We start from the raw sequence: 142,535 nt of genomic DNA, 5'->3' as shown, positions 1-142,535 counted from the left end.
CCACTGGACATAGACGTCAGTTCAACGTCAAGATTTGATTTACATTTGAGTTGTTGACTTCGTTATTTTACAACTTGAACCATGTCATTGGATTTAGGTAAAAAGTTGGGTGAAAAAACAAGAAACGTTCCTGGAATCCCTTTTATGTTGATGACTTGGCAAATACAATCAGTTTTTATGGTTGAAATGACATGGAAACAACTGCCTGTACCTAATGTAATTTGATTACTTTGTATATCTGGTCAGAGCAGGGTCTGAAAGCAGTCGGAGTGTGTCTCCTGACTTTTCAGATTCCATCCTTTTTGTTTGGGTGTTTCACAGCCTCAGGAGGATGGGCTGTAGGGTGACGTTGCCCCTAGATGCTGATCTTGGGTCAGTCTTGCATTTTCCTCAATTATGCTTAAGGTTAGGATTTGGGGAGAGGAACTTCACCCTGGAGCGGAGGATGTATTCTATGATTTCCTGCTTTGCTAGCAACCACCCAGGACACCAATCTTAGCCGGTTGCAAAGCCTTCATGGCGGCTGGTTGGTGGCCTCGCATTTGCGGCTTGCAGTCTTGTCATGGCAAGCCACCTATTGAAAATGGTTATGTGTTGATCCTTTGATGGCATGTTGCTGATTTATTTGCCTACCCCTGCTGTAGGGGTGTCATTATTTTAGAGGGGACACAAAGTTAGGGTCAGTGATGGAAAAAGTACTCAATTGTTATACTTGAGTAAAAGTATAGATGCATTAATAGAAAATGATAAAGTAAAAATCACCTAGTAAAATACGAGTAAAAATGTGGTTTTAAATATATTTAAGTATAAATCATTTCACATTCCTTATATTAAGCAAACCAGACGGAACAATTTTTTTTTTTTTTTTAATTGATGGATAGCCAGGGGAACACTTAGGCAATACTTTACAAATGAAGCATTTGTGTTTAGTGAGTCTGCCAGATCAGATGCAGTAGGGATGTTCTCTGTTTAGTGAGTCCCCCAGATCAGATTCAGTAGGGATGACCAGGGATGTTCTCTGTTTAGTGAGTCCTCCAGATCAGATGCAGTAGGGATGACCAGGGATGTTCTCTGTTTAGCGAGTCTGCCAGATCAGATGCAGTAGGGATGACCAGGGATGTTCTCTTGATCAGTGATAGAATTAGACCATTTTCCTTTTGAAATGTGATGAGTACTTTTGGTTGTCAGGGAAAATGTAGGGAGCAAAAAGTACACTTATTTAGGAATGTAGTGGAGTATAAGTAAATGTTGTCAAAAATATAAATAGTAATGTAATGATATCCCAAAAAACTACTTAAGTAGTACTTTAAAGTATTTTTACTATGCAAACACACGCACCCATTATTTTAGAGGGTGGTCCGAAGCGGTGTTGTGGAATTTAGCATTTTTCAAACTTTTATTTATATTTCACCAGGTAGGTTGACTGAGAACACGTTCTCATTTGCAGCAATGACCTGGGGAATAGTTACAGGGGAGAGGGATTAATGAGCCAATGGTAAACTGGGGATTATTAGGTGACCGTGATGGTTTGAGGGCCAGATTGGGAATTTAGCTAGGACACCGGGGTTAACAGCCCTACGATAAGTGCCATGGGATCTTTAATGACCTCAGAGTCAGGACACCCGTTTAACGTCCCATCCAAAAGACGGCACCCTACACAGGGCAGTGTCCCCAATCACTGCCCTGGGGCATTGGGATATTTTTTTAGACCAGAGGAAAGAGTGCCTCCTACTGGCTCTCCAACACCACTTCCAGCAGCATCTGGTCTCCCATCCAGGAACTGACCAGGACCAACCCTGCTTAGCTTCAGAAGCAAGCCAGCAGTGGTATGCTGCTGGTAAACACCTGAAGCTTTTTCCTGGAATCTAGATACATAATCGGTATTCCTAATTCTATGTCAAAATGTATATTTTTCTGCATTGGTTATCTAAGCATACCTCTTTACCTGTTCAATTGCCATTTTAATGAGGGTGTCATTCTGTTGTAAATCACACATCTCAATATACTGCACTAACATGCCTAGGATATTACATCCAAATTTCATCACAGTACTTGGGATCATAACACACATCACCAATACAGGCACATATCATGGCATCATAATTAATACACAAATATGCCATATTACATGTAAACCAAGTATATTTCTGCATATCTAAACATACCTCTTGAACTGTCTGTATCCTCCTGACTGGTGTCAGGAGTGTGGTGACTCGTGATCGCTTGTTTTTCTAAAGTCTAGCAACCTTGCCATCAGTCATGCCAGCTAAAATAGACAAGCTACTCTAACTTGATTGATACCCTGAAATGGCTTGGTAGATGGTTAGGTTCTCAATCTCCCAACTTCCTATCTACAGTAGCTGGCTAGCTAAAGCCAACTTCATAAAATTGCTAGGTGGCTAGTAGTACAGAGAAACAAAACATGTGTTTTATTTATTCATCAGGAAGGGATCAATGGACTACATAGCTTTATCAAATTAATTTACAAACATACCTTCGGCGAGTCCTGCCCATCACCGGCAGCTAAAATCACATCAAACACTTTGCTGCTCTACATTCTCTTTCTCCTTCACTGACGATACTGTTTGCATGCACTAGACTAGAGTGTTTTCTTCTTTACGATTTGGGTGGCGAATCTTATCCAACTTTTAGAGATGCATACACTGCCACCTACTGTACTGGTGTGTGTGAGACCATTCACGGCCTACCAACATTAAATTCAGTGACACAAAATCTCAATTGAATCCATTATAAATGTAGGTTGTAATACAACAAAATGTGGGAAAGGTCAATGGCTGTGAGTACTTTCTGAAGGCACTGTAACTTTATTCTCATTATATATACAGTTGAAGTCAGAAATTTACATACACCTTAGCCAAATACATTTAAACTCAGTTTTCACAATTCCTGACAAAGAATCCCATTAAAATAATTCTGTCTTAACTCAGTTAGGATCACCACTTTATTGTAAGAATGTGAAATGTCAGAATAATACTAGAGAGAATTATTTATTTCAGCTTTTATTTCTTTCATCACATTCCCGGTGGGTCAGAAGTTTACATACACTCAATTAGTATTTGGTAGCATTGCCTTTAAATGGTTTAACTTGGGTCAAACATTTCGGGTAGCCTTCCACAAGCTTCCCACAATAAATTGGGTGAATTTTGGCCCATTCCTACTGACAGAGCTGGTGTAACTGAGTCAGGTTTGTAGGCCTCCTTGCTCGCACACGCTTTTTCAGTTCTGCTCACAAATTTTCTATAGGACTGAGGTCAGAGCTTTGTGATGGCCACTCCAATACTTTGACTTTGTTGTCCTTAAGCCATTTTGCCACAACTTTGGAAGTATGCTTGGGGTCATTGTTCATTTGGAAAACCCATTTGCGACCAAGCTTTAACCTCCTGACTGATGTCTTGAGATGTTGCTTCAATATGTCCACATAATTTTCCTGCCTCATGAAGCCATCTATTTTGTGAAGTGCACCAGTCCCTCCTGCAGCAAAGCACCCCCACAACATGATTCTGCCACCCCTGTGCTTCACGGTTGGGATGGTGTTCTTCGACTTACAAGCCTTTCCCTTTTTCCTCCAAACATAACGATGGTCATTATGGCCAAACAGTTCTATTTTTGTTTCTTCAGATCAGAGGACATTTCTCCAAAAAGTATGATCTTTGTCCCCATGTGCAGTTGCAAACCGCTGTCTGCCTTTTTTATGGCGGTTTTGGAGCAGTGGCTTCTTCCTTGCTGAGCGGCCTTTCAGGTTATGTCGATATAGGACTTGTTTTACTGTGGATAGAGATCATTTTGTACCGGTTTCCTCCAGCATCTACACAAGGTTCTTTGTTGTTGTTCTGGGATTGATTTGCACTTTTCGCACCAAAGTACGTTGATCTCTAGGAGACAGAACGCATCTCCTTCCTGAGTGGTATGACGGTTGTGTGGTCCCATGGTGTTTATACTTGCGTATTATTGTTGGTACAGATGAACGTGGTACCTTCAGGCGTTTAGAAATTGCTCCCAAGGATGAACCAGACTTGTGGAGGTCTACAATTTATTTTCTGAGGTCGTGGCCGATTTCTTTTGATTTTCCCATGATGTCAAACAAAGAGGCACTGAGTTTGATGGTAGGCCTTGAAATACATTCACAGGTACACCTCCAATTGGCTAAAATGATGTCAATTAGCCTAGCAGAAGCTTCTAAAGCCATGACATCATTTTCTGGAATTTTCCAAGCTGTTTAAATACACAGTCAACTTAGTGTATGTAAACTTCTGACCCGCTGGAATTGTGATACAGTGAATTATAATTGAAATAAATTGTCTGAAAACAATAGTTGGAAAAACTACTTGTGTCATGCACAAAGTAGATGTCCTAGCCGACTTGCCAAAACTATAGTTTGTTAACAAGAAATTTGTGGAGTGGTTGAAAAATGAGTTTTACTGTGTTTAAAATGTATGTAATCTTCCAACTTCAACTGTATACAGGGAATGCTAGAACAGAACACATCACTAGGGCATTACTTTTTTTACTTCCAACACATTTTAAAAGTTCAACAAGTTTCATTTTTCTGTAGTTATCTGTATATATGTATGTATGTATGTATGTATGTATGTATGTATGTATGTATGTATGTATGTATGTATGTATGTATGTATGTATGTATGTATGTATGTATATTTTTACTGTTCTATGGGATACAATTATTGTTTGGATAACCTTATTTACTATCATGTATTGATTTTTGTTCACTCTTTATGTGATGCGCACTGCAGAGAGAAGAATTCTCACTGAATTATCACAGTGAATTATTATAATGTTTGTTTGTGTGTCAATTAATCCCAAAAGGGATGGGTTGCCAACTGGCAATTGGACACAAAACATGTTTTAAATATATTAATTCAGTTCAAATTCTTAATGAAATCCTGAGAGCATTTCAAAATAATAGGTGCACTATCAAGTTACCTAATCACACACTAAATATCGTGTCGTGGAAGGATCAGAATTTGTTGGTAACATTTGTAAGATGTTTAATATTCATCAAATGTGTGTAAGTTACTTCTCATCAGAATGGTATTTTTGTGTAATTCTGTGGTGAGGTTGCAGTTATCTGTTCTATGTCAAAACTAAGTTGCATGGGCCGCTGAGAGGGGAGAGGTCAAAGTGTCATCATGTGTAAACATATCTTTTACTCCCTACTTTTTCTAGTGGGGAAAGGAGGGTTTGCAGTGTCTGGAATCATTCTATGCTCCCTCTAATGTTGCTTTTATCTTAACCTATAGCCTCATTCTCCTCTCCATGAGTTTGTCCAGGAGTTTGTATTTAGAGTGGGTTGTATATAAATGACAATTTGATATATGCCTGTTGATATGGAGGATTTGGTTTATGGTTTCACGGGTTTGGGAAAGGAGACAAAGCTGAACGATGAATTATGTCTATGCTGTCTGACTATGTGTGTCTTTGCTATTAAAAGGAACTCAGTTGCATTGTAAGGGGGCTCTCAGAGAATCCACTGGGAGACACTGAATTTATCTGAGAGTCACAGGATTGTGATAAGAGCTCATATAATTAAAGATGGACTTTTATAACTAACTCTGACGTGTGTGTGTGGTTTGCTCCCATGATTTGGTAAATAGAGGAAATTTCCACGACAATCGTGAGAATATTCAGAGAGGATGTCATTAAGAGGACATTGAGAGGACTACCAAAGGACACAGCAAAATGCATAAATCACTTTTTGACAGCAACCGTCTACTAGATTCTCTCTAACAGTGTAGGTTAGCATTTTGGGGGGTGTGACATATATTTTTTTTTTACTAGGCAAGTCAGTTAAGAACAAATTCTTATTTTCAATGATGGCCTAGAAACAGTGGGTTAACTGCCTGTTCAGGAGCAGAACGACAGATTTTGTACCTTGTCAGCTCGGGGATTTGAACTTGCAACCTTTCAGTTACTAGTCCAATGCTCTAACCACTAGGCTACCCTGCCTTTAGAAGGTATGCACACCCTTTGACCTTTTCCACATGTTGTGTTTACATATTGGGATAATGGATTTAATTGTCATTTTTTTGTCAACGATCTAAACAAAATACTTGTATCAAAGGATGAAGAAAAATTCTAACAATTGTAAAACATTTCTGAAAGATGTAACACCAATACAAAACATTAAGAACACCTCTTCCTTCCATGACCAGGTGAATCCAGGTGAAAGCTAGGAAGGAAATGACGCCAACAGAGAGGGCTGCCGTGCCTCTATCGCTTATGAAACTTTGCTGTATTTTTTTATTCTTTATGTATTATTTCTTACAATATTAGACCAGCGGGGAAGAACTACTGGATATCAGAGCGGTGGTAACTTACCAGGCCTACCAGCATTATGAACAGGAATGCGACTTTCCCGAAATGAAACCTTTGTTTGCACCCCCAGAGCAATTGAATTGATTCCAGAGGCCGACCAAAAACACTGCTGGTGGAGAAGAGGTACTCAGAGTGGTCTTCTAGTCCGACTTAGGAGGTGCGCATACCACCCACCGCTTCTGAGTATATTACTCGCTAATGTTCTGTCTCTGGATAATAAAGTTGACGAGCTCAGGACGAGGATTTCTTTCCAGAGAGACATCAGGGATTGTAACATACTCTGTTTCACGGAAACATGGCTCTCTCGGGATAAACTATCTGAGTCCGTCCAGTCAGTAGGGTTCTCAGTTCATCGCGCAGATAGGAATAAATATCTCTCCGCGAAGAAGAAGGGCGGGGGTGTATGTTTCATGATTAGCGATGGTGTGATTGGGATAACATACAGGAACTCAAGTCCTTTTGTTCACCCAACCTAGAATACCTCACAATCAAATGCTGACCGTATAATCTCCCAAGAGAATTCTCTTAGTAGTCAAAGTCGTGTATACCCCCCTCAAGCCGATATCACTATGGCCCTCAACGAACTTCACTGGACTTTATGCAAACTGGAAACCATATATCCTGAGTCCGCATTTATTGTAGCTGTGGATTTTAACAACTTGTAGAAAAAGGCTGCCGAAGTTCTATCAACACATTGACTGTAGTACTCGAGATGTTAAAACATTTGACCACTGCTACTCCAACTTCCGGGATGCCTACAAGACCCCATCCCCCGTCATCCTTTCAGCAAATCTGACCACGACTCAATTTTGCTCCTCCCTTCCTATAGGCAGAAACTCAAACAGTGCTAAGGACTATTCAACGCTGGTCTGACCAATCAGAATCCACGCTTCAAGATTGTTTTGATCACGCGGACTGGCATATGTTAGCCTCCGATAATAACATTGACGAATATACTGATACGGTGACTGAGTTTATCAGGAAGTGTAGGAGATGTTAGGAGATGTTGTACCCACTGTGACTATTAAGGTATCTTTACTTTTACTCAAGTATGACATTTGGGGACTTTTTCCACCGCTGCTGCTAAGTAACAGGAGTGTAATGCTCGATAACAGAAGTGTTGTGCTAGGGGACAGGAGTGTAGTGCTAGGTGACAGGAGTGTAAGGCTAGGTGACAGGAGTGTAATGCTAGGTAACAGGAGTGTAGTGCTAGGTGACAGGAGTGTAATGCTAGGTGACAGGAGTGTAATGCTAGGTGACATGAGTGTAATGCTAGGTAACAGGAGTGTAGTGCTAGGTAACAGGAGTGTAGTGCTAGGTGACAGGAGTGTACGGCTAGGTGACAGGAGTGTAGTGCTAGGTGACAGGAGTGTAGTGCTAGGTGACAGGAGTGTAAGGCTAGGTGATAGGTGGGCACGTACGATATGACACAGGTTTCAGTGGAGCAGAAGAAGTCACACCACACACACACACACACACACAACAATTAAACACACACATTTAGCACTAACACACAGGGTCAAACGTCCATATACATGTAGCCAACTATGGTCATGCATGCACACACCATGCGCAAACACACACACACACACACACACACACACACACACACACACACACACACACACACACACACACACACACACACACACACACACACACACACACACACACACTCTGACACGAGGATGAGAGCACAGGTAGTCTGTCCCAGGACATATTCAGGAGCCACTTCTCCAAACTCTCATGGCACACACCTCACAAACTTCAGAGTAGGATTTCCTCTCTGCAAAGGATGTAACAGCAAGGATAGGAAGACATTAGTAACACAACAATGCTGAGGTTGCTTACACTATTTATTTTACTTTTTATTTTATTTAACTAGGCAGGTCAGCTAAGAACAAATTCTTATTTACAATGGTGGCCTACCCCGGCCAAACCCGGACGACGCTGGGCCAATTGTGCTCCGCCCTATGGAACTCCCAATCACGGCCAGATGTGATACAGCCAGTCATCGAACCAGGGACTGTAGTGACGCCTCTTGCACTGAGATGCAGTGCCTTAGACCGCTGCGCCACTCGGGAGCCCAAAATATTAGTTTAAGTCTTCCTTAACACAGACTTTCAATTCAATGATTTTGTTGGTAAGAATGCTACTAAGGCATAACGTGTAAATGCCAATCATGTAACTAGACACATGACATTTTTTTAACTGTAGCTTTTTCAACGTTCATCACTCTTACCTGTCTGGGGCTGACTATAATACTTTTTCCTGAGCCCACTGGTTTAGGATGTTTAGGTGCCTGACAAAAAATATGTATAGCCATGTATTTTTCATCCAGACAGTCCATGCAATGAAACCTCTAGTGCAAACCTTTTAATTGATCACTTTTGTTCATTTACCATGCTTTCCATGCTGTCTATTCTGCACTAGTGTAGCAGCCCCAGCAGGAGGCAGCACATCCATACCCCAGAGCCAGGCAGGCAGAGGTGTATTGAAGAACCTTCTCCTGATTGAGGACATGCTCAACTTTTGCACTAGATAACTACAGGGACACCAAATGTGTCAATAAGTCAGATTTGACAGTTGCATTACACAATTCTGGATGGATGTATCAACGTACTGGTCACATTTCATTGAAATGACATGGAAAGAATGTTGATTCAACCAGTGTGTGTCCAATGGGAAATGTCATATTGCTCTCACAGCACAACAATCAGTCCTAACAGTGGCATCACAGCAGCTCTGATTTTAGCTACAGTGAGGTCCTAAAGTATTGTGACAGTGACACATGTTTTGTTGTTTTGACTCTGTTCTCCACCACTTTAGATTTTAAATAATACAATGACTGACTGTCAGCTTTGAGGTTTGAACCGTTTAGAAATTACATCACTTTTTGTACAAAGTCGCCCCATTTTAGGGGACCAAAAGGACTGGAACAAATTCACTTATATGTGTATTAAAGTAGTCAAAAGTGTAATATTTGGTCCCATATTCCTAGCACTCAATGATTACATCAAGCTTGAACATTATACCCCCAAGACATTCTAACCTCTCACCATTACAATAACACTGTCACGTTCGTTTAAAGATGGATTGGACCTTCTGTGCAGCGTGGTAGGCGTACATTTTTAAAAACTTAAAATGACAATGAAAAAAAAAATACAAAAACAAACTAACGTAAAGCTTCATGCAGTGCAGAAAGCAACTACACACAAACAAGATCCCACAATCTAAGGTGGGAAAAAAGGCTGCCTAAGTATGATCCCCAATCAGAGACAATGACAAACAGCTGCCTCTGATTGGGAACCATACTAGGCCAACATAGAAATATAAACATATATTTGCCCACCCAAGTCACACCCTGACCTACCCCCCCCCCCCCCCGCAGGTGCGGACCCCGGCCGCAAACCTGAACCTATAGGGGAGGGTCCGGGTGGGCATCTCATCTCGGTGGAGGCTCCGGTGTGGGACACAGACCACGCTCCGCTTGAGGCTCCCCCACTTTGGTGGTGCCTCTGGTGCGGGGATCGTCGTCGGGGACTCCGAACTGTAGATCGTCGTCGCGGAGTCCGGACTGTAGATCGTCGTCGCAGACTCCGGACCGGGGACCGTCGCCACAGGCTTCGGGCCATGGATCGTCACTCGAGGCCGAGTGTGTGGAACTGGCACAGGACGCACCTGGCTGGATACCCACTTTAGCTGGGCAAGTGTGGAGAGCTGGCACAGGACGCACTGGTCTGTGAAGGCGCACTGGAGCCATAGTGCGTAGAGCCGGCACAGGATATACTGGGCCGTGGAGACGCACTGGAGACCGGGACCGCTGAGCCGGCACAATCTGTCCTGGACAGATGCTCACCTTAGCACGGCAAGTACGGAAAGCAGGCACAGAACGCACTGGAGGCACAGTGCGCAGAACCGGAACAAAGAAATAGAAACATAGATTTTCCCACCCAAGTCACACCCTGACCTAACCAAATAGAGAATAAACAAGGCTCTCTAAGGTCAGGGTGTGACAAACAGTGGAGGTCCGCATTTTTGGGGGGAGCATGATAGTTATGCCTCTGTCACTTTCTCACTCATCATTATTCACAATTCATTCAGGATTATCCATAGTCATGGTAGCATTCACATTAATGTAGAAATGTTAAGAAACATATTGTATTCTTATTTACAATAAAAGTGACTCCAAAATGACACAATGCATTGTTTACAGTTCATTGCTATTGGGCAGAACATAGCTTTGATAAGCTGATGATCACGGAGGGTTGAATTGTAAATGTTAAGATGTAGGTCACACAACGCTGATGAATAACAATGACCCCCTTTGCCCCATTCTGTGGCTATTTAAAGTCTGAGACTGGCTAGCTTATTTAGCGCTCAGCATGGTTTATTTGATTTGCAATTATAAACTACATCAACCGAATCAACAAAAAAGCACTAGTATATCAATAAAATATGCTTCATCACCAACCTTCCCTCCCCCCCAAATGCAGATGATTAATTCTGATTGTTGCAGTAATTAAAAACCTTTAGGTAACGGTTGTGCATTATTCATCTAATGATGTTAATGTTAATTTGCTGGAGGCTGAATTTATGAGCGTTGAAAGCATCCATGCCGTCGGTTTTCTTGTCAGGTTCTCGTTGTTTTAGGAGGAAGCCTCTGCCTTAGACACCGACAGATATGTCTGCTGTGGGGATGATGGAGAGAAGCACTCAGTCATTCATTCTGTCAGAAAGACCACAACCCAGGAGCAGTGGTTTGATTGTTTGTCGAGACCCTAAAAGCAAAGGGGGCTGCACAAAGTGTATATACATGTAGAGTTGAAGTCGGAAATTTACATACACCTTAGCCAAATACATTTAAACTCACTTTTCACAATTCCTGACATATAATCCTAGTAAAAACTCCCTGTTTTAGCTCAGTTTGGATCACCACTTTATTGTAAGAATGTGAAATGTCAGAATAATACTAGAGAGAATTATTTATTTCAGCTTTTATTTCTTTCATCACATTCCCAGTGGGTCAGAAGTTTACAAACACTCAATTAGTATTTGGCAGCATTGCCTTTAAATTTCTAAACTTGGATCAAACATTTCAGGTAGTCTTTCACAAGCTTCCCACAATAAGTTGGGTGAATTTTGGCATTCCTCCTGACAGAGCTGGTGTAGCTGAGTCAGGTTTGTAGGCCTCCTTGCTCGCACACACCTTTTCAGTTCTGCCCACAAGTGTTCTATAGGATGGAGGTCGGGCTCCACTCCAATACCTTGACTTTCTTGTCCATAAGCCATTTTGCCACAACTTCGGAAGTATGATTGGGGTCATTGTCCATTTGGAAGACCCATTTGCGACCAAGCTTTAACTTCCTGACTGATGTCTTGAGATATTGCGTCAATATATCCACATAATTTTTCTTCCACATGATGCCATCTATTTTGTGAAGTGCACCAGTCCCTCCTGCAGAAAAGCACCTTCACAACATAATGCTGCCACCCCTGTGCATCACGGTCGGGATGGTATTTTTTGGCTTGCAAGCCTCCCCCTTTTTCCTCCAAACATAACGATGGTCATTATGGCTGAACAGTCCTATTTTTGTTTCATCAGACCAGAGGACATTTCTCCAAAAAGTACGATCTTTGTCCCCATGTGCAATTGCAAACCATAGTCTGGCTTTTTTTATGGCGGTTTTGGAGCAGTGGCTTCTTCCTTTCTGAGTGGCCTTTCAGGTTATGTCGATATAGGACTCGTTTTACTGTGGATAGAGATACCCCGTTTTGTAACGATCGTCTGTGGTGGAAGAAGGTGAGGACCAAAGCGCAGCGTGGTAAGTGTTCATGTTATTTAATATAGTAATGAACACTGAATAAAACAATAAACGTGAAGTAATCAAACCGAAACAGTCCCGTGTGGCACAAACACTGACATGGAAAATAAACACCCACAACTCAAAAGTGAAACCAGGCTACCTAAGTATGATTCTCAATCAGGGACAACGATTGACAGCTGACTCTGATTAAGAACCATACCAGGCCGAACACAGAAAATCCCAAATTATAGAAAAAAAAACATAGACAACCCACCCAACTCACACCCTGACCATACTAAAACAAAGACATAACAAAGGAACTAAGGTCAGAACGTGACACGTTTCCTCCAGCGTCTCCACAACGCTGAAATTTGTTCTGGGATTGATTTGCACTTTTCACACCAAAGTACGTTCATCTCTAGGAGACAGAACGCGTCTCCTTCCTGAGCAGTGTGATGGCTGCGTGGTCACATGGTGTTAATACTTGCATACTATTGTTTGTACAGATGAACATGGTACCTTCAGGCATTTGGAAATTGCTTCCCAAGGATGAACCAGACTTGTGGAGGTCTACAATATTTATTTTAGTCTTGGATGATTTCTTTTGATTTTCCTATGATGTCAAGCAAAGAGGCTCTAAATTTGAAGGTAGACCTTGAAATACATACACAAGTACACCTCCAATTGACTCAAATGATCAGAAGCTTCTAAAGCCAAGACATAATTTTCTGGAATTGTCCATATTGTTTAACTTAGTGTATGTTAACTTCTGACCCACTGGGACTGTGATAGAGTGGATTATAAGTGAAATAATCTGTCTGTAAACAATTGTTGGAAAAATTACTTGTATCATGTACAAAGTAGATGTCCTAACCGACTTGCCAAAACTACAGTTTGTTAACAAGACATTTGTGGAGTGGTTGAAAAACGAGTTTTAATGACTCCAACCTAAGTGGTTGTAAACTTCCGACTTCAACTGTATGTATATGTATACGCAAAGCACTGGTGAAAGAATGGCCAGAAGCACAGAAATAATCTATACCGAAGTTAGTGTGGAAACAAAACCAGATCTCTCTGCAGTCTCTCTTTGCTAGCTGAGTGAAATTTTAATAATGAATCATTAAAAATGATGGCCTACCAAAAGGCAAAAGGCCTCCTGCCTTTCATAGGACAAAAAACAACGCTACATATAGAGAGACCTGAGACAACATCATAGCAAGGCAGAAACACATGACAACAGAGCATGGTAGCAACACAACATAACAACAACATGGTAGCAACACAACATAACAACATGGTAGCAACACAACATGGTAGTTGTACAAAACATGGTTCAAACATTATTTGGCACAGACAACAGCACAAAGGGCAATAAGGTAGAGACAAAGCAGCCACAACTGTCAGTACAAGTGTCCAGAGATTGAGATACAACTGTCCAGTTTGAGTGTTTGTTGCAGCTCGTTCCAGTCGCTAGCTGCAGCGAACTGAAAAGAGGAGCGACCCAGGGATGTGTGTGCTTTGGGGACCTTTAACAGAATGTGACTGGCAGAACGGGTGTTGTATGTGGAGGATGAGGGCTGCAGTAGATATCTCAGATAGGGGGGAGTGAGGCCTAAGAGGCTTTTACAAATAAGTATCGACCAGTGGGTTTTGCGACAGGTATACAGAGATGACCAGTTTACAGAGGAGTATAGAGTATGCAGTGATGTGTCCTATAAGGAGTATTGGTGGCAAATCTGATGGCCGAATGGTGAAGAACATCTAGCCGCTCGAGAGCACCCTTACCTGCCAATCTGTAAACTATGTCTCCGTAATCTAGAATGGGATGGATGGTCATCTGAATCAGGGTTAGTTTGGCAGCCGGGGTGAAAGAGGAGTGATTACGATAGAGGAAACCAAGTCTAGATTTAACTTTAGCCTGCAGCTTTGATATGTGCTGAGAGAAGGACAGTGTACTTTCTAGGCATACTCCCAAGTACTTATATGAGGTGACTACCTCAAGCTCTAAACCTTTAGAGGTAGTAATCACACCTGTGGGGAGAGGTCCATTCTTCTTACCAAACCACATTACCTTTGTTTTGGAGGTGTTAAGAACAAGGTTAAGGGCAGAGAAAGCTTGTTGGACACTAAGAAAGCTTTGTTGTAGAGAATTTAACACAAAATCTGTAGTCTGCCCCAACTGATCTGCTGACAGGGAGAAGGCTGCTCCTGCTGTTCCCGTAATAGGACAGGTATTGCACCACGGCTCTCAGTAGTCTGCCTCAGCAGATTGGGTGCTCACTTAATTAGGCAAGGATTATTAAGGGCCAAACTCACTCATTTACATGAATTGTATCATAAATACAAGCTGGCCACTTGCTTTTGGAGGGAGCTTGAAGAGAATGTAATAAGAATCTCCGGGCTGCTTCATGGAAAAGACTTGCTGTAGGCTTCTGGCTTGAGGTTTCACACCAGAAAGCCCTATTCCCCTAGGAGGTGTGTGCTGTTTTTGTGGGCACAGACTTTACCCATGTTTAATCCAAAGAAACCAAGATGAAAGGGCTTGATTTACATTTAATTCAGAATATGCTAATGCTGTATGCTAGTAGTGTCCCAGCCCAAATGTTCAGTACAAGACACAATGCAACTCACAGCACACCCCAATGATAACCTGCATTGTCATTTAAATTAGTTGAATATCATTTTTCCCTTCGATTGTCCTCCCCCATCTAAAATCTATATATTAGTACTAGTACTGAAGTGTATTTTCGTTCCATATTACATAAAGCGATATCCAGTAGCCAGTAATTACTTTCAGTTGGTTACTACTAGGGCATAATGTCAGACTGGATCTCTTCCCCATAATCTTGATCAGAGAGGGATTGGGCATTGCGTCTGGCTTTATTACCCTGGACCTTTATTACCAGCAGTAGAGGCAATCCCCACTGGGCACGTACCCGGGCTGTGCTCATCCCTGCCAATCCATCCCCAGAGTGTACTATCCCTGGCTGGTGAATCTCCAGACATCACATACAGCTACACAGCCCCCACACCATTTGCATAGAGTTATTTTAATAGCCATAGGAATAGCACCTTTTGAGTTTTCGTCCTCAACCTAGCCTGAGGTTAGGTTATCATTAGGTAATAACTTAATAGGAGCATTAAGGTATTTTTCAAATCTGTACTCTACTACCAACGTTGGCAGGAATAGGAAGAGGACAGAGGCTATTATATGCGCTCTGGCCTTGTTTTGTCCAGACCCTACTTAGTAGGAGCCATTATTAGACGTAATTAGGTCTAGGTGCCCATGTTCTTAAGGTCCTCAGTCAGAATCAAATCATTTCAGATTATGGTCAAAAAATGAATGCCAAACATTGTTTTTAGATTTATTTTCAGTGTCACGTTCTGACCTTTATTTCCTTTGTTTTGTCATTATGTAGTATGGTCAGGGCGTGAGTTGGGGGGGGCAGTCTATGTTTGTTTTTCTATGATTTGGGGATTTATATGTTTCGGCCTAGTATGGTTCCCAACCAGAGGCAGGTGTCATTAGTTGTCTCTGATTGAGAATCATACTTAGGTAGCCTGGGTTTCACTGTGTGTTTGTGGGTGTTTGTTTCCGTGTCTGTGGGTTTCATTCATTCCACGTTTATTGTTTTTGTATTCAGTTGTTCATGTGTATTGTTTCTTATTAAAAGAACCATGGACACTTACCACGCCGCATATTGGGCCTTCGACGGAAGAACCCCGTTACAGAATCACCCACCACAACAGGACCAAGCGGCCAAGCGGCGTGGTGACAGGCAGCAGAAGCAGGAGCAGCGCGAGGAGTACTGGACATGGGAGGATGAGTTGGATGGAAAAGGACCCTGGGCACAGCTTGGAGAATATCACCGCCCCAAAGAAGAGCTGGAGGCGATGAAGGCGGAGAGGCGCTGGTATGAGGAGGCAGCACGGCGGCGTGGATGGAAGCCCAAGAGTCAGCCACAAAAATGTATTGGGGGGAGGCACACAGGAAGTGTGGCGAAGCCAGGTAGGAGACCTGTGCCAACTTCCTGTGCTTACCGGGGGGCGAGAGAGACCGGGCAGGCACCGTGTTATGCTGTGGAGCGCACGTTGTCCCCAGTGCGGGTGCATAGCCCGGTGCGGTACATACCAGCTCCGCGTATCGGCCGGGCTAGAGTGGGCATCGAGCCAAGTGCCATGAAGCCGGCTCTACGCATCTGGTCTCCAGTGCGTCTCCTTGGGCCGGCTTACATGGCACCAGCCTTGCGCATGGTGTCCCCGGTTCGCCTGCATAGCCCAGTGCGGGCTATTCCACCTCGCCGCACTGGCAGGGCGACCGGGAGCATTCAACCAGGTAAGGTTGGGCAGGCTCGGTGCTCAAGTGCTCCAGTGCGCCTGCACGGTCCGGTCTATCCGGTACCACCTCCACGCACCAGCCCTCCGGTGGCAGCCCCCCGCACCAGGCTGTCTCTCCGTCTCATCCCTACAGGTGTTCCTGCCTGTCCGGCGCTGCCGGAGTCTCCCGCCTGTCCGGCGCTGCCGGAGTCTCCCACCTGTCCGGCGCTGCCGGAGTCTGAGGCGCCAGAGCCCCTCAGCCCAGAGGCGCCAGAGCTTCTGCCCCTCTGTCCCGAGCTGCCCCTCTGTCCAGTGGGGTCATTTAGAAGGGTTGCCATGGTTAGGAAGCCACGGAGGCGGACAATGAGGCGGACTAAGACGATGGTGAAGTGGGGTCCGCGTCCCGCGCCAGAGCCGCCACCGCGGACAGACACCCACCCAGAACCTCCCCTATAGGTTAAGGTTTTGCGGCCAGAGTCCGTACCTTTGGGGGGGGGGGGGGAATATCACGTTCTGACCTTTATTTCCTTTGTTTTGTCATTATTTAGTATGGTCAGGGCGTGAGTTGGGGTGGGCAGTCTATGTTTGTTTTTCTATGATTTGGGGATTTCTATGTTTCGGCCTAGTATGGTTCCCAATCAGAGGCAGGTGTCATTAGTTGTCTCTGTTTGAGAATCATACTTAGGTAGCCTGGGTTTCACTATGTGTTTGTGGGTGTTTGTTTCCTTGTCTGTGTTTTTCACCACAAGGTACTGTTTTGGGTTTCGTTCATTCCACGTTTATTGTTTTTGTATTCAGTTGTTCATGTGTACTATTGCTTATTAAAAGAACCATGGACACTTACCACACCGCATATTGGTCTTCCGATCCTTTTCGCCTCTCCTCTTCGGAAGAAGAGGAGGAAAGAGAGAATAAGCTAGCCGATAATTTAATTTACATTCTGTTCTAACCTCAGATAGAAATGAAGTAATAGATGAATGTGTCACGCCTTGACCTTAGAGATCCTTTTTCCACCTTAGGTTGTGGGATCTTGTTTTTGTACTGTTGCTTTCCAGCCCTACAGAACTGTCCGTTGAGTTTTGTATTTGTTGTTTTTTCGGTGTCATCAATAAAAGAAAGATGTTCGCCTGCCACGCTGCACCTTGGTCCAATCCTTCCATCAACGGATGTAACAGAAGATCCCACCACAAACGGACCAAGCAGCATGGCCAGGAGGAGCAGGGATACTGGGCACGGGAGAGAAAGGAGTGGAGGACTTCCTGGACGTGGGAGGAGATCATGGCAGGAGACAAGAGCCTGCCATGGAAGCAGTCGGAGGCAGCTCAACGACGACTCCGGGGTTCGCAACCACGACGGAAGCCCGAGAGGCAGCCCCCAAAAAATTGTTTGAAGGGGCACACGGGGTGGTTGGCGGAGCCAGGGATTAAACCAGAGCCAGTGCGCCTCCTCGGTCCAGGATATCCTGCACCGGCTCTACGCGTTGTATCCCCAGTGCGCCTTCACAGCCCAGTGCGTCCTGTGCCAGCTTCCCGCACTTGCCGTGCGAAGGTGGTCCTTTGTCCAGGAAGTGTTGTGCCAGCTCTACGCTCCAGACCTACAGTGCGCCTCCACGCCCAGTATATCCTGCGCCGGCTGTACGTACTGTGCCTCCTGTGAGCCTTCACAGTACAGTGCGTCCTGTGCCAGCTCCCGCACTTGCCGTGCGAATGTGGTCCTTTGTCCAGAAAGTGTTGTGCCAGCTCTACGCTCCAGACCTCCAGTGCGCCTCCACGGTCCAGTATATCCTGTGCCAGCTCCATGCACCTGGCCTCCAGTGCGTGTCTCCAGCCTGGTACGTCCTGTGCCTGCTCCATGCACGAAGCCTCCTGTGACGATCCATGGCCCGAAGCCTCCAGTGAAGATCCATGGCCCGGAGCCTCCAGTGACGACCCATGGCCCGAAGCCTTCAGCGACGGTGTGCGGTGCAGAGCCTCTAGCGACGGTCTGGGGTGCAGAGCCTCCAGCGATGGTCTGCGGTGCAGAGCCTCCAGCGATGGTCTGCGGTGCAGAGCCTCCAGCGAAGGTCTGCGGTGCAGAGCCTCCAGCGACGGTCTGAGGTGCAGAGTCCCCGGCGACGATCTATGGTCCGGAGTCCCCGGCGACGATCTATGGTCCGGAGTCCCCGGCGATGATCTACGGTCCGATCCTTCCATGAACGAACGTAACAGAATGTGCATCGGTGGAATTATAATTTGCTTTCCTAACTGCAAGACGGCTGCATTTATACGGCGATAACATTTCATACCTTTGAGTTAATTAACCTTGCTTTAGTTCAAATGCTCAGAGTAGGGAATCTGGAGAAACATGCTGTTGATTGCTGAGCCATGCCGATCATTCAGATACTTCAGGAAACTCATGAGAATCTTAGCATCGTTTTGTTATCACACCGCAACTGACAGAATTGTTGCAGGATGAAGTTTTCAATGGATTTAGTGGGGATAGTGTCATAGCCATGCAGTTTCAGGTTATTATGTGTCAAGCCTCCCCATGGATTTGTCCTCCTGGTTCCTGGCTACAGTTAACCTTTATGGTGTTATTACCCTATCTCTTCCCTACATATCACTGTGATTGTTACACTCATTTCACCATTACCCTATCTCTTATTTTTATTTATTTATTTATTTAATCTTTATTTAACCAGGTAGGCAAGTTGAGAACAAGTTCTCATTTACAATTGCGACCTGGCCAAGATAAAGCAAAGCAGTTTGACAGATACAACGACACAGAGTTACACATGGAGTAAAACAAACATACAGTCAATAATACAGTATAAACAAGTCTATATACAATGTGAGCAAATGAGGTGAGAAGGGAGGTAAAGGCAAAAAAGGCCATGGTGGCAAAGTAAATACAATATAGCAAGTAAAACACTGGAATGGTAGTTTTGCAATGGAAGAATGTGCAAAGTAGAAATAAAAATAATGGGGTGCAAAGGAGCAAAATAAATAAATAAATAAAATACGGTTGGGAAAGAGGTAGTTGTTTGGGCTAAATTATAGGTGGGCTATGTACAGGTGCAGTAATCTGTGAGCTGCTCTGACAGTTGGTGCTTAAAGCTAGTGAGGGAGATAAGTGTTTCCAGTTTCAGAGATTTTTGTAGTTCGTTCCAGTCATTGGCAGCAGAGAACTGGAAGGAGAGGCGGCCAAAGAAAGAATTGGTTTTGGGGGTGACTAGAGAGATATACCTGCTGGAGCGTGTGCTACAGGTGGGAGATGCTATGGTGACCAGCGAGGCTGAGATAAGGGGGGACTTTACCTAGCAGGGTCTTGTAGATGACATGGAGCCAGTGGGTTTGGCGACGAGTATGAAGCGAGGGCCAGCCAACGAGAGCGTGCAGGTCGCAATGGTGGGTAGTATATGGGGCTTTGGTGACAAAACCGATTGCACTGTGATAGACTGCATCCAATTTGTTGAGTAGGGTATTGGAGGCTATTTTGTAAATGACATCGCCAAAGTCGAGGATTGGTAGGATGGTCAGTTTTACAAGGGTATGTTTGGCAGCATGAGTGAAGGATGCTTTGTTGCTAAATAGGAAGCCAATTCTAGATTTAACTTTGGATTGGAGATGTGTGATATGGGTCTGGAAGGAGAGTTTACAGTCTAACCAGACACCTAAGTATTTGTAGTTGTCCACGTATTCTAAGTCAGAGCCGTCCAGAGTAGTGATGTTGGACAGGCGGGTAGGTGCAGGTAGCGATCGGTTGAAGAGCATGCATTTAGTTTTACTTGTATTTAAGAGCAATTGGAGGCCACGGAAGGAGAGTTGTATGGCATTGAAGCTTGCCTGGAGGGTTGTTAACACAGTGTCCAAAGAAGGGCCGGAAGTATACAGAATGGTGTCGTCTGCGTAGAGGTGGATCAGAGACTCACCAGCAGCAAGAGCGACCTCATTGATGTATACAGAGAAGAGAGTCGGTCCAAGAATTGAACCCTGTGGCACCCCCATAGAGACTGCCAGGGGTAGCCAGCAGACCTTCCGACTGCCAGCAGACCCTCCGATTTGACACACTGAACTCTATCAGAGAAGTAGTTGGTGAACCAGGCGAGGCAATCATTTGAGAAACCAAGGCTGTCGAGTCTGCCGATGAGGATGTGGTGATTGACAGAGTCGAAAGCCTTGGCCAGATCAATGAATACGGCTGCACAGTAATGTTGCTTATCGATGGCGGTTAAGATATCGTTTAGGACCTTGAGCGTGGCTGAGGTGCACCCATGACCAGCTCTGAAACCAGATTGCATAGCAGAGAAGGTATGGTGAGATTCGAAATGGTCGGTAATCTGTTTGTTGACTTGGCTTTCGAAGACCTTAGAAAGGCATGGTAGGATAGATATAGGTCTGTAGCAGTTTGGGTCAAGAGTGTCCCCCCCCTTTGAAGAGGGGGATGACCGCAGCTGCTTTCCAATCTTTGGGAATCTCAGACGACACGAAAGAGAGGTTGAACAGGCTAGTAATAGGGGTGGCAACCATTTCGGCAGATCATTTTAGAAAGAAAGGGTCCAGATTGTCTAGCCCGGCTGATTTGTAGGGGTCCAGATTTTGCAGCTCTTTCAGAACATCAGCTGAATGGATTTGGGAGAAGGAGAAATGGGGAAGGCTTGGGCGAGTTGCTGTTGGGGGTGCAGTGCTGTTGTCCGTGGTAGGAGTAGCCAGGTGGAAAGCATGGCCAGCCGTAGAAAAATGCTTATTGAAATCCTCAATTATGGTGGATTTATCAGTGGTGACAGTGTTTCCTATCTTCAGTGCAGTGGGCAGCTGGGAGGAGGTGTTCTTATTCTCCATGGACTTTACAGTGTCCCAGAACTTTTTTGAGTTAGTGTTGCAGGAAGCAAATTTCTGCTTGAAAAAGCTAGCCTTGGCTTTTCTAACTGCCTGTGTATAATGGTTTCTAGCTTCCCTGAACAGCTGCATATCACGGGGGCTGTTCGATGCTAATGCAGAACGCCATAGGATGTTTTTGTGTTGGTTAAGGGCAGTCAGGTCTGGGGAGAACCAAGGGCTATATCTGTTCCTGGTTCTACATTTCTTGAATGGGGCATGTTTATTTAAGATGGTTAGAAAGGCATTTAAAAAAAATATCCAGGCATCCTCTACTGACGGGATGAGATCAATATCCTTCCAGGATACCCCGGCCAGGTCGATTAGAAAGGCCTGCTCGCTGAAGTGTTTCAGGGAGCGCTTTACAGTGATGAGTGGAGGTTGTTTGATCGCTGACCCATTACGGATGCAGGCAATGAGGCAGTGATCGCTGAGATCTTGGTTGAAGACAGCAGAGGTGTATTTAGATGGGAAGTTGGTTAGGATGATATCTATGAGGGTGCCCGTGTTTAAGGCTTTGGGGAGGTACCTGGTAGGTTCATTGATCATTTGTGTGAGATTGAGGGCATCAAGTTTAGATTGTAGGATGGCTGGGGTGTTAAGCATGTTCCAGTTTAGGTCGCCTAGCAGTACGAGCTCTGAAGATAGATGGGGGGCAATCAGTTCACATATGGTGTCCAGAGCACAGCTGGGGGCAGAGGGTGGTCTATAGCAGGCGGCAACGGTGAGAGACTTGTTTTTAGAGAGGTGGATTTTTAAAAGTAGAAGTTCAAATTGTTTGGGTACAGACCTGGATAGTAGGACAGAACTCTGCAGGCTATCTTTGCAGTAGATTGCAACACCGCCCCCTTTGGCAGTTCTATCTTGTCTGAAAATGTTGTAGTTTGGAATTAAAATGTCAGAATTTTTGGTGGTCTTCCTAAGCCAGGATTCAGACACAGCTAGAACATCCGGGTTGGCAGAGTGTGCTAAAGCAGTGAATAGAACAAACTTAGGGAGGAGGCTTCTAATGTTAACATGCATGAAACCAAGGCTATTACGGTTACAGAAGTCGTCAAAAGAGAGCGCCTGGGGAATAGGAGTGGAGCTAGGCACTGCAGGGCCTGGATTCACCTCTACATCGCCAGAGGAACATAGGAGGAGTAGAATAAGGGTGCGGCTAAAAGCAATAAGAATTGGTCGTCTAGAACGTCTGGAACAGAGAGAAAAAGGAGGTTTCTGGGGGCGATAAAATAGCATCAAGGTATAATGTACAGACAAAGGTATGGTAGGATGTGAATACAGTGGAGGTAAACCTAGTTGTTGAGTGATGAAGAGAGAGATATTGTCTCTAGAAACATCATTGAAACCAGGAGATGTCATTGCATGTGTGGGTGGTGGAACTAATAGGTTGGATAAGGTATAGTGAGCAGGACTAGAGGCTCTACAGTGAAATAAGCCAATAAACACTAACCAGAACAGCAATGGACAAGACATATTGACATTAAGGAGAGGCATGCTTAGTCAAGTGATCAAAAGGGTCCAGTGAGTGGAGAGGTTGGTTGGGGGTCACGGCGATTTAGACAGCTAGCCAGGCCATCGGTAGCAAGCTAGCATAGGATGGAGGTCTGTTGTTAGCCACCTCTTGCGTTCCGTCAGTAGATTAGTGGGGTTCCGTGTGGTAGAGGGGATTAATCCAAATCACACAACAACAACAAAAATAAAAACAATAGATATAGTTATAGAGGCCCAAGAAGAAAACATAATAATAATAAAAATAAGTAAATTATTAATGTATACTGGAATAATTCTCATTGTTTGTATAGTATGACGTTGAGCTAGAAGATCTCTGATGTTATTGACACATGCCCTGATTCTTGAAGACTGGGTTTTTATAGATTTTGTCAAACTCATTTGTTGAGCATGCACATTATGTCCTCATTTTATCCAGTCTATGTTGTTTAGTAGGACAGAGCCAGATGTATAGAAGATGCACATTTATTTGCTAAAGGAAATGCTCTCAAGTCTTCATTTGAGATAATATCATACAATAAACAAGGCTTTGATTGTGCGCTAGATTCGAAGCCATAAACCACCAGCAAGGCCTTGACATTGACATGCATTATTGCGATGGCCCTTCTCCTTCCTCCTGGTCTATCCTGCTCCCTGCTCTGGCCATTGTTACAGATTGCTCCTATATCATTGCAGGCACCGTTGCTTTGATTTATAGGCACTGCAGCAGTCTTGATTCCCCTCATTAGCTTGTTCACTACCCTGTCGGTCATTTCATCACCTGCCATATTGTACGTCAAGGGCTCTTATCGAGCCAGTGGTGCTGGAGTGCTTGTGTGTGGCCACTGTGATAGATACCTCGTCTTCACATTTTTGATCCATTGGTTTTAGTTACTTGTGTAATATAGAACTGCGTTGATTTGACGGTTACACACCAACTGATAGATAACGTGATTGCAACTAGACAATGGTGTCTTCATTATTTGGGGTCTGTTGTTGTAGTAGGATACCGCAGGTTTGTCTTGTCTGCTGTTTACAAACTGCATCCCAGTTCAAATCCCCTCAATCCCATCAACCATAACCAGCTCAGGCAAACCCCCTCGATATTCATTTAGCTAATCGTTTACAGTGGGGCCTTGTATGGACTGGGGGGGGGGGGGGGGGGGGGGGGGGTTGTGTGTCTATTGTAAATGTAAAGCAAGAAGCTTTCAATACATCTTCAAATGACCTAATGCCTCTTTAATCTAACCCAGTTCTCCATTCATGGTGCTCACTGATTACCAACACCAACATCCAGTCAGCCATCTCAAGGTTAAATGCAAGGTCCTGCCAGCTTTGTTTTCAGCATTCTAACATACTAGTCTTCATCAAAATATTTATTGTACAGGGGTTTTTCACAGTATTATTTTTGTTTGTTCCTACACTGAGCCCTCTCTGTTGGCCAGCACCATGTTAGTGGTGAAGCTCTGTTACATCATAATTGTGTGTGGTCAGTAGCTCATAAGAATAATGTGATCATTCACTTCTCTTGATGGCCTCGTAGATAGGAGGACATCAGTGTTATCTAAAATAAGACATACAGTAGTCCTCTTGTGTTTGTTTCTCCAGATTGATCTTAGAACTGTCTTTTATTCTAATCAACAAAATACATGAATCTGTTCAATGTTTTTGTCTAGTGTTTCAGAGGCCTCTACCTTATTTAGATGGTCATTCGTCTCACATCAACACAGTTGCACAACCCTGTTGATGTGTGAAATGATGTGGGCTTGACAAATGTGCAGCTTTCAAAATGGAGTCAAGTGTTGTTATGCAGTGTGAGTCATATGAGTGAGTCAGTATGTGAAAAGCATCATCCACCTCTCACTTCTATTTTAGGTGGTAATATGAGTTGAAAGTACCAGAGGATTTGGACAGACTGCTGGGTTATTTGCAAAAACATTTTTTTTAAGTATTCATGAGAATTGGTATTAAAAAAATGTTTTTAATTCTCTTTTTTTTTTATTTGTACACTACTTAAATCTGTTAATTTGAGGTTTCCGTCAATCTGCCAAGTGGGTTTATTAAAAGCAGAATTAGCCTGATTTTGTACATTTATTCAAGATGCACAAAATTTGACGCACATAGAATTGGTTATGTCTGGGTGAGTTGAGCTCTCAGTCCCAGACCCAATTTCTCCAACAATGAAGCTAAGGGTTCTGCTTGGAGGACTTAATGGGATTAGAGAAGGGGCTGCTAACCCAGAATTTAGGTATAAAGTGTTTAAGACCGGCCCTGAGTTAATGAGGGCTCCTCTCATACATGAGGGGAGCGGGACTCGTGTGTTCCCTATGGCGACGCTAGGGACCGTGTGGTCACAGATTTTAGTGAATTGTATTCTGAATGTACATCAATCGCACAGTACTATTGCAACAACATTAGTTCTTAATGATATTGTCAATGCTTTTAGATGCCAACATTAATTGTGCTACCATGTTTGTGGACTTGTCAAAGGCTTTTGACACAGTTGAACAATCAATTTTATTGAGTAAGTTGTCCTCAATAGGTCTGGGCACTGACGCCTGGACGTGGTTTCAGAACTATCTTGGTAATAGAACTCAGGCTATTGTGACAGAGGGAGTCAAATCTGAATATATAAAGGGGTACCCCAGGGTTCAATTCTGGGGCCACTATTGTATATAAATAACATTGGAAATACTGTGAAAAATTGTAATATTCATTTTATGCTGATGATACATTGTACTATCTTGCACCATCTGTAAACCAAGCCTGTTCACATTCACAGACTGATTTCCAAGCCCGACAGAAGTCACTCTTGGATATTTTTGTATTTTACCCCCTTTTTCTCCCCAATTGCGATCTTGTCTCATTGCTGCAACTCCCTGAAGGGCACGGGCGGCGAAGGTCGAGTCATGCGTCCTCCGAAACATGACCCGCCTAACTACCCTCCTTAATACCCGCCCACTTAACCTGGAAGCCAGCCGCACCATTGTGTCGGATAATTTTTTTTTCAACTGATGACAGCCTGCAGGCGCCCGGCCCGCCACAAGGAGTCGCTAGAGCGCGATGAGCCAAGTAAAGCCTCTCCGGCCAAACAATCCCTTAACCCGGATGACGCTGGGCCAATTGTGCGCCACCCTATGGGACTCCCGATCACGGCCGGTTGTGACACAGCAAGGGATTGAACCCGCGTTTGTAGTGATGCTTCTAGCACTGCGATACAGTGCATTAGACTGCTGCACCACTTGGTAGGCCCTTAAGTTAGTACTTAATACAAACCAAACAAAATACATGCTATTTTCTAGGTCCAATAACTTAGACTGAAGTGAACTTGAAACGGAACAGAAATTGAATGAGTTCCCTCTTATAAATATCTTTGTATCTGGCTATATGATAAATTGGCATTTAAAATGCATGTTACTCAGCTGGTAAAGAAATTGAAGATCAAAGTGTGATTATTTTACAGAGATAGAGCATGTCTGTCATTTGATACTAGAAAGGAAGTTGTTATTTATTTATTGAAACTTTATTAAACTAGGCAAGCCAGTTAAGAACAAATTCTTATTTACAATGACGGCCTACCAGAAGGCAAAAGTCCACCTGCGGGGATGTGGGATTAAAAATACACACACATCACAACAAGAGAGACACCACAACACTATGTAAAGAGAGACCTAAGATGACAACATTACGGAGACGTAATCTGTATGTACGCAGCAGCTTCCACACTTAAACCTCTAGATGCTTTTTTCCCATTGTGCCCTTAGATTATTTACTGGTGATCATTTTAGAACTCACCATTGTGTATTGTATCAGAAGGTCTGTTTGGCCTCTGTATGTAAGAGAGCAGCGTTCCCTGTTGTTTCTTTACAGAGCGCTCCTGCAGAAACTTCCAATGTATCTGACCACACTAGTCAAGGTCAAAACAATAGAATACTGTACAAGAGCACAAGATTTGATATTGTTAGTGGTTCCAAGGGTGGCTTCCTATTTAGGGAGAGCTGCTTTGGGTTTTTGCTCTACAGATGTAGAATGTGTTGCAGGGGAGGCTTAGGCCTAAATGTGTTGCAGGGGAGACTGAGGCTTGAGTGTGTTGCAGGGGAGACTCAGGCTTGGATGTGTTGCAGGGATGCTCAGGCCTGAATGTGTTGCATGGGAGGCTTGAATGTGTTGCAGGGCAGGCTCAGGATTGAATGTGTTGCATGGGAGGCTCAGGCTTGAATGTGTTGCATGGGAGGCTCAGGCTTGAATCTGTTGCATGGAGGCTCAGGCCTGAATGTGTTGCTTGGGAGGCTTGAATGTGTTGCAGGGGAGGCTCAGGCTTGAATGTGTTGCAGGGGAGGCTCAGGCTTGAATGTGTTGCATGGGAGGCTCAGGCTTGAATCTGTTGCATGGGAGGTTTATGATTGAATGTGTTGTATGGGAGGCTTAAGATTGAATGTGTTGCAGGGAGGCTCAGACTTGAATGTGTTGCAGGGAGGGCACAGGCATGAATGTGATGCAGGAGAGGCTAAGGTTTGAATGTGTTGCCAGGGAGGCTTAGGCTTGAATGTGTTGCAGGGGAGGCTCAGGCTTGAATGTGTTGCATGGGAGGCTTAGCATAGAATGTGTTGCAGGGGAGGCTCAGGCTTGAATGTGTTGCACGGGAGGCTTAGCATAGAATGTGTTGCAGGGGAGGCTCAGGCTTGAATGTGTTGCATGGGAGGCTTAGCATAGAATGTGTTGCAGGGGAGGCTCAGGCTTGAATGTGTTGAAGGGGTGGCTCAGGCTTGAATGTGTTGCAGGGGAGGCTCAGGCTTGAATGTGTTGCACGGGAGGCTTAGGATCGAATGTGTTGCGTGGGAGGCTTAGAATCGGAATGATTTGCATGGGAGGCTTAGACTTGAATGTTTTGCAGGGGAGGCTCAGGCTTGAATGTGTTGCCAGGAATGTTCAGGGTTGAATGTGTTGCAGGGGAGGCTCAGGCTTGAATGTGTTGCATGGGAGGCTTAGCATAGAATGTGTTGCGTGGGAGGCTTAGAATCGGAATGATTTGCATGGGAGGCTTAGACATGAATGTTTTGCAGGGGTGGCTTAGGTTTGAATGTGTTGCATGGGAAGCTCAGGCTTGAATGTGTTGCAGGGGTGGCTCAGGCTTGAATGTGTTGCAGGGGAGGCTCAGGCTTGAATTTGTTGCATGGGAGGCTTAGCATATAATGTGTTGCAGGGGAGGCTCAGGCTTGAATGTGTTGCACGGGAGGCTTAGGCTTGAATGTGTTGCACGGGAGGCTTAGGTTTGAATGTGTTGCATGGTTGGCTCAGGCTTGAATGTGTTGCACGGGAGGCTTAGCATAGAATGTGTTGCAGGGGAGGCTCAGGCTTGAATGTGTTGCATGGGAGGCTTAGCATAGAATGTGTTGCAGGGGAGGCTCAGGCTTGAATGTGTTGAAGGGGTGACTTAGGTTTGAATGTGTTGCATGGGAGGCTCAGGCTTGAATGTGTTGCAGGGGAGGCTCAGGCTTGAATGTGTTGCAGGGGAGGCTCAGGCTTGAATGTGTTGCAGGGGAGGCTCAGGCTTGAATGTGTTGCATGGGAGGCTTAGCATAGAATGTGTTGCAGGGGAGGCTCAGGCTTGAATGTGTTGCACGGGAGGCTTAGACTTGAATGTGTTGCACGGGAGGCTCAGGCTTGAATGTGTTGCACGGGAGGCTTAGGATCGAATGTGTTGCGTGGGAGGCTTAGAATCGGAATGATTTGCATGGGAGGCTTAGACTTGAATGTTTTGCAGGGGAGGCTCAGGCTTGAATATGTTGCAGGGGAGGCACAGGCATAAATGTGTTGCAGGAGAGGCTCAGGCTTGAATGTGTTGCCAGGAAGGTTCAGGGTTGAATGTGTTGCAGGGGAGGCTCAGGCTTGAATGTGTTGCATGGGAGGCTCAGCATAGAATGTGTTGCGTGGGAGGCTTAGAATCTGAATGATTTTGCATGGGAGGCTTAGACTTGAATGTTTTGCAGGGGTGGCTTAGGTTTGAATGTGTTGCATGGGAGGCTCAGGCTTGAATGTGTTGCAGGGGAGGCTCAGGCTTGAATGTGTTGCAGGGGAGGCTCAGGCTTGAATGTGTTGCAGGGGAGGCTTAGCATATAATGTGTTGCAGGGGAGGCTCAGGCTTGAATGTGTTGCACGGGAGGCTTAGGCTTGAATGTGTTGCACGGGAGGCTTAGGATCGAATGTGTTGCGTGGGAGGCTTAGAATCGGAATGATTTGCATGGGAGGCTTAGACTTGAATGTTTTGCAGGGGAGGCTCAGGCTTGAATATGTTGCAGGGGAGGCACAGGCATAAATGTGTTGCAGGAGAGGCTCAGGCTTGAATGTGTTGCCAGGAAGGTTCAGGGTTGAATGTGTTGCATGGGAGGCTTAATATTGAATGTGTTGCAGGGAGGCTCAGGCTTAAATGTGTTGCATGGGAGGCTTAAGATTGAATGTGTTGCATGGGAGGCTCAGGCTTAAATGTGTTGAAGGGAGGCTCAGGCTTGAATGTGTTGCATGGGAGGCTTAAGATTGAATGTATTGCAGGGGTGGCTTAGGATCGAATGTGCTGCAGGGTAGGCTTTCAATATGACACCCTGTTCAAATAAAGTGTCTCTTGTAAAGTCTGGGGTATGTTTTTCCTGCTCCCAGACTGTGTTATGGGATTCACACTAGAGCCCAGACATTGGATACAATACTATGAGGAAATGTACCACAGAAGTCTGAGACCCTAGCAGTGCTGTATGTCTCCACCAATGGAGAGTGAGGACTGCTGTCTTGATCCATGCTGTTCTACTGTACACGCTCCCTCTTACTTAACACTAATGAATTCAGGAAAAGGCAAATTTTTCTGGCCTTTAAATGTCCCTTTCCTGGTTCTAACATTTTAGCATCATACCGTTTAGTGTTTATGCATACACCTATTTGTTGGACAAAATGCAGATTGCTTTGAATGTTATCTGTAGGCACTATAGGCTAGTTATTTATTGTATAATGTACACATGTCGACATGCAACAACAGAACTGACCTGTTCCCGCTGAGTTGGTTGCAGCGATGTAACATTTACTGTGTTTTTGTCCCTAACGTGAGAATTTGGTCAATTTGCCCTGTGACAATCTGTCCTTTGAGTAGCTCTTTTGTTTTAAGCGACGTCAAAAAAAAGACTTCCAACACCCTATTCAGGTAGCCTCTCCTGGCACCGACTGACTCTGTGAGGTTAGGCTAGAAGACGGATGGATTTCTCATGACAACAACAAGTAACAAGCAAACCAGTCACTCTGCGGTGGTTTCTCTTCTTCTATCAGAAAGTCGTCCGGTGTGTCTACCACTTCAAGATCTGAGGAGGTCAGGATATTACACATTATTTATAATATTTTCTATGTTGCGTAACTGTTGCTTTTGTCTTAAGCTTCTCCTCTCTATGGGTCCTGCAACTCTATTAGTTTGTCATTTTATCAACGCCAAGTGGTATCGCTATCTTTGCTTCACTTGACTTCATTGCTGCACACATTTCAGAATCAGTTTAGAATCCGTGTTGTTCATCACTGTTGCAATAATGTCTAGTTCATTGCAGCTGGTTTTCAATTGTGTGCTTGGATGATGACTAATTGCTAGAGTGTATAGTCGGCATCTGCGGAGCGCCTCCTGGTACCGGCACACAGCGATCCCGATCGTGGCAAGCATCAATATCAATATGGTAAATAAGCATTTGCATTTTACACACTGCAGACTCCTATGTTAATAAGGAATAATTAATTGTATCTAAAAAAACGTAGTTTCACCGACAAGGACGGTAAGGGAGGTTAGTCCTTTTGTATAGGCTCGTAAATGAACCAGTTGTCTTCCCCCAATTCCCGCCTGTGGTCAAGATTGTAATCTAGTGTGGATTGTTCCAATTGACGAGGAGACATGCGGCTGTTCATATTCACGTCTGGTGTCTGCCAACGAATGAATCAGGGAAACAAAGACACAGTAATCACTGTTTTAACATTCCCTCATTACATTAAGTGATGGGTCATTTGTGTTTGCTTCTAGAAGTGATTAGACCTTTTAGAGACATGGAAATATCCCCCTGGTGTCATGTTCATGTTCAAACTTGAATGTAACCATTTAATAGCTAACTGGTGCCTATATCGTTATTCATAGATGTGGGACTTTTGCAGCTGTGACGAGGCAGTAATTGAAAAACCATATTCCTAATGGGCTCCTGAGTGGCGCAGCGGTCTAAGGCACTGCATCTAAGTGCAAGAGGCATCATTACAGTCCCTGGTTTGAATCCAGGCTGTATCACATCTGGCTGTGATTGGGAGTCCCATAGGGCAGCACACAATTGGCCCAGCGTCGTCCGGGTTTGGCCGGGGTAGGCCGTCATTGTAAGTAAGAAGTTGTTCTTAACTGACAAAAAAAATGGGAAAAGTGTGTATAGATTCTAATTATAGAAGATTTCTGATGTTCAGAGGCGCAATATTGTGAGGGCCTGGATATTGCAAGTCATGGGGTACATTGCTTTTGATATTTTCCATGGACTTGCCACTCCTCATAGCCTGGTTCCTCTCTAGGTTTCTTCCTAGGGTTTGGCCTTTCTAGGGAGTTTTTCCTAGCCACCGTGCTTCTACACCTGCATTGCTTGCTGTTTGGTGTTTTAGGCTGGGTTTCTGTACAGCACTTTGATATATCAGCTGATGTAAGAAGGGCTATATAAATACATTTGATTTGATTTGATTTGAATTCTTGTTGTGGGGCACAGATCATGTGAGGTGGTTGAAGGTAAGTGTGGGAGGATAGGGATCTTCTGTGCAAACGAAATGGCCTCTGTGGGTTTGCTCCCACAAGGTGGACTGGGTAGACCAGAAAGCTGTTATGTTTCTGGGAAGGTCTAACATCTTAAAGCCCTTGTAATTAGAAATGAAAATCCACATATCAAAGACTGTATCTTCTGACAGTCCTGTCAGGCCGGGACTGTGGCTCTGTAGTGTACACACTGACATTGTCACACGGTTATTAAAAATATAGCCTGTTGCAAACAAACCAACTGTCACCCTGTTCTGACCAGAAAAGCATTAACAGGGGATTATGTGTGTCCACCCTAGTCTTTCTTACCACACGGACTAGATTTCTGTTTTTCTGCATAGCACAGCAGCAGAGGCTATTGTCTCTCATGGTTTTATATAAAGGAGGGGCTCCAGCCTGACCTCTCGTCATCAACTCTGACCCATGTTGGAATGTTAAGGCAGCTGTGTTGTACTCTCAGTAATGTGGGGGTCTGTGTTGGTGAGGTCAAAATCATAAAGGTACAAAGGCATGCTCTCCTCTGTGGCTCCACGCTGGTTTAACCACAGCACAGTTGCTCCCCAGGACTGAGAGAAATGGTATTCATTAGAAAGCCTTTCTCTTTACCCATAGACTGGAACCATGTTTAAGGAAATTGGAAAAGTGAGAGAGCAGCATTGTTTTTATGGTCAGAGTTTTTTTTTAAGTGAATTTTTCAATCCTTGTGCAGAATGAAACCAACAAAACCAGCAATTGTTATTTATCCCCATTAGGTATGAAGCATGTTGTGATTCTTATATACCTCTGAAGTATTTCAATATAAGTTATGTGTGCTGTTGTTATGCAAAAACGACGAGGCATAAGGGATAACCATTTAGTTGTGCAATACAAGTTATTGTCTAAACTGTTACACATTAATGCACGTTTTGTTAACTTTGAATCATGCAGGATTGCAATGACTACAGGCACTACTCTAAATCATACTGTGAGGCAGATCACAAAACTCCCAGGCCAAGCCAGTGTGTGTGTGAGTGGTTGTGTCACAGGGTTGTGTACCCCTCCAGTGGAGACGAGGACAGTATCATTCTCTCCGACTGTCAGCCAGGGAAGAGCAGGTAAACTGAATTACTGGAGAGATAGTCCTTATTAATCAGTGCAAATGGCTCTGAATACAATTGAGAGACAAGAGGTTGGTCCAGGAAATTCCATACGGCTTATTTGCTGCTATCTATCGGCCACCATGGAGAAAGATGCTGTGAAATATTGCCTTTCCGTGCCGTCTCTTTCCAACTCAACCCTCTATTCCCTTTACCAGATGTTCTTATGCCTCGATGCTCAATGCGTTTTCTTCAACACGTTGGTGTGTTTTCTTCTCCTTCTGGTGTCTTAATGTAGCTGGTTGCTCTTCCGACCTTTGATATGCTAACAACCGGACAACATGGAGACGTCATCATCCTGAGACAAGAGATAACCAGATGTTCACCAGCCAGTCTGGTATTTGTCCAAATCTGAATTTGATATTCATGGCCTGGTGTCTGTTGGTCGGGGCACTGCCTCAAGCCAAACAACACATACAGGTCTCCCATGTACAGCAACGGACAATGCTAGCTGTATGCTTATGGTGGATTGCTTATTTGCTGCATATCAGAGTGATAACGGGGCTAGTATTTAATGTGCTGACGTCTTTGAATAGGTAATGATGCGAGGGACACTTGCACTGTAAAGATTCACTCAAGTGTTTCTCTCGGGTCAGGTTGTAATATCCATTCTGTGTATGGAATACACAGATTGAATTATTCAGACTTTAGCTCCAGAGCGTACATTAACTTTGTCCCCTCGCGGGACTGGCGGGCTTATTTCAGGCAACCAGATAAGGGCTGGTGTGTGGAGGAAGTGATGAAACACCAGTGCTGTTCCCTTGGAATGAGGGGAAGATGAAGGTGAGGGGTTGCTACGGATGTTGTTACAGCCAACCAATGATAAACCACAACATGGCCAGTACAGTACAGGTTTATGTCCTGCAGACAAAGCAGTCAGAGAACATCTCAGCACAGGTTATGGCCATTTCAATAGGCCATTTTATTCTTAATTTCATACATTTTGAAAGGCATCTTTGTTTGAGCAATATCTAGAGAATGTGAACTCATAACCTAATGTATAATTGTAACAGCGATTTATCATGTCCCTTCCTAGCTTTGAGCTGGTGAGCTCTCTGACGTGCTCTATATTCTTTACAATTTAATGCACATCTTCTCTCTGTGTGAAAATGGCAAAGCCACCTACGGAAGCACTATCAACCCTATCGGTTATGAACGTTCATTTTAACTTGAATGCGTTTCCTTGGAGGGAGCCGCTTTAAGGGCTTCTCTCTGGTCATGCGGGGGAGTGTTATACAGGCAGCAGCACAGTTGCATAACCGCAGAAGAGTGCGAGTGACGGACAGAGTGGGCCACAGTGAATGCAGGTTAATAGAAGGCTAGCATGTACTGTATCGTGCTGTAATGTGTGCTCTGTGAGCGTCTCAAACCACGCTCTCAGTAATCCCTGCTATCCTTCATCGGTCATGAAGATTAATCCCAAGGCTGGAGAGGTTATCTGATGACTCTGATTGGATAAGTTCATATTTTTTGCACAATTGAATTGATGTCTTTTGATTGCTTGAGAAGATGAATGTGGCTAGCGGCATGCTGATCGTCATCAGCTGTTCAGAGACAGAGCACCAATGTTCCAAGGTTATGCTATTCCTGGATGAAGTTAGTATTTCATGCAGGACATAGTAGACTTTTGACCAGAGAATGGTCACTCTAAGTACACAGTTGTTGGTTATAAACTCCTCTCAATTATATACATTTAATGAGAGACTGGAATAGTTCCTCTTGTATGTGTTTCGAGTTGATGTGAGGTCATCATTTGTTCAGGAAAGAGATATCCCTCAACCCCACACACCAGTGCAATGTGGGTTAACACTCAGTGCAATACCTATGCATCCCATCAGCCACATGGATGTGTCCTTGTATAACCTTGCTGTGCGGAATCCAATGTGGATGGCAAAGTGTGGTAGCAACATACCATGCATCACTGTCGAGGCAACAGCCACATTCACAGCCAGGTCATCTATTTGTCCTGGAAAAACACGGTGGAAACGTTTTTCTCGTTTTTGCACGGCAAGCAGAAAATGAGGCAATTTTCAGCCACAGTACCACACCTTGGGGGGGAAAGGTTCCCCAAGCCACAGCTGTAATGATATCAATACTGAACTGTAGTGTTCCCCTCTGTGGAAGCATGTGGGGGGGGAGGGGGATGCAGACGCATAATGGTGATGCGTACGCGTAGGTACAGTAGGGATGGTTCCGTTGTATTGATCGGTGGATTGTTCTCTCGCACACGGCTTGCATTCTCATGAGCCTCAGTCCATTAGCCATTAGGCCATAGTTGATTCCAGCCATCACAGTTCCTAATGAAGACATTCATTATTAAAACCATGAATGATCCCCCCCCCCTCCATTGTTTCCATTTGCTTGGTGTTTTCCAACCCCCAGTTTGGAGGGGTGCAGCTCTGTTTGAAACCCCTGTATGGAGAACAGTAGACTCAGACATACGCTCTTTCCTTATGGTTGTTAAGGACCTGCTTTTTATGTTGACCCTCCTCTTCTTTTTTATAATCTTGGATTTTTGACCAGTTCTGGACAGCCCTAGTTATTCTGGGATCAATCTACTGACCTCTCAGAATCCACTATCATTCTGCCAAGGCTGAGGAGAGATGTACGAGTGTCCTCTCAGCTTCAGCCTCATGTCAGCCTTCCATTGTGCGTCCATCCTGCTGCTTCCCGTACCACTCCTCCTCATTTGCATGCCATCATACCTTTTTAAGAGCACACTTACGCACCTTTAGAGTGTGATAGTGGCCCATTTGTGATGATGCTAGGTCAGAGAGGCGCATTAAGAGAACATTACCTTATGTACCAACCTCGCCGTTCGCCACAGACGACTGCTGTTACTTAACCTCTATCCCAACTCACAAATGGTTTTTGCCTGCCCTCCTTCTTTGAAGATACTATTATCAAAGATAAAATTAGAAACATGTCTTTCTGTAAAATCAGTATTAGTGCAACAGAAATTCCAGCTGAATTGTAATGCAACAGAAATAGATGGTTGCATTCGAGTGAAATGTACAATATTTCGAGAGACTCCACACAACATTAATGTTGTCGGATGGTTGTGAAGAAACCTTGTTTAGACCAGGTCGAAAACATCATCAGAGACATGGAAACGGCATACAGCGACAAAATGAACCCGCGCGCCTTAGACTTGTCCAGATGGACGCGTGTCTGGATGGAAAAGCAAAAGGCATGAAGTGAACTGCTTTTGCATTCATCCGTCCTTCAAGAGGCCCAGCTTGGGACATCTTTGAGAAACGAGTCCAATCAATCAGTGTCAATTAGAGGAGCGTTCAAAGTAAAGAAAGCCACATCCTGGGTATCAGATGCTCGCTCCGCACGTAACAACAGGAAACACAATTACTCTGCACAGCTTCCTAAAGCACCCAGGGTCTGTGAGGGGTAGACGGAGGCATATGAAAGGCTTTGGCTACAACGTGTCTGCCTCTCACTGGCAGCTAGCTACCCCTCCTGAAGAGAGAGGGTTCTACAGCGTGGTAGAGGAGCTCTCCACTGGAACGCCTCTGTTTCATGTCTTTCATGTCCAGCTCAAATCCCTTTCAGTTATGGACACAGCAGTTATGGAATGCCATCATACCTGCAGGGGTCTTCAAAGCCAGTGTGTGTTTGAGGAGCGCGTCTCTAGCAGCTCTCCTTTTGCCCCATCTCTCTCTGTTGGGGGGCCACAGTAACCGCCAATAAGCTCTCCCCGTATTGATTGCATTGAGTGTTCATCTACGTGGACTCATACTGGGCTGCTCCACCTCCAGTCTCTGTTCAGATGGCTTTCTAACAGCTGAGCCCAAATCAGCCTCTGGGATGGGGGAGTATAATCACATTTGACTCGCTGTGTGGATTGTAGCAGGTTTCAGATCATTCCCAACACAGCACTTTAACTGTGCTCTATTTGTGATGCAGAATTAGCATACCATCCGTGTTGGCATCTGTAACAGAGAAAATCAGCACAATTTCAGACAGAATCCTACTGAGATGAGAGGCTCAATTAATGTTTATCTCTCTTCCATTTGAACTAGGATAATAATTAGAAAATGTCATGAAAGTCATCTGTGAATTTTGAAATTTTAAATGAATTACGGAATTATCTGTGAATTTAGGTATTCGAGGAATGTACATTTGTTCAGTATAATTCTGCGATTCTGTGCATTATGGTGTTTTTCCATTGCCCATATTGGAAGAAAAAAAAACAGATTGCTCTTCAAGGGAGTTTAGGTAGATCAAATTGTATTTTAAATTTCTGTTGATTTACATATTACTTTAATCTGTTTATGCATTTGAAGCCAGGAAAAAAACCAAAGCTCAAATGTACCCTAAGGCGCTTGTAATTGTGTGGAATGAGCACACCTGGGTTAACTCTCTCTGGGTTGTCTGCATGGTGACTGAAATATAGGCTTACAGGCAGATTATTGCAAAGGACAAACCTGGCCTTGCATCAGTTCTCCCTTTTCATAGCGCATCCGACACAATGATTCATATTTTGTGAATTTCATTTTGAGAAAATAAATGTGGTTCAAAGCCTTTACTTCATGTTGTCCCTGTGGTCCCTGGAACAGTAAACGGTTGGTAACCAGATTTTGAAAATTGCACTTTCTTCAACGGCCCACCAGTGTCATTAGCTGTGGGCAGCAGTAGCCCAGTGATGATGCATGACTCATTCATTACTCATTATCAACCCACACTCACTCCGACTCTTCCTACACAAGCTCTCCTGCTTTGGATCTTAGAGGGGGGTTGTGGGGGCGGGGAAACGGCAATGATAAAGCGTGAGCAGCCTCCTGCCTCGCTCTGATTGGCCAGTGTGATCCATCTAATCCGTTGTGACTGGGTCCTTCCCCCGTCCTCTTCCCCCTCACTCTGGTAGTGCTGGCAGCATCCATCCACAGTACACACACTGTGCTGTCTGTGTTCCAGAGAGAATATATCAGCTCTACACAGGGAGGAGAGGATTAACTCAACATCAGCTCATCTGCATATTCCCAGGGAACACATAAGCACCCAAGGCTTCTTCTCTTCTCTATCCAACTCCAGCCATCACAGGACTTGACACTCTCATCGTTGGAGCACCGTTCATCCCAACTCTCTCTGCTGTGAGAGTAAAGGAGGACACGTCTTTCTGCTTTTTGGATTTGGCCTTTTTTGTGTTTCTTCGTTAGGTTTAGGCTTGTCAAATTGGAGCAATGCAATTCACATGACATAGTTTAGACTAGTTCTAAGCATCCCGTTTTTCTTTTTTTCTTCTCCAGAGGACCTCTGACTTTTTTGACTGCTCTATAGGGCTTGCTGCTTGTTCATCTGATTGGTCAACCTGAGTGTCAGAATGCCATCCAGGGAGTCTTATGAGGTCCGGAAGGGAGAGAAGTCTTTGGTGCACAAGGCAAAGCAGGAGGCCAACCAGCAGGACATACTGGCTGCTGCTCTGGGGATGAGGATCTCAGGACCCCAGAAACCTCCAGCCACTATCTGGCAGCCTCTCAAACTGTTTGCCTATTCACAGCTCACCTCGCTGGTCCGCAAAGCCGCACTGAAGGATAACAGCCTGCCGCCCAAGTACGAGAAAGTCCACAACTTCAAGGTGAGACAACAAATTGCCACAGGAAGAGCAGTTGCATCTCTTCGTCATGCCGTTCCACTGTAAAATATTGCTTCTATTTCAGCATGTTGTGGACAGGTGGCGTTTTTTTTGTATTAGGTTCCTATACTGGCAGTTGGCCACCAGAATGTCTGTTCAGGGGGTTATGGGGTGAGAGAAAGCATGAGCGAATAGGACTGTGTTGGGTCTTTCCACTGAGCCTTTTTTCTAAAGGAAATCTGTTGGGCGGTCTGTGGTCCACTGTTGTTGGTTTGAGTACCAGATGGGGAGATTAGGCGATGAAGGGGGGGAAACAGTGGATGAGTGCTATTCCCATTAGGCTCCAGTCATCAGACTTGCTCTGGTCTGCTCTGCTCTGCCTGTTTGGGTAAGTAAGTTAATGAAGTGGGGAGCGGAGGCAGAAACATTCCCTCAAAGGCTCTAGGACTGATGACACTCACAGGACTCATTCTTCTTGCTTCCCTCCTTCCTTATTTATGTATGTATTACTATGCCAGCCAGTCCATGCTGAATGCTCCATTTTGCCATTTTAAGGTTCTGTCACACATTTAGCTCAAATGTTTCAAGCTCCCTCCTCCGCGGGAAGCAATCTGGGCTGATATGGTTAGTGTGTAATAGTTAATGACAGAGCATGTTAATTCCTAATGATCCTGAACCTTGTACACGCTAACCTGTACAGCCAAGATATCTCTTTGAAGAAATTGATGACAAAGTATGATGAAAAAAATGTAAATGTGAGAAAAAATTCACTGAATAGCCAGAGACAACAACCGGTGCTAAATTGTATGAATGAATTCAAATTTTCATTGTTCCTACGTAAAGAGCGACTGCCTTTAAAAAGCAACGAATCTCTTTGACAATGTGACATCAATATGAGTCAGAAACAGTTATTTTAGTGTCAAAAATTGACTACAAAGTGTAAATAGGATAATTTTGGTCATAAAGTCTTGTTTAAAACAGAGTTTATAGCATAATGTAACAACGGATAAATGACAGTTGGCTTTGATTTGACGATGTCCATTTTCCCACCAACATGGTGTGAACAGCTGCGGTGATTGCTCTCTGTCCAATAGCAAAGACAGTGAGACAGACCTGCCCAGCAGCCTGACTTCATTTACACAAGACAACACATCACACATTTTTTTCACTTGAGAAATACTGGACTCAAACAAATTGCTAAAACACCCTCCGCAACAACAACAAAAAACGCCAAAATAAAATGCCACATGGGTTATTTTCAAAGGGATTTGTTGATTTTTAAAGACAGCAGCTCTTTAAATACTCAAGTGAATAAGGTTTTATTTTCCTGTGAGGCCATGAATCACAAAATATATTCTAACCTTCCTGCCAGTAGTAGAGTCTGATGAACTCACAATTCATCAGTCTCGATACCATTTTACTGTGATGAATTGTTTTACTGCTAATCCTCTCATGCTGTCCCTGATCCCATAATGAGTTAACACACAGTATTGGTGATGGCCCTAGTATTTCACACCTCACATAAAAGGGCCATTATTCCCATTGTAGTGTAGGAAAACACCTCACAGGGATCCCGCTCTGCCTCCTCCCAATAGGTCTGGATCAGGCACCCCTGATTGGCTGAGCTGTTGTTATGTTACCTGGCGGAGAGAGAGCTCCCTTCCTTGCCCTTGCTTGAGCAACCCGTTGCCGTAGCATATTTCCATGACAACATGCCCCCCTCACACTGGCACGGCGTCAACAGTGCCCACCCATCCTCCCCGCTCTCCACCACCACCCCTATTCAGCCTGGCCACTCATTAACAGTTTGAGTAGATTAGGCATCCTGTCAGATTTGACTGGGCTCTAAACGCCCCTCATCTCCAACACACACACAATCTGGCTAGTTTAAGACGCCAGCATTGTAGTGTCTCCAGGGCAACCTGGGGAAGGTGTGGTACCCATGTGGTACATAACTGCAGCATCTGACAACCATCCTCTCTCTTTGTCTCTCTTTCTATCCTCCAGGTCCACACGTTCCGGGGACCTCACTGGTGTGAATACTGTGCCAACTTCATGTGGGGGCTGACGGCTCAGGGTGTCAAATGTGCAGGTACGTACTGTACTGTTCTTTACAGTAGACAAGCCACTGTACAGCTGCTGCTGGTTTTACTTAACACCATGCTGTTCTTTATCTATGTAAAGGACTTTGATGTTTTTCTCACCCCAGTATGTGGGTAACCTGGTTTGTAATGTGAGCGTAAGTGGGGGTCATATTGCGTCCCTTAATCTAAAATCCCACCAATATTTGGGGAACAGATTAGAGGAGTTGGGCAACGGAGTAAAATGAGGACTCAATATTGAGGATTTACTGTAATAAGTACTTCTCACACTACATGAATGCCTTGCTTTAACAGAAAATGATGTGTTACTGTACGAATGAATGAAAGGTCCAGTTGGTGAGTTTTGCTAATGGCGTTACTCTGCCACTGTTCAAACGACAAGCTTTAATGCAATTGTTTTATACTGATGCAGCTCCCATATTCCCACATAATGGACAAAGCAATTGTTCTCCACTCGACGGCAGACGTATATGCACTCTATATGCAATCTATATATTGATCAGCCCATTATCATAATGCACAGTGGCGTCCAGACTCAGACTGGCTTCCTCTCTCTGTGCTCCAGTTGCAGCAGAAGTGGGGGGTTGAGAATGCCTATGTGGATTCATGCTGAAATTCTCCCTTGATGGTCTCGGGAATAGATTCCCATTTTTAAACACGTGTACACCTATGCCTATCTATCCAATCAGGGCAGATGTTACTAGTTGAATGATTTTGCTGCACTGTGAGCAATAACTGATATTGTGTAGCAGCACATTTACATTGAATGTACAGTATGGTCATGAAATTATTTTGTCCCATCTAAGGGCTCATTTTTCAATTGACTTAAGGTTTTGAAAAGATTTTGCAGCATCTTTATCACAGGATATTAGGCAATAAGTGGTTTCATAATGCTACTAGGATAACAACCACAGAAAATGCAGCATAAGTGGGGCACCCATGAATGCAGCATGCAAACGGCTTGCATGAGATCACATTGCTGCAGTGCTTGCACGCTTTGCGATATTATTGATCTCTAGAAATGATGAACTAATTCGCTTGAGAGCAAAACTAGTGCACTGCAATTTCAGGTATTGTTATTTAGGCACATCGAACTGCAGATAGTGTTATCGTGGTTTTCTATAAAGCAGTAGTTTTCCGGTGTTCATCATTCCCGAATAAGGCCGTAACGTAGACTGATGTCTGTATTTAATGTATTATTAATGGGACAAAGTGACCTACACTTATATCTGTGGGAGCCGCGGCATGAATAATTGATGCGTTGCTTTAGAAAGCTGCTGACAATCGGATGAAACGTGTACATGTATTTTTTCATTCCTTTAGACTAACGCCATGGCGACCAGAATCTAGGACAGTCTTATGCGATGTTTGAATTTGCGTTCCAAAAACGCCCTCCCCCTTTCTTTCTGTATGTGTGAAGTGTTTTTGGGTGAGCACCAGGAAGTCAGCCCCTGCCAGTGCTTGTTGTGCCACATTTCCTCATCAGAGGACGCCCCCCCCCCCCCCCCCCCCCCCTCCCTGCCTCATACCATCATGCCCGTGAAGAAAAACAAAGCTGGCATGTCCCTTTAATGAGGAGTGGGGCTCTGAGCGCTGGGAAGGAGCTCCATTTCCACCCGCATTAAAATTCAGCAGCCAGAACCAGAGAGCTAGGTCACACAGCCTAGCTAGCACAGTCTCTATTCATCCCCTTTCTACGCATGGTGGAAAACAACATAGAATAACTAGCAACAGGACCATGTGTTTGTCTATATGCTGCTGCCATTAGAGATGGTTAAATAGAGAAGCATTGGAGATCTCAGGCACAGTAAAGGTTAGACAACATGATGATGTGTTGATTGGCCACCAGTGGGACCAGCCCCTCACCCCACTCCAGTGTCAGACCCGTTTAGCCAAATCAGGGCAGAGCTCATCCTCCGTGGAGTGTATTCTCCTCGCCATGGCGATAGAGCTGACAGTGCAGTAAAGCAGTGTCTGTCTGCAGGCTCCCTCTGGGCTTTCCCACCCCACCTGGAACCCAGGGGCCACCTGTGTGTGTGTGTGTGTGTGTGTGTGTGTGTGTGTGTGTGTGTGTGTGTGTGTGTGTGTGTGTGTGTGTGTCTGGTGGGAGGCTGCCTTCTATTACGCTGCCTGTCTCACACCCTTAATAGAATCATCTCTTAAAGGTAATTACATCCCTGCATCAATGCATATGAGTAAAGCCTGCGGAAATTTCTCTGGGGCCAATTTTAATCAAAATATGTGTAGCTATTTCTCTACATCATAGTCTTTTTGTGCCTTTAAAAAAAAATGTGTGATTTGATATTTGAGGAGCAACAATGATGACATATTTCCTCTGAAACACCATGTAGTCATAGAAAAAAACCTCAGTGAACAAAATGCTTATTTCGAGATGTAGTTGGAATACCATAATGCACAAATTTTTTGTCAAAAGTTCCTCTTCCAAACTGGGAGAAGGCAGAGAACTGCTTAAAGCTTGAAGGAGCTGGCCCATTTAAGTCTAGGAAACTAGGTCTCGTGTAGCCCGCAGCGGCTGAATTGCTGCCTGCACGGCCATTGTGTGCGAGCCCAGATTCTGGAGGAGAATGGAGCGTGCAGGCCTGAGTCTCCCTCCTCCAGGCCACATTGTTTTCAGTGCGCCTCTAATTCCCTCTAAAAGCCTATGTTACAAAGCGAAGAAGGAGTCGCTGTGTCGGCTCTCTGCTGTGCTCCCTGCAAGGTGAAACCTGTTCTGAATCTGATGCAGGCAGCTGCGCCTCAGGCCCCACTCACTAGCACCGAAGACAAAAGCACTGGGGATGATCATTGAAACTACATATTCACTGCTTAGAAGAACACAAATAAGGTTCATGTTGTGCTACAAATCTCTGTGACAAAATACGTCTAGGAGGTTTGGATCATTTAAATTTTTTTTGTGCAGATTAAAAACAAACCAAGCCACATAGTAGAATCCAGAATAAATTTGGTAGATGTAAGATCAACCTTTGTTGAATTTGTTACGAATGACTTTGATGCATGACTGGCACGCCGTCTGGATGAGGGATAGTTTGTGGACCTGTGTTCCATTCCAGTGCTCAAGGTGACTCCAATAACACCCCTGGCAGCTGACCAAAGGGGGAAGTCATCAGCCAGGACAGAATTCTCCAGTGGTCCAATGACATTCTGACTCCAAATATTGATCAAGAGCATTTAGGCCTTAGCGAGCAAAAACGAAACCAAGCCAGTCGACAAAAATGAAATGAACAATCTGGGGGATGCAGACTATTCATGGTATACTTCAATGTTAATTCTGGTCTTATTTTTTCCTCTGGAGGATGTCATTGGAAGATATCATTGGAATGATATTATTGGAACATATCATTAGAAGACATCCCTCTTAGGTTGTCCACTCTGACTCTCCTCTTCCTCTTTTCTTTCAGATTGTGGCCTGAACGTCCACAAGCAGTGCTCCACTATGGTACCCTGCAACTGTGTGCCAGACCTGAAACACATCAAGAAAGTCTACAGCTGTGAGCTAACAACCCTGGTGAAAGCTCACAACACCAAGCGGCCCATGGTGGTGGACATGTGCATACAGGAGATTGAATCGAGAGGTGAGAAGACGATAGATAGCCATGGCCCTATTGAAATAGTTGGAAATCCCACCCTTCTTGGAAATCGCGCTCCCTCTTTCTCTTTCAGGAAATGTTCTATTTTGTGTGTTTCAGTAATGGATGGATGCATTTTTCAATCACCACATGTACACACACCCAATTAAGTGCAGGTAACAGGAAGGACGGATGATTCTAATGTTGGTCCTTTCCATTCATTTGATGTGGAGAGCCGATGGGAGGCCTGGCAATTGTACACAATGGAGGATTGTGTGGTGTTGCTGCTGCTGGTGTTTCAGTTGATTGCGTTCCAGTTGAATCACTCAATGATGTAGAAGCCTCATTTCTACCTCATTGTCTAGCCCGGTAATCTACGTGTGTAACTCATGCTATATTTGATTGATGTCTTTATTTACGTTTTTTCTTCAATAACGCAGAAAGCTATTTGCATCTGCCCATGTTATTCCCTGTGTGCTATTGTAGATGGTTTTAATTTCTCATCCATATGGAAGAGCTTAATGACATTTTCTGTTGCCCAAGGTCACCGCTGACGGTGCATTTGGCTGTTTTTACTCTGCTCTTGAGTTGAATCCGTGTTGGATGCCCACTCCAGTCCTATGTTATGTTGTGTAAATGCAGCGTTTGTCATTAAACCTCTCTATCCCTCTGTCATAGGGCTGAAGTCTGAAGGGCTCTACAGAATATCTGGATTCAGCGATTCAGTCGAAGATGTCAAGTCGACATTTGACAGAGGTATGTCTTCTTTTGACATCCGTTGGTTCTGTCCGGGTGTTAACAACCCCCTCGGGTGCCTCTCGCGGCATGCTTATCGGTTCTTAGCGCCTCCATGTGTGCTCAATGTGAATGGTTTTAGGTCATGTTTGAGTTCAATGTTGTCACTCCGATGTGTTTATAGAGGCAGTATTAATGGGAAGGTGACACATTTGAGGAGGGATTAGTCTCCATCTGGGAGAGCACGGCTTGTCCTGACGCGGTCCTGTCGCAGGATGTATAGCCAGGGGCAAGGGGCCAGGGCCAGGGGCCAGCTCTGGGGATGGCAAATCATGCGACGAGTCCAACAACCGTAGCTGACCAAAATGTAATTTACCGTAGAAATGTCATTTACCTCCAACTTCATTTGCCTATCACAGTTAAAGAGGCAGTTAGAAATCGTCTGCCTCATTCTCTGCCCAGTACAGTGTGAGTTTAGAGATGGACAGGGGGAACCCTGGAGCCATGGGCTAAATCCTAGCTAGACCCGTGTGTGGGAGATCACACATGACAGAGTGTCATTCCAACTCACAACACTGTGATATGTAGACCCTCGGCAGAATTAGGCCATGGCCTGCTCTGAATGTAGAACCGAGGGGAAAGTAGAACAGGCCAGGCCAGTCAAAACAGAGAAGAAGTCTAGATTTCATCCCCCACAGTGACACAAGCCCTTTATTCTTCACTTCGCACTACGCTGCCAGCACGCCATGCTGCTTGAACTCAATGTCCTTGGGTTCAATCAGCAAGACAATCGTAACAGGGCCTGGTGCACATCCAACCAGTCCTTTCCTCGTGTCTAACAGTGTGTTATATCTCTTCACAGATGGTGAGAAGACAGACATCTCTGCCAACGCCTATGAAGATATCAACATCATCACGGGTGCACTTAAACTGTACCTCAGAGATTTACCCATTCCTGTCATCTCCTACGACGCCTACCCCAGGTTCATCGAGACTGCAAGTGAGTCCGACCTAAGCAGCTTTTTCCTCTTCTCTGATAGTTAAAATGATGCATAATTGTTTCAGTCACGCACCAGCACCATGCAAGAAGAAATGCCATTGGTGTGCGTCTTCCTATCTGTGGTTGAGTCATGTAAATCCCTCAACATTCAAGCCCTGACGCATGACGGAAGTGTTCAGGGAACATTTATCCTGCTCTTCCTTCAGCTTCTTGAGTTCTCAAAGACCATTCTGCAAAATAGAGACTTTTTCAAGTGTATATTGCTGTGCTTTACCACATGTCCACTGTTTATGTGTTGCTATTGCATGAAGTCCACATACAATAAGCATCAGATCCTCCTTTACGTTTGAAGTTCTTATGGTTCCATTTTAGAAAATGACTATTGTTTGGTAGTCAGTTATATGGAGTTCAACAGCAGCTCATCTTGACTGTATTCTGATCGTTCATGCTAGTGTATAGTTCCAGTGAGAACCATTGTGCACGGATGTTTAGAGGTTCTGAGAGCCTGTCTTGTGGCCGCTCTGCTTTCACCTCATTCATCTGTTTGCTTCTCAGAGCTGGAAGACCCAGAGAAGCGGCTAAAGGCCTTCCGTGAGGCTCTGGAACTGCTGCCTGCAGCACACAGTGAAACCCTGAGGTACCTCATGGCCCATTTAAAGAGGTGAGTTTCTCAACAAAACGATTCTCTGCCCTGGTGATATGTAACATCCTGTTTGTGTAACTGAGACATGGTTGTAATTGAATTCTCAGATGTTAATTGTCTGTCCTTGATGTGTCTCTACTTCAGGGTAACGTTGAATGAGAAGGACAACCTGATGAATGCGGAGAACCTGGGCATTATTTTTGGGCCCACTCTCCTGCGTGCCCCCAACCTGGACGCCATGACGGCACTCAACGACATCCGCTACCAACCGCAGGTGGTGGAGTTCCTCATCAAAAATGAAGACATCCTCTTCTGAAAAACAGACACATCCATCCTGCTAAGATAAGGAAGACATCCTCTTCTGAAAACAGACACATCCATCCTGCTAAGATAAGGAAGACATCCTCTTCTGAAAACAGACACATCCATCCTGCTAAGATAAGGAAGACATCCTCTTCTGAAAACAGACACATCCATCCTGCTAAGATAAGGAAGACATCCTCTTCTGAAAACAGACACATCCATCCTGCTAAGATAAGGAAGACATCCTCTTCTGAAAACAGACACATCCATCCTGCTAAGATAAGGAAGACATCCTCTTCTGAAAAACAGACACATCCATTCTGCTAAGATAAGGAAGACATCCTCTTCTGAAAAACAGACACATCCATCCTGCTAAGATAAGGAAGACATCCTCTTCTGAAAAACAGACACATCCATCCTGCTTAGATGAGGAAGACATCCTCTTCTGAAAAACAGACACATCCATTCTGCTAAGATAAGGAAGGAAAGAGACAGATTTTTTGTAAAACAGCTTGATGCTGTCTAAACACTTTTTTGTGCAAAGACTTGAAGGAACTTTTCTATTGCATTTGTATTACATATGAATCTTTGTAATTACATTTGTGATACATCCGTTTCCACTCCCAGTTAAGCAGTCCTGAATCTTACTTTCTTTTCCCCTGTAATGGGTGTGGATGGTGATGTACCTTAAACTTTGCATGTCTGTCTCCCCATTTTTGTCGGGGCTTGTGTAGAACACTGATGGACCAGACTTGGCCGTGTCTTTATTTTGTGTAGCTTTGTAGCGGTAACCTCGCATGCGATAAATATTGTGAAACATTAACCAGGTTTCCATCCAACCTTTTAATGCGTGTAATGTACATGTCGGATAGATTATTTAATGACAGGCCTGATGGAAACAGATCATTTGTCGGTAAACTTGCCAAATGTCAACAAAACAAAATACGCTAGACAAAGTGGGACCTTTTCGTGTTGGTAAAATTAATTATGTGAGAAATGTTGGTGGAAACAATTTTATGCGCAAATATTGATATAATAACCATCATATCGAAGTAAACTTGGAGTGGTTGTGTGGTCCTCCCACTAAAGTTGTGTGGTCCTCCCACTGTGACTCATAGGGAAAGCATGCAGGTATCTTTATGTGCAATACATCATCACACACAGACTTTTATCCACAAGTCAATTTGATGGAAAAACATCTCTGGTGGGAAAATGCTCATATTGGTTTTATACATATTTTAGCATATTCACATGAAAATCTGTCACCAGTTGGATGGAAACCTAGCTATAGATACTCTGCTATTATTTGTCATGTAGATTTACAGTATCTCCTGTCCGGTTGCCCAATGGGCAATTGTTTTTGTGAAGCATTGTATACCTGGATGTGAAATAGACTACTGTATCTTCTCTGAACCTTTGTAATTATCTTTAACTGATTCGGTCTTTTTTGCCTTTTCAGCTGTTTTAGAAGTATTTTTTAGGGGAAATGCAAAGCCTCTTTCAATCAGAAAACAATCAGTGTACCTTTAAATGTTCTGTTACATTTGCCTGACAGTCAAAACTGTGTTGCATTCAAACTGTTACCTTTGTGCATTTAATGTTTGTTCTTTTTAAAACATATTTTTGTACTTAATTTGTGCATGTAAATTATAATTTATTAAACCTTGCTTGCTGAAAATGAACCTGTTTGCTCTGAGTCACCTAAATTGTTCCAGTAACAACGAAGCCAATGAATAAGCATTTCGTGCCATGTGTGTTCATTTTAGAATATGGTAAATGTGTCCAGAACACCAGTCATTGAGGTACATGGCATGCTACGTTTGCGTGTACATGCAAAATGACCTTGACAAAAGGGGCTGCTCCTCTCAATCTGCATATTAAGAGTGACAGGCAGTGCTATAGACGGCCCAGGGCCCACGTGACCGTATGCAGCATCCCCTCCAACTAGGCGTCAATCACACTGATTCGCTCTGGGATTAACACAAAACCCACAATACCTTTAGGCACGGCCCTGTCTGCATTCAGGAGATGTTTAATTGCTGGATACATATGCAAACATTGTCCCTTGGGGTTTATGCACTTTATGCTTTTATGTTTAATTAACCCACGAGCAATTTCTTTCCGCACATTTTCCAAAAAACTGTCATGCCTTATCTTCTTCACTTGCGGCTCATTATAAGATCAAACTCTACCCTTGCATTTAAACTGGCAGTGAACAAAAACAGTTGTTATTTTGGTTCTTTTTGGTTCATGTTCTGATTGAGTTTCAGACACTTTCCACTGGAGGTCCTACTGGGCAGTGTTTACTGGCGGAGAACCACAGCCATCCTGAATGACAGCAGCTGGCCTCTCCTAATTGAATGTGAAATCCCATGAAATGCTCTGCCATTGTTCTCAGCAGTAACTGTGGAAACACTACGCTTTTAGGTTGGATTATTAAAAGCCATAAAATCTGACCTGGCTGACCCAATCTTTTCTGTGTTTAACACCTCATGCTTTCCCATTTTGTCCTCAGCCTTTTGTGGCTTCATGCTCTCTAGTATGGTTTATACCTGTTCAGGAATTCTTGACATTTTTATCCCTGGGCTTTATCGTTTACATTAGGTTTAATTAATGTCAATAAAAGTGTAATTTATTCGAATTCATACAGCTTTTTCAGCTATTTATTATAAATCCATCGACATTAGCTGCAGCCGATAGACCAAGAAACTCGTCTAAACGTTCAGACTACTGCTGTGATAATGTCATGACAGACCTCTCTTCATGCACATCAAATAAGATTTGCTACAATGACCATGGGATGGCTGATTCATACTCACATGAATTCATCTACATGTTTTTTTTTGTGTGTGCTTCTGATCCGTGAGATAACTGACCTTTCTTTGTTGATTGGACAAAGCTGTGTGGCATTTCCTCCTGCGGAGGCTGACCTACGTCTCCAATTGCAAAAGACACACTGAGACGTTCAGCTCCGACATGTGAAGTGAACGTGTTGTACGTAGATGCGACTCCTGTCCTGTGGATATTACTGCTTCTCTTCAGACTGTTGACGGCTAAAGTAGTAGCATGTTGATTTCTGAATGTGGGAATGTGCTATATTTCCGCTATACATCATATTGTAGGAATTGAAGGGACAACGTTTAAGCTGCATAGGCCTAGATTGAATTCAATTGCATCACCAAACACCAATATCCCATACTAAACACCCATCCCATCCCTTCCCCCACCCATCATACCCAGAAAACCCATTGTATATGAGACAAACGATCTACTGTAAAAATACCTTCACAACACCAAAGAGCTCTTAGAAGAGCTTTAATTGACATTCATGTTAAGTAATAGAATGCAGTGATTATAAATATATATTTTTTTATCTTCAGAACATAAACAATACACGTAACACTAGGCTGCTATTTTTTGGGGGGAGCGAAATATTATGTACAAATATGCCAGTAACACACATAATGATCTCTGCCGTGGAAAGTGTAATCTACATAATCTGGCAGGGCGTAGAAACATGCAGTGGGAGATGTTCAATGCTCTGCCATCCCCAGCAGATGTTCCACAGACTCCACATTGCTATTATTCAGATTCGGGTTTAGAGAGCATTTTAATCACATGTCGAATAGAGAGTCAACTAGGAGGTGTGATTGGGAGAGATTCCCCGCAGGGCTATGAGAACGGCTGACTCCTGCTGAAAGAAAGAACCGTGTCTCAACCGCAACGGCAGGACCCACTGCCTGACCTTGATTGAGCTTGAATGAGCAGATTCAATGGGTTTCTCCAGGGTCACATGGGTTGGGTCCAGGCAGGAGGCACTTAGGCACTGTAGGATTCAGGTGGTCTGTGATTGGTATGGGGAGAGAAGTGGAGGGGGTTATGAGACAGATCTCTCTTAATTCAGACATTGCCAAAATGGCAATTTCCCCCTAAATAAGATGAATGAGGCGGCTGGTTGAGTGACTGGCTGATTGAACGGGTTGAGTTGAGGCTGTAGGGAAATCGAGTTGCCTGGTCCCATCAATGCCTTGGTGGGGAGGGGCAGGTGTACAGGGATGGGGTGTTTGGGTTTCATGCCTGGCCATCTGGAAACACATTGGAGTGGCTAGATGGGGTAGATGTTGTGGGTATGTTGCAGTCCAACATTATCCTAAGAGGGATACCATCTCCATTAGGGGCAAGATCATCCAAGAGGACAACATTGGTGGCCGTTTGATTAATGTATTCGACATGTAATCAACTACTCATATAGAATTCCCAAATAATGATTATGGAAATTACATCTTAATGTAACAGAAGTTAACCAATGGGAACAGTATAACATTTCCAATGCTCTGTTCATGAGTAGCCTAATTGTACATATATCACAACAAATGCATTCGTTTTGGAAAGCAGGCAGAGGCTATTGCGATCTTTCAATATGGGATGTATATTGCACTGTGAGATATTTTAGTGCTAGATTAGCCAGGCATGTAGCGCTTGTAACATGTGAGGGATGACAAAGAATGTGACCCTCTCAAATGACGGCTATTGGTGGTGGCTCGTAACATATGGTGTCAGGGAACAACAATACTGTTCCCCATTACAGTACTTGAAGCAGCAAGTCAGTGTTGCAATTATTTTGACCTGATTTTAAAGCAGACAGAAATAATATTGTTACCTAACTAGCCGCTTACCCTCTATTCGAAGACTCAGGACATTGGATACCCCAGAGTTTATGGGAACCGAACACAAGAATGAATCGTCTACTTTTTGTTTCTCATCTCCTTATCATTCTAGCAGGTAAGCCATATTCTAAACATGTTGGCTGACTGATAAAATGAGTTTGCCATTTCTGTTCTTCTGTCGGTTATAACTTACCTTTTCCAGGATATTTTAGGTGATAGTCTATCCTAAACAAAGAATTTGCATATTTTACAAATCGAGCCCATTAGTCATGAGATATCAACATAATTTGATAATTTCACATTGATTCTTGGTAATGCTTTATCCATTAGTTAACTATAAGATTTCTAGCTTCATACTCTAGCTAAGCTAGTGCCTGTTGGAAATGTTGTAATTTTTTTGAAAGCATCCAGCATTAGGCTCTCTTGATTGACAGGGGTGTGTGCACTTCGTTTTTTAACCTCCATCTATTTGTGTTTGACTTAATGAGCCAGTTGATTCATATAGCATATAACATTTTCAGACAATTGTACTGTTTTCAATGTCTCAAAACGTCATTCGTGCTTTGCTTCATACTATGTTCTTGCACACACTAGGCTTCGTTTCAAGGTCAAGCAGAAAATGAAATGAGATACCGCTCTGGCATGGGTCAAATATGTAACGGAAATAGCAGATGTCGAGTCTGAAACACTGTCTGTATTGACTGAGCTCTCATCTCTATCACCTCCAGCATCCCATGATGATAGTATACCACTGGTATATAACAGTGTATGAAATAAGTAGTTAGTCAGGAAGGAAGGAAGGAAGGAAGGCAGGGTGGGAGGGAGGGAGGGAGGGAGGGAGGGAGGGAGGGAGGGAGGGAGGGAGGGAGTGAGTGAGTGAGTGAGTGAGTGAGTGAGTGAGTGAGTGAGTGAGGGAGGGAGGGAGGGAGGGAGGGAGGGAGGGAGTGAGTGAGTGAGTGAGTGAGTGAGTGAGTGAGTGAGTGAGTGAGTGAGTGAGTGAGTGAGGGAGGGAGGGAGGGAGGGAGGGAGGGAGGGAGGGAGGGAGGGAGGGAGGGAGGGAGGGAGGGAGGGAGGGAGGGAGGGAGGGAGGGAGGGAGGGAGGGAGGGAGGGAGGGAGGGAGGGAGGGAGGGAGGGAGGCCACTTAGTACATTTAATACTACTGTATTTGCACGTACATTAACCACTACTTTAAACTGTAAACCCACAATCTCTCCATCTCTGCCATGTGAGCCACGCATCAAGCTGTCCCTGTGTTTCTTGTAGGCTCTGCCTGGAGCTCTGAGGATGAAACCCGTCTGGTGAAAACCCTGTTCACTGGCTACAACAAGGTGGTGCGTCCTGTCGCTCACTTCAAGGACCCAGTGGTGGTTACAGTTGGCCTGCAGCTCATTCAACTCATCAGTGTGGTAAGAAAAACGTCACACCATCCCATATCAACCAATATTTATCATGCAATTCACATCACTGCCAACACTATGTTAACTGTAACTTCTGTCAGTCGAAGAGTCGGTTCTGTTTGGCTCACTTATTTCGACTATGGGAGCATTTGAGCCAGCATGGTTTTGTGCTGAGGTTGGAGTTTTAGTTGAAGTTTTCTCAAGCTAACAAGGGATCAGTCACGTCAGGTGGCAAAAATGTTGAAATAGCTGAGGAGTTGAACAAGTTAGATGTTGCAGTTCTGTTATGGGAACAGTGAAGTGAGTTCTTGCCACAAGTTCTAGTGGATAGCAGTCAGGAGGAGGAATATGTGTTGGAAATAGTGAGGCTGGAACAGGAAATGGCAGTTGACTGGAGGGCTGCATACAGGGGAGGACGTTTGTCTTGCCAGTCAGTCAAAAGGCAGTTGTCTCAGGGGGCGAAGTCTTTCAAGGACGGTTTTGAGGTATCCCCAGTTTGTGAAGCTAATCGGGTTCAGAAGGGTGCTGATGGCAAACCAGAGAGGGAGGATGATGATGTGTGTGGGGACGTAGAGGAAACATTATTTGCCAAAATAGACTGTGGCTCCCAGGAAATGGTTCTCCCTAGTGAGGAAGTTGATTATTGTGTCTCTAGCTGAGACCTTCTGGGTAGAGATATGTGATATAGTGTGCCCTCTGCAATTTGAGGATGAAGTTAATTCAGGTGTCAATTTAGGACGATGTTCTATGTTGAGTTGATGGACAATGAACAACTAGGTTCTCCTTGTGGGCTGACTAATGATTAGTGATCTGTTAGATTCAGGGGTTGTCAGCGACTCTTTGTTTCCTTTAGCTGACGCATTCTTTCCCACAGTAGAGGAGGTTGTGTCACATCTGCTCCTGCAACGTCCTCTACTGCTCATCCTGTGTCTCCTTGACCTGCCGCCACTCCCCGGGTACTCTCTCCCTCTCCCTCTCCCTCTCCCTCTGTGTGTGTGTGTGTGTGTGTGTGTGTGTGTGTGTGTGTGTGTGTGTGTGTGTGTGTGTGTGTGTGTGTGTGTGTGTGTGTGTGTGTGTGTGTGTGTGTGTGTGTGTGTGTGTGTGTGTGTGTGTGTGTGTGTGATTGTATGGGTGGACACAGGTGTGAGCCGATCCCCACCAGCTGCAACCAGCTCCATAATCAAGACCTCTATAAATACTCAGCCCTGCCACTTCCATGCTGCAAGATCATAATCTCTGCTCAGTCAGTCTACGTTTCGAGCCGTTTGTTACTAGTCAGATCCTGTTATCCTCTTTTCCTTGCCTGATGCTGTCTAACTCTCCGCTACAGTTCTGCCCGCTCTGACTCTGGTCCCTGTCTTCAGTCCCACGTCTCGTCATCCTGCTACTCTGTCCTGGATTCCCCACACTACGACTCCCTTTGATTCCCCTCCGGACCCGCTTACCCTGGCTCAACCCCTCTCGCTCCAGCCTCAGCCTCCGCACCTGGTTTCCAGAAACCCACCCGAACTTCCCCTGACCTGCACTCCATCTTCCCCAAGTGTGTCAATAAATACCTTGATTACTTCGTCCCAGTCTCCTCGTCTGAGTCTGCTCTTGGGTTCCACTCTGCTTAACAGTACGAGCTGGCCAAAGAGATAAACCCAGCAGACTCTGCCACTCTCCACCAAACCCTCATCGGCCAAGGCGCCCTGCTCGAGCAACATGACCAAGCCCTGAAGACCCTTCTGACGCACGTCAATGAGTTTCACAGAGCCTGTCGGACCTACAGGGCTGACCCTTGTTCTGACCTGAGCGTTAATATGGCAACCTCAGAGCTTGCAGAGCCCTTTTGGTACAATGTTCACTATTATTTGAGCAACAGCCCTACTCTTATGCTCGCGAACGGGCCAAGATTTCCTTTCTGATTGGCTGCCACAGTGGAGCAGCGCTTTCCTGGGCCACGGCAATGTGGGAGAGACAGTCCCCCATCTGATTCTCCTGCTCCAGATTCACGGAGGAATATTCGACCACCCGGTCTGCGTTAAGGATGCTGCTAAATGACTCCTGTCCCTCCGTCAAGGCCCCCATAGTGTTGCTGAGATGTCATGTCAGTTTCACACCCTCGTCACTGAGAGTGGCTGGAATGAGGAGGCCCTTCAGGGAGCATTCCGGAACGCGATCACTGAGACCCTCAAGGACGAGTTGGAACCAAGGATGAGCCTGATGGACTTGATGAACTCATCTCTCTCGCTATCCGCATCTACGACCGTCTCCGTCTCCCTCTCCCTCTCCATCTCCGTCTCTCTCTGTGTGTGTGTGTGTGATTGTATGGGTGGAGACAGGTGTGCTGGAGTCAGAGCAGATCCCCACCAGCTGCAACCTGTTCCATAATCAAGACCTCTATAAATACTCAGCCCTGCCACTTCCACGCTGCCAGATCGTAATCTCTGCTCAGTCAGTCTACGTTTCGAGCCATTTGTTACTAGTCAGATCCTGTTGTGCCTGTTTTCCTTGCCTGATGCTGCTTTCCTCTCCGCTACAGTTCTGCCCGCTCTGACTCTGGTCCCTGTCTCCAGTCCCACGTCTCCTCATCCTGCTACTCTGTCCTGGATTCCCCACACTACTACTCCCTTGAATTCCCCTTCGGACCTGCTTACCCTGTCTCAACCCCAACCCGTCTCACCTCAGCCTCCACACCTGGTTTCCAGCAACCCGCCCGAGCTTCCCCTGACCTTCCCCCAGTGTTTCAATAAATACCTTGGTTACTTCATCCCAGTCTTCTCATCTGAGTCTGCTCTTGGATTCCCCTGTTCCACTCTGCATAACAGTTTGTGGTCCCTCTGCCGGTTGACCATGAGGTTGTTTGTCAGGGGTCGATGTTACTGACAGTTTTTTTTACTACGCTGTGGGAGAGAGGAGATTCTTCCCGTTAATTTAGTGAGGATCTGGTCTGAGTTTTGCAGGGTGATACGGCTGTGTCTTGTAATGAGAATCAGGAGCTTGAAGAAGTGAGTTTGGTGGAAAAGCTAGATCCACCGGTTTTGTCACTTCCTATTAAAGAGCGGTTGAAAGTTCCTACAGCATGTAGGCCTAGTGTCTCCGGGTTAAATTGGAGGAAAGTGGGGAGGCTAACGGTTCCCCTTCAGTTCTCCTCCAGCACAGGAGCAAAGAGACATTGGGGAACGTGAATGGTGTTCCTAGTGAGTTTGCTGAAGTTGTGGTCAACGTTCACTTGTCCCTGGTGGTGGGTGCTCTAAGTCTCATATCAGATGGAGCTTGGTGCTTGTGATCATGGGCCTAGGGAATGGAATTGGTCTCTCCGTTTAGAACTATAGAGGTTACAGGTTGTCCCTTGGTTTGGTCAAGTCAGACTTTTGGCAGGAAGAAATTAGCTGATTAGCTGAGTGCAGACCAGTGAATTTGATGGTTTTGGTTGGTCTGTTTTTTTAGAATGGCGTTATCTCAGAGGTGAGGTTTTCTGGAGCCAAGTTTCATAGTTTTGCAGCTCTGGTGTTTATGGTGTATATAGTTTGGTCTCTTCAGTTAAATAAGTTTTATGGAAAAGAGGGTGGGAAAGTATAGAAGTTTAGGACAATTGAGGAAAATATATACTGGTGACTTGTTTTTTCTTTACATTTCTTGATGGGGACGTGTTATGCAGTAGGTAGTTTAGTGCTAACACACAGTTAGGCACACTCTACCAGGATACACTTTATTTTGTCACCATCTGAACAAATGGTAATCTGCTTGGATTGGCTGACCAAGATGTCAAGAAGGAGATGTCTCCTGTGTACATACATTGCATATGCTGATTTCTCACTTAGAGGCACATCAGGTCAGGTCACTTAAATCAGGTCACACACTAGTTAACTAGGCCTAAGACCCCTAGACTTAGCGAGTGCAACAACATCTGTAGGCTAATTATTGGTTTCGTAACAGTAGAAACTAAAATCAATTCCCTTTCTCTACAGGATGAGGTCAACCAGATTGTCAACAGCAATGTTCGACTGAAACAGGTTTGTTACTGCCGTTTCCTGTATCTACATTGCAATACACAGTAAATATGAGATCAAAATGTTTTCTTTCTGGCTATTTTGTAAGAGGAAAAGGAAGGAAGGGAAATCTACAAGGAAAATCTAAGTATGGGTAATTATCATACATTATCATACATTTCACCATAATTCTGAAGATAGTGTAAAATCCTTATAAGCCGTTGAATAATGTTCATTTTCACTAAACTGTTTTGAAACATTATCTGAAAAAATCCCTATTGAAATGATCCCTCTCCGAATCAGACTTCAAGTCAAATAATCTATCTGATATTTTCTATTCATGCTCTTTGTACTTTGTACCGTCATTTTCCAGCAATGGAAGGATGTGAACTTGCAATGGAATCCTGAGGATTATGGCGGAATCAAAAAGATAAGAGTGCCCTCCACTGACATTTGGCGTCCTGACCTCGTTCTCTATAACAAGTAAGAATCAGGCCATATTTGCATCAAATGTCTTTCTTTTTACCATTCTCTCACTGATACTTTCCTTGATAAAAGGCCACCAGACAGACCGACTGTGTGTGACTATGTTTTCAAACCACATTACTTCTCCCTCTCTTTTCCCTCTGTGCAGAGTGGGTGAGAGCTCAGGTTGCAGCAGGCTAAATCTGGCTTCTATATCACAGGTTCCACCCACACCATATGCTGCGTCTGACACACGGCTGTTTCTCCCTGACAACCAGCTCCTATGCCACAGCAACCTGTACCAGTCTCAGCTCTGGTTGGTTGGCCTGCGATGGCAGGGCCATGCCAAGCCCCAGGCAGTGATGCCCCTCTGCGTTAACATTATTTCCTGCGTTAAACGCCCGTGTTTGTGTGTGCCCACAGTGCTGACGGTGACTTCGCCATCGTTCACGAGACCAAAGTGCTGCTGGAGCACACGGGCATGATCACGTGGAACCCCCCTGCCATCTTCAAGAGCTACTGTGAGATCATCGTGCTGCACTTCCCCTTCGACCTGCAGAACTGCAGCATGAAGCTGGGCACCTGGACCTACGATGGCAACTTGGTTGTCGTCAATCCCGTAACAATCATCAACATTTTGACATTTTTCCCCGATTGATCCCCTGTGTAACTCCTGTGTTACCCATACACATACAGTCCATTACTGATTTAACACATGATTCTAAAAGCATGACATAATTACCACCAGTCCTGGGAAAATAGCAATTAGGTTGATCCCTTCCTGGTCTGTTGCGTCTTCGCGACATCTTTTTATTTACCCGTCTCCACCAGGACAGCGACCGCCCTGACCTGAGTAACTTCATGGAGAGTGGAGAGTGGGTGATGAAGGACTACCGCAGCTGGAAACACTGGGTGTACTATGCCTGCTGCCCAGACACGCCCTACTTGGACATCACCTACCACTTCCTGATGCTGCGGCTGCCCCTCTACTTCATCGTCAACGTCATCATCCCCTGCATGCTCTTCTCATTCCTCACTGGCCTCGTCTTCTATCTGCCCACTGACTCTGGTTGGTGGAGCGTCCCGTCAATCATTTCAGTTCTAAATCCCTTCTATTGGCTGAAGATTAGCAGAAATATATTTTGTCTCCCAATTTCCGCATCATAGCTGCAACGTTGACAGCTTACGTAGTGGTTGTGTAGAACTGTACCTGCATTGGCTGGTACCGACAACAACACGCTTGTCCTTCTACAGATGTAGGATCTTAATTTGGCCACTCTTTTGTTACTGAGAATTCTCCTGCGCCGCAGGAAATTCAGATGAGCCTCGTGGTTTACATAAATTCACTGAAAACCTGGACTAACAGGCTGTTATATTAACAGTACTGCACTTTTGTCTGGCTAATAGCATTAACCACCAATCAAGCAGCGTTATGAACTAAACATTCAAATCCTGTTGCTGCAGGATTATTTTTCTACGACAATACTGGTCAAATTAAGATCCTACACCTGTATCTGTCTCTGGGCCTCGGAAGTTACTAGTAGCTACATTAGCTGTGTACCAGTGCTGTGTCTCAGCTAGCGTTTGGTCCTGTTGCCAGTGTGGAGGCCTACCTCATTACCCAGAGACCCTGTGTGCTGCCACGTCTGCGAACAGACCTTTCCTCTAATGTATAATGCATCACTGGCTGCCTTGCTCTGATGTGGCTGCTGCTACAGTATGATGCTATGGAGGAGCTGTGATGCCAAATGGAAGCCTTTTAGATTCACGGATTTGACTGAACAGCAACACAAAGTTCACATTCTAGAATCTGTGTGAATGAGGTCTGGGTGTGAATGTGCTCAACTGAAAATAACACACACTTGGAATTCCATTGTCTGTGTGCCTGTGTGTATGTTTGCGTACGTGAGGTTGTTTGTGTATAGGCCCATGTGTATGGAAGGCTAAACGGGACAAAATAAATCACAGATTCCTTTGCGCTATCTTGCTTTTTGCTGTGGTAGGGCAATATTGTTCAAGCACCAATTCACAGAGACTCAGCTTTGAGTTCTTTTTATAAGCAGAATTCCTGCCCAAGTTTCAAGTTTTAATGTCAAAAGTACAGTGAAATGCCTTTCTTGACAGCTCTAAACCCAACAATGCAGTAATCAGTATCAATGTAGCACTAAAAATAACATAACGCAGAACAAAAACACATAATAAGAATACCAAGAGAAAGTAATAAGCTATGTACAGGGTCAGTTCCAATACCGTATTTACAATGTGCAGGGGTACTGGAGTGAGAGAGGTAGATATGTATAGGGGTAAGGTGACTAGGCAGCATGATCTTTCAGCCATCCGGGCTGAAAGGGAGGTCGGAGGAGCTCAATTGGGTCAGAGGCTACTCCTCCCTGTGGTCAGAATGAGTTGGTGCTCTAAAGGGTGTGATGGCACTGACTATCCAGAGGAACAATGTCACTGCTACCCTCTAACATTATGACCCTCCCATGTCTCTGTGAGTCAGTGTTGCTTCATCACTGTGAATTATGGCACCGTGTGTCTCTCTCTCTCTCTCTCTCTCTCTCTCTCTCTCGCTATTAGTCTCTTTCTCTCTGATCAATTATCACAATGATCACTTCAAACCCTCTTGTAATTAATTAATAGTTGAGGACCAACCAGAGTGGGGATTAGGTGAAGGCAAGACTTGAGACCAAATTACCATCAAACCAGCTCACTTTGACGAGATATTGATTGAATTGGTTTAATTCAGTTGTTAAGGGTGTCACAGCTGAGTTGAGCTGGGGCATTGGTGCAACTGTAATATTTGTTTAAGCCAGTTATTAACTGCTCTCACAGTGTTTAACGTTGAATCCATTGTTATGAATCTCAGTGGCCTCCCTACCTGTTCCGTCTCTGTCATGAGCCTCGTTTTTCCACCGAACTGCTCCAATCCGTCTGTGCGCCGTATGACTGACAGATTATGATATGTATGACACGTGATAATGGCAGATCATTTGCATGATTGCAAACTTCAATTGCGCCTTCCCCCATAGATGAATTCTGCAGTATGCGTCTGCTTTTGTTGACCTGGTTGTTGTGACCACGTGTGTCCTCAGGTGAGAAGATGACTCTGAGTATCTCTGTGCTACTGTCTCTGACTGTGTTTCTGCTGGTCATCGTTGAGCTCATCCCTTCTACCTCCAGTGCTGTGCCGCTCATCGGGAAGTACATGCTCTTCACCATGGTCTTCGTCATTGCCTCCATTATCATCACTGTCATCGTCATCAACACCCACCACCGCTCCCCCAGCACTCACACCATGTCCCCCTGGGTTCGCAAGGTGAGCAAAGCTGGCAAATTTCTACCAGTGATTTTACTTATTTTTTATCTCAAAATAATTTAGTTAAGAGCTTTTTATAGAATAGTGCTTTACTTATAGGGCTCCCAAGTGGTGCAGCGGTCTAAGGCACTGTATCTCAGAGCCTGTGGCGTCACTACAGTCCCTGGTTTGAATCCAGGCTGTATCACAAGTCCCATAGGGCGGCGCACAATTGTCCCAGCGTTGTCCGGGTTTGGCCAGGGTAGGCCGTCATTGTAAATAAGAATTTGTTCTTAACTGACCTGCCTAGTTAAATAAAGGTTAAATAAATAAAAAATTGGACTGTAAATGACATGGCATAGGATGACTTGTGCACTCTGGTTTGTGAATGACAGTTTAGAAATGTATGTATTTTGTATATGTTTGAACAAATTGTTCATGAAACAACATGACAGATCGTGTGGTATCAGTGGAGAACAGCTCATAATAATGTCCGGAACGGCACACATGGAATGGCATCAAACACCTGGAAACCATGTGTTTAGTGTATTTGATACCATTCCACTGATTCCACTTCAGTCATTACCACGAGCACATTCTCCCCAATTAAGGTGCCACCAACCTCCTGTGAGTGATAGTAGAGGTCTCAACAATATTTTTGCCCTGTTAATAAGTGTTGCCCAGTACTGCCACCTAGTGACAGAAAATAGATGATTGCACTTGTTGACTGTATTACTGCTTTTTAAGCCTACTTTTGTTATTCAGGAGCTAGAAAGTATCTGAATTAATATGGTCATCAATTAGCCTTTTATCTCATTGTATGCATTTTACCAGTCTATTTATTATTGTCTGTTATTACACAAAGTTGTAAAAGCTGCTACTGTCTGTTATCATCTATGCAAAGTCACTTTAATAAGTAACCAGTGCCCCTGCACATTGAGACTGTACCGGTAACCCCTGTATATTAGTCTCACTATTGTTATTTTACTGCTGCTCTTTAATTACTTGTTACTTTTATTTATTATTCTTATCTGTCGTTTTTAAAACTGCATTGTTGGTTAGGGGCTCGTAAGTAAACATGTCACGGCGCACGCGACTAATAACATTTGATTCATTCATTCCTTTCACATTCTTTGCTTCCTAGATTTTCATTGACACCATACCCAACCTCATGTTCTTCTCAACAATGAAGCGTCCTGCAAAGGAGAGACAGGATAAAAACATCTACGGTGCTGACTTCGACATCTCAGACATCTCAGGCAAGCCCACCCCTACTGCAGTCACCTACCAGTCCCCCATGACCAAGAACCCCGACGTACGCAGTGCTATCGAGGGGGTGAAATACATCGCTGAGACCATGAAGTCTGATGAGGAGTCCAACAGTGTAAGACTATGGAATACATTGCCGTCCTTCCTACAGTTTGTTTCCTTTATTAAAGATCTCCGTTGGCGTGTTTCTAATTGCTCTCCTCTTTTCCCAGGCCGCTGAAGAGTGGAAGTTTGTAGCCATGGTGCTGGATCACATTCTGCTGTGTGTGTTCATGGCGGTGTGTATCATTGGCACCCTAGGAGTGTTCGCGGGCCGTCTCATTGAGCTGAGCATGACACCTTAGCGGTCTGAGTAGGTCCAGATGTTTTTTTATTGACCTTATGACCTGACCAGGTAACACTCTGGGCCCTAGTGACTCTTGGCCCTATGACCTTAAAGTCACATGTTACTGTATGAGGACTGTGCTTTTGACCCTCATACATTCATTATTATTGGGTGGTTTGCAATTACTTCAGATCGCTGGGTGCATGCATGTTTATCTACATTTTCACTTGTGTATTATAGAAGACTTGATCAACATTGACCATTCTAATCAAGTTTTTGTCATCAAAATATTTGTTGTCTTTACTCAATATGTTTTGTTATATATTTTCATTCATCTTTAATACAGTATTTAAGTAAAATTGATAGGCCTATTTGACACTGGTTGTCTATTTTCTATGTGTCTTTTTTTCATCTTTATTTAACCAGGTAGGCCAGTTGAGAACAAGTTCTCGTTTACAACTGCGACCTGGCCAAGATAAAGCAAAGCAGTGTGACACAAACAACACAGAGTTACACATGGAATAAACAAATGTACAGTCAACAACACAATAGAAAAAAATCTATATACAGTGTGTGCAAATGAAGTAAGATTGGGGAGGTAAGGCAATAAATAGGCCGTATTGGCAAAGTAATTACAATTTATCAATTAAACACTGGTGTGATAGATGTGCAGAAGATGAATGTGCAAGTAGAGATACTGGGGTGCAAAGGAGCAAAAAAAATACAATAAATAACAATACAATGATGAGGTAGTTGGATGGGCTATTTACAGATGGGCTATGTACAGGTGCAGTGATCTGTGAGCTGCTCTGACAGCTGATGCTTAAAGTTAGTGAGGGAGATATGAGTCTCCAGCTTCAGTGATTTTGGCAATTCGTTCCAGTCATTGTCAGCAGAGAACTGGAAGGAAAGGCGGCCAAAGAGGAATAGGCTTTGGGGGTGACAAGTGAAATATACCTGCTGAAGCGCGTGCTATGGGTGGGTGCTGCTACGGTGACCAGTGAGCTGAGATAAGGCAGGGCTTTACCTAGCAAAGACTTATAGATGACCTGGAGCCAATGGGTTTGGCGACGAATATGAAGTGAGGGCCAGCCAGCGAGAGCATACAGGTCGCAGTGATAGATAGTATATGGGGCTTTGGTGACAAAACGGATGGCACTGTGATAGACTGCATCCAATTTGCTGAGTAGAGTGTTGGAGGCTATTTTATAAATGACATCGCTGAAGTCAAGGATCGGTAGGATAGTCAGATTTACGAGGGTATATTTGGCAGCATGAGTGAAGGAGGCTTTGTTGCGAAATAGGAAGCCAATTCTAGATTTGATTTTGGATTGGAGATGCTTAATGTGAGTCTGGAAGGAGAGTTTACAGTCTAACCAGACACCTAGGTATTTGTAATTGTCCACATATTCTAAGTCAGAACCGTCCAGAGTAGTGATGCTGTACGGGCGGGCAGGTGCGGGCAGCGATCGGTTGAAGAGCATGCATTTAGTTTTACTTGCATTTAAGAGCAGATGGAGGCCACGGAAGGAGAGTTGTATTGCATTGAAGCTCGTCTGGAGGCTAGTTAACACAGTGTCCAAAGAAGGGCCAGAAGTATACGGAATGGTGTCATCTGTGTAGATGTGGATCAGAGAATCACCAGCAGCAAGAGCGACATCGTTGATATATAGAGAGAAAAGAATCATCCCGAGAATTGAACCCTGTGGCACCTCCATAGAGACTGCCAGAGGTCCGGACAACAGGCCCTCCGATTTGACACACTGAACTCTGTCTGATAAGTAGTTGGTGAACCAGGTGAGGAAGTAATTTGAGAAACCAAGGCTGTTGAGGCTGCCGATAAGAATGTGGTGATTGACAGAGTCGAAAGCCTTGGCCAGGTCGATGAATACGTCTGCACAGTATTGTCTTTTATCGATGGCGGTTTTGATATTGTTTTGTTTGGACCTTGAGCATGGCTGAGGTGCACCCATGACCAGCTCGGAATCCAGATTGCATAGCGGAGAAGGTACGGTGGGATTTGAAATGTTCGGTAATCTGTTTGTTAACTTGGCTTTCGAAGACATTAGAAAGGGCAGGGTAGGATAGATATAGGTCTGTAACAGTTTGGGTCTAGAGTGTCTCCCCCTTTGAAGAGGGGGATGGCCGCGGTTGCTTTACAATCTTTGGGGATCTCAGAAGATACGAAAGAGAGGTTGAACAGGCTAGTAATAGGGGTTGCAACAATTGCGGCGGATCATTTTAGAAAGAGAGGATCCAGATTGTCTAGCCCAGCTGATTTTTTAGGGGTCCAGATTTTGCAACTCTTTCAGAACATCAGCTATCTGGATTTGGGTGAATTGGGCAAGATGCTGTGGGGGGTGCAGGGCTGTTGACCGGGGTAGGGTTAGCCAGGTGGAAAGCATGGCCAGTCGTAGAAAAATGCTTTTTGAAATTCTCATTTATCGTGGATTTATCGGTGGTGACAGAGTTTCCTAGCCTCAGTGCAGTGGGCAGCTGGGAGGAAGTGCTCTTATTCTCCATGGACTTTACAGTGTCCCAGAACTTTTGGGAGTTTGTGCTACAGGATGAAAATTTCTGTTTGAAAAGCTAGCCTTTGCTTTCCTAACTGCCTGTGTATATTGTTTCCTAACTTCCCTGAAAAGTTGCATATCGTGGGGACTATTCGATGCTCACGCAGTACGCCACAGGATGTTTTTGTGCTGGTCAAGGGCATTCGGGTTTAGTGAACCAAGGGCTATATCTGTTCCTGGTTCTAAATTTCTGAACGGGGCATGCTTATTTGGTGGTGAGGAAAGCACGTTTAAAGAATAACCAGGCATCCTCTACTGACGGAATGAGTTCAATATCCTTCCAGGATACCCGGGCCAGGTCCCAAGAAAGGCCTGCTCGTTGAAGTGTTTTAGGCAGTGTTTGACAGTCTACTAGCTAATAAGGATATTGTGCAATCAAAGCAAATCATATTTGAACCCGTGAGATAATAATCAATGCAATAAACGGCAACATTTACTCAAATATACTGCATGTGAAACTTTGTGGAACGTTGAGGTCCTGAACACTACCATAGACTGGATTTTGAGCATGTGAGAGGCCCATGTGCAACATACCTATAGAGATAGATAGAAGACTCTAGTACCCAAAGGCCGTTTTAGCATGGGCAATCCCATTGAGGACTTTCACCACTTTAAAGTAGTCAACTGACACTTCATATGGGTTAAAGAAGGATCACATAATACCATCCAGGTCCCCGAGGGATCATCCAATGCAATCTAGGTGGCAGTGTGCACCCTTGCAGTTTGTTTGCCAACTCAAAGAAGTAGTAGAAGAAGAAAATGGACTACTTCAAAATCAGAGGTGTCTGGTGGGAGGAGCTATATTGGCTCATTGCAATAGCTGGAATGGAACTGATGGAACTGAGTCAAACATGTGGTTTCCATTTTTTTGATGTGTTTGATACCATTCCATTGAGGAAACTTTTTTTAAAGATGCTATATAAAGTTACCACCCATCTTGGGAGAGCAGCGATGATGAGCAATTCACTACCCTGTCATGCAGTGTGTTGTAATGGAGACAGTGTCTCCTAACTAGCAAGAAGTAATTGGTCTAATTGTTTTCTTGGTTTACTTGGTTTACTTATAAGGTCTCCCGAGTGGTGCAGCTGTCTAAGGCACTGCACCGCAGATGTGTCACTACAGTCCCCGGTTTTATCCCAAGCTGTATCACAACCAGCCGTGATCGGGAGTCCCATAGGTTTGCGCACAACTGGCCCAGCGTCGTCCGACTTAGGGGAGGGTTTTGCCGGGGTAGGCAGTCATTGTAAATAAGAATTTGTTATTGACTGACTTGCCTAGTTAAATAAAGGTTAAATAAAATTCAAATAAAAAATCTATTCCAGCCAATAAAATGAGCCCATCCTCCTATAGCTCCTCCCACCATTCTTCTCTGTTCAAAATGGAGATGTCCTCAGTGGCGCTGCTCGTGCTCTAACAGACGTCTTAATAGGACAGATACAATGATGCGATGTCTATCTAAGTCTATGAACATTCCTGCAATCTATTTTTTATATCGTTCACTAACTCGTACAGTAGGTGGCAGCAATACACTTTATAGTTTGAAGTCTGCCAATAAACCTCGAAGAAGAAGAAGAACTTTTGCCAACAATAAGGGGTTTCGATTAATCTGGCCCGGGCGACCAAAGGTAGCCATGTTTTGTATCGAGTGGAAATTGATTGCGTTTGTTTTTAAACCGGGCTAACTCCCGGGCGTGAGCCAGGTGCCCCGTTCAAAGCCCACTGCGTAGTCGGCAAAAAAAAAAAACGTTAAGTGACGTAATTAAGCATGTGGAAATTAGTTGGATTCTGTGTTTTCACATGCGAAAGTGATTTATTTTGATAAAATCGCTTCATCTGCCTTCCCAATGAAGACTAGTTTGAAAATGCTAATTGATATTGTATGATTCTGGACGAGCCACCGTGCTGCCTTGTGGACAACATGACCGAGTGGCGCAGATTACTGTTCTATTTGAAAAGTGCGCTCCTCCCTCACCGCTTTTGCCCATTCATGTGACGGCCCAGAGACCGGTGCCCCGCGGTTCAGCATAATCGAATCCACCCATTGGTCCCTTCCGCCCCATGTCATTAGATTGGTGAAGTAGTTTGCACTGCAGTCTCCGCAAGGAGTGTAGCAACGTGAACTGTCAGACACAGACGGTGCACTTGACATGGAGAGGTATCGGTAAGTTGTCTTGTCTTTGTTAGCAACTTGGAGGAGACTAGACACAATTGCACCCGGTACATTCATTGCCTTTGACAAGCTAGCATGTCACCTATGTATAAATAGCGCGCATACTATCTGGATAGAGCAAGGTTAATTGGGCTGTCTATAGCTAACGTTAGCTCATTTAGATAATGTGCATTTCCATGTAAAACGCCCCATGATTCACGAGCACTAACGGGAAGTTCATTCGAGCGCATTACATTTGGTGTCAAATGAAAGCTAAGAGTATATATATATATATATATATATATATATATATATATATATATATATATATATATATATATATATATATATATATATATATATATATATATATATATATATATTCTATGAAATGTCATTCTATGTCATTCTGTTACCAAATAGGTAACCGAATGACTGCAACTAAATTGTCTACTATGGGAACTCATAGTAGTCACAACTCCGTTGGGTCACCTTCTACTGTACTGTCTTTATCGGTCTGTCGTGTGGTGGTCAACGCAAACGTGTGAAACAAGTCTTAACAGTCTCTCGCTGTCTTCCTCTCGCTCTCTCTTCATCTTTGTCTCTTGTTTGTCTTCTCTCTCCAGTTAATGTCATCTCTCGCAGCTCTTATCGAGACCTACCCATGAGCCCCCTCTATCCATTAGCTGTAACCAGCACTCTCACCCTCTGAGAACTGACTGACACGCCGGGTGTCCATGGACGTTGTAATATAGTTGAAATTTGGTCAATCAAAATCTGAACCAACCAATCATCGATGTCTGTTTCACAAGTTTGGACAGTACAGTGAATACAACTAGAGAATGTAGGTCAGTATATATAGTACAGTAGAGCCCACTAGAGTACAGTATCATTTACTGTAATGAACTACTGTGCTGTACTGTGATGTCCGAACTTGTGAAACATAGATGTTTATGCTTGATCCACACCACCCAAATTTGGTCTTGTTTTGGAGCGGAGCTCATTAGAAGTGGCAGTGTGCGAATCCTCATACTAACATACTTAATAGTATGCAACATTTTTTTTTTAAGTACTCAATGCGTCATATAAAGTGAGATTATATGATATAATGTGAGTGCCATTCGTTAATTTTGGTACAGCGCGTCAGATCATCTGATTATCAGCTGTTGTCAAAGACGAGTGAATTCTACTAGATCAAAGGTAGAAATGAGTGTGCAGTTTAAGTATGTAGTATGCTTGTATGGGTATTTTGACAGGGCTAGTGTGTAGAAAGGAGGAGGATGTACACTACCGTTCAAAAGTTTGGGGTCACTTACGGACGCCTCACAAGTCCTCAACCGGCAGCTTCATTAAATAGTAGCCACAAAACACCAGTCTCGACTTCAACAGTGAAGAGGTGACTCCGGGATGCTGGCCTTCTAGGCAGAGTTCCTCTGTCCAGTGTCTGTGTTCTTTTGCCCATCTTAATCTTTTCTTTTTATTGGCCAGTCTGAGATATGGCGTCTTTGCAACTCTGCCTAGAAGGCCAGCATCCCGGAGTCATCTCTTCATTGTTGACGTTGAGACTGGTGTTTTGCGGGTACTATTTAATGAAGCTGCCATTTGAGGACTTGTGAGGCATCTGTTTCTCAAACTAGCCTCTCTAATGTACTTGTCCTTTTGCTCATTTGCGCACCGGTGCCTCCAACTCTTTCTTGTCTGGTTAGAGCCAGTTTGCGCTGTTCTGTGAAGGAAGTAGTACACAACGTTGTACGAGATCTTCAGTTTCTTGGCAAATTCTCGCATGGAATAGCCTTCATCAGAACAAGAATAGACTGACGAGTTTCAGAAGACAGTTAGTTCTTTGTTTCTGGCCATTTTGAGCCTATAATCGAACCTACAAATGCTGATGCTCCAGATACTCAACTAGTCTAAAGAAGGCCAGTTTTATTGCTTCTTTAATCAGAACAACATTTTTCAGCTGTGCTAACATAATTGCAAAAGGGTTTTCTGATGATAAATTAGCCTTTTTAAAATGATCAACTCGGATTATCTAACACAACGTGCCATTGGAACACAGGAGTGATAGTTGCTCATAATGGGTCTCTGTACGCAAAATCAGCCGTTTCCAGCTACAATAGTCATTTACAACAATAACAATGTCTACTCTGTATTTCTGATCAATTTTATGTTATTTTAATGGACAATTTTTTTGGTGCTTTTTTTCAAAAACAAGGACATTTCCAAGTGACCCCAAACCTTTGAATGGTAGTGTACACATTTTCGACCTTTGTGTACCTGTTCAGGATACATCGCCATGAAGCGAATTGCATTAAACTTTATACATTTCTCTACAGTACAGATCAGAGAACCATGGTGTCATTCTGTTACCATTATTCTGTTACTGGGTGTTTATCCACTTCACTTACTATAGTTCAATAAACAGACTATATATATTTTTTAAACTCAAGGTGTCATATACGGTAGCCGACACCCCATTCTTTCTGCAGACATCTTTGAATCTTAATTCCGAGTACATATTTAACCAAGTTATTTCAAAATGTGGTCACACAAAACTGAGGGAGATTTTATCGTCGTTCTGTTACGAAACGTTACATTTGCACTGCTCTTCAAGTAAATGTCGTTTTCAAAAATCTGTGAGAGTTGTTAATTAGGTCTAGTCCTCGAGTTGTATGGTTTGTGTAACTTTGCAATCAATGTTTTTTGTTTGGCATACTTTTAAAATAAAAAATCAGTCTGTTACCATGGAATTGCCCTTATCCCAGGGCATAAAATGAACACCTGCCACCTGCCAAATACGGTTTGATTTAGGTATTGGTGGGTAAGACGGTCTATTTCACCAGCCACATTGGCGGGTGGTCAATTTTCAGGGCTTTACAGTGAATTACATTTCTGAATAAAAATAGTTAAGGCAAGTTGAGCACATGTGAGTGTCAATTTATTGAAGAAAAATGCTGCGGTAGCTGTTTTCAAAGTATGTCTTCTGTTTTGATTCAGAGATGCTAATCGCACAAAGAAATACAAATTCTATATCACGCACCAACACTGCCTGGCAGGAGAGCTGTACGCTCTGAGTGAAGTGCTGATAGATTCATTTTTGGAGGCGCTGCGCAGAGGCATAAAAGTTGTTGGTCTAATTTAGTCTAAAGTCTACAAAGTGAGACTTTGTACTCGCTTCTTGGCTATTTATATTGTTTTGTTCACAAGCTCAGTTATTTTTCCATGTTAGTTTGAGTCTGCTGATAGTGAAGAGATGCCCAAATCTCACACGCTGACACATTATACTAATTCAGTGACCCTGTTACCTTGGTAACCTCTTGTCATTAAAGGGGCAGCTAAACATTTTTGTATTTTATATTTTGGTTAAAAGACTCGGTCACAAAAATATGTAATTAAATTTAGAAACATACCACATTATTTCTTACTACGTAATAATATATTTCTTTCTTTTAGAAACATTACAAGGCATGGTCATCCATTTTGTTTTAATGTAATTATGGCAAGAGAGCGAGAGAATACTTAAGTTCACACAGGACACCAGATAAGACAGGAGAATCTCACCAGATAGGACAGACTGACCCTAGCCCCCCGGCAAATAGATTATTGCAGCATAGATACTGGAGTCTGAGAGGGTCAGGGGACACTGGCCCTATCTGACGATATCCCCGGACAGGGCCAACCAGGCAGGTTATAACCCCACCCACTCCGCCAAGGCACAGAACCCACACCATTAGAGGGATATCAATAGACCACCAATTTACTACCCTGAGACAAGGCTGAGTATAGCCTACAAAGATCTCCTCCACCGCACAAGCCCGAGGGGGCGCAAAACCGGACAGAAGATCACATCAGTAGCTCAACTCACTCAAGTCGAGTATAGCGGGGGGGGAAAAGCCTGTTACAACGTGACACAACCCTCCTAGGGGCGGCATGGGAGAGCACTAGTAAGCTAGTGACTCAGCCCCCGTAATAGGCTTAGAGGCAGAGAATCCCAGTGGCGAGAGGGGAGACGGCAAGGGCGGTTCATCACTACAGTGCCTTACCGTTCACCTTCGCCAACCCAGGGCCAGACTACACTCAATCATAGGACCTACTCAGTAAAGACTTAAACGCAGACTCTCTTGACCTTTCTCACATGGATAGGTAGACCATTCCATGAAAATTGAACTCTATAGGAGAAAGCCCTGCCTTCAGCTGTTTGCTTAGAAATTCTAGGGACAATAAGGGGGCCTGTGTCTTGTGACCATAGCGTGCGGGTAGGGACACTAAGTATGTGGACACCCCTTCAAATTGGTGTATTCGGCTATTTCAGCTACACCCGTTGCTGACCAGTGAATAAAATCGAGCATACAGCCATGCATTCTCCATAAACAAACGTTGGCAGTAGAATGGCTCGTACTAAAGAGCTCAGTGGCTTGCAACGTGGCACCGTCATAGGATGCCACCTTTCCAATAAGTCAGTTCATCAAATTTCTACCCATCTAGAGCTGCCCCGGTCAACTGTTAGTGGCGTTACTGTGAAGTGGAAACGACAAGGAGCAACAACGGCTCAGACGTGAAGTGGTGGGCCACACAAGCTCACAGAACGGGACTGCCGAGTGAGGAAGCGCATGGCGCGTAAACATCATCTGTCCTCAGTTCCAACGCTCACCACCGACTTCTAAACTGCCTCTGGAAGCAATGTCAGCACAATAACTGTTCAATGGGAGCTTCATGAAATGTTTCCATGGCCGAGCAGCCGCACACAAGCCTAAGGTTACCATGTGCAATGCCAAGCATCAGCTGGAGTGGTGTAGAGGTCACTCCCATGCACAAAGCGAGGTCCATACAGAAATTGTTTGTCGAGATCGATGTGGAAGGACTTGACTGGCCTGCACAGAGCCCTGACCTCAACCCCATCGAACACCTTTGGGATGAGTTGGAACACCGTCTGCGAGCCGGGCCTAATCGCCCAATGACGGGTAGGCCGTCATTGTAAATAAGAATTTGTTCTTAACTGACTTCCCTAGTTAAATAAAGGTTCAATAAAATAAATAATAAAACCTCGCTAATGCTCAATGCTGCGGGGACTTGCTTCCAACATCTAGTGGAAAGCCTTCCCATGCTGTTATAGCAGCAAAGGGGGGACCAACTCCATATTAATGCCCATGACTTTGGAATGAGATGTTCGAGCAGGTGTCCACATACTTTTTGGTCATGTAGTGTATGTTCAGCAGGACCAAATTGGAGACCTTGGAATCTGCCCTAGCCTTAACAGGAAGCCAGTGTAGAGGCTATAGCGCTGGAATAATATGGTCTAGTTGTTTGGTTCTAGTGCTTAACACGGCTGCTACAATTGACTAACTGAAGTGTATTTAGTGTTTTAGCCGGAAAGTAGAGCATTGCAGTAGTCTAATCTAGAAGTGACACAAGCATGGATTAGTTTTTCGGTGTAATTTTTGGACAAAAAGTTTCAAATGTTTTAATGTTACGAAGATGAAGAAATGCTGCCCTTGAAATATTCTTTATATGTTCGTCAAAAGAGATCAGGGTCCAGAGTGAAGTCAGGGGTCCTTCGCAGTTTATATTTGAGACGACTTTACAACCATCAAGATTAATTGTCTGATCAAACAGCAGATCTCTTTGTTTTTTGGGACCTAAAACTAGCATCGCTGTTTTGTCCGAGTTGTTTAAAAGTAGCTTACACTGTCAACGGTTGCATGAGGCTACGAAGTACCTACTAGCTAACTGATAGACTGGGTTGCATTTGGTGTGTGTTTTACCAGTTACCCATCTAACTTCTACCTAGTATTTACACGGTAGTTACATATGTTGTCAAAGTCATTGGTACCACATTTTCTGGTTGTTGGCAGGGGACAAATGTAGACTTTGTTGTTTTCTAGCTATCTTAGTGTTCGGTTTTGAGGAACATGCTTGTGAAAAAACAACTCAATTGTTTTACTTCTGCAGACTTTTTTTTTTTCCCAGAAATTTTTCAATTACGTAAGACATTGTCATTACTGCTGTTTTTAGGGACTCTAAATTGTAATCGTAGTAGTTTACTGACCATGTATTTTCTGTTTTCAGTGACTGGTAGTGACACCAGCAACCCACCATCAGCTTGGTCAGCCATGAGAGCTGCTATCTGAGGACTTACGCCACCACCGCCACTATGAAGGTCCCTGCCAACCTCAATATTTCCTATGAGGACATGGATCCCCCTGACACCCCTCCCACCATGTCCATTGACAAGCTCTTCCCAGCACTCCTGGAGTGCTTTGGGATAATCTTGTGTGGCTACATTGCTGGTCGAGCAAACATCATCACATCCACACAGGCCAAAGGATTGGGGAACTTTGTGTCCAAGTTTGCCCTCCCAGCATTGCTCTTTAAGAACATGGTACTGTTGGACTTTGGCAATGTCATCTGGCCATTTTTGTGGAGTATTCTCATCGCCAAAGTGTCTGTGTTTTTCATTGTGTGTGTCATTACACTATTGGTTGCTAGTCCCGACACTCGCTTCAGCAAAGCTGGTCTCTTCTCAATCTTTGCTACTCAAAGCAATGACTTTGCTTTGGGATATCCTATTGGTGAGTGTTGTTCTTCTTCTTTCCATCCTTTCAGTTTCACTCCACTTGATGAAGGAAAAAGGAAACCACACACTGCTCTTGATAGTATCACTGATCTTTAATAAGCTTATCGGTATGTCATTTTATTATCAGTGTTACTATCGAGAGCAGTGTGCGGTCTCCTTTTTCCTTCATCTTGTTCAACTGTTACCATGCACCTGCAGAAAAGATTGCTCAGATGTGCGAGTGCCTTTTTGAATTTTGAGTTTCACTCCACTTAATTTGAGAGCCTCCTCCTGGCAGAACCTCAGAACAAAGGAAATTGATGTCTCGAATGTCTTTTATACTTTAAATCTTATTTGGTTGGTTTGTGACACAGATTTTGATTCACTCTGCTCTCCTCCCTAAAATATACCTTCCTAAACTGTGCCTTTTTTAATAATTTTTTAAAATATATTTTTTCTTTTTTACAGTTGAGGCCTTGTATAAGAACACCCACCCAGAGTACCTACAGTACATCTACCTGGTGGCCCCAGTGTCTCTCATGCTTCTCAACCCAATTGGCTTTGCCTTCTGTGAGATCCAGAAGTGGAGGGACCAGAGAGACCGGCAGCAGAACAAACTCCAAATAGTGGGTGTGGTCATCCTTCAAGTTCTGAAGAACCCCATCGTCTTCATGGTTGTTATTGGCATCATCTTCCACTTCATCCTGGCCCAGAAGATCCCTGCTTTCATGGAGCAGTTTGTGGACGGCCTGGCCAACTCTTTTGGAGGAGCGGCTCTGTTCTACTTGGGCCTCTCCATGGTGGGCCAGTTGGGAAAGCTCACCAGGTCTACTGTTGTAGCCCTGATCCTGCTCATCACTGCAAAACTGTGAGTGTCTTGGGGTGGATTTAGGAGGGATTGTTTGAAAATGTTAGGGTAGATTATTACGTGTACAGTATAATGGCCTTTAAAAAATATATATATATTTTTTTTTTAACCTATTACTGACTTAAACTGTGATATAATTTCATATTCATATAGGCCTGCAGTTCATACATGTTCATCCTGTTCTTACAGCGTTAGTTGTAATTATACAGTGTCAGGACCTAAGACCACACCTGCTTGTTATTACATTTTTGTGTTGGTGTAATGTCATGCAGGTCTGGGCCTGTCGGAGAGCTGACAACATGTTATTGACTCAGAATGAACTCTAGATCCATATAGGTCTGTCACACACAAGGGAACCGTAGGCTCATGACGACCATTGTATTACCAACATTCTTCAATGCTGGCACCCACCCACATTTCAGTGTTTTGACCTGCAGAACATTATTGTCAAGGGGTAGGAGAAGAAATAGTCTCTTTCTTCTCGCCTGATGATTCATTGTGAAGGAATCCAGTGTTTCTCTTGTAAACCTTTAGTAACGTTAAACTTTAAATAACGTGTTTTTTTGTGGGGGTTTTTTCCTTCTGGAGGTTGGTGATGCCGTTGATCTGTCGAGAAATGGTGGAGCTATTGTATGCCGACCACACCAACACTGGTCTCAACCAATCCAGTCTCTCCAACTATGCCTTCCTCTATGGAGTCTTCCCTACCGCCCCCAGTGTGGCCATCTATGCTGCTCACTATAACATGGAGCTACAAGTTGTAAGTCACCAACCCTCTCCTGTATGGATAGAAATTAGGGATGCACCGATATGACATTTTTTACCGATATCCAATATTTTCCTTGCCCCTCCCCCCTTTTTTTTAACAATACCGATATTTATTTTTTACATTTGTGGCCTTTTAAACATTCTAGTACAGTTAAATAATTGAAACACACACACTGACCAACAAGTTATTTTGTTACCAGTACCAGTAAAACATAAACAAAACCTATTTCTTTCACTTACTTGCTGTGCTGTTTGGTTGTTCATTTGTTCAGTCGTTTCATTCTCAACCAGGATTTCATCATACATGCCAAGCAGTGAAGTTCCAGCTCTGTCTGTCCGTGGCGCCTCTTCCTCCGTGCCCACTGCTCCGTGCTCACTGTGTCCGTTTCCATCTTCTCCAGCTCTGTCTGTCCGTGGCGCCTCTTCCTCCGTGCCCACTGCTCCGTGCTCACTGTGTCCGTTTCCATCTTCTCCAGCTCTGTCTGTCCGTGGCGCCTCTTCCTCCGTGCCCACTGCTCCGTGCTCACTGTGTCCGTTTCCATCTTGTCCAGCTGTGTCTAACATTTCACGTAAACCCTGTTTCTTGTCTGCATCGAATTAGTGGTCCTTATACCTAGAGGCTCAGAGAGAATGCCACCAAATCGCTTGTTCACAGCCTCTAGTAGAGTACTTTTCCAAGTTAACCCGACGGTCTGTGTCGGCAGTTTTGTTGAGAAGGCATTTCAATGCCACGACAGAGGGTATCTGCTGCAGATACAGTTGATGAGCTTATTTCTCCAGTCAGTTGTTCAAATGGAGACAGAAGTGTTCAGGTTTCAAACATGTTCTCAAATGCCATTTGAAATGGCAGCAGCCGTATGAGAACAAGCACATTCTTGAACATGCAACACAGCTTTCCTGAGTACGGAATCCTCGTCGACCCACTGTGCTGTCAGACTCTATGCTTATGGGGCTGACATAGCAAGTAGCTACAATACTGTGCAACTCTGGTAGGGCAACATTTGAAAAATAGCACCTACTTGGTAGTGTTTAACGGTGCTCGACCAGTTGGCAAAAGCCAACATCCACGACAGAGATCCGTTAATTGTCAAGGGCAATGAATTACATTATCTTGGCATTTAATGGATTTCACCTTTTGAGTTGTCGCGCTAAAATATTCTTATTCTTTCAAATAACTGCTCGACTTGTTGACTGCTCGATCCACACAGCAGACATTGTGGGTTAGGTTAGGAATGCTGTGCGGCACATGTAGCTCTATATTTCTTGTGGCGTCATTACGTCATCTACCTACGTTATATAGGTACAGCATGAATGTCAGCTTTGACGTCATTTTTACACATTGGGCCAATGTTGTAATTTTTTGCTAATTATCGTCCGTTTCTGATATGCTTACCAATTTAAAAAATACATTTTTTTAAATTTTGAATTTTTTAAAATTATTATTTTATGTTGTGCATCCCTAATAGAAATGTATGCCATAGGAAGACATTGACAGTGTCAATTGTTTTCTAACAGGTTACCTCGGGGATGGTACTAAGCACATTCCTCTCAGCTCCCATAATGTATGTTTCTGCTTGGTTGCTGACAATACCATGGATGGACCCTAAGCCATTGATGGATTCACTGCAGAATGTCAGCTTTAATGTCAGCATCATCAGCTTAGTTACACTGGTGAGTTGTTGACTGCCTCCCCACCATTATGAACTATCATTAACTGTAGTCTTTATCTCCTGACTGGCTTTGTGCTGGTTAGCCTATTCTATTTCAGACAGGGTGGTCGGATTTCAGGAAATTATAAGCCCCAAGCACGGTGCTGTGATGATTTGTACTAAAGTGTCTTTGTACCTAATGCCATTTATATTGTGGAATTTGGGGACAGTAGTATTAGGTGATACAGTTTAGGCTGGTCTACATCAATTCTGTATTGACAAAGGGATACAATGATATGGAAAAGCGCAGGAAGTCTATGAAGAGCAGGGATGGGGATGTGACTTGAAACCAAGCAGTTCAAAGTCATCAGCAGGATGTCTCTGTCTGGTGCCAATGATATGATACGTGAGACTTACTTCCTCCTATCATGTGACCTCCGTTTCACTTCTGTAATGTACCGGGAACACATTGCTAGTAAAAATCTGATGGTGTAAAAAGGACTTTATAAATACATTTGATTTGGCACTGTTTATTTTCTGTTCCTGTTCCCATTCGACTTCCCATTTTATTTATTTTTTCTCGACTGGCTACAATCTTTTTTTATATACTGTGATATAATTGCACTGGCTTGCTCTAGAATGCATGTGGTGTTGTGATATGGGTTTATGAAATTGCAATTCCGGTTTACATGAAGACGTATGGTATCGTTTTCTGTATGGTTTGTGTAGATGAGCAAATCTAGTTTTTGAGGTCTTTTTGTTACAGGTTTGGACAGTGACCGTCATGTTCCTGAGTAAGAAATTCAAGAGACTACCTCACATGTTCTCCCTCAACCTGTTCCTGGCACAGGCAAGGCTTTTGAGCATCTGTTACTTCTCACAAAAACATTCTTCAACTGACACATTGTATGTCCAAGGAATAATGTCATATTGTCCATAGTAGAAAGTTGTAAGTGCAATATCACTGTGTAAAAGTTGTCATTGATTGTTGCTTTCTATTTGACGTGTGCCTCTCCGTGCGTCCAGATTCTGGCTTGTGTCGGCATGATCCTGTGGAACTTTGTCGTGCGCCAAGACAGCTTCATTGGACACGTGTTGACGTTCACACTGTTGTACGGCTCACTGTACAGTACTTACGTGTGGCCAGGTATGTCCGTCGCCCGCACGACCATCGACTTTATACCACCACCACATTTTTGGTCTGTTGTGTTGTGCGTTTGACATGCTGGGATTCGAAAGGAAAAGGGTGAACGGTGCGGCGTCTAGCGACGACGATGATCTCGAGCTAGAGTCTCGTTGTGATGTTTTCAGGTCTGATAGCGTTTTCCCTTGTGCTGATGAAGAGGGGTGGTGAGCTGAAGGTTGCGCCAGGCTTCCTGGTGATTGCAGGCTGGGGGTGAGTCATGATTTTATAAAAAAAATTCCCCCCACTGAAGTAATGAAATGGCTGGAAATCAAGGGACCTTTTTTGTTTGTTGAATCTGCTGCTCAAACATGGTCCTTATCTGATGCCAACAGAGTCCCAGGCCTTGTGGCAGCAGTGCTCCTCATAACTGGGAAGAGGATGCCTGACACCATCGACTCTGCGTTCTTCTACGGGACACCCCAGGTGAGACGGACTGGGGAAAGTAGACATTCAGAATCGCCTCTCGTAGAACATGACTTCATCATCCTGACCTTCCGTATTTTTGACTTCCGCAGAACATCTGCACCTCAGTTGTGCTTGCCTTCAGCATTGTGCTGAGTGGGGGCTCATTGATGGGCCTCAGTCGAGGCACATGGGATTCGAAGTACCAGGTCCTGGAGAGAGACTCTCTGTTGGGCACTACTGAGGATCTGAGGCCCCAGAGTTGCCCCGATACCCAAACTATCCCAGATATGTTGGAGCCAGGCAGAGCCAGAAGCATCAACCAAGGTATACTTGCGTTAGCAGGATTTATGACATGTATATTACAGTAGACTTGTTAATCAAGTGTGTGATGCTGATCAAATGTATCCTCTGTGTGTGTTGTCAGAGTGCCATATGTGTGACTGTGCTCCGTCCCAGCCCATGCCTGATATGATTGTCAGCACAAACAAAAATGACGCACTTCTCATCGAGCCAGGTAGTGATTTTTAAGAAACATCCTAACCTACATCCCTCTAGTCTTCATTTTAATTTGTTGTGTCAGATACCTCCTCTTCCTGTAGACAAATGATATCGTTAAACCAAGGGCAAGGAGTTTCCCTGGTCAGGACGGGTGGTCAGACCAGGAAATACTCCTTGCCCCAGTTATCCCCACACAAATGTCACGCTTAGGTTAGTTAAGTGATTCATTTGAAACCATGTCATTACCCCGTGGGTCACCAGCCATGTCTGCTCTGTGGCCTTCCTCAGGTCAGTGTGGGACTGGCTGTGAGTCCACAGGCTGTCTACTGGCCCAGGAGGAGCAGCAGAGGCAGCTAGCAGACAGACAGGTGGCCCGCCACGTGCTCCTATGCCTGCTACTGACCGTCAGCCTATTAGCTGTGAGTGACTCAGCATCACACAAAGCTCCCTCAGGATAAGATGCAACCTAATTGGTTGGGATGTTGCTCAAGGGTCAGTTAATGTAGTGATGAAATGTTGTGCTCGAGTTATTATACCATTACCTCACAGCTAGGCCCACCTTATGCAACACAGCCTGTTGATTTAGTTTTACCCCTGTCCTGCCCTTCAGTTTTTGGGTTAGTATGATGATCCGTGTTTGACTGCATGTCTCTCTCCACGCTTTTAGAACCTGTCCAGCTGCCTGTGGTGGCTGTTTAATCGAGTTCCTGGGAGACTCTACTTAGAGCTGCAGTTCTTCTGTGCTGTGGTCAACTATGGACAGGTAAAATAGGCCTGGCCTAGACATAATGGCATTAACAACTGCTCTATTCATTTTAATGGTGGTGTTTACATACCTGTGTTTTCTGTCATCAGGGCTTCATCTCATTCGGGATTTTTGGTCTGGACAAACATCTGATAATACTGCCATTTAAAAAGAGGTAAGTGGTTCCCTGACTTGCATTTCATAGGAACTAGTAGTAAGCTGTGCGTTGAATAAGACGCCTTGACATGTATTTTTGTGCAGGATGTCCAGTCTGTGGCATAGTATGAAGCCAGAGGAGCAGCCTCAACTGGTTGTGTCTGACGACATCATGATGACCTGCACTCAATTCACCAAATACCACAAAGAGCAGTGTGTCCGGGACATTGTCCAGAAGAAGAGGTCAGGATCCACTTTGCTTATGATTTGACCGTCTGGCATAGTTTTTGTATACCCATTGATCATCCCTAATATAAATTATTATTTTTCATGGCTTTTGGTCCTTGGGGTTGTGTTGTCTCTTGCTTTTGTCTGTGCGCCATCTTCCTCCTCCTGTCTATCTGCTCCCCCCCCCCCCCCTCTCTTTCTGTCGTTCCTATTGGCCCTGGTAGCTGTGGGGAGTGCCTAACTGGCCTGTTGGTGAATCTGTCCTCCGACACACAGGTGTGGGGAAAGGATGGTGGCGGACACTTTTCTTGGCAGTGAGCTGGTGGAGTGGCTGTTGCAGGTGGGTCTGTCACAGGACCGAGGAGAGGCGCTGCTCTACGGTGGCCGACTGCAGCAGGGTGGGGTTCTCCAGCACATCACCCAGGAGTACGGCTTCCAAGATGACGAGCTGCACTACCGCTTCACAGCGTAAGGAGGGCCCTGGGCAGGCCCCGTCTCAAGGGCTCTCCTGAGGCACAGGATGACAGAGGTCGGCTACCTACCTACCAAACCTGAAACCAGGTCTCTACCTACCTAGCAGTAATAACCAATAGAGGTGAATTGAAGAGTGCTGCATTTTGAAATACTCATACTGTTTTGCACATGGGAAATATGCAGTCATAACAAGCATTGAGCACTTGTTTGTTTTTGTCTTTTGAACTGTCCGTTGTAATATGTTTGTGTGGTACCGTATGCATAACGACATTTAAGTTTGCCAAGGAGGCAGATCTAATAATGAATAATCTTGCATTATCATCTCAAGTTGTACAGACTAGCTTGTATACCATGAGGCTGATTGGACATGCTTTTTTATTTAGTTCCAATGACAAGAATGGTATTTGTCAATGTGACTTCAGGTATTAAAAATAGAATAATGTAATGTTGCTGTGTATTCTAAATTTCCTTAATTTAGCCATTGTTTGGAACTTGAAAATAGGATACGGCAGCTAGATATATTTTGAATCATGTAGATAGAACGGTGTCAAATGTTTATGGATGCAGACTTGTCTGCTGAGGCAGAATTGTGGTTTTGGTTTTGACTTATTTTAATGATTCTTGGCCAGGAAATATACATTTCTGATCAGCTATCTTTTGGGATTTCTAAATAACAATTACATTTCAGTTTGTTGGGAGAAAAGGAGTACAATACCAAATGTGCCAGATTAAATGTCATATGTGTTATTTTGGAGCGATGTTACTTTGTCCTTTTAATGGGGTTGTGCTTATTACTGTTGCTAATAAGGTAATTGAGCCATGTATTCACCTTGTTTGGCATTATGAATGTTTGATGTTTTGTCAATGTATTTGTTTTTTCCCCATGTCACTTGACTGAATGTACTTTGAAGCCAACTAATGCTGCATGTTCCTCTGATTCCCAGCCTGTTCTGAAAGAAAAAAACAACTATTGCACCTCTGGTTTACACAATTCCTTTTATACTGGTTTAAAACAGAACTGGTAACGTGTGGCTCTCTTTAGGCCTTTTCAGGGGGTTTCCAGATGCCTGACGGCAGTGGTGTAATAACGTGAATTTGTCCTGTTCTTTTACTTCAAATAAGCTTATGTTAATCACTCAGTAAACAGCTTAAAGGTCAAACTAAAGGCAACTCTCTCCTCAACCGCTCTAGTATTACTGTTTGGTTGAATATAATACTTGTTTTAAAATATAAAACAAGGATTTTAAAGAAAATGACAGGCTGTAACCATGACCCAGATGTATTAATACTTTTTACTGATGAGCAGCAATTTGTGAAACTACCATTTACTGTTACTGTAATGTAGTGAAATTATTGCATGCTGGGGTTTGATCTTGAAACAACCCCTTGTCATTCCAATATGAAAGATCCCACTAAATGTTACTGTACACGCTCAGTTCTTCCTGGCTTGAGTTAGAAAACAGGTGCACAACTGAAGTCGGGTCTTCAATACCACTTGATAAAAGTTTCTCCATCTCAGCCATCTTCTCCTTTTCTAACACTCTCATATTCTGCATGATCTTCTTTCCTTTGTCCTAAAAAAAATTTTATGCTAAATTTAAGCCAAATATTTGCTTAATCTTTAAAGGGTTAAGATGTATAGATTAGGAAAAAAGTTCTGTACCTTGGTGCTGTCAATGATTGCAGCCACCACCTCGTGTTTGATAAACAGTGGATGTTTGCGATCTGGCTTGCTCTGGAAACGGGGTATCTTCTTCACAGGGTCATCAGGACCATAACTGGGAGAGCTAGTTTGCTTCAACTGTTTAATGTCTTTCACAAAGATGAAAGGTTTGAAAACAGACCTGTTGGGTAAGGAAGGACCCTTAATATACAGCGATTTGCATAAACTTTAGATGGAACAATAACATGGCTAGGTAGGGTGTTTTTTGCTGTGGCCAGCTACATACTGTACCTCTCAGGGTCAGGTGTTCCAGTGAAGTAGTGCACCCCTGGCAGGGTGGAGTCTGTTGGTACGACAGACACCATGCTTCCTGTTGTCATGAACATCCCCTCCATGTTGATGCCACTCTCCTTGTCCCTCAGGATTTCCATCATTGTCTCAGCTGTGATGTGTCCTAAATACTCAAAAGTAATTCATTGTAAATGGTTTGTCATCCTATATGAGGGCTCTCCGACCCTGTTCCTGGAGAGCTACCGTCCTGTGGGTTTTTGCTACAAACCTAATTTGGCGCACCTGATTTGAATAATTAGCTGGTTGATAAGTTGAATCAGGTTAGTTACAACTGGTGTTGGAGCGAAATCCTACAGGTCGGTAGCTCTCCAGAAAAAAAGGGTTGGAGAGCCCTGTCCTATATGGATTCACTATTCAGTTTTGATTCAAATCTGATCAAACCCATTTTTTTCTACACTTGACACAAGACAACTAATCCATAAAGCAAAGGCCTACATCTACATATTTAACTCACCTTTACTTCGCTCTAGTAGGTTCCGTCCTTCGCAGTATCTGCTGCCAGACGCCTCTATTCTGGCTGTAGTCATGAAAGAGTACGTCTCAGCAAAACTGAACGGGGCCTTCCCGTCCCACCAGCCATGGCTCTTGGCATACTCCCTCATCCCAGGGTGTTCCTTGTCTATCTTGGTTGTTATGGAGTACTGATTGGAGATATTACGATATCCAACTAGAGGAGGATCAAAAACAACATTAAAAACTGTTATTGCTCTGCAAGTTCACAAGTTGGCCAAACTTAAACCCTGATAGCTTAAATGTACCTCCCACTTTCTCTGCTGCCCAGTACTTCCCAGACGTCTCCATCACCCAGGCCTCAGTCCTGTCGGAGATGAGGAAGCTGTTGTGGTAGGTAAAGCCAGACTGGTCCTCCATGCAGTTTCCTCCCTGGCCATATTTCTCCAGCAGCTCAGCAATAACATCCACAGCCTTCTGAGCAGTCTCTGCTCTCTCTAGACCAAGTCTGCAAAGACAAAACCATCACAATGATGTGTCCCCATGATTTGCTTTACAGTGCAATGCATTTTTATTTTACAAGCAATAATTAGTTGAAGAATGACAAACTACAGACAGGAACAGATATGTAATGATGTATGAATCAGCTGGCAGATATTCACCTGACAAAATCCATGCCAAGAAGGGCCTCCTCATCCTCAGCACTCTCTCTTCCCCAAACTGCCTCATTTCCGATGCACACCTGATGCTCGTTAGCCCCCATCTCAGCCCCCCACAACCAGGCTGGTCTGCTCAGCACAACTGCATTGGTATGGGCTGCCTGCTCAATTTCGATGTAAGTGCACTACTCCGAGGAGCAAGACAGAAAGGGGACACAGCTGTCATTGTGTACCTACTGAGTGTAAGACAGGTGACATTTTCACATCACTACAATATACATGTTGAAAACTTGTACAGAGGAGGTCTTAAAGACTTACTTCAACTTTTTCTCCTGCATTGTAGTCTCTTGCAGGGAAGTAGACCACCTCCTGGACCTCATCACAGGGCCTGTCGGAGTTCTTTCCGAAGACGATGCGCTGTCCCTGGGTGGCAGGGGGCAGAGCCACAAAGGTGTCACAGGAAGATGGGTACATTCTGGTGGGCAGAAAGAATTCAGCAACCAAACCAACCCACTGGGCAAATAATGTTATTTCAACGTGAGCATTTTGGTAATATCTGGTTGAGGCGTTGATCAATACGATTTCTACATCTATTCACCCACTCAAAAAGACAATGTTGAATTCGCAATGTGTTATAACTATCCTTTCAACCATCTAAAGGCACAAATTCCATTGGAAAAACAATGTCCGATTTTTGGTTTAGTTGTCGTCTAAATGTGTTATCACTGCGCTTTCAACCATTTAAAAGCACAACAAAGTTCAAATGGGAATGCAATGTCAGATATTTTCTATTTATACAACTTAATGTAGTCTGGGTAGCCATTTGATTAGCTGTTCAGGAGTATTATGGCTTGGGGGTAGAAGCTGTTTAGAAGCCTCTTGGACATAGACTTGGTGCTCCGGTACTGCTTGCCGTGCAGTAGCAGAGAGAACGGTCTATGACTAGGGTGGCTGGAGTCTTTGACAATTTCACACCGCCTGGTATAGAGGTCCTGGATGGCAGGAAGCTTGGCCCCAGTGATGTACTGGGCCGTACACACTACCTTCTGTAGTGCCTTGTGGTCGGAGGCCGAGCAGTTGCCATACCAGGCAGTGATGCAACCCGTCAGGATGCTCTCGATGGTGCAGCTGTAAAACCTTATGAGGATCTGAGGACCCATGCCAAATATTTTCAGTCTCCTGAGGGGAAATAGGTTTTGTAGTGCCCTCTTCACGACTGTCTTGGTGTGCTTGGACCATGTTAGTTTGTTGGTGATGTGGACGCCAAGGAACTTGAAGCTCTCAACCTGCTCTACTACAGGCCCGTCGATGAGAATGGGGGCGTGCTCGGTCCTCCTTTTCCTGTAGTCCACAATCATCTCCTTTGTCTTGATCACGTTGAGGGAGAGGTTGTTGTCCTGGCACCACACGGTCAGGTCTCTGACCTCCTCCCTATGGGCTGTCTCATCGTTGTCGGTGATCAGGTCTACTGTTGCGTCATCAGCAAACTTAATGATGGTGTTGGAGTCGTGCCTGGCCGTGCAGTCATGAGTGAACAGGGAGTACAGGAGGAGACTGAGCACGCACCCCTGAGTGTCCCCCGTGTTGAGAATCAGCGTGGCAGATGTGTTGTTACCTACCCTTACCACCTGGGGGCGGCCCGTCAAGTTGTTTAGTCCCAGGGTCCTTAGCTTAGTGATGAGCTTTGAGGGCACACGGTGTTGAACGCTGAGCTGTAATCAATGAATAGCATTCTCACATAGGTGTTCATTTTGTCCAGGTGGGAAAGGGCAGTGTTGAATGCAATAGAGATTGCATCATCTGTGGATCTGTTGGTGCTGGATGCAAATTGGTCTAGGGTTTCTAGGATAATGGTGTTGATGGGAGTCATGACCAGCCATTCAAAGCACTTCACTACAGACGTGAGTGCTACAGGTCGGGGGTCATTTAGGCAGGTTACCTTAGTATTCTTGGCCACAAGGACTATGTTGGTCTGCTTGAAACATGTTGGTATTACAGACTCAAACAGGGAGAGGTTGAAAATGTCAGTAAAGACACTTGCCAGTTGGTCAGCGCATGCTCGGAGTACACGTCCTGGTAATCCATCTGGCTCTGCAGCCTTGTAAATGTTGACCTGTTTAAAGGTCAGTTGCAGTGGGCTAACCTCAAAATGTGGCCATGGATGTGTAACTAATTTTACGGTTGAATAAATGCTGTCACGTTAGTTTAGAAGACAGCCTTAACTGTATTACTAAAGTATTACTGAATTGTGTTTGGTTGACAATGCAGCCAAATATCCTAATTTAAAGAGTATCTAATGCTTGGATAGAGACACTGGCTTAAAACTGAGCCACTGGCTTAAATGTATTATTTAACTTTTAGTTTTGGTTTGGTTGGAGATGTAATTATTTATTTTAAAAAATTTATTTAACTAGGCAAGTCAGTTAAGAACAAATTCTTATTTACAATGACGGCCTCCTGCGGGGACGGGGGCTGGGATTGAAAATAAAATATAAAGATGAATCCAATATATATTTGTTCACTTGTCGACAAGTAAATAGGCTATTTACTGTACTGCAAAAGTGGAATTGAATTGTGTTTGGTTGAAAACGCAACAAAATATCAACATTTGAAGGAGATCTTTGGCTTTAATTCCGGTTTGTCTTCAAATCAATAATTGATATGTTGGATTCGCGTCTCCATCTCAACCAAGAATCGAAGTTAAAGAACAGGACTAAATCAAATCAACCTTTATTTAAAGTATCCCATTAAAGATACCAATAAAGTTAGGGTTGGGAATTGCCAGGGACCTCGCGATACGATATTATCACGATAGTTAGGTGCCAATATGATATGTATTGGGATTCTCACGATTCTTTATGTATTGCGATTCAATATTGTGATTTTATTGCAATTCAATATTCCAAATATATTGCTCACTATACAGTATGTCTGCTGCTGAGGGACAAGAAAGCCCTAGAAAACGAGTTTAGATCAGTCCTGGAAATAAAAGTGCTTTAAAAAAATGTACTCCCTATTTAAAAAGAAGATGGAGAACAAGCTATGAAGGAGAAAATACTGGTGTTTTGGTGCAGGTACAGCCAACAAGCGCAAAAATAATATTGCGGATGCGGATATGTAACTATCGATTTTTCCCCCATTCACTAAATAAAGAGCATAGCTGTATATCAACTCTCCAATTTACAGTAGGAGGTGCTGCCGACAAAAAAAAAATCTGACGGTAGATATAATGTTGAATATCTGAAAGGTACAAATTCAACATATTTTATGTGTCTATGTATGTTAAAAATGTGTTGAAATTATGACATAATCCTGTGGTTGAACTTTCACCCGCAAAACAACAGTTTACATTAATGACATTTAGATTCCACGTCACAATACGTTGACAAATTCCAATGAGATAACTGATTCAACCAGTTTGTGCCCAGCGGGAAGCTACTGTGACGAAAGGCTATTTACAAAGAACACACTATGATAAAATACGCAGAAATGGTTGATGATTTTACAAAATGAACAAACAAAGCACTTGACCATACACTGGACATTGCCTGTCTAATGTGCCATCTGAAATAATCTGCTGATTTCAGCTAGGCATGTTAACATTACCTGTCACCGCAGTCAAGTAGCGGATCACAAATTGTAGCCGACAGTTGAAATGTTTTAAGTGTCCTACTGATTCATTAAACTATAAACTTTCGTCCTTACTTTCACTTTTATTTCAATCTTTACCAGATTTCACAAGTGCGCACAATGAATGTTGTGACTGCCTCACTGTACGTCAGAGGTCACGCACGCAGAGAGCTGACTCGGAAGAAGATTTTAATGACCTTGTTTCGGGTGTTTCCACTAGTTACCACAGTCACGAATTAGTTATATCGTAAATATGAATGAAAACTAAATTTAGCTTTTTGGTCTTAATTTATGGTTAGGCATAAGATCTACAGTGTGGTTAATATTAGGGTTAAAGTTAAGTTGAAATCACATTTCAAGAAGAATAAATTCTACAAATATGCGGGGTTTATCACTTTGTGGCTGTGGTAACTAGTAACGAGAGTTTTGTTTTTGTCAGGACGAGTTTGATAACATTTCGCATTTACTCCCCTAGCTAGCGAACTAATATTCTTCAATCATGGGGAAGTCTTTTGCTAATTTTATGTGCAAGAAAGATTTTCACCCTGCATCTAAGTCAAATATAAAAAAGGTAAGTGGCAAATCTTTGGTATAGATTTGCTCACCAGGTTAGCTTGGTTAGCTAACTGACGTATATAACCTCATTTGGATTTAGCCAGCTAACAGTTATCTAGCTAGCTGAAGAAAATGTATTTCCAATTTGAACGTATCACATCTAGATGTTATTTACTTATGCGAAGAATGATCCCTAGTTAGCTACTATAGGCATATAGTTTCGTAAAATCAGTCAGCTAACATTGGCAAGCCAGTATGACGCTAGCTAGCTAACAAATCAAATTGTACGTTATTGGTCACATACACATGGAGATCAGATGTTAATGCGAGTGTAGCGAAATGCTTGTGCTTCTAGTACCGACAATCCAGTAATATCTAACAAGTAAACTAACAATTCCACAACTACCTAATATACACAAATCTAAAGGGATGGAATAAGAATATGTACATATAAATATATGGATTAGCAATGACCGAGCAGCATAGGCAAGATGCAATAGATGATATAAAATACAGTATTAACATGAGATGAGTATGTAAGATATGTAAACATTATTACAGTGGCCTCTGCAGTGGCCTCAGCGCCCTCTACTGTTTCCACACTCTGAGTGCCCCCACCTCCTCCCTGTAGGCTGTCTAGTCGTTGTTGGAAATCAAGCCCACTATTGTGTTGTCTGCAAACTTGATGATTGAGTTGGAGGCATGCATGGCCACACAGTCATGGGTGAACAGGGAGTACAGGAGGGGGCTGAGCACACACCCTTGTGGGGCCCCAGTGTTGAAGATCAGTGGAGATGTTTCCGACCTTCACCACCTGGGGGCTAACAACAGTTGTTGACTAGCACATTAGCTAGCTAACTACATTATGTAACATTCAGAAATATAGCTAGCTAGCTATGTCCCATAGATACAGTGCATTTACTAGGATACAAATATGACTTGGCTATTCTCAATGTTATCCATTTTACCATTGTACAGGTATGGATAGCAGAGCAGAAATTAACATTCGAGAAGAAGAAGCAGGAGGACCTCATGAATTCTTACCTAAAAGAACAAGACACCTACAACAACAGGTGGGTTACAGATATTCCTGAGGATCTGTGGCTGCACAACATGATCCGGATACTTGGATCTCAATTATGCCTTTACATAGGACTTCTTATTAGTCTCTCATTATTTAACCACTGGAAGTTGGTGTACTTGTCATAAATGTATACCTACATTTTGTCTTGTGTAAAATCACAGCTCTAATTGATCACATAACCGATTGAAACCCGTTGTCTGACGTTTCGGCTGTTAAAACCTTTCTCCTTAGACTGTTGATGGGAGATGATCGTGTGAAAAATGGTCTCAACTTCATGTATGAAGCGCCACCTGGGGCAGACAAAGGTAACTACATCAATCCTGTTTCTGCTGCTTTAGATGGGCATTTTTTCACCATACAAAACAAACCATATGACTTTCCACTGATCTCTGCTCTCTTTTCTCACGCACTCTCCACTCTACTGAGAAGAAGAGACCAAAGAGGTAAGCACCTCATGTTTAAAATCCCTCTCTTGTTTAGAGGCTTAGACTTCTCTAAGAAAGCATTAATACACTGAACAAAAATAAACAACATGTACATTGGTCTCATTTTTCATGAGCTGAAATAAAAGATCCCCACATTTTTTCATATGCACAAAAATATTTTTACTCCACCAAATTTGGTGCACAAATTTGTTTTACATATCTGTTAGTGAGCATTTCTCATTTGCCAAGATAATCCATCTACCTGACTAGTGTGGCATATCAAGAAGCTGATTAAACAGCATGGTCATTACTAAAGGTCGACCGATTATGATTTTTCAATGCCGATACCGATTATTGGAGGACCAAAAAAGGCCGATACTGAGTAATCGGCGAATTTATAAAAAATAAAATAAAAATGTTTTTATTTGTAATAATGACAATTACAACAATACTGAAAGAACACTTACTTTAACTTAATATAATACATCAATAAAATCAATTTACCCTCAAATAAATAATGAAACATGTTCAATTTGGTTTAAATAATGCAAAACAAAGTGTTGGAGAAGAAAGTAAAAGTGCCATGTAAGAAAGCTAACGTTTAAGTTCCTTGCTCAGAACATGAGAACATATGAAAGCTGGTGGTTCCTTTTAACATGAGTCTTCAGTATTCCCAGGTAAGAAGTTTTAGGTTGTAGTTATTATAGCACTATTTCTCTCTATACCAGTTGTATTTCATTAACCTTTGACTATTGGATGTTCTTATAGGCACTTTAGTATTGCCAGTGTAACAGTATAGCTTCCGTCCCTCTCCTCGCTCCTACCTGGGCTCGAACCAGGAACACAACGACAACAGCCACCCTCGAAGCAGCGTTACCCATGCAGAGCAAGGGGAACAACCACTCCAAGTCTCAAAGCGAGTGACGTTTGAAACGCTATTAGTGGGGTGCGCGCTAACTAGCTGGCCAATTCACATCAATTACACCAGCCTAATCTCGGGAGTTGATAGGCTTGAAGTCATAAACAGCTGCTGGCAAACGCACAAAAGTGCTGTTTGAATGAATGCTTACGAGCCTGCTGCTGCCTACCATCGCTCAGACCGCTCAATCAAATCATAGACTTAATTATAACATAATAACACACAGAAATATGAGCCGTAGGTCATTAATATAGTTGAATCCGGAAACTATCATCTCGAAAACAAGACGTTTATTCTTTCAGTGAAATACAGAACCGTTCTGTATTTTATCTAACGGGTGGCATCCATAAGTCTAAATATTCCTGTTACATTGCACAACCTTCAATGTTATGTCATAATTACGTAAAATTCTGGCAAATTGGCGGCCCAAACTGTTGCATATACCCTGACTCTGCGCGCAATGAACGCAAGAGAAGTGACACAATTTCACGTGGGTAATATTGCCTGCTAACCTGGATTTCTTTTAGCTAAATATGCAGGTCTAAAAATATACTTCTGTGTATTGATTTTAAGAAAGACATTGATGTTTATGTACACATTGGAGCAACGATACGCACCGCATCGATTATATGCAACGCAGGACACACTAGATAAACTTGTAATATCATCAACCATGTGTAGTTAACTATGATTGATTGATTGATTGTTTTTTGTAAGATAAGTTTAATGCTACCTAGCAACTTACCTTGGCTTACTGCATTCGTGTAACAGGCAGTCTCCTCATGGAGTGCAATGTAAGCAGGTGGTTAGAGCATTGGACTAGTTAACTGTAAGGTTGCAAGATTGAATCCCCCGAGCTGACAAGGTGCTCAGGAGTATTTCTGTCTGCAATAAAGCCCTTCTGTGAGGAAAAACACATTCTGATTGGCTGGATCTGTCTCTCCAGTGGGTGGACCTGGCTCCCAAGTGTGTGGGCCTCATTTATACTCTGGTAAATGTTGTAGATTTAAAGGCAAAAAGGTGTTGGTTTATTATTCAAATCACATTTTATTGGTCACATACACATGGTTAGCAGATGTTAATGCGAGTGTGGCAAAATGCTTGTGCTTCTAGTTCCAACAGTGCAGCAATATCTATCTAATAATCTAACAATTCCACAACAACTGCCTAATACACACATCTAAGTAAAGGAATATGTACATATAAATATATTAATGAGCAATGACAGAGCACCATAAACAAGATGCAATAGATGGTATCAAATACAGTATATACATATGAGATGAGTGATACAAGATAAGTGAGCATTATTAATGTTCAATATGTTGTATCTTCTCTTTATAGGAAGGTGAATCAGAATACAAGTTTGAGTGGCAAAAGACGGCCCCTCGAGAGAAGTAAGTCTGTAATTGTGTTGATCGGTACAAACATTTAGATTACTTGAGTTTAAATGTATATTTGTTGATACTTTCTCTTTCATCTTTTTAGGTATGCCAAGGATGACATGGCTATTAGGGATCAACCATTTGGAATTCAGGTGAATATACACTACCATTCAAAAGTTTTAGAACACCTACTCATTCAAGGGTTTTTCATTATTTTGTATATTTTCTACATTGTAGAATAATAGTGAACAAGACATCAAAACTATGGAGTCATGTGGTAACCAAAACAAGTGTTAGACAAATCAATATTTCACGCAGTCTCCTCTGAACAGTTGATGTTGCGATGTCTGTTACTTGAACTCTGTGAAGCATTTATTTGGGCTGCAATCTGAGGTGCAGTTAACCTCTCTAGGGTATCCAGTGAGATTGCAGAGCGCCAAATTCAAATACAGAAATACTCATTATAAAAATTCAGAAAACAAAACATATTTTACATAGGTTTAAAGATTAACTTCTTGTGAATCCAACCACGGTGTCAGATTTTTAAAAATGCTTTACGGCGAAAGCATACCTTATGATTATTTGAGAACATAGCCCAGCAGACAAATAATTAGAAACAGTAACCAGCCAAGTAGAAGAGTTACACAAGTCAGAAATAGAGATAAAATTAATCCCCTACCTTTGATTATCGTATGGTTGCACTCAAGAGACATTCATTTACTCAATAAATGTTCCTTTTGTTCGATATAGTCTCTTTATATCCAAAAACCTCCGTTTTGTTCGCATGTTTTCTTCAGTAATCCACAGGCTCAAACGCAGTAAAAACAGGCAGGCAAAAAAATCTAAATTGTATACGTAAAGTTCATAGAAACATGTCAAACGCTGTTTATATTCAATCCTCAGGCTATTTTTAGCCTAAGTGATCTATAATATTTCAACCGGACAATTAACGTCGTCAATATAAAAGGTATAAAATATAAATATATAAAAGGTATACAAGAAAGGCACTCTCTCGGGATTGTGAATGAAAAAGCTCTGTGACACTGTAGGGTCCACTCATTCAGACTGGTCTTACCCGCTCATTTATCAGAATACAGGCCTGAAAGAATTTCTAAAGACTGTTGACGTCTAGTGGAAGGCATAGGAACTGCAATTTGAGTCCTAAGTCAATGGATACTGTAATGGCATTGAAAGAAAACTACAAAAAACCCAAAAAACTACTTCCTGAATGGATTTTTCTCAGATTTTCGCCTGCCAAATCAGTTCTGTTATACTCACAGACACTATTTTAACAGTTTTGGAAACTTTAGAGTGTTTTCTATCCAAATCTACCAGTTATATGCATATCATATCTTCTGGGCCCGAGTAGCAGGCTGTTTACTTTGGGCACGCTTTTCATTCGGACGTGAAAATATCGCCCCCTAGCCTTAAGAAGTTTTAAAGTAATAATGGACTGTCGTTTCTCTTTGCTTATTTGAGCTGTTCTTGCCATAATATGGACTTGGTCTTTTACCAAATAGTGCCATCTTCTATATACCACCCCTACCTTGTCACAACGCAACTGATTGGCTCAAATGCATTAAGAAGATAATAAATTCCACAAATTAATTTTTAACAAGGCACACCTGTTAATTGAAATGCATTCCAGGTGACTACCTCATGAAGCTGTTTGAGAAATTGAAATTCCAAGAGTGTGCAAAGCTGGCAAGGCAAAGGGTGGCTACTTTGAATATTCTGAATTATAACATTTGTTTAACAATTTTTTTTTTGGGTTACCACATGATTCCATATGTGTTATTTCATAGTTTCTACAATGTAGAAAATAGTAAAAAAAAATAAAAACAAGGCTTGGAATGAGTAGGTGTGTCCCAACTTTTGACTGGTTGTGTGTGTGTGTGAACCTTTTTATAATAGATGAATGTGCCCATGTATGTTTAATTTAACTATTGATAACAATCTGCTGTTTTAATATCATCATCGTCAGCGCTAAATACTCTTCTGTTAACAAACGTGTGTTGGAATTTGACACTTGGTGGCGCTAAAGGAAAAGGATCATGTTGAACTGGGGATTACAATGTGTTTATTTACGTTACGTCATGCATACCTGCGTAGCAGGTCCTATTGGAGGTATTATGAGTGATGGAATGAATGGATGTAAGTTCAGTCTAATCACCTGTGATTCTCAGGTTCGCAACGTGAGATGCATCAAGTGTCACAAATGGGGCCATGTGAATACAGACAGAGAGTGCCCTCTCTTCGGCCTGTCTGGGATCAATGCCAGTGCTGCACCCACAGAGGAAGCAGGTACAAAAAACAATCTGTTTTTAATTGACCTATCAGGTTAAGTAGAGGTTAAAAAAAAGTTAGCCGGCTGGTAATTATGAATAGTATTTCACAGACGTAATGGTTTATAAAGAATTCATATTTTCATTCTCACCAATTCTTCACCAATTCCTTTGAAATAATTTGAATAAAGAACTTGTTAGCAATGTATGATGCACCTATGGCGCACCAAAAAATTCTATAATAATTTGTCCAATAGAATATAATTCACTATTACATTGTATATTTGTAAAAAGTCTATACTAGAGCTGGGACAATAAATTGAGTTATCGATACCAAATACTTATCGCAGGCATTTTGGTGATAAGTAGCCTATATAGAGAAATGTGAAGTTTGAAATTAAATCCGTTTGCTAATATTGGTGATTTGTTAATAGGACAACTGATGGCTACAGCCCTCAAACTAGCAGTAGTAGTTTAAATTATCATTTTAAAATCTGTGGTGCACATTGTTATAAACGTATCGTTCTATTTGTTATCGTGTCAATTCGGGCACTTTATTGCAATGTGGATTTTTGTAAATATCACCCAGCTCTAGTCTGTACCATGTAGCAGTAGTTGCCATCGTTCCTGGTGTCCTGTGGAGCTGATTCTGACTGCTACAATCAGGAAGTGGATTAGTCAAGTAATGTTTACCGTGGGACAGTCCTGTGAATGGCGTTGATAGTGTAGGCCATAATGGAACCCCTCCTGTGCTGGGAGAAAAATGAAAGTATTGTGTATTCTGATTCCCCTAACCACTGCTTTGGGAGAATGATATTGTATGATTTGCTCAACCAGAAGACGAGTGAGTTGATTTGGTATCTCTTTCTGTTAACAAAGCCACCCCTGAATTCCCCACTGTGGAGGCCGTGGTGGATGTGGTCAGACATCAATGGGACTTTGAGGCTGTGATTTGTGCTAACAGGTCCGTCAATGCACCCCTCTGAGTTAATGGCAGAGATGCGGAACAGTGGATTTGCCCTGAAGAAATGTGTCCTTGGGAGAAATTCTACTGTTTGTGATCCATCGCAGGTAATCTTCTGTTCATCTTCTCCCCCTGAAGAAAAACACCAACAATACCCATGGCAAATCCCTGGTCTAAATGTGATTGCTGCAAACTGCCCAATTATCAGAGTAAACCAAACCACTATTCCAGTCGCTTTAAGTTTAACATTAGTCTCATCACATGTGACCAATTGACTAACTGTGGAAATTATAGGATTGTTGCAACACAAGATGCGGTGGTATATATAATGAACAAAAATATAAACGGAACATGTAAAGTGTTGGTCCCATGTTTCATGAGCTGAAATAAAATATCCCAGAGATGTTCCTTATACACTAAAAGCTTATTTCTCTCAAATGTTGAGCACAAATTTGTTTACATCCCTGTTAGTGAGAAATTTGCCATTGCCAAGATAATCCATTCACCTGACAGGCGTGGCATATCAAGAAGCTGATTAAATGATCATTACACAGGTGCACCTTGTGCTGGGGACAATAAAATACCACTCTAAAATGTGCAGTTTTGTCACACAACACAATGCCACAGATGTCTCATGTTTTGAGGGAGTGTACAATTGGAATGCTGACTGCAGGAATGTCCACCAGAGCTGTTGCCAGAAATGGTTCATTTCTCTACCATTAGTCGCCTCAACATCGTTTTAGAGAATTTGACCGTACATACAACGGGCCTCACAATCGCAGACCACGTGTAACCATGCCAGCCCAGGGCTTCCACATCCATCTTCTTCACCTGTGGGATCGTCTGAGACCAGCGACCCGGACAGCTGATGAAACTGTGGGTTTGCACAACCAAAGACGTTCAGCACAAACTGTCAGAAACCGTCTCGGGAAAGCTCATTTGCGTTCTCGTCGTCCTCACCAGGGTCTTGACCTGACTGCAGTTCGGCATCGTAACCGACTTCAGTGGGCAAATGCTCACCTTCGATGGCCAGTGGTACGCTGGAGAAGTGAACTCTTCACGGATGAATCCCAGTTTCAACTGTACTGGGCAGATGGCAGACAGAATGTATGGCATCGTGTGGGTGAGCGGTTTGCTGATGTCAACGTTGTGAACAGAGTGCCCCGTGGTGGGGTTATGATGTGGGCAGGCTTAAGCCCTTGACAACGAACACAATTGCATTTTATTGATGGCAATTTCAATGCACAGAGATACCGTGACGAGATCCTGAGGCCCATTGTCGTGCCATTAATCTGCCGCCATCACCTTATGTTGTAGCATGATAATGCACGGCCCCATGTCGCAGGATCTGTACATAAATCCTAGAAGCTAAAAATGCCCCAGTTCTTCCATGGCCTGCATACTCAACAGACTTGTCAACCATTGAGCATGTTTGAGATGCTTTGGATCGTCGTGTATGACGGCGTGTTCCAGTTCTTGACAATATCCAGCAACTTCACACAGCCATTGAAGAGGAGTGGGACAACATTCCACAGGCCACGATCAACAGCCTGATCAACTCCATGCGAAGGAGATGTGTCGTGCTGCATGAGGCAAATGGTGCTCACACCAGATACTGACTGTTTTTTTGATCCACGCCCTTATCTGTGACCAATAGATGCATATCTGTATTCCTAGTCATGTGAAATCTGTAGATTAGGGCCTAATGAATTTATTTACATTGACTGATTCTTTTTTTTCCCTTATGAACTGTAACTCAGTAAAAATCTTTTGAAATTGTTGCATTTGTATTTTTGTTCAGCAGATGTTATTCTTGTCTGACTTGCTTCCTCTAACCATTTGTGACATATCTTCTACATGAAATGTATATGCACGCTTAGTTAGCATTTGCTCTTTAATTATCTTGAATTGTGTTTGACTTATTGTTCATTGTTTTCCTGCTATAGGAGTATGTCGCCAGTGAAGAAGAGGAGGATCCGGAGGTTGAATTCCTCAAGTCGTTGACTACAAAACAGAAAGAGAAGCTCCTCAGGTAGGAGAGCATTCATTCATAGATTTAGTTGTTTTGGATGAAAGTATGCTCATTGTAAAATAAGACACCGGATGATTCATTCAAAATTAAAAGTCAACGTGATCTACTAACATATATATTGTCTTTTTCATTTTTTTCAAAGGAAACTGGATCGTCTAGAAAAGAAGGAGAAGAAGAAAGACAAGAAGGGCAAAAAGCAGAAGAAGAAGAAGAGTAAAGGAAAGCAGAAGAAGCATGATAGTGATAGCTCCAGTGAAAGTAGCAGCAGCAGTGATGGTGACAGTGACTCAGACTCTGACAGCAACTCTAAGAGCCAGAAGAAGAAGAAGAAGAAGAAGGACAAGAGAAAGGACTCCTGTTGTGATAACACGAAGAGTGAGGGACTAGTCAACAGTAAGACCAAGGCTGCCTCTCACAGGAGCAGGTCACGGAGCCCAACCTCCAGACCGAAACGGCATGAAGACGATACCAGAGAGAAGAAACAAACGAGGGCTGAGCCAGGCAGGAGCGAGGGCAGAAAGTACAGTCCAGAGAGAAAGATGAGGGTGGAAAAACATCAGGAGAGACACAGACACAACAGCAGGGAGAGGCAGAGAACCAGCTGCAGCTCCCAGCCTGGCCCAGAAGGAAGCAGGAGTCGTGAGAGAGGTAAAGACCAGGTTCACAGTAGGGATGAGGGGAAAAGTAGACGAGAGAGGAATAGGAGCAGAGATGGAGCGAAGGATAAAGCAGCAAAAGAGAGGAGTAGAAGCCACGAGAGAGGGAGAGAGAGGGGAGGTAAAGAGAGGAGTAGAAGCCACGAGAGAGGGAGAGAGAGGGGAGGTAAAGAGAGGAGTAGAAGCCACGAGAGAGGGAGAGAGAGGGGAGGTAAAGAGAGGAGTAGAAGCAGGAGTACGGGCCGAGGGAGGGAGAAAAGAGCCAGAAGCCGAGATAGAGCTGAGAGAAAGCGCTAAACTGTGAGAGTAGACAATCTTACAAAGTGGGACAGTAATGGCATACCTTTTTATTTTGCTGGCCTAAACAAAGTGAATCTTTTTTGACATGAACGTGTAATGTTTTCAATGTTTTATGATGCTACTGTAAAATGTTTTTTGTTTTTAAGTGTGGTCACTTTATTAAACATTAAACAACACATAGAAACCAAAGTTTTAGTAGCCTGCAAAGTATTGGTCATGTTTTGATGTTACCTGCTATTTGACTGCTACAGCATCATGAGAGCGAAGGCCCTCAAATGTTATTTTCCTCCACTAGAGGGCAGCAGTAGATGAAAAATAACTTGAACCACAGAAATTTTTGTCACATTGTCTTGCATGCACTTCATGGTTGTCATTTTATTCATGATAACTCTGCAAAATACTAAAAGAATATTATAGCAAATCGTAATGAAAATATTTTGGTTTGGTGAAAGTGTAACAACCCACTGGGCAATTATTATTATTATTATTTTTTTAATCAATGTTTCCCCACTTCATTTAAACAACAAATTATGTGACGTTGAACCAACGTGGAAAACTGATTGTCAAAGTAATGGAATTGGTATATTTTTCACCCAACTTTTACCCTAAATCAAATGGCATGGTGAATTGTTTTGTTTATATCACATTAGTTGACAACTCAACCAAATGTAAATCAGAACTAGACATTACTGAACAAAACAAATTATGTCTGTGCCCAGTGGGAAACTGTTATGTTCCCACATGCTTGTAACTGTGTTTCATCACATTTGTTACAAGTCTAGCCTAATTATGTAGACTTGTTTCACAATGGTATTTTGCAACAAGTGCCCTAAACAGGAGCATGGTTGACTAATGACGTTCAATCTCTTGAGTGTTCAGTAGCCTATGCGATCCATATGAGTATGCCTGCATACGTGATTAGTGTGTAGAACTCAAGTTTGTTTCAAATGTTTAACACTGAAGACCCAATTCCGAATTGAAGTCGATGCATGTAATTTTACCTTTAGTGTAAAACTCAATGCATGATTTACGCAACACTGCGTGCCTATTGGCCTTTAGATATTACTGCATGACAAGATCACCATGATGGACAAAACCGAAGAAACCATGAGGTCATTGGGGTTCATTTGACCTATTGAACAGTGTAACCTACGAGGCCTTATTGGTTTGGGAGCCATATATTTTTGGAAAAGCCATAGCAATTAGCTTAGATGGATAACTAATGTCGATCTGATATGCTTTGATCATTCCTGATCAAAAAAAGTCGAGAATTACTTGCAATGTTTTGTTTCAGTCGCTTCAGATTTGTATATTCTATGTAGCCAATTTAACTCCAATAATGCAGGGAGGTGTGCATCTATAAGCCTATACTTTAAATGCTTTAGGCTATCCAATTGGTTTGATGAATTGTAATTTTGTCATTATCACAAGAAAAATATTTTTGCCATCTTCCTTTGTGAGATGACGGACATTGTTTTTACCCTGGGGACGAGGAGAATGGCGTGAGCCCTTTAGCAGCGAAATGTGTCCCGTAACGTCACACTGGTTCTCTTCTTTGATCTCTCTCTTTTATTGTGGCTTGAAAACAAAGATGACTTCTGCCTAATGCTCAGTGAGAGGGCATTCCAGGGAAAGCAACAAAGCGCTAACTGACAGCACTTACTGTCCGCAACACCAGGCGTCTTTCTCCCAAAAGCATTTGGACGCACTTATCGTTTCGATTTGAACCACCTATTGTAGCCATATAATTGCAAACTTTGTTAATGATTTACAGTATAATACAAAATGTTTTATGAAAAATATTTTCCAGAAGAAGAAAAAATAACATCAGAAAGTCACTGCAAATAAACAGCTAATTTATCATTTAAAAAATAAGCACACTTGCAACTGCAGGTTGCATTGATTTATTATTTGTTAGTCTATATTATAGTAGCCTGGTTTTGAGTGGGCCTATTTTATTTTAAATCATGCCTGCGCATTTAAAATGTCACATTGATATTAAATGCTAAATATATGATATATTGCCTTTGTTTTTTTAGGCATTTTAGTCTTCAGTTTTAGTTGTTTATTCTTGAACTCAAATTTGGTGATCATTATAGAACATGTAAATGTTATTTTTGGTCGTTATTTTCCTAATCTCTCTCTTTTAAACCCAGCCACACAAAAGGAAATGAAAATAATTTCCCTCCATTGCCTTCTGGTCAATTGAACTTCCTCTTCATGAAGAGGTTGTCTGGAGGAGATGCCTCTCCCTAATGTATTCCCAGGCCTGGGCTCACGCTGTAATTATTCCCCGGGTTTTTCTTTGAGATCGGACGCTGCACTGGGTAAGCACAAAGAATTCAGAGAGCATCCTTGAACCCTTTCAGTACGGGGCCACTGATATTCAAATAACACGCAGGGACCATTTGACTGCGCCGCGACAAGAGCATTTCAAATTCAACATTTGCATATGGCTTTTTACCCCTTCTTCTTTCCTTTTAATTTTTTTTTTTTTAAACAGTTCCCATAACATCAAATCAAGTGTATAGTTTCTAGGAAAGCTTAGAGATGCTGTGTCCTTATTATTGGACTGCAATCTTTCCGTTTGACATGCAAATTAAAGCAGTTAATTTGGACAATTAAAATAAATATTCAGGAGTCCTTTTGTCATCAAAACCCCCTCGGAAGCCCCCAGATAAAGTAAAGCTGAACAAATGATTGTCTCGGAGATTAATTAGATATTTGATAAGACACGAATCCCTAATCGCAAATACAAGACACATGGGGGCTGCGATGTGCTCCAAGTCATAATTAATACCATTTAACACGATTTTCATTTGGGCATGAAATGTATTTTCCGGCCATTTACTATGCCTATTGATTTATTCCTCAGAGAGAATGCAAGTCTATGTGCGATTGCCTATATCAGCAATGTATGATTGATTTGATGTAATGAACACTCTTGCTTATCTACATTTTACGTTTGGCAATCGTATTTATTTACGATCAAATCAATTACCTTTTTTCATTTTCATTTGGAATAATGAAAACAAATATGGGACACCAGATAGTAAAACATTCCCATCACATGACTACTGCCTCAGATTTTACATCATTTTAATTATGACAAAATGAAAGGCTTGTACGTGTGATTTTATACAAGTAAACATTTATATATTTTTAGCAAAGAAATGAAATGGTTAACTGAATTTAAAAAGCTGTGTACATACATATCCACAAAGTGCGTTAAAAGTCAACTCCCTGAATTTCAGGATCCCAAACACGAATAAAACAATCATAATTAACATTTACATGAAAAGAACACATTGTTTGTTGCCAATATGTACAAGATGATGGCGACTCACATGGGCCAACCAAGTTCATTTCGGTTAACTTACCCCTTTTACGCACTGATCCGTTTAAAATGTCCTCCAGCTCATTTTTAAGTTGACAGCTTTATAGTAATTTTCTTACAATAGCCTATAGAATAATTCTGCTTTTCGTTTGATGGTTAATAACGAGTTGAACATTCAATCAATATGGTGGTAAGATCTAATTATTTTTAGTTTTCAAATGATTTGCCTAAAACAATTGTTTCCTCCAATACTGTCTCTCAAACCTTAGGTCCGTTTTTTATTACATGTGCCAGTTTTGATGCCTACTGGTCATTTGCTTTATAAAGTTGGTTTCGAAGTCATTCAAATAACAGCCTTCAGGGCTCGTCATGCGGAGATGGGTCCTTGATCGTGATTCTGGGGTTTACCCCGTCTAAAATGAGTTCTGGGGACTCGGACCTGGGAGTCTCCAGGTTACTGGTGTCGGTGTCACTGTCGCTTCCCTTTTTACCTTCTCCACCGCCGGCAGTGTGGGTTTTAATGTGCTTGCTCAAATGGTCGCTCCTCATAAAACGCTTGTTGCAGACTGGGCAAGCAAACCTTTTCTCACCGGTGTGGGTACGGAGGTGTCTCTGAAGTTCATCTGATCTTGTAAACCTTTTGCCACAAAAAAGCCAATTGCAGACAAAGGGCCGCTCGCCAGTATGCCATCTCAAATGGGCTTTAAGGTGAGAGGTTTTGCCATACACCTTACCGCAGCCAGGAATGTGACAGCTGTGAAGTCCTTTCCTCCGTAGGCTGGCCCCTGCAGGCCCGAGCCGCTCAGCCTCCTGACAGTTCGGACAGTCGCATGTGGCTCTGCCGGAATACCTCCTGGATGACCTTGAGGAACCAGAACTGGAACCTGAAATCATAGCGTTGGCGGCAGAGGCGTCCGTGTATGATGGAATGACTGTTTTGAATCCCTCTTGTGTTAACAGGTGTTGGCCAGTTGATAGGAGATGAGATGCCGTGGGACTTATACCGGTTGAGCTGAATGCCGAGTGTGTCAAAGTGGAGAAGTCAGGGTTATAGCCACTGAGCTGAGAGTGTATGGCTTGGGGGGTCCCGGAATGCAGGGAGGTCTGCAGTGAGCTTGCAGGGTTCTGGACCTCGAGCCATGAGCCAGGGTTGGTGTGAACGTCCCACCACGCGGACGCTCCGTTCGTAACATCGCCCGAGATGGTTGAATGGAAACCAGACTTGTACCACGACTCATACGGATGTGCCATCCCTACCCTCGGATACAGGGTTTCTGCTGACGTGTGGACTTTGGAGATGAAAGCGGATTGCCCAGACTCTTGGGACGAAATGCTCGCAGAGTTGGAAAACAGACTGCTGTACTCTGTGGAAAACGCAGAGGAGGTCGGGGAGGTGGAGGCTAAGCAGAACGCGCTGTTGCCTGTGCCAGTAGTTGATGTTAGTCCGGTCGATCCGCGGCTTGTTGCTACAGTGAATCCAGGGAGACTGGATCCCAAGTTGCAACTAGAGGAGGTTCTTTTCCAAGGATGAAATCCGCCTTTTGAAAACGCACTGGAATCAGGTAGAGTGGTAAGGGGACTGGTATTGCCAATTTTGTTACAAGTAGCAGCCAGCATAGCTAGAGGGGTAGTTCCAAATCGTGGTTCTTCCTGTAAAGAGATGAATATCTGTACTTTAGAACATTGCAAGCAATGAAAATAATATAGCCTACCAACCGTTCGGTTGTCATGCTTGTTTGGATAGCAATTATTGCAGGCTACAAAATTATTTACCGTAATAATGGATAAAAAATATAATTTACTGAAAATGTTTATTCATAAAGAGTGTATCAAAATGTCATCCAAGTATCCACTGAACCAAATAAACAGCCACACTCATCGAGGATATACAGTAATGTCACTCAGTTGACTGCGTGTCTCGAAAGTTTGCTCACAATGTTGGGTATAGCCTATTATTGAAAGTTGGCAAAAGCTACAATTCTTTTGATTGAGGAAAGTGGTCTATAAACCGATATGAGTCACGATGTTCAACAGTTTCAATACCTATGACCAACAAAGCTGAAGGATTTAAACAACATTGACCACAAACTTCTTAGAAAGCGACAAAGTATAAAGCCTACTTTCACGCATGTTTTACGCAATGAATTGAAAACGAATATTTTGTCGCCTTACCCCAAGTATAGACGTAGCCATATCCAGGGCCTTTGCTATGTTGAATTGGTCACAATTCTGCAATAGTGTACTTTTCCAATTCGACTCAGGCACTGTGCTTTTTCGTAGTCACACGATTTCTCTCTTGGCTCGGAGCTCCTACACTACCTAGTTGTAGAGAGCGCGTTCTTTGAAGTACAGCTGGCAAGAGCAAGCAGCCAATCTAAGTGCTGGATTATTGGCAAGGGGGCGATGTCAGCCAATGAGAGATTCGACTAAGGACAGAAACGCTAAAAGATTCACGTCAATCAATAACTATTGTGCGACTCTGACTGTCAAGCAAGACACGATGTGGTGTTTTTATACATTTTATGTATTCTCTCATCAAGGCTCAATGTGTCCTTTCATTGTAGAATCGAGCTCATTTTGGTGTAAACCAGTCCTCTGAAAGAGGTAAGCATTTGATATGATATATTTTAGTTAGGTGACGCACTCTGTTGCATTTCCTAAGGCTTTCTGACAAATTGTCTTGTTTTATTTCAACTGCAGCTTCTTATTGAAACGGATGTCTCTAATTGCATATTATTGTGAGGGATACTGTTCTGATGTAGGCTATAGCTGCCACTGGCATTTATCCCTCGTGGAGTCCCAAAAATGTTTTATGTTTCATGACATGACATAAGGGGATTGGTGATTATTGAAAAAAAATATCTAGGCCTATAAGAGTTGCGGTGCCTTCATATTTGTCAAAACTAAAGCTGTCATGCACTTTCAGGAATGGAAACGTCTTCATTTGCAGGGCATGTGCTTGCTCACAGCGTCCATGGACATGAATTTAAGCAGAAGTTCCCGTACTCTCACCAGGAGGCCAGAAAATACAGTAAGCTGACCCATTGTCATTGAATAATGGCTGACTGAAGTGAAGACGCTTGCAATACAAGGTATGTCATTCAACCGGTGAATTATCTTAATGTTTCCATCGGCTCAAGCGATGTTGCCAGGTGTGCGTTAAAGAGAGCATCGTGGACTTGTTTGTAAACTCGGTGTGTGTGTGTACGTGCGTGAGCGTGAAGCGCCAGTCTGCCTGCCTGTCTGTGCCAATTTACGCGTGTATGTTGAGTGTGTGCGGGGGGATTTTTGGTCAATTAAAAAAGTGACAATTAACTTGATGAGTGGTTGGTGTTCTGAAGAGTTACAGCCTGTAAACTGTACTAAAATACAATTATTTGAAAAAAATATTGCAGACGTTCTCATAATAATCACAGGAGATGTTGTTCCCCTCATGTCAGCCTGGCGAATGGATTTCATTCAACAGACACAGGCTGATTTCATATGGCACAATGAAACCATAGAGCATTGCACACTAAATATTTAGGCTAACTAAATATAACGTTTGGAGATACAATTGAATCATAGAAAACCCATTGGGGAGCTCATCAACGTTACCTTTTTTTTCCGCCAAATTTCTTTCTCTAGATACATTTTTTAAAAGATCACAATGCAATATATGTCAACGTGTTTCACAGCTTGTTAAACATTTAGGGGGTAATGACATAATGTAACAATGGCCTGCTTTGGTGTGAATCATCATCCCTTTAAAAGTTAAAGCAATTTTCCAGAGAAAGGCTTCACTGAAAGCTGTGCATTACAGTATTCAAAACGGGCAAATAATGCTCCATTATAGCGCTTGAATGCTGCCAGTCAGGCAAGCGCAATTTGTTCAAAGGCTCTCTCTGCTTTAAATCCCCACCTTTAGAGAGGCGAATATAAAACAATTTCATCAAATCCATCGAACGGAGCCAAGAAAATTGCTTCATTTCTTTTTTTGCAATCATGGCAATTTGAGTGGAGTGCTATTAGCACTATCAAATGTCGATTCTGCATAAACAAATTTGATTGTAATGCCAAAGTAGCTCGAACAGCGTGAGTGTCTGATAAGATGTGTCTGAGCATGTAAGAATTCATTTCTCTTACCGTTTTTGGCATTTTTGTAATTACAATTCGAGATGTTTTGTCTGGTGTCATGCACTTTTTGTTAAAATAAGGCCCGTGTCATTATTGTTGATTATCTGTTGTTGATGTTCTATATATAATCACATTCTGGTGTTATCTAGATCTTTATACTGGATTTCTATTTTTGTCTGTAAATAAAAGAGGAATCATTTATCACCGAGCGAGGGGAAGATAATGCCTTCGATGGAGTACTTGCTTTTAATTAGAGTGATTAATCCCACATTATTCAACATCTAACTGATTATTGAAACACTTATATTATGAAGTCGTAAGGTAATGTATAACGAACAAACAAAAAACTTTAGCGGTGTAGGCAGATAGGGACACCAGAGCACTAAAACAACGATTATGACAGCTGTTGCCAAAATGTTTGATCACATGAGTGTCAATACTCATTTTGAAACCGTGTTAAGACTATTTACTAATTTTGAATGGCGTTGCACATGTACTTGAGTTTGGAATTTCATACAATTTCATGTAGGCCTACCATAATAAAGATGTGATAGCCTGTCAATGTGCGTAACGGTTGGTACCGAATGCCAGCATCCTTGACGAAATCTTGTCCTGAAAAATATTTGAACAGTGTCATTCAAGTGAGAATTTGAAGTTGAATCTCGCATGCAGGACTCCATCCGAAACACTTTTCTGTGGCAATTAGGAGCCTATTACAAGTCATTAGATTGATCAATGTACCTTAAACAATTAAAATGATTTATTTGGTAGAACAAAACGTTGTGCATCTATTGTGGTGAGGCTAAGTGACGCTGCATCGATCAAGGCGTTCAACAACAAAAGATACATGATTAATCCAAACCTATTCATTTAAATTATTGGTACAAAAGGCATTTGATTGCCTCAAATCTATATTATTAGAGGCTCGTTTGATGCATGTTAAACGATGCAGGATGCTGGATTAGAGCAATATTTCTGGTCAGTTCCTGCACGGATTAATTTCTTTAGGCCTTGAGGGAAGTTTATTTGTGGACCATTAACTAATCGGTGTAATCTCATGGTCGGAATTGTTTGAAATCCACAGGCCTACAGCTGTTTCTGGCCAAGGGATGAAACAGTTTAGGGTCAATGATGCCTTGCTTCAATTCTAAGTAGTTTTACATGATCGTTTATATAATTATCGTAAAACAGGTGTATGACAGTTATTTTATTAATTTAAAAAGGGATTTTTATTTTTTATTTTTTTATGTAGCCTACAAGCAGATAAAGATGGTGGTGTTTTGGGTCATACTGGTGGTAGCCTACTTAATTTTTATGTAGAAAACGTTATTTTCTCATAAACCCGTGTTATTTTTATCTTGTAAAATCTATATCAAGATGCACAGTAGGCCTATCTCCTTTTATATGATTTGTAGACTAACGCCCCAGATCGTCGAAGTGAGTAGGCTATTTGCATATGCAAAGACCTGCATGTCATATGGTTCTCCATTAATTTCGAATGTACAGTATTCAACCTATTTCTCGTCCCCGCCCTTGCATGGTAATTATTGCTGAATGCCTTTCACATTTTTCCATCCGATGTTAGTACATTTCTGGTTGTCAAGGGAAGCTTTTTTTTTAAAGAATATGTGGGAAAGACTGAAATTCACTATGCAATGGTGCTTAACAGGCAGATTGATATACAATCATATTCGTGTTCAGAAGAAGAAGAAGAAAATATCGGGGAGGGAGATAACCCTTAGGGGAAAACCAGCGCCCAGGCAAGGAATAGCATAGAAGATTCACATTGTTAAAGGAGTAGTAATCTCCCAGCTGCTTACTTGCATTGATTTAACCCTCCCTGTTATGAGGTACAGCCTAACCAGCACACCCTGCCACTGTAATATTCTGTGTTAGAGACTGTCATTTTGGTTATAGGCTTGACTCTTGGGTAGTCTCCTGTAATAACTCCTGTAGTAACCTATAATGGTGTGTTGTGCGTTTTAAATCAGTTGTAAGTGCATGTGGTGCAAGTCAAATGCATTGTGCCAGACAACACAGTCAGGCGCGTATGAAAAGTATTTACGTGTTCCAATGTACATGCGCCAATGTGTACATACATTTTCTATGACAAAATTAAGTTTAGCTCAGCTCAAGTAGAGTAGGCATACTAGGCCTAATGTTAACAAGTGTGTGTTTAAATGTAGAAACATTGGTCAGCTAGCAAGCTACCAGTGTCATCTTTTTATTTCGAGCAGAATCATTACCTATTTTGAGAGCAGGGCGTTAGTGCGGTCGACATCAGCGTAGTGTTAGCTAGACACCTATCAGCTTATTGTCTCTAAATCGTGCATTTATGTTTTTTCACTATTCTTTAAGCGCAGTTTTAGTAGCCAGCGCAAACTGAAGAAAAGGACATGGCTCCCAAGAAGGTGTGTTTTATGTATACTACAGTAGCTCAGGCCAAAGCTGAATGTGTACCCTAGATTACATAATACTATGAGCTCTCACTCTCAATGGACATTGACATGTTCTTTTTGTTAGCAGAAGGGAGATGATTGACAGCAGCCACCACCACTGATTGGACTGTTTGGGACCTCTTTAAAAATAGGAATAGGAATGCCCAATGTAGTCTATAGTCTTTAAATGTAAACTCGAAATATACATTTTTACTGCTTAGCAAACATGGACTATGCATTTTTAGGTACTTAATTTATTATATGGTCTGCATGAGCCAGTTTAAAGGTATTCTGTTCATTCATTGACTAGGGCAGTGGTTCCTTTCTCTGTTACTGTACCACCAGCTAAATGTTTCTCTGCCCAGAGTACCCCTGAAGTGCCCCCTCATGTGTATTTTACCAGTAGGCCAATGGTCTCATGAGTCTTCTCAAGTAACCCCCTGTGGATATGTCAAGTACCCCCAGGGATCCTACTACCCCTGGTTAGGAACCACTGGACTAGGGGGTTCTCAAACTTTTGGGGTCCGGGAACCCATTTGGTCATAGCAAATTCTTCAGGGACCCCCCTCATAATCAGAACACAACTTGAGTGAGATAAATAAAATAGCATACAAGGAGTTTTACTAAGACTTTGGCAGTGCAGGGCTAGACAAACCAAGTCTCTGGTCCTGGGAAGGAACATTTTAAAGGCCTGGAATTGGAGATATTTTGTCAGTGGCAGAGAGTTTTTGTTATTGTTGCAGCTTTAAAGCTATAGTACTCTGTAATTCAACACATATGCTGTAATTCTACACAGTCTTACATGAGGCAGAGAGACAGTTTTAAAGCTTAAATTACTGTGCATGTATGGGTGAATACAAGAAGTCTTGAGTTACATTTTTAAAAATAATTGGTGGAGTACTATGAATGCCAATATCCCTGTGAGTGTCCCAGGCCCATGTTGTCCATAGTTAACGTTCCAATGCAGCCGTTTTTATCTCAAAATCAAGTCATTTCTGGGTAACTATTAAGTACCTTACTGTGATTTGTTTTAAATTAAATGGTTTTAAAAAATGCACTAAAATAGCTTCTTACCAAAGAGCAATTTTTCAAGCAAAAGTGTTTCCAGGACTGTCTGTGAGTGGTCTGAGTCTTGGTAAAAACCTGGGAGCAGCACCGCTGCCTACTACAAGGACCATTACTAATTACCGGCGCCGTTGCTAACTAGCATAGCTGGTCCTATTGTTGCAAAGAGTTATGGGATATTAGAATCTCATTGTTTTAACCTTTGTCGTCTTCAACCTACAGTTGAAGTCGGAAGTTTACATGCACCTTAGCTAAATACATTTAAACTCGGTTTTTCACGATTACTGACATTTAATCCTCGTAGAAATTCCCTGTTAGGTCAGTTAGGATCACCACTTTATTTTAAGAATGTGAAATGTCAGAATAATAGTAGAGAGAATGATTTCTTTCAGTTTTTATTTCTTTCATCACATTTCCAGTGGGTCAGAAGTTTACATACACTCAATTAGTATTTGGTAGCATTGGCTTTATGTTGTTTAACTTGGGTCAAACATTTCGGGTAGCCTTCTACAAGCTTCCCACAATAAATTGGGTGAATTTTGGTCCATTCCTCCTGACAGAGCTGGTGTAACTGAGTCAGGTTTATAGGCCTTGCTCGCACACGCTTTTTCAGTTCTTCCCACACATTTTCTATAGTATTGAGGTCAGGGCTTTGTGATGGCCACTCCAATACCTTGACTTTGTTGTCCTGAAGCCATTTTGCCACAACTTTGGAAGTATGCTTGGGGTCGTTGTCCATTTGGAAGACTCATTTGCAAGCAAACTCTAACTTTCTGACTGATGTCTTGAGATGTTGCTTCAATATATCCACGTAATATTCCTCCCTCATGATACCATCTATTTTGTGAAGTGCACCAGTCCCTCCTGCAGCAAAGCACCCTCACAACATGATGCTGCCACCCCTGTGCTTCACGGTTAGGATGGTGTTCTTCGGCATACAAGCCTCCCCCTTTTTCCTCCAAACATAACGATGGTCATTATGACCAAACAGTTCTATTTTTGTTTCATCAGACCAGAGGACATTTCTCCAAGAAGTACGATATTTGTCTCCATGTGCAGTTGCAACCCATAGACTGGATTTTTTATGGCGGTTTTGGAGCAGTGGCTTCTTCCTTGCTGAGTAGCCTTTCAGGTAATGTCGATATAGGACTCGTTTTACTGTGGATATAGATACTTTTGTACCTGTTTCCTCCAGCATTTTCACAAGGTCTTTTGCTGTTTTTTGATTGATTTGTACTTTTCGCATCAAAGTCCGTTCATCTCTAGGAGACAGAATGCGTCTCCATCCTGAGCTGTATGACGGCTGCGTAGTCGCATGGTGTTTATACTGGCGAACTATTGTTTGTACAGATGACGTGGTACCTTCAGTCATTTGGAAATTGCTCCCAAGGATGAACCAGACTTGTGGAGGTCTTGGCTGATTTATTTAGATTTTCCCATGATTCAAGCAAAGAGGCACTGAGTTTGAAGGTAGGCCTTGAAATATATCCACAGGTACACCTCCAATTGACTCAAATTATGTCAATTAGCCTATCAGAAGCTTCTAAAGCCATGACATCATCTTCTGGAATATTCCAAGCTGTTTATAGGCACAGTCAACTTAGTGAATGTAAACTTCTGACCCACTGGAATTGTGATACAGTGAATTATAAGTGAAATAATCTGTCTGTAAACAAACGTTGGAAAAATGACTTGTGTCATAGACAAAGTAGATGTCCTATAACTGACTTGCCAAAACTATAGTTTGTTAACAAGAAATTTGTGGAGTGGTTGAAAAACAAGTTTTAATGACTCCAACCTAAGTGTATGTAAACGCCCGACTTCAGAAAACTCAAAATGAGCTTTTATTTGCAGAGAGGTTTGGAACTCTCTTTCTTATTGGTCTATTAACTGTTTTACCACCTGGTGATGACACCAAGCTGGCCAAAATTCCATCCTACCAAAACAGGCAGAAATTTTAGGCTATTTTAAAACAGCTCTTAAATTGAAAGGGCATTATCATAATTTTCACAATTTCACAGTATTCTTTCAACCTCATAGTGTGGAAATATATATAAAACACAAGACAATCTAGTTTTTGACTAAACTGGCCCTTTAAGAACATAAATTGAAGGTGAATAAAATTACATTGTATTGTATTGCACCCTCTAAACTTATTCCACGGATCCCTTGGCAAAAGAAATGTGTTTCATCTGCTGTTTTTAGTAATATTATTAAAATAAAATATGAATAAATAATAATCCACTTTAAAATATATATATATATTTTGAGATCTGTCAGCAGACCCCCTGCAGTACCTACGCGTACGGACCCCACTTTGAGAGCCTCTGGACTAGTTCATTTCAGGCCACATGCCATAAGGCTCTCATTACTGTGGACGCAGGAGTATACCTTTCACTGTACAGTGCATGTGAACCCAAAGGTCGCAAACCCTGCACCAGTAATGTCTGGGATTACATATGCCAAATTTAATTCAATAATTCAGAATCTCAACCGACTCTTAAGTCTAATAGATCAGAATAAACAGCCACAAAAGGCTTTTGATTGATGAGTGGGTATTACAAGATTCTACCCAGATGAAAACATACAACAAAGGATACCATGCTGTCAAATCCTGAAGCTTGCCAAGCAGCAACATCTCACTCATTGTGATATTTGCCATGATATTTGTCATTTCCACTGTACAGGGATAGAGATGATAGCATGTGTGTCCACTGGGAATAATCTCTCCTGTATGAAACATTAGCAAGCCTGGGGCTTCACAATGACCCCTGTCCTCACCCTGCTCCCCACCCTACCCGGCAAACACTGCTGTTCAACTGGCCTCATGCTCTGTGATGAGCTGATGAATACAAACATGAGAGATGATTGAAGCGACATGTTTTTGTCCACCACTGTAGGCAGAATAACACTGGTCTTCATTAACATTAAGGTCAAGTCATATAAATATTCTTTGACTATATACAATCCCCTTTGTCTGGGGACATGGGGAAGCGCTCCGCTTAATATCCTCATATGCCATTGTAAATCATAGGCAGATTGTATATTTCTGAGGATGATCTCAAACATCCTTGAAATATCTACGATAACAGATGGAGCAATCCTGCGACGTGTGAGGAATCCATGCTTCATCACAGCAATCTCCAGGCAATTCGAGTCTTGTAGATTTTGGAGTCTAAACCAAACAATCATTGAAATGCGGAGAGCATCAGGTGAGGGGACCAAGATAAAACTGTCCAGGATTATATTTAACTGCCTTTGCCATTATTATACTTGCATTCATTGGGTAGTCAGTGCAACCTGAAGCACTCTTGAGGTGCTTGTGCTGTGGAACAGAAATCTCTCAGTGAGCACGACATGGGCTATGTTTGGCTGGTCCCGTTCAACAGCTCATATCTATAAAAAACGTCATTTTCTCCTGGATTCCAACCACAATTGATCTATTATGGGATTATCTGACCTTGTAAATGGGCTTAATGTTTTACAATCAGGACATTTATGATTTGGAAGCTCAAATGTTCAATATATTAGATTGACCTCTTTCCCATAGTGGAGATGAAATGTTCCTCCTGCCTTGCAGGCTTTGCTGAGGTCTTTGAATAAACCAACATCATACCCTCAAGCCATCAGGATCCACAAACAGTTTCTGGGATGTGTTGACCTCTCTGCTGTTTTTCTTTCTAGGAAGTCAACCTTTTTCAACGTACTGACAAAGAGTCAAGCTGCAACTGAGAATTTCCCCTTCTGCACCATTGACCCAAATGAAAGCCGAGTGCCCATTCCAGATGAACGCTATGATTTCCTGTGCCAATTCCACAAGCCTGTCAGGTATGGGGTCTCACTGTTCACGTATTATTCACACTTCAGACTTGGGCTCTCTGGCAAATATGTATAGGCCACCGCAAATGTACACTACTGCAACATGAAAGACACAAACATTTAGTTGACATTGAGTTGCCAGTCCTTTACAATACATATAAAGGTAACTGCAGGTTTCCATGTTATGTTTGTCTTTTAAGTAAGAGGCCATAACATTTAAGTGTCAGTGGCTGGCTATCGTATGTCATTATGAGCGAGGTTAGACCATCCTATTGGGTTGATGTGAGAGAGGGTCATAAATCACAGCAGGGAATGAATGTCTCTCTGTCTCTCTGGGGTTGGTGGTGTTGCGAAAGAGACTGTATAACATGTTCAGCATTGAGCAATGCAAAAACATACGCATTATGACTCTGCTAGGACTAATATGACATAAACCCTATCACCCTTTAGTCACAGCTCTTGTGTCTCCAACCACATATTCCAGAGTGTAGGAGCCTGATGATGAATCAAGGTATGGCACATACCTCTGTTGTCAGTAGGAGGGTGATTAAGGTGTAGGGCCGTTGTTGGTGTACAGGCTGCTGCTTGGTGTCTATTTCTCCTTTATCTGCGTTAAGTGGGAGGGCTGATAGGACCATGGGCTCCTAGGGCTACCAATTAGTCAGCGACAGGTCGCTAATGCCCCAGACATGATTTTGAAGACGTATATATATTTTCCATTGAAAACAAGAAAGTCTGATCACTGGCAATCTCCTCTGGCAGTATTGATTCATACGTAAAAACCTGAGGAACACTTTCACCTCCCAAACGTTGTCCTTTTCTGTATTTTGTTGGTTATATTAGACATTAAACTGAGTTATAGAACCTCTGTTTCCTTTTGACTACCCTAACCCCTACTACCTGTTCTGCAGCAAGGTGACCGGCCTTCCTGAACGTGGTGGACATAGCAGGACTGGTGAAGGGAGCTCACGCTGGCCAGGGCCTGGGCAATGCCTTCCTGTCCCACATCAGTTCCGGCGATGGCATCTTCCACACGACATGTGAGTCCCACCTGCCAGGCTATAGCGCACTGCATATCACTGTCTAAACCGACAGGCTTTTCATCTGTTTAGAAATGTGTCGCAATGTACATGCACCGCCCAGAATGAGCTAGTAAAGAGAACAATTACTGGAAAATGGACTTCATACTTCGCTGTAGAATCTTGTTGAAAGTAGTTGGCAGAGCTTTTTACTGAGGCCTATACGGTTCTGTCTGCTGGGTTCCAAGATAAACACAATATTCAGGAATAGAGCAGATGAAGCCAGACCCAAAACTCACATTCCTATTGGGAGTTTCTCTCTGAATTGGAATCAGAGAAAAGTTAATGAAAGGGCCTGTGCCTGGTTTGGTAGACTCACTGCACACTACTCTGAGGTTGGGAAATACAACTAGACTCAGAGGGAAGTCTTTCGCGGCTTCCTGTAACCACAGATTATTGTAACTTGATCCCAAAATGACACCGTTTGATTATGGTTGGGCACAACAAAGGTAAGTAGCCTGCATGGCTAAAATACAGTACGATTAAAGAGAAACTGAACGTAATAAGCAACTTCTCCTTTTGTGGCATCGATATGAGTCAGAAACATTTTTATTCGAGTGTCAAAATTGACTACAAAGTGTAAATATGATCATTTTGGTCATAAAGTCAGTCTGGTCCAAAACGAAGATTTGCGAGATAATTAGGAAAAAATTGTATGTCATGGAATGAAATGTACCGTAACAGTTTTCCTCGGGTTAGATTTATTTAAATCCTGCCCACAACTGGCAGCACCCAAGTAATCATCCATTCAGACCGCAGCTGCATGCAACCCGATCTTAATGCCCATGGTCAATTTGGTTTGACATTCGATATCCCTATGGGGCTAGTTAGGCACCATCAGGAAATTAAACAATGTATATGGGACAATATTTTAACATTTCAATAGCTCCAAATTTCAATGACTTAAAAGCCTCAAATCAATTATAAACTGTAGAAATTCATATACAAATATTGAAAACATCTAAACAACTAAACGGTGTGCAACATGAAAGTATTGTCCCATTTACATCATGTCATTTATTGACGGTCCCTAACTAGCCCCACAGATAGGCTATCCAAAGCCAAACCAACTTTGCCACGGTCGCACACCAGCCGGCTGAAGCTAATTGGCAAAAGAAGTTGGCTAGCTTGCTAGCTAGTCTAGGATGCTTCCACACACAAGACCTGGTTAGACTGTTTCAAGTTACATAGAAGGGTGAGTGACGGTAACTGTTTTGGCAGAGTGAAAGTACAAATGCTTCCCATGTTCGAACACACACACAACAGACACCCACATCAAAGCACGCCTCCAAAACCCAAATCTCATTCTCAGTCGCATTTCCTAATGAGGCGAATTGAAACCGAGACTAAATCAGAAGGTTCAGCCTCCTCTTTAAGATATTGTTTATTGTGAAAAACTGAGTTTAAATGTATTTGGCTAAGGTGTATGTAAACTTCCGACTTCAACTGTAAGCACATATCAATTGACGCAAAACATATAACAACATCTTGAAAATACAGGTAACTGCCAAAATAAAGGAAACACCCACATAAAGTGTCTTCATAGGGCGTTGGGCCACCACGAGCCAGAACAGCTTCAGTGCATAGATTATACAAGTGTCTGGAACTCTATTGCAGGGATGCGACACCATTCTTCCAAGAGAAATTAGATCACTTGGTGTTTTGTTGATTTTGGTGGAAAAATGCTATCTCAGGCACCGCTCCAGAATCTCCTATAAATGTTCAATTGGGTTGAGATTTGGTGACTGAGACAGCCATGGCATATGGTTTACAGATATAAGCCTCTGGGAAGGTCTAACGGATGACATAAAGTCAAATAGCTTTTTAAAACACCTGAGTCGCACAGCAAAATGGAAGCATGTTTTCTAAACGGTGTCTTGTGAGATATGACTTGAAGTGGCAATGCTCTATTGGCCCCTAGACTGGAACCAGTGAACAAGACCAATATTAACATGGCTGCTTCTCCCTGAAGCAACCACAGACAGGGGACAGCGCAGACCAATTGTCTAAGGAAACGATATCCTTCCATACCCAACACACCCTTTCGTGGAAGTCATCCCGTAACCTCCACTGGATACTGTACAGTATATTTCAATGGTTTGTTTACAAGGAAAGGAGGGTGCAATTTGACGTGCTTCTGTATATTTGAGGAGAGAAAACGAATCCCTTCCTGACAGGCTTCTTAATCACAGGAAAAAAAGAATAGCCATGTAGAGGACAAACAACAGTGTGATAACTGTTCCATACAGCGGTGTGATAACTGTTCCATACAGCGGTATGATAACTGTTCCATACAGCGGTGTGATAACTGTTCCATACAGCGATGTGATAACTGTTCCATACAGTGGTGTGATAACTGTTCCATACAGCGGTGGGATAACTGTTCCATACAGCGGTGTGATAACTGTTCCATACAGCGGTGTGATAACTGTTCCACACAGCGGTGGGATAACTGTTCCATACAGCGGTGTGATAACTGTTCCATACAGCGGTGTGATAACTGTTCCACACAGCGGTGGGATAACTGTTCCACACAGCGGTGGGATAACTGTTCCATACAGCGGTGTGATAACTGTTCCATACAGCGGTGTGATAACTGTTCCACACAGCGGTGTGATAACTGTTCCACACAGCGGTGTGATAACTGTTCCATACAGCGGTGTGATAACTGTTCCACACAGCGGTGTGATAACTGTTCCATACAGCAGTGTGATAACTGTTCCATACAGCGGTGTGATAACTGTTCCATACAGCGGTGTGATAACTGTTCCATACAGCAGTGTGATAACTGTTCCATGGATGTGCTCAAATATGAAAATGTCATAAGCAACACATTTGAGATAATCATCAGAGTCTTGAGGTAGTTCTAGACATGCGGTCTCAGTCTGTCGCAAGGAGTCAGTTGAAAGGCTATTGGAAAATGGCCTCAGAAATGAAATGACACACTTATACTGTCCACATAGTAATCCCTTGCAGAGAGAACTTGGGAACAATTAGGAAAATGGCCTGTATTGTAACCCTGTCCATTTGGCCACTCTGCCTGCCACAGCCAAGTCACTAATCAGAGCTCTTTTCACAAAATGGGAAAGTCAATAGCTGCATACAATCAGTAAACAAATTCGGCTATTTTTATACGAGCCTCCATCTCCATTTTAGTAGCAGCAATTTAAATTATTCTAGCGTGTAACACTTTAATTGTGTAAGACAAAGATGATGTCAGAGGCACAAAAGAACTTCAGGCAGAGGGAGACCTATAAGTAATTTCTATGCTGCCACAGTGAGCCAGACAAGTGAGAAGTATTTTGTGGGGGTTGTTCTGCTGATGCACTCACATCTGTGTATTTACTGAGAATACAAAGGCAGTTAGTGGGCATGATAAACGGAAAGCAACAATGCTGAATTGCACACGTGTTACAGAAATGGCCTTTCAGCTTTCATGGAATAGTTTCACTATCCCTAAAAAGTTATTTATCTGCATAAAAATTAGGGGAACTCAGTGAATTACAGTGAATTATAAGTGAAATAATCTGTCTGTAAACAATTATTGGAAAAATTACTTGTGTCATGCACAAAGTAGATGTCCTAATCGACTTGCTATAGTTTGTTAACAATGTATGTACAGTTGAAATCGGAAGTTTACATACACTTAGGTTGGAGTCATTAAAACTTGTTTTTCAACCACTCCACAAATTTCTTGTTAAACAAACTATAGTTTTGGCAAGTCGGTTAGGACATCTACTTTGTCTATGACACAAGTCATTTTTCCAACGTTTGTTTACAGACAGATTATTTCACTTATAATTCACTGTATCACAATTCCAGTGGGTCAGAAGTTTACATTCACTAAGTTGACTGTGCCTTTAAACAGCTTGGAAAATTCCAGAAAATTATGTTATGGCATTAGAAGCTTCTGATAGGCTAATTGACATCATTTGAGTCAATTGGAGGTATACCTGTGGATGCATTTCAAGGGCTACCTTCAAACTCTTTGCTTGACATCATGGGAAAAATAAAAAATAAATCAGCCAAGACCTCAAACCAAAAAAATTGGAGACCTCGACAAGTCTGGTTCATCCTTGGGAGCAAGGTACCACATTTATCTGTACAAACAATGGTACGGAGGTATAAACACCATGGGACCACTCAGCCGTCATACCGCTCAGGATGGAGACCCATTCTGTCCCTTAGAGATGAACGTACTTTGGTGCGAAAAGTGCAAATCAATCCCAGAACAACAGCAAATGACCTTGTGAAGATGCTGGAGGAAACAGGTACTAAAGTATCTATATCCACAGTAAAATGAGTCCTATATCGACATAACCTGAAAGGCCACTCAGCAAGGAAGAAGCCACTGCTCCAAAACCGCCATAAAAAAGCCAGACTACGGTTTGCAACTGCACATGGGGACAAAGATCGTACTGTTTGGAGAAATGTCTTCTGGTCTGATGAAACAAAAATAGAACTGTTTCGGCCATAATGACCATCATTATGTTTGGAGGAAAAAGGGGGAGGCTTGCAAGCCGAAGAACACCATCCTAACTGTGAAGCACGGGGGTGGCAGCATCATGTTGTGGGGATGCTTTGCTGCAGGAGGGACTGGTACACTACACAAAATAGATGGCATCATGAGGCAGGAAAATGTTGTGGATATATTGAAGCAACATTTCAAGACATCAGTCAGGAAGTTAAAGCTTGCTCACAAATGGGTCTTCCAAATGGACAATGACCCCAAGCATACTTCCAAAGCTGTTTTAAAATGTCTTAAGGACAACAAAGTCAAGGTATTGGAGTGGCCATCACAAAGCCCTGACCTCAATCCTATAGAACATTTGTGGGAAGAACTGAAAAAGTGTGTGTGAGCAAGAAGGCCTACAAACCTGACTCAGTTACACCAGCTCTGTCAGGAGGAATGGGTCAAATTTCACCCAACTTATTGTGGGAAGGTTGTGGAAGGCTACCTGAAATGTTTGACCCAAGTTAAACAATTTACAGGCAATGCTACCAAATACTAATTGAGTGTATGTAAACTTCTGACCCACTGGAAATGTGATGAAAGAAATAAAAGCTGAAATAAATAATTCTCTCTACGATTATTCTGACATTTCACATTCTTAAAATAAAGTGGTGATCCTAACTGACCTAAGACAGGATTTTTTTTTTACTAGGATTAAACGTCAGGAAATTGTGGAAAAACTAAGTTCAAATGTATTTGGCTAAGGTGTATGTAAACTTCCGACTTCAACTGTATGTGCTCGCTTTTTTTTTATAGTGACAGAAATAAAATGAAGCAGATCCTCAAACCAAAACCAGCTCTTTTATGTCTGTATGTAGAAAACAGACTTTCTAAATGAGGATGAGAGGATGCTGGGGCTTTTACTGTAGTCTGTTACGACGATCTGTTTTGACACCATTGTTGTCGCTCTGTGGACTCCGTAGAGACTAAGCTGTATGTTCCACAAGTTAACCATTAAACGTTACTGGTTTTGTTTTGCAATTATATAAATGTTTTATCTGGTGTCAGGCAGTATAGGCTGCAGTATTCCAGGCACTTCTTTTATATTGCTTGATTATACGGTTGGGGGCAGAGCACAATTTTTCTTGCCTGGAACGGCATGTTTGTGTCTGAAAATTAGAAAAGGGCTTCTATAAAACATCCTACAAAAGGCTGCTGCTCTGTGGCAGAGCTAGCGCTCAACCTAAGTGAGTGTCAATAGTGTGCTTGTTAGTGCATGTACCTGTGCCTGACTGGTTGACCTGATCCTGATCAAATGAAGTGGAGGAGGTTTGGAAATCTCAGCCATGCTCTACAGTAGACCAGCCAGTAAAACGGAACTTTTTTCACTTTTGGTTTATTCCCAATTGCCATTATGGAAACCCTTTGTGAATGTAGGCCTATATGCAATTGTTTCCATTGGAAACGAGGGACTAAACTACGCAAGACAATACATTTTTGACATTTTTCTCATTTTGTTTAAATGACACAATCTTGTCAGTAGTGATTTGTCCCTATATTATCAGAACTTAGAGGAAGGATGCTAGATCTTGGACAGTGTAGACCACGTCCTTGTTTCAGCTTCAGCTCTACAAACACTCGACTCTACTCTATAAGAAGTAAAGCATAATTGCAGTTGATATTGTCTAAATTGAAATTCATCACTTTTCCAGCCCAACAGCTGCAGGTTGCTATAGAAATCCAGGTTGATTTAACTACACTGCCTCTGTTGTTAGTCTGAAGATTCTGGAAAACATACATTTAAATTGTGTTTTCCTTTAATAGTGAAACATTGCAGTTTTAAAATGTCTTTATCATTAACTTGTTGGTATATTGATGTGCATGGTTATGTTCTAAACCGGGGATCATCAACTAGATTCAGCCACGGGCCATTTCTTTCTTGAGCAGATGTTCGAGGGGCCAGAAAGTAATTACAAATCATTTGTAGACTCCAAGTTGATCAAGAGAATCTCCTCTGGCAGTGACAAAAATCCCAAACAGATTTAATATTTGACTAAAACATAACCATTTCAAACCTTGCCTACTTTTTTACGATCACGTGTCTCTCTATTATGCATTGTAATACTTGGGAACTGATTTCCAAAAGTTAAATAACTTGGAGTGGTCTTTTATGTCCAACAATGAAAATTCTCCCCAAAAAATTGCTCAGAAAAGTTGGGGGGGGCCAAATGAACCTACCCACAGGCCAAACGCGGCCCGTGGGCCGCCAGTTGTGGAACACTGTTTTAAAAAGTGCACCCTCCTCCAACTTTACATACCTTAGCTATAGACTTATCGAAGCCAGGCAGTGGTCAAACAGGCTTTTCAGCCTGGCGTGGGAACTTTGATGTCAAGTCAGACGTAGTTGCTCAATTCTCCCAGTAGTCTGCATGTTATGAATCTTTTTCAACCCTTAATGGTTTTGAAAAGCCTGTATAAACAGTGGATTTGCTTTTAACGAAACCTTCCAAAAACTATTAAGTGGCATTATGGCATCCTGAAAGCTGGTTCTATTAAATGCCCAGATTTCATAAGGGAGTAGTTTGAAGGGTAAGTGCTCCGAGTGCTTCTGCAGTGACTGGAACACTGTTGGATCCTCTTCCTGAGACACAGACACACAGACAAACTCGTTCCTGCTCACCGACTCTACTGAGTCTCCTGTGTCCCTTACCAGCAAGCGTGCTTCCCCACGTGGTCTCATTCACATTGGTTTGAATGTGAAATCCAGCGATTTATTGAAGAAAGAGGATGCTCACAGACTAGTCCCTAGTCGTTGCGTGAGCAGGTCAAAGGCAGTATCAGAAATCGTATGCTTATGAATAGTCTGTTACCAGAGTCTGATACGGTACATAGTTGTGAGTCATTCTCATCCATGTGTTTGTCTTTCTCAATGTGCGTAGCCATAGCAGCAGTATAAACTGTAGTACATTCATCCACAAAGACTGGATTTGGTCAATCAATTGGAAAGTAGCAGTTTTTCTTGGCTCACACTCTTCTCACTTTAATTGAATGCCTTGAACACCTGCTTACTACTGCGTTTAAACAAGATTCTCCTTAAACCAGCAGAAACAGGCTTAGCATGCCATTACTATACCTTACATGAGGAAATATTGAGAAAGTATTGAATTTGATTAATAAAAACATTGAACTTGAAACTCTGAATTTAAGAAAATGTTCATTTGAATTTAAGAAAAAGAAAAATGTCAACAACCCAGATACTGGTCATATTTGCCCATTACATTGATTTTCTGCCAAATGACGGCAAAGGGGTCTGGGTATGAGACTGTACGCTGGCTTTCCTGTGGAGGCCCCTCTGGTGTTGGTATGGAGGGGTATCATGTGACTCACAGAGATGTTGTAAACAGGAACCTCTGGGGATGACAACTCACCCTGTTATTTCTCCCCCCAATTTTTTTTACGATATTCCCTACTTCTGACATTTAGGCACTACTAGTGTCTATGTATCCTGTGTAATGACTGCCTGACAAAAATCATCCACTGGTATTGTAAAATACTGTTTATGATGGAAAGGAAACGACCGTGATGAAAGCATAATGAATTAACAGCACCCTGTAAGTGTCCTCGTAGCTGGTCACACTGCATTCACAAACATGTCTGTTTAGTGGGTAAGCCACAAAATGCACAGACCGGAAGTGGTTGTGTTGTGTCTTTGTTTACATGGCTGGAGAGGCACTTCATGTCGAACTAGACTCGTGTTTTGTATGTATGAGCATTTGTCCCAACTTTATTGAGCAGTTATAATACAAGTGGATGTGTATTCAGTAGTCGTTAGAGTAGTCATACTCCAAACTATTTCCAGTATTAAGAGAAATAGTACCTGAAATGGAATTAAACCCAGTTCCATTTCCAAGTGTTCTACAGATATCAAAGGATTACATACTTTCCAGAACTGCGTTTAATCTGCAGAGCAAATAAATGATGTGTTAAGTTACTTTGTTTTTATGCACTAGCACAATAATTTATTTTAGAAATGCAGCCGGCGTGTTGTTGTGAGCCCCTGCCTTTATACGGTCTGCTGTTTTTACAGAGTGATGTGATTTCCTGGAGACACAGAGCGGATGCACAGCATTTTGCTCTGTTTTACTCGGGAAGAACAGAATCCTCCTTGTTGTTTGTGGGCTGTGTTGAGATAAACTGTCACGCCGTTTAAAAGAGCATTTTGATTCTGCCAGAATGAATGAGTTTTCGTCAACCTCCACTCATCGTGGCTGACTAGACTAAAACGTCTACCCATCTTGACTGGAGATCACAGCAGCTCCAGATAACATGCTTGGTGATTGAAGGTCGAAATATTTTGAATTCTAATGGGGCTTGCTGGATGAATGGCCTGAAATAGACTGTAGAATTTGTCTGCTTCCTCCTCCTGCCCCCCTTCCCTGTCCACTGTGAAAAGAAGCATTTGGAATGGCTGGGCCCGATGATCATAGAATTATTGGATGTTGATTCTAAACCCCTCAAAGAGGAGTTGCTATGGAGATCTCGTTCCAAACTGTGAAATGATTCACCGCTGAAAGGCTGGAGGGTCTGAAAGCCGTACACATCATTGTTCAGGTGGCGGTTGGTTAGGAAATTGCTGGTGCCTGTGCAATCAGCACCGCTATGGTAGTTAAGGATCTAAAAAGGTTTGTTCTCTGAATGATGGGGGACAACAGTGATGTGCATATGATGGTTCCTTTCAATCAAGGCACCCTCAGACCCACTGGCTTGAAAAAAACGACAGAGGAGGCTTAAATGAAAAGGGAATGAACACCATTATTGTCTATCAAAGTTAATGAAATCTGGAGCCTCCCCAGTACATTCATTCTTCAGCTGCATAAATAACCAACTAGACTGAGAGGTTATCTTCCCAGTCAGATGTCAGCTCTTTACTTTGGTACCCATTTTCAGTGGCAAAAAATATTTGCTGAAAGGCTACCACATTTGATGCATCAGTTTGGTTGGAAGTACTACAATTGGCTTGAGTTTAAATTGGAATGGGAGATACCTTATGAGGTAGCCGACTAATATTCATAGGACGAAACAATGTCATTGTGTGACAATCAATTCTGAAACGTGGGATCTTTGTCGGAAGAATTAGGACGTACTTATATACCAACATAACATTTCTGATATCCTTAACAAACAAAAAAGGTAAGATACAGATGCATTTTCCATTTATGCTCTCTGTTGAGAAACTAAATAACCTAAAAGAAGGAAGATGAGTCCGACATGAAAGTCTGCTATCACCTTGTTTCATGATATATATATATATATATATATATATATCTATACAAATATATTCCCAGAATCAACATAAAGAGTCATGTCTGCGTTGGAGGTGTTTTGATGCAGGGAAGGTGGCCATAATGTGCTTTTCCTGACAGGCCCATAAAGCAGCTTCTACTGCTCTGAATACCAGGAGAATTGCGGTACTACGTTTGAATAGAGCATCTTAAAAGCTGGGACAGGAATGCAAGCGCTTCAGATGTGCTCCTCCCCCCTCTCGCATGTGAAAACATGCACAGGAAATTAGCAGCCAGTGAATACTGTAATTTGACTGAATTATGTTGACCACATAGCCTCTCCAGGTAGCAACATCAGAGGAGTCCGTTTGATCAGTATTGATCTGTTTCCTGTCTCTCCTTGTCTTTGTACTTGACCCGAAAAGTAATGACATCAGCCCCTCAAACTAGCTGCATGTTTTCAAGTGTTTCACCTCTACAAACGGAATATATATGGCCTCTTGAAACAGTTGTCACCTTGGTTCATTGAAAGCTCACATGTCAGCACCCCAGAGGGGAATAAAAAGGTGAAAAACAACAACAACAAAAACAATGAGCCCACGACAGTGCCAAATGATTTGAACAAGAGATGTAACAAACCTTTTGCTCGCTACCTCGATTAATCTTTACCTCCACACATTGACTCGGTACCGGTACCCCCTGTATAGAGCCTCGTTATTGTTGTTACTTATTTTTTTACTTTAGTTTATTTGGTAAATGTTTTCTTTCTTGAACTGCATTGTCAGTTAAAGGGCCTGTAAGTAAACTTTTCACGGTAAGGGTTACACTTGTTGTATTCGGCGCATGTGACAAATAATGTTTGATTTGATTTGATACCTATTTGTACTTCTTCATGTCTGTGAACTTTATTCATTTCACTATGGGAATGGAACTCTACATTGCCGATGCTGTAAAAAGGCAGAGTCAATCTATTGAGACGTGTTAAGAAAAGAGAAGGCAGAGCATGTTAGACGCTCAGTCGGTAGAACATGGCCCTTGCGATGCTAGGGTTGTAGGTTCGATTCCCACAAGGGCCCAGTATGAAGAAGTACTCATGTATGCACTCACTAAATGTATGCACTCACTAAATGTATGCACTCACTAAATGTATGCACTCACTAAATGTATGCACCAGCTAAGTCGCTCTGAATAAGAGCATCTAATAGAAAGGAATAGAAAAAGTGAAACTGAGCACCAGAGCCTACGGTCCTTAGCTCCCACTGGTGCTCCCACTGGTGCTCCCACTGGTGCTCTAACATATCCAGGGCTCTAAAAAAAAAATGTAATCACTTGAAAAAGTTAAAAGCACAACATTAAATTTAGGAGCACCAGAAAATAAGATGTTTTAAATTGATTGAGATACAGCCTATATTAATTCAAGCTACTTTTGAAGCACATGTTTTGCCCTAGAAACTAATATGTAAGACTGTAAATACATTTGTTTATTATAAATTGTACAATGGGTGGGTCTAATCCTGAATGCGCAATCCACTGTCTCATCAACCCAGCCAAGCAATTTATACATTTGAACTCCACTATAAAAAGCGTCTAGACATTATCTCACATTTCTTTTAGAGTAACATTTAGTTTTCAATGTGTATAAACCTTGCTGTCTGTCTCCGACATTTCAAAATGGTTTCAATATTAAAATTTGATCTACAGCAGACAGACAGACAAGGCAGTGTTTCTCAGCCAGTCGAAATCATGTATCAGCTGGCATCATTTTTATGCATATATACAAAGAAATGTAAATTCAAAAAAGGTCAAACGAAATTAAGTGCAGGTAGTTTGCAGTCTTTCCAGCTTCAGTTTGAAGAAATTGTGTTAGCTGTGTTGTTGGCTAGCTCCTCTGAACAACAGTGTCCTGATGAGTAAGCACATTTTCTATGCCAGGCGAAATCGTGCCTCATTAGCTCATTGTAATGGATGTATCCAAATAAATGTCCCTAGAAAACAGCTTTTAAAAAAAAATGCAAATGCAGCTACTTTGCTGTTATTCTGGAAGCGTTTTTTTATGTGACTGTAAGTTAGCCGAAGTTGGCTAGCTAGCAAGCAAGGGATAAGAACGTTGCCAGCCAGTATGACAATGGAACATTTAGAACAAATGACTGGTTCGCATCCATAGATACAGAACAAAAAGACTGAACGACTGGGTCGCGTCTCTAGCAACCGAACCGATAGAACGAACGACCAGCTGGCTTGGGTAGCAACCCTAGATTTGTGTCAGGACTATATCTTGTGGCAGGATGTAATACTATGAATACATTCATCAAAATAAAGTTTTTAATGAAAATATGTCAATCATTATTTGAATATGTTGGTAACCCGTTGTATAAAAGTGATAATGCCCTCGAAGCCGGTGTTTGGCGGATATATTGGAACGGTTTTCCCGGCCCTCGAGAACACCCATGCCAATATATCCTCCAAACACCGCCTCCTCAGTCATTATTACTTAAAGCTAAAATATTGATATGAATACCTGTCATGTGGAATATTAGGTTTCTACATTGTGTAAAAGCACAATTTTCCTATATCGATGCATTACATTGAAAATCATACGTCTCTTTAAAAATGAAAGGTTTGTGATGACAACATGCAAGAGATCTGTCATTCATTCATTGCTATCTACGATCATTGCTAACCCGAAGAAGCTATCCCATTTTCCTTTTTTTCAGTGCCCCCAAATGTTTGGATATACTGGTAAAGTCACCAGGTTTGTTAGCTAGCCAGCCAATGAGGTAACATCACTAAACGAATGTCGAATGTGAGACAAATGGTTAACGATGTCGACGGGCAAGTAGTTTTAGAACGTTCCACGACATGGTTTATGAATGTAAAATGCGGTCCCGGAGACTCGCAATAGGAAGATACATATGTTGCGCTGGTCTGAGTCAGATCTTTTGACCTGACTAGTTGGGCCAGAAGCAAGCCGTTTTCTCTGTAGTAATGGTGCAACCATGGCGCTAACGAATCTGCACTCGCTAGTTTCTCCAGGGCCCTCGGAAACAAAGGTACAGCGTAGCCTAATCATTACACCAATTATTATCTGGGAGATTTTTTTTGTAGTCACACAGTGCTCCCAAAATAAAACTCCTGGTCGCACAGCAAAATATTTCGTTGCATATGCAACCAAATTAGTCGCACTTTTAGAGCCCTGGTCCTATCCCATGACTATGTTGAGGCAAGGCTTCCCCAGACTCCCCTCCTCTCGGCCGTCCTCTGGTCAGGGCAGTGTTGAGCCACAAGCCCTGAGAAGATAAAGCCCTTTGTTCTGTCAATAAAGGCACACCTGGTAATGGTCTCTTCAAAACATACAGTATTTGAAATGAAGTAGTAAAACGCTAATTGCAAGATAAGCTTGACTCCTGAAAACCAGACCCCCCCATCCCCCCCCCCTCTCTTTTTATTTTTTTACAGTCTTGCTTGTGGCTTTGTGTGGCGCCGCAGTCTCATAAGTGCTGTCTTCACAGAGGCCTACCCAGACCCAGTCGTTAAAGGCCTAATTGTGGAGATTTCCCTCCTGTTTCTTCTTCTTCTCTTTTTCTCCTCATACATAGATAGTAGCCCACTTACTAAGGCCTGAATGGGCCTGGTGTGATGTAAATGTGAAATTAGAGGAAATGAAAGTAAATTACTTTGCAATAGAGTGTTCAGTAAAGACTGTCTTTGATCACCGAAGGGGTAGTGGATCAGCTCTTCTTAAAATTTAGAAGGACAGAGGAGCTTCTTTCTTTTGCCCTGATGATAGTCAAATATTGGCCGAATTCACAATCCATTTATGAATTCTGTGTGTTTAAATAGTGAGTTGGTATTATGCTCTTCGGTTTAATATAGCTTTTTCTTGATATAGTATTTGCCCTTTTGCTGTGAGGGCTTTCATTTAAATGATTAACAGTATCAAAATATTGCTATTATAATTAGTTATATCACTTATGTAAAGCCTTTCCAACAATGTATTAGGTAACCACCAAATGGATATTATAGATGTATCCTATAGAACAATAAAACCTCAGAAACACTATTGTTTTATCTGCCCCCCCCCCCCCCCTGAAAAAAAATCAGAATCCTTTGTCAGTATGCACATTTGTGCCTCTCACAAATGATTCACATTGCATTATTTTCACTTTAAGTTCATGGAGGGACCGTGCACACAATAGCACATTTTCATTCTAATCAGTGTAGATCTGGGAGCTGGCAAATTGGAGCAGCAAAACAATAATTCTACTGATTAGCCCCTTTCTGTGTGGCGTAAGTGAACTGTTTATACTGTGGAGTACCTCTGGAAGAGGAGAGGAACCAAAACAGCCTGATTAGGCAAAGAGTAATTGGATAAGTTCATTTTACCATGAGCACGACGACGTGCATGATCATGGCAGCTTGCACCAAAGTGTAGAGCTTCTGTTGACTTGAATGAGACTGGAAAGTTTGATTTCATGTTCGTCTGTAATTTTGTTGTCGATCTCATCACGCTATCACACAGTTCAAAATGATTGAATGGTGAGTTGCAGATTGCTAGTTTTATTTGAAAAAATCCACATACTGTTGTGTAATGTCGGGGGCCAGAAGAAGCCAGTGTAACAAGCCCATAAAGAATGGATTTGCTGATTGTTTCTCTTTCTCTTGATTGTTTCATTTTTTTTCCCACTTTCAGACACCCATTGATGAGCAGGGGTGTTGTTGGTCAGTCAGAGATTTGATATTCCCTGCACAGTAGGGAGTCTGGAACACACACAAAAAAAATGCTGGGTTAAAAACAACACATAGCTGGGTAAATAGTGGACAGAACACACATGGGGTTGTTTTGACCTAGCTAGTTAGGTCACAAACAACCCATTGTTTTTTAAAGTTGGGTTGTTGATGCTGAGTTATTGAGCTGTGATCCACTGGGTCAGATCAGGAGCGGGGCTTAGTAGGGGTGTGGCTTTCAGATAGTTATTTTTGGCCACCTGTGAGAGTAAATGTAATCCCTGTTCATCTGTTCTGTTGTATTGTCAACACACTTTTGTAGCCAATTGAGGCTTACACAAGTTGAGTTCTTCAAGTGCCTATGTGTATCCCAATGTTGGGATAGTTACCATTTTGTTGTGATATTTAAATAATAATGTCATTAAAATGTGTAATGTGCAAAAATATTGAGGGGAAATTTAAGTTTGCAGTGTACAAACATAACATTATGAACAGGAATGACATTTACTCTCACAAGTGGCCAAAACTACCTATATGTAAGCCACACCCTACTCCCCCTAAAAATTAACTATGAATTACGTTTTTTTTTAAAAGTGAAATTACTTATGAATTACATTCAAAAAAATACCCAGCATGAAAGTGAATAAAAACCTGACTGATCGTTAAATTAACCCATGTTTAAGTAATCCAAAAATGGGCTTTTAGATAGTTATTTTTAGTCACCTGTGAGAGTAAATGTCATTCATGTTAAATTTGTACACTGCAAATTAAAATGTTCCTTCAATATTTCTCCACATTTCATACCTTAATATAAAATGTGTAGTATTATTATTTAAATATCACAAAGTGGCAATCATCCCAACATTGGGATATGCATCGGCACTTATGAAACTCATACTCTTGTGTAAGCATTATTAAAGCTAGAAAAGTGTCAATGCTCAATCTTAGCATGTGTTGACAAGACAACAAAACAGATTAACCGGAATTACATTTACTCTCGTTGGTGGCCAAAAATCACTATTTGAAAGCCACACCCCTACTAAGCCACGCCTCCAGTCTTCTGATCTGACCCGGTTGATCATAGCTCAATAACCCAGCATCAACTTCTGATCTGAACCGGTTGATCATAGCTCAATAACCCAGCATCAACTTCTGATCTGACCCGGTGGCTCATAGCTCAATAACCCAGCATCAACTTGTGTTCTGTCCAATATTTACCCAAATTGGGTTGTTTTTAACCCAGCCTTTTTTTGTGTGCAGGACTGTCCCTTACCAGGGGAAGGGTGGGGAGTAGGGAGTGGGGTGTGATGGTCCTTGCAGCTGGGCCATAATCTGGATATAGAGAGGATTCTGGGTGGATGGGTGGATGTAATCTTGATGAAGTCTACCAAAGAGAGTATGAAATTCTTGTTTCATACTGTTTTCTTAAGTGAACTGACAAATGTTTATGTTTATATAAACCAGATAGACAATAACTATAAGATTCCTATCACTCATTTTTTTATTTAAAAAACGTCACCTTTATTTAACCAGGTAGGCCAGTTGAGAACAAATTCTCATTTACAACTGCGACCTGGCAATTATAAACTGAGTGGTTTGATCCCTGAATGTTGATTGGCTGACAGCGGTGGTATATCAGACCGTGTACCACGGGTATGACAAAACATTTATTTTTACTGCTCTAATTACATTGGTAACCAGTTTATAATAGCAATAAGGCACCTCAGGGGTTTGTGGTATATGGCCAATAGGCAAGTTGCATGGTGCATAAGAACAGCCCTTGGCTGTGTTATATTGGCCATATACCACAACTCCTCGTGCCTTATTGCTTAAATATAACACACATCACTGAATTTGTTTAAAAATCAGGTTGAGGAGAACTTAGGAAACTGCAGAGGTGTTCTATTGCCCATTAAAACCCCTATCCGCACCATGAATCAATATTTCCAACATGAATCATGGTTGAAACTTGTTCAGAATCAGAAGTATGACAGCCATGAATCAGTCAAATGACTAACTTTCTCACCGGGCCTCAACTGTCAACAGTCCTCTCCACGGAGGTGTCAGCACTTCAACCAGGAGTGCTGTTTGAATTAAGTAAGTCTTCGCCAACACGCAGATGCCGAACACAGCATGCGTCATTCATCAACACAGCAATGTTTCTAACCTGAGTTTCAGTGCCCTGACAGCCACCACACAGGGGGATGATACGCTTCATGTTATCGTGACAATGGAAAGTGTACGTGCAACTAAAGATGTCAGTGCTTTTAACTAAAACTGGTTTCATTCTTTTCTAAGTAATGAGCTGAAACATACACAGGAAAAAAACATGTTTGTATTGAGTTACATGGTGTTTTACCTGTAGTAAAACTTTCAGAAAACAGGTTTATATATCAGCTGGATGTCCAGGAAGCCTTAAGTGATTCTTGTCAGCTGCCAGTTGGGTGAATGATAACGATCACTGTGCTGACACTAGTTAATGACATGGTGGATAGTGGGCCAGAGAGGTGCCCTTCTCTGGTGTTAAAGGGTTGTCAGACCCCATCTGACAGAGCCCCCCCCCCCCCCCCCCCCCCCCCGTCCCTTCCTGCCCCGTGGCCGGAACCCTCAGCCCTTCTCCAGAATCAGAAGGAGGACATCATCAGTTTCTGCCTAAATTGTGTGGTTAAGTGCTTCATTATCCAATCACCATCAATACCGTGGCAAGTAGGCCATTGAGTAGCAGAGGGAAGGCTCTATTTTATATGTACTCTTATTCACAGTAACATTTGTAACAAGTTATGGATACATGTTTTTATCCAGGCGGTTTGTGTTTGGTTTGCACCTCACCATTTGAAGAGGCTCGACCAGAGCTACAACACACCATACAGATTTACATTTTGGCACAGAAAGTTGTTTTGTTTCTCAGCACAATAAAAAACAGAAATGCCTTTGGCAACACTCACATATTGTGGTAGTAAAGTTGGCAAGGAGCTCATGTTTTCCATGTAAGGAAACGACAACTGTGAGAGGAGTTTACCATGACTCTGCAAGTTGAGGAGTCATAGTAGTGCTTCCAAAACGTGTGCTGGCTTACAGTATGTGGTGTGTAGAATAGTCAAATGTATTGTGAATGGGCTGTTCGATTTAGCATGGTTTTCTTATATCTCCCACTGTGCTTTTTGAAGTGGAAGTATTTGATTTATTTTGTCCCCCTGAGATTGTAATCATTTTTGGGTATCTCAATATCCATAGGGCAATGCAGTGTGTGTGTGTGTACGTGTGTGTGTGTATACGTGTGTGTGTACGTGCGTGTGTACGTGCGTGTGTGTGTACGTGCGTGCGTGTGTGTGTGTACGTGCGTGTAAGTATGTCCCAGGAGGTTGGTGGCACCTTAATTGGGGAGAACGGGCTCATGGTAATGGCTGGAGAGGAATATGTGGAATGGTATCAAATACATCAAACACGTGGTTTTCTGGTGTTTGCTGCCATTCCATTTGCTCTGTTCCAGCCATTATTATGAGCTGTTCTCCCCTCAGCAACCTACACTGATGAATATGTGTGTGAATGTGTGTACGTATGTGTGTATGTACAGTACCAGTCAAAAGTTTGGACACACCTACTCATTCCAAGGTTTTTCTTTATTTTGTTTGTATTTTCTACATTGTAGAATAACAGTGAAGACATCAAAACTATGAAATAACACATATGGAATCATATAGTAAGCAAAAAAGTGTTAAACAAATCTAAATATATTTTATATTTGAGATTCTTCAAAGTAGCCACCCTTTGCATTGATGACAGATTTGCACACTCTTGGCATTCTCTCAACCAGCTTCATGAGGTAGTCACCTGGAATGCATTTCAATTAACAGGTGTGCCTTGTTAAAAGTACATTTGTGGAATTTCTTTCCTTCTTAAAATGCATTTGAGCCAATCAGTTGTGTTGGGACAATGTGGGGGTGGTATACAGAAGATAGCCCTATTTGGTAAAAGACCAAGTCCATATTATGGCAAGAATAGCTCAAATAAGAAAAGAGAAATGATAGTCCATTATTACTTTAAGACATGAAGGTCAGTCAATCCGGAACATTTCAAGAACTTTGAAAGTTTCTTCAAGTGTAGGCCCAGAAACCATCAAACGCTACGTTGAAACTGGCTCTCATGACGACCGCCACAGGAAAATAAGACCCAGAGTTACCTCTGCTGTAGAGGATAAGTTCATTAGAGCTAACCCAAATAAATGCTTCAAAGAGTAACAGACACATCTCAACATCAACTGTTCAGAGGAGACTGCGTGAATCAATCAATCAATCAAATGTATTTATAAGCCCTTTTTACATCAGCCGATGTCACAAAGTGCTGTACAGAAACCCCAAACAGCAAGCAATGCAGATGTAGAAGCACGGTGGCTAGGAAAAACTCCCTAGAAAGGCCAAAACCTAGCAAGAAACCGATCATTCAGAGTTAGAGACAGCAGGTGCGGTAGAGATAGAGTCGAAAACAGCAGGCCCGGGGACAAGGTAGCACGTCCAGTAAACAGGTCAGGGTTCCATAGCCGCAGGCAGAAGAGTTGAAACTGGAGCATCAGCATGACCAGGTGGACTGAGGACAGCAATGAGTCATCAGAGTGAATCAGGCCTTCGTGGTCAAATTGCTGCAAAGAAACCACTACTAAAGGACACCAATAATAAGAAAAGACTTGCTTGGGCCAAGAAACTCGAGCAATGGACATTAGACCGGTGAGTCCAAATTTGATATTTTTTTCCAACCATGTCTTTGTGAGATGCAGAGTAGGTGAATGGATGATCTCTGCATGTGTGGTTCCCACTGTGAAGCACGTAGGAGGAGGTTTGATGGTGTGGGGGTGTTTTTCTGGTGACGCTGTCTGTGACTTATTTAGAATTCAAGGCACACTTAACCAGCATGGCTACCACATCATTCTGCAGCAATACGCCATCCCATCGGGTTTGCGCTTAGTGGGACTATGAATTGTTTTTCAATAGGACAATGACCCAACACACCTCCAGGCTGTGTAAGGGCTATTTGACCAAGAAGGAGAGTGATGGGGTGCTGCATCAGATGACCTGGCCTCCACAATCTCCCGACCACAACCCAATTGAGATGGTTTGGGATGAGTTGGACCGCAGAGTGAAGGAAAAGCAGCCAAAAAGTGCTCAGCATATGTGGGAACTCCTTCAAGACTGTTGGAAAAACATTCAAGGTGAAGCTGGTTGAGAGAATGCCAAGAGTGTGCAAAGCTGTCCTGAAGGCAAAGGGTGGCTGCTTTGAAGAATCTCAAATATAAAATATATATTAATTTGTTTAACACTTTTTTGGTTACTATGTGATTTCACATGTGTTATTTCATAGTTTTGATGTCTTCACTATTATTCTACAATGTAGAAAATAGTACAAATAAAGAAAAACCCTTGAATGAGTAGGTGTGTCCAAACTTGACCGGTATTTATCTATATACTGTGTGTGTGTGTGTGTGTGTGTGTGTGTGTGTGTGTGTGTGTGTGTGTGTGTGTGTGTGTGAATCTCTGTAGCTACAGCAAAGGTTTAAGTAATTATGTGTGCGGTAGTGTGTTATAGTGATGTTATACTGTTTCTGTACTCTAAAGGTGCGTTTGCAGATGAGGACATTGTCCACGTGGAGGGGAACGTGGACCCAGTGAGGGACATTGAGATCATCCATGAGGAGCTGAGGCTGAAGGATGAGGAGATGATCAGGCCCATTATGGAGAAGCTGGAAAAGGTGGCCGCGAGGGGATGCGACAAGAAACTCCATCCTGAATATGTGAGTCAGTGTCTCAGCATGTCCACTGCATCCCCCGCACAGCACGCATCAACACAAATAATAACCCTCCCACACACTGCCAATTGGAAAAATGTATTTTTCTGTTCCTTCCCATTGGGTCTCCCTCTGCCACATTTTTCTTTCTTTTTCTGAGATTGAAAGTGATCGGGGGGTCAGGGGTATTCTGCTGTAGAAATCATTAATAGAGATTTACGTATTCAGCTGCTAACCCTGGGTCACAGTGCTGGGCTAATGAAAGGGTTTTCACAAGTCTCTTTTCATCTGAAGTAGTACTCAAATCACAGCACAGCTCTCGCTCTGCGCTCTCGCACCCACAGCAGTCTCTGGAAATTGGGTGAGGCCATACAATGGGTGACCCACAATCCCACATCTCGATATGAATACAATAAATGTTTGGAATGTGCTTTGACAGAACACTCTTCGGTTTTCCGCAGTGAGAAACCGAATAGACTGTAAGATTAGAGGGCATCCAAATACACTGTATATCATATCGACTTAAAAGGAAGCTCTGCAGTATTTACTGCTGTAGTTCCGCTTCTGTTTTGATTGCGTGCTCTGCTCTGTCCCTCCACCGCTAGTGACGCAGGATGCAGGCAGTGATGCTGCCTGTGTCATGTACTCTCAGTGTGCAGGGCAGAGTGAGTATGAACCCTTTTGCAGAATGGGTGAGTAAGCGAGGTAATCTGGTCTTTCAGAGGGAGCGGCGTGCCCAATTTCAGAACCCCGGCACATGAGGGTCTGACCGCTCATTACACTAACGAGCGGGGCCATTTCACCTGCTGCAGGGGCCCTGGCCGGTCGGTCCCCCTCAGAGTAATCCCCCTCAGCAGCCCGGCAGACGGGCAAGACATTCAGGCCAGGCAGGTGGCCGCTGACGCACGTAATTGCTGGCAATTTTAGGCAATGAATAAAAAGGATCTGCATTACTTGTCAAAGGTTGTGTGTGCCTTCCCAAGCAGAATCTATGTACGGTGCCTTCAGAAATAAGAGAGCGGTCCTTATCAACGGCTCTGGCGAGCTTTACAGGGGATATAATGCATTTCTTACAGGCCGAATTTGGTATTTGACACATTCAAACTGAGTTTGATTTTGGGGGAGAAGAAAAGGCGTGTTACTGAGATTATCCTTCATTCTTGTATTTATGTCCAGGTTTAGGGTTCGGTATGTAGGCAGTACCCTCTGCCACTATATACCACGACTCTCCTTAATTTACTGCGGTGGGCTAAGTCAGTGTTTCTGGGTAGTCTCAAACAAATCTATTTTCAAACAAAAGTATACACCTCACACACATGGTTATGGGCTTAAAAGAAATAAGACGCCTGTACCATGTCAGATATAGAGTTACATCCCAATATTAAATTTTATATACATCACAGAAGACTGAAATATTTGTAAAAAACTTTTGAAATAGAATGTTTACAAGAATGTTTATTAATTACAAAACATTAAACATTCTACGTATGAGGCCAATAGAATGCGATTTGGTCATTTGATTGCAGGAAATGGGTACTAATGTAAATAAATGAATGGTTTAGCATCACGTCCTTTTATAGTGCCAGGAGTACCATAAAATAACCAGGTAAATAGCATGTAACTATATGAACTTAAACAGTAATTACATCCTGAGATTTGGCACTTACTGAGTAATTATCGAGAAGTTAGAATTAAGCACTAATTTCCGTAGCTGCCGCATGTTTTACCAGAGCTCCTCAATCAGTCGAAAATACTCCTGAATTCTGAATTAACACATATTTAAATACAGATCTTTTTTACATTGTAGTGTGACATATCATACACATTTCTCAACAACAACAACAACAAAATATATTTATATTATGTTACTCAATATTCTATAGCTAGCAAGATGCATTGGATATTGATAGTACTGAGACAAACATGGGGTGTTTTGGAACTGGGGCTGATTATTCCCGTTACAAAATAGACGCGATATCTTGTGGTGGTTCAAAAGTGATTAAAACCACGTCATCAGCCTTTTTCGGAGAATACTACTAACTAAATACTACTAACCGTGCGTGTATTTATTCAGCACGAATTCAACTGACTGATTGTGGGCCCACGAGAAAATATGTCTTTATATAGTAAAACACTATAGGCATTATGTCGCAACATAACAAGCTATTCAAACTCTATATTACAATAGTTTTGTTATGGTCACTTAAATCCATTTGAGATCATGATGTACATTGAACAAGGAGAATGTTTCACTTTTTTTTCCCCAGCTGAATCCCAGAATTCCCCGCCCTTAACAAACAATAATAGTCAGCAGCTAAGACCCCCAGCAGTGTTTCCTGGTGGCAGGCGTATGTGTTTGACCCCTGTGCGACCTATTTGCCTTTTATTAACACCTGCCTGTTAGAGGAGCGCTGTACGGAGGCCCAGAGCTGATGAGGGAAACCTGGAGCGGGTTCAGCCTGTGTCACTGGCCGTTTGCTGTTTCCATTTCACACATGATTAATCTCTCTGTGAAGGCTTGGGCTGGCGCGGGCGGACTGTGCGGCGCTCTTCCTGCTCTCTCTCCTGCTGGCCCGCACTCTGGCTGCCTGACTAAAAGGCCTTTAGAATTCCTGCGGAGAGAGATGTGCAGAGAGTGAATGCAGCTGGCTGGGGTTCAGTGTGCGGAGCTTTTTCTGCCATTGTGTAATTGAGGCTCTGACAGGCGCTTTTCCTCTGTTCTTTCAAAGGGGAGTGTGATTGTGAAGTGCTGCTAGGGTTTGGGGAGGAAAGAGGAGGTAGGGGGAGGGTTGCAGGAGGTGGAGGAGTTTTTATATGAAGGGGGAGGTTAAGTTAAGACGGGAACAAAATAGAATGTGTTCCGCTAATTTCTGTGGGGCCAGATCAACAATAATAGGCTCAATTTCTTTATTACAAATTGTATAACTGCCTCCCTCCCATGTTCCCACCCATTCCCACTCGCAGATCCTGTCATGGCCCAGTCTTGCCTGTGGTCTCAACCCACTACTACTTCAGTAATGAACGTGGCAAACATTGCTGGAAAAGCCTAATATTTTCTCCAGTAGGAACAGTGTGTAATTAGTACCTGACTAGTGCAAACTCAATGTGACTGCTCACTGCAGAGAGCCAAGGGGAGTGGACATCATACGCGTATCTCTAACGAACTTGTTTGACCTTTTCTCTCTCTCTCTTTTTTTCCCCTCTCTTTTATTATTGGAATGGTCTTCATTGAATACAAGTGTATCGAATAGGTGTGACAAGCAGGTTAAAACATAGTGAGACGGGGGGGGGGGGGGGGCCTTGTGCGTGGCACCCATGTCAAAACCTCCCCTGTTTCAATATGAGCAGGCATTGTTCATTTGGGCATCAGGATACCGTGCATTTAGGAAATAATTACCCTGTACCCTGCTGGGTTTACATTATTGCTCATCTCCTTTAATGGCTCCTCGTTCATTCTCTTTGAATCCCGAACAGGACGTAACGCTCAAAATCAAGAACTGGGTAGCGGATGAAAAGAAACGTGTTCGCTACTGTCGTGGTTGGACTGAGAAAGAGGTGAGGCTTTGATGTCACACTCAAATGTATTAATGCCATTTATCAGGCTCATCTTTTCATGTCAGACTTCTGCTTTTGAGCAAAACGCTTTAATATGCAAATCCCTTAATGTGCATGCTGTCTTTTTGGGGGGTATTTCTGTGTTGCTTTGTCCGGCCTGATATTGATCTAAACGCTTTATAGATGCTCCCTGCAGAGTCCAGACCAGATTCTAATTTGATTTGGCTTCACTTTTTTACTCCACGTCCTCCTCAAAGGCTACTTTGGAAAGTTTGGGTCCTCAGTTACCCCCCCCCCCCCCCCCTCTCTCTCTCTCTCACTCTCACTCTCACTCTCTCTCTCACTCTCTCACTCTCTCTCTCTCTCTCACAGATCGAAGTGTTGAACAAATACTTGTTTTTGACATCCCAAGCCAATGGTTTACCTCATTAACCTCTCAGAGAAAGACTACTTCAGAAGAAAGAACAAATGGTAAGTAAGTGCTCAGAAATAGGGTGGAACCCCACTGACTTGACAACCATTCCCCTTTTACAAATGTGTATTTACCTACACCATGGACGACCATGGACCTTCCCCTTTTACGAATGTGTCTTCACTTATTAAATGTTGACTCCCTTACATCTCTCTCTCATCCAGAACCATGAACTGATAGTTCATATTTTCTGTTTATTTTATACCAAAACTTCCATTGTTAATTTCCAACATTCCAATATTCACTAACTAACTGACAGGTAACTGGAGATAGATAGTTATGAGCTGTGATGCAGTGATACAAAAATAGGTGCGTTAACACTGATCACCGAGTGAGTAAAATAACGCTTCCTATACTTTCAACTGATTTTTCCCCCACAAAAGGTGGATGACCAAAATAAAAAAGGTCCATAAACGGCCATTACGTCCATTTACACTCCAATACACCACTGGTTACTAGTAAAGTTAGATAGGCCGACTGTACAGTACTCATAATAGTCCTGTGGTGAAGCTTCCTCATTCTCCACATGCTAAAGTCCTCCCTCAGTCACTGTGGAGTAAGTTTGTCTACTACTGCAATACCCACGCTGCTCTACTGGCTCCCACGCAATAAGATAGTGACTCTGTGACAGGACATGTTTGGGCGGTGGCACTCAGCCCCCTCTGACACTCCAGTCACAGCCAGCCCTGCAAAACCGAAGCAGCCCCCGAACTCTGCACTCCATTAACTACTCTAAAACCATATGGTTTTCATTTTCTATCAGAAAATGCTCTTTTCCATGTGATATCAAAGAGGGGAAAGGCTTCAAATGACAACAACAACAACAAAAATAAACATTCATAGACTCGAAACCCAAAAAGTAATTAACGTTGTATGAAGAAAGCCAATAAATCATAAGCAGGGTTCTCTTTTAAATAGTGTGATGTCTACAATTGTTTTTCTCAAAATGTTTGGTTTTGTCTGACGAGTTCACTGTTTACAGATGTTGTTTGCTCTTCATCGAAAAATGTCTTACTGGGTTGACTCTCTATGTCCAAATACGTATTTTACATGGGATTCAAGTGAGACATCTGCAACCCAAAAATGTGTGCGGCTATATCACCTACTGTCATATTATTTCCTTCCTATTGAACAGGTCAGAAGGTTGTTTATGTGATCAGGGGTATAGTACTATTTGACTTGTCATCTTAAGCCCGGCCTGACTTATCTCTGTCCCATAAACTCTAAGGTGCGACCTCATTCTACATGAAATGGTGTCAGAGTGTCTCCAAATGTATTTGTTTAGGTCTGGTGAACAGTGGCTCGATGTCCCGTTCATTCACCTGAGTTACATGGGCCAACCTGTATAGCTGTGGGCTGTGGCAAAGTGCTAGTGCAGCCAGAGGGATGATAAGAGAGGACTTTTCCACATGACCACCTTTGGGAGAGTGGAGTTGTGGTCTGGCGACATAGAGAGCAGGGATAACAAAGTGGACAACATCCATTACAGGTGAAAGGGATACTTGTCTTATCTACGTTACAGCCACATACTGTCGATAACCAGTAACTTGTGGATTGGTATCACACTTTTTCAATTGCCCTCTAGGATTTGGTGTCAAACAGTTTGCCTCTGCGTTTGTTTTTCTCTGTTTTTGCTTGGCAGCTGCGTTCGATTAGGAGGGAAGTTGTTTACCTGATGACTGTTGGTTCAAATGTTCCTGACACGAAAGAAGGTCTGTCGGTCTGACAGCGGGAGGAGGGAACGTTGCGTCAGAAACGCATAAATCAGATGATTCATGACGTGCGGAACATCACTCATGGGCAGGAAGTATTTCATGTTACCTGCGTTTTGTTTTTTTTAACTGTGAGAAAGGCAATAAATCTCGGGAGTTTTCAAATGGGCAAGCGGTAGTGCGGCGGTGTCCTGAGGGCTGAGCGTGAAACAATGCAGACATCAAAGTGTTTATGTTTGACAAGTGATGAGTCACTTCCCTTGTCCAGAGTGGAGCCTACACCTGTATGGAGATGATTACAGGTAGATTCGGCTGCCCTTAAATGTACACTAAATGCTGCTCTCAACCCTAATAGCAGGCAGTCTGCTGTAGAGACGCCAGACTGCCATTTGGCTGTCGCCAGACTCCTGTGTTTTTCCCCAGAACAGTTGAGATGATTATACGGTTAAGGACTATTCAAAGCAAACAGCAAGACAAATTGCAATCGCAGCTTTTAATGTGAGCAGACAAGAAAGATGAACACAGCATAAGGCAAATAGACCAGTGTTGAGATTTTTGTTGTTGTTCAGGACACTGAGGCCATTTGGCAAACGTACAGCACTTTATGCATGTACATAGTACAGTATTTTCAATGTTTGTCAATCACATATTCACTTTCAGGCTCTCTTCAGTTGGTTGTATGTTTCCATAATTTTGCCACAAACTTTTTAACGGCACACTTTCCATTTGAACGTCATTGTTTGATCACAATGGTCAGGCAGCGTGGCGAACGCAGAAGGCCTTGTGAGTGACAGACCCAGGCCTGCTGTTGTAATGGTGTGTGTTTACATCAGTGAATCGTTCCATGTTCTATAACGTAGGGAAACAACCCTACCAGACGATACTGATGTCCAGGGAGGGGGAAAAAAATGGCAATTTGCTCGACCACAATTACCCTATTTGGAGTGCGGGGTTGTGTAACCACTACATACCAAGCTGACCCCATTTTAACAAGAATAAACAGTATTAGCTTTAGCATGAAGCCATCATTAATGGCGGGATCACAGAGGGACGAGAGGCTCCTTTCATCCTCAGGTTCTCTGCTGGAGACGGTATATCATTTACTGTAAAGGGAGGGCACGTGGGTATAATTCCATACAGTGCAGTGCGTGTGTATGAGAATGTGTACATGTGCACGTTTGAAGTCTGTTGCCGAGGCGACTCCATGCTCATTTGGATGTTGGCGTAATTGCGGTGTGGAGATCAAAGGCCGGCTGGCCGAGTGATGTTCCAGAGGAGCCTTTACCACGCGGCCCTCTCCTCTGTGGAGCGGGGGCTGCCTGCTGCTCGCGCCGCTCCCCTCTCCCCTCCAGCCATGCGCTGCCTCCTGCACATCCCCGCTCGTAAAAAATGATTAAGGCCGCATTTGTCATGTGTTTATGACTGAGAGGCATTGCGTGATAGGAAATGGCATCTACAAGAGTCTACCGAGAGGCTTTCTCCTCTTTCTTTGGCGTCAATAGGCTGCCCGGAACACTTTTGTCTGTACCACATAGTTTGTGTGTTAGAGAGGGTCATTACTCCTCCAATGATAATGTGGTGGTTTGTCTGCTGTTTGTGTGTTAGAGAGGGTCATTACTTCTTGGTTGATAATGTGGTAGTTTGTCAGCTGTTTGTGTGTTTTCACTTGTCAAAGCACAAGCTGGTCATTTAAAAGTTCCTGGTCTTTAATATTTTCTTTAGAGTTGATATTATTAGATATTTAATCCAATATTCTTAGCAAGAAAAACAACTGCTGTCCCATTTAGAGAGACAGCCTGTTTTGCTGAAGGGTGTGCTTTAAAGTAAATTGGACCTCTTAAGTAGGTGTTTCGACCTTTAAGAATACTGGAAAGGGTGACCTCTCTGGGAGTACCGTGAGTGGGGAGAGGAATGGCCAGGCACTGAGGCTCCTCACAGGGGGCTTTTACATACAAGAGGTGAGTGTGTGTGTGTGTGTGTGTGTGTGTGTGTGTGTGTGTGTGTGTGTGTGTGTGTGTGTGTGTGTGTGTGTGTGTGTGTGTGTGTGTGTGTGTGTGTGTGTGTGTGTGTGTGTGTGTGTGTGTGTGTGTGTGTGTGTGTGTGTGTGTGTGTGTGTGTGTGTGTGTGTGTGTGTGTGTGTGTGTGTGTGTGTGTGTGTGTGTGTGTGCGTGTGTGTGCGTGCGTGTGTGTGTGTGTGTGTGCCTGTCTGTCTGGGGAATGGTCGTATATGTATTGCTATCTGTCTGCATGTGTCCTGTGTCTCCAGACATGCCACTTTGTTCTTACTGAGTGTCTGTGCATTTCTCTCCTGGTTTGGAAAGGAAACCAGCAGGTATGTTTGCTCAGTGAACTACCTCAGCTGGCCTGTAGGTGGTGCTTTGACAATTAAAGTAAAGGTACCCCTGCAGGGAGTCTCAGCAGGGCGGCGGTTCTAAGCCACGTTTAGTTTTAAGATCTCGCTGTCTGAGAGGATGTGCTTCATTTGTTCCTCGATTTGTACAATCTACTCATCCATGTTTTGTTGAGGTCTTCTATTCATTAAGATTTCAGGATTGACTTTATTTGTAGTTTAATTTTGTTGCAGAGTAATGATCACTGTATATTTTCTTTAATTTCAGATGATTTGTTAGTGAACTGCCAAGTGAGCATGTCTTGGTCCCCATTCAATTTTGAGGCACACTGGACAAACTGACTGAGGGAAAGTATCGTTGTGATCTTTTCAGAATCGTCACATGAAAGCGGTGGCAGCAGCCCACTTCTGCTACTCCAAACCATAATTCCCATAAACAGAATTGAAAGTTAGTAAGTGCAACACCACTGGCTCCATCCAAATTTTTAGGAACTGCTGTCTAGGCCACGGTTTGCCTTTCAAAGCGATGTGGAAGATATATGATCAGTGGGTCCCCTTTCATTCTGTGTACAGCCGTCTACTTCTCTCCCCTCTCCCCTCTTCCCTCTCCCCTTGTATACTGTGGGATCCTGAAAACA

General features: G+C 42.8%; 6 protein-coding genes and 1 long non-coding RNA gene across 9 annotated transcripts; 5 read left to right on the top strand and 2 right to left on the bottom strand.

The window, feature by feature from the left end:
- Window positions 1–37,617: 37,617 nt before the first annotated feature.
- LOC109871330 (N-chimaerin) lies at window positions 37,618–48,452 on the top strand. Of its 2 annotated transcripts, XM_020462173.2 has the most exons (8): window positions 37,619–38,345; window positions 40,350–40,434; window positions 43,864–44,037; window positions 44,710–44,787; window positions 45,629–45,766; window positions 46,322–46,427; window positions 46,554–46,736; window positions 46,785–48,452. In XM_020462173.2, exons 1-7 carry the CDS (start codon window positions 38,091–38,093, stop codon window positions 46,723–46,725), a joined length of 1,008 nt encoding a protein of 335 aa, XP_020317762.1. In that variant the 5' UTR covers window positions 37,619–38,090; the 3' UTR covers window positions 46,726–46,736; window positions 46,785–48,452. The 2 variants fall into 2 exon arrangements, with proteins under 2 accessions (XP_020317761.1, XP_020317762.1); XM_020462172.2 differs by having other exon boundaries at window positions 37,618–38,345; window positions 46,554–48,452.
- A 2,789-nt stretch (window positions 48,453–51,241) lies between these two features.
- On the top strand, window positions 51,242–62,500 carry LOC109871320 (acetylcholine receptor subunit alpha). Its single transcript, XM_020462161.2, has 9 exons — window positions 51,242–51,494; window positions 52,644–52,786; window positions 56,731–56,775; window positions 57,125–57,234; window positions 57,640–57,835; window positions 58,048–58,285; window positions 60,312–60,535; window positions 61,659–61,898; window positions 61,996–62,500. Exons 1-9 carry the CDS (start codon window positions 51,449–51,451, stop codon window positions 62,125–62,127), a joined length of 1,374 nt encoding a protein of 457 aa, XP_020317750.2. The 5' UTR covers window positions 51,242–51,448; the 3' UTR covers window positions 62,128–62,500.
- A 4,165-nt stretch (window positions 62,501–66,665) lies between these two features.
- LOC109871316 (integral membrane protein GPR155) lies at window positions 66,666–81,795 on the top strand. Its single transcript, XM_020462149.2, has 16 exons — window positions 66,666–66,842; window positions 72,897–73,399; window positions 73,852–74,251; window positions 74,840–75,011; window positions 76,535–76,690; window positions 77,435–77,518; window positions 77,695–77,815; window positions 77,980–78,064; window positions 78,187–78,277; window positions 78,370–78,583; window positions 78,684–78,773; window positions 79,046–79,176; window positions 79,425–79,520; window positions 79,613–79,677; window positions 79,764–79,901; window positions 80,163–81,795. Exons 2-16 carry the CDS (start codon window positions 72,982–72,984, stop codon window positions 80,356–80,358), a joined length of 2,457 nt encoding a protein of 818 aa, XP_020317738.1. The 5' UTR covers window positions 66,666–66,842; window positions 72,897–72,981; the 3' UTR covers window positions 80,359–81,795.
- On the bottom strand, window positions 81,338–87,291 carry scrn3 (secernin 3). 2 transcript variants are annotated; one of them, XM_020462169.2, is made up of 8 exons: window positions 87,090–87,291; window positions 83,802–83,958; window positions 83,487–83,668; window positions 83,133–83,332; window positions 82,829–83,041; window positions 82,315–82,477; window positions 82,024–82,204; window positions 81,338–81,934 (listed from the first exon to the last, which is right to left on the bottom strand). In XM_020462169.2, the coding sequence occupies exons 2-8, from the start codon at window positions 83,955–83,957 to the stop codon at window positions 81,773–81,775; spliced, it is 1,257 nt and encodes a 418-aa protein (XP_020317758.1). In that variant the 5' UTR covers window position 83,958; window positions 87,090–87,291; the 3' UTR covers window positions 81,338–81,772. The 2 variants fall into 2 exon arrangements, with proteins under 2 accessions (XP_020317758.1, XP_031661693.1); XM_031805833.1 differs by having other exon boundaries at window positions 81,397–81,934; window positions 83,802–83,906; window positions 87,090–87,278.
- Window positions 87,292–97,907, top strand: cirsr (corepressor of RBPJ and splicing regulator). Its single transcript, XM_031805832.1, has 10 exons — window positions 87,292–87,684; window positions 88,647–88,741; window positions 88,984–89,057; window positions 89,182–89,195; window positions 91,441–91,493; window positions 91,585–91,633; window positions 93,668–93,785; window positions 94,731–94,837; window positions 96,677–96,762; window positions 96,905–97,907. Exons 1-10 carry the CDS (start codon window positions 87,613–87,615, stop codon window positions 97,713–97,715), a joined length of 1,479 nt encoding a protein of 492 aa, XP_031661692.1. The 5' UTR covers window positions 87,292–87,612; the 3' UTR covers window positions 97,716–97,907.
- Window positions 97,908–100,800: 2,893 nt separating this feature from the next.
- Window positions 100,801–103,372, bottom strand: LOC109871324 (transcription factor Sp9). Its single transcript, XM_020462164.2, has 2 exons — window positions 103,228–103,372; window positions 100,801–102,705 (listed from the first exon to the last, which is right to left on the bottom strand). The coding sequence occupies exons 1-2, from the start codon at window positions 103,246–103,248 to the stop codon at window positions 101,413–101,415; spliced, it is 1,314 nt and encodes a 437-aa protein (XP_020317753.1). The 5' UTR covers window positions 103,249–103,372; the 3' UTR covers window positions 100,801–101,412.
- A 616-nt stretch (window positions 103,373–103,988) lies between these two features.
- LOC109871329 (uncharacterized) lies at window positions 103,989–137,828 on the top strand. The gene is made up of 6 exons (XR_004205602.1): window positions 103,989–104,147; window positions 112,359–112,502; window positions 113,405–113,533; window positions 133,639–133,814; window positions 137,283–137,363; window positions 137,736–137,828. It is a non-coding gene; the product is annotated as an uncharacterized LOC109871329 (long non-coding RNA).
- Window positions 137,829–142,535: the final 4,707 nt, after the last annotated feature.

Source organism: Oncorhynchus kisutch, linkage group LG26 (genome assembly GCF_002021735.2).
Source record: "Oncorhynchus kisutch isolate 150728-3 linkage group LG26, Okis_V2, whole genome shotgun sequence".
NCBI lineage: Eukaryota > Metazoa > Chordata > Actinopteri > Salmoniformes > Salmonidae > Oncorhynchus > Oncorhynchus kisutch.
Note: the sequence above shows the minus strand (reverse complement) of the source record. Positions and strands in the feature narration are given on the sequence as shown.

Bases quoted from the DNA above. Each gene is read 5' to 3' on its own strand.
- LOC109871330 (XM_020462172.2), top strand. From the start codon at position 38,091: ATGCCATCCAGGGAGTCTTATGAGGTCCGGAAGGGAGAGAAGTCTTTG. The intron at 44,788-45,628 runs GTATGTCTTCTT...ATCTCTTCACAG, and splicing joins CAAGTCGACATTTGACAGAG to ATGGTGAGAAGACAGACATC. The intron at 46,428-46,553 runs GTGAGTTTCTCA...TCTCTACTTCAG, and splicing joins CTCATGGCCCATTTAAAGAG to GGTAACGTTGAATGAGAAGG.
- LOC109871320 (XM_020462161.2), top strand. From the start codon at position 51,449: ATGAATCGTCTACTTTTTGTTTCTCATCTCCTTATCATTCTAGCAG. The intron at 58,286-60,311 runs GTTGGTGGAGCG...GTGTGTCCTCAG, and splicing joins CTATCTGCCCACTGACTCTG to GTGAGAAGATGACTCTGAGT. The intron at 60,536-61,658 runs GTGAGCAAAGCT...TTTGCTTCCTAG, and splicing joins TGTCCCCCTGGGTTCGCAAG to ATTTTCATTGACACCATACC.
- LOC109871316 (XM_020462149.2), top strand. From the start codon at position 72,982: ATGAAGGTCCCTGCCAACCTCAATATTTCCTATGAGGACATGGATCCC. The intron at 78,584-78,683 runs GTATACTTGCGT...GTGTGTTGTCAG, and splicing joins AGCCAGAAGCATCAACCAAG to AGTGCCATATGTGTGACTGT. The intron at 79,177-79,424 runs GTGAGTGACTCA...CCACGCTTTTAG, and splicing joins TGACCGTCAGCCTATTAGCT to AACCTGTCCAGCTGCCTGTG.
- scrn3 (XM_020462169.2), bottom strand. From the start codon at position 83,957: ATGTACCCATCTTCCTGTGACACCTTTGTGGCTCTGCCCCCTGCCACC. The intron at 83,042-83,132 runs GTACATTTAAGC...ATCCTCCTCTAG, and splicing joins GGCAGCAGAGAAAGTGGGAG to TTGGATATCGTAATATCTCC. The intron at 82,205-82,314 runs GTACAGTATGTA...CTTACCCAACAG, and splicing joins GGAACACCTGACCCTGAGAG to GTCTGTTTTCAAACCTTTCA.
- cirsr (XM_031805832.1), top strand. From the start codon at position 87,613: ATGGGGAAGTCTTTTGCTAATTTTATGTGCAAGAAAGATTTTCACCCT. The intron at 93,786-94,730 runs GTACAAAAAACA...TTGTGCTAACAG, and splicing joins TGCACCCACAGAGGAAGCAG to GTCCGTCAATGCACCCCTCT. The intron at 94,838-96,676 runs GTAATCTTCTGT...TTCCTGCTATAG, and splicing joins CTGTTTGTGATCCATCGCAG to GAGTATGTCGCCAGTGAAGA.
- LOC109871324 (XM_020462164.2), bottom strand. From the start codon at position 103,248: ATGGCTACGTCTATACTTGGG. The intron at 102,706-103,227 runs GTAAGGCGACAA...ATCTCTTTACAG, and splicing joins TGGCTACGTCTATACTTGGG to GAAGAACCACGATTTGGAAC.